General features: G+C 41.3%; 1 protein-coding gene across 1 annotated transcript; it reads right to left on the bottom strand.

The window, feature by feature from the left end:
• Positions 1–10,016: 10,016 nt before the first annotated feature.
• Positions 10,017–117,833, bottom strand: HMGA2 (high mobility group AT-hook 2). The gene is made up of 5 exons (XM_054276547.1): positions 117,629–117,833; positions 114,819–114,905; positions 106,675–106,725; positions 30,397–30,429; positions 10,017–10,614 (listed from the first exon to the last, which is right to left on the bottom strand). Exons 1-5 carry the CDS (start codon positions 117,737–117,739, stop codon positions 10,567–10,569), a joined length of 330 nt encoding a protein of 109 aa, XP_054132522.1. The 5' UTR covers positions 117,740–117,833; the 3' UTR covers positions 10,017–10,566.
• Between the last annotated feature and the right edge of the window lie 4,063 nt (positions 117,834–121,896).

Below are 121,896 nucleotides of genomic sequence, written 5' to 3'. Positions count from 1 at the left end.
ATTTTCTCTGTAGTAGCTGTATGGGAATAAGTGGTGGATTTGTGCTCAAAACTGTGAAGAATACAAATCTGTTGTTGCCCAGCATCAGCACCTTTCTGCTTCTTGTACTGCTGCACCAGAACATAGGCTAGGGATACACCAGAAGATGGGAGGGGACTCAGCTGGGACAGCTGACCAAAGGGATATACCATACCATATGGCATCATATTCAGTCCATAAAATCTGGAGGAAGAGGACAAAAGGGGAACACACGTTTGAGCTGATGTCATTTGTGTTTCCAAGTCGCCACTATGCATGAGGGACTCCTGTTTTCCTGGAGATGCCTGAACACCTGCCTGCCCACAGGAAGTGGTGAATGAATTCCTTGTTTTGCTTTGCTTCCATAGGCAGCTTTTGCTTTACCTATTAAATTCTTTTTATTTCAATCCATGAATTTCCTCACTTTTACTCTTCTGATTGTCTCCCTCATGTCACTGGGGAAGAGTGAGTTGTGTGCCAGCTTAGTTGCCAGCTGGGGTTAAATCACAACCTTACCCTAGCCTTTGATGAGTCACATTCAAGGGACAGGTGTGGGAAGGCCTGCCTGCTGGCTCAGAGGGAACATGACTGTCTGTACTGACCCTGTCCCTCTCCCAGTCTGCACTTATTGTTCCTCTGAAACTGGGACACAAAGCCTGAATCTCTTTCTGGATTTTATGCACCTACATTGTGCATGTAATGAAGACAACTGACTTATCTGCCTTTGGAGACACATCTGGAGGAGGAGTGCAGGGGTTAGAGCAATTGCTCATGAGTGGGAGTGCTCAGCTCAGCAATGTAATTGGAAACTGCCCATATTCACTTTTTTTGAGCTAAGTTAACATCACTGTCTCAGCTTCCTGAACAGTCAGTCGGGAGGGATGAGTGATTCATCCCACCCAGCTTAGACCCATATTTTAGGAAGGAAGGAATTGCCCTCTGGCTGATGAAAACCTTAGATGAGACATCTAAGTTTTAAATGACTAAAGCTTGGTGACACAGATCTTTGCCTAAATGCAGAAAACCTGTTAATTTGGCTACTCTTTTGACCTTTAACTGAAGAAAAACATGCTAACTTTTCATCAACACCAAACACTTAATTTTCTTATTTACTACTATCCCACTGCTTCCACTAGCAGGTGTCAGCCTGCTCTTCATGAAGAGCACCCTGAGTCTCATGTCCTGAGGAGAGCAGGAGCAGAGCCATACACACCTTCTTTGCTCATAGATTTAGTCTTTGTAGTCAGGACGTGGGCCAAAAGCATTCTTGCCAAGCTTTCTTCTGACCGTGCTCACAATGCTATTTGCCCCACTCTGTCTCTCCTTCCTCCACTTCTGTTTTTGTCTTGTTGCTTTTCTTTTGCATACAATTTACTAGATTCACTAGGTTTTGTGTGTGGACCAGAGGTTGCAACTTTAACTGGTCTTCACTTCCATGAAATAGATCAATTATCCCTAAAACTCACTGCCCTAAGCCACTCTGATTTCACCCACCTCCCCATCACCCCATCACTGTTTTCTTCCTTGCATCTGTCATTTGTGTGCACCCTGAACTGTGCCTGTTTAACTTCATGATTTGTAGGTTTTTGTGTTACCAGAAAAACCATTACTGATCCATGACCAGCCTTTCAGGGCTGCATATCCTAAGAGTTTATTTAAGGCCTTGAGATTCTCCATAACGTAGAGTTCAGAGAAGTGCAAAGGTAAATCTGTGCACTACAAGCTGATTTTAGTCAAACCCTCATGAGGAAAAGGCAATAGTAGAGGTCATCCTTTACAGGTCAAGGCTAATTGCCAAAAAGAATTGAAATAGCTTTGACGTTGTTAAGGGAAAGGGGATAGACAGAAGATAATAAATGCTTCCTGTGTTCCACAGGAAATGAAATCTTCCTATCTTCCTTTCTTAAGCCTACTTCCTATTGAAATCAAGCACTATACTATTTAATTGCGTGTATTGGTTAAGAAAGATGGGGACTCTTTTCATGTCAAATACACCCACACATACCCAAACCAAAGTGTTTTGTGTCAAATTCTGATAGAAGGTAAAACAGCTTTCATTCCTAGCACAGACAATTAGGTGCTTATGAAACCATTTCATTCTAAAGATTTTAGTGGAAAACAAGTCTTCCCCCTAACCTCTGAATAATGATGCACTGAACCTTATTTATAAAGAAAATGTCCTTATTGGTCTGGATAATACAAGGTTTCTGACTTTCATTCTGTGCTGTGCAATTGCTGTGTTGTTGTTGTAAATACAATATAACACTTTGTTGAGAGTTCGCCAGGGACATAAGTGATGGAGAATCACCAGTAGCCTCTGAAAAATGTCTTTTCTTTTTCTTTTCTTTTTTTTTTTTTAAGTGTTGGAAGTATTTAGATGCACTTATGGTCCTGCTATATAGTTACACATACCCAAAACCAAACAGAGATGCACCTCATGATTGTAAACCGCTTGCAAGAGTGAGAGTGGGGTTTGTGTAATGGCCACCTCCAACACAAGTTCTGTAGCATTAGTTTTTGCCACACAGAGCTTTGTTTAGGGCAAGACGCCTTTCTCTCTGCAAAGATGTAGGGTAACTTATTGACCAGTCAGTGGTACCTCTAGGAGCTGGGGGGAGTATAACTGGACAGTGAGGTGGATCTCAAGGGTGTTGCTTGTAACACAACAGCCATATGTGGGGACACCAAAAGTCTGGATCATGTGGGGAACTCCAGTGGATGATATTCCCCAGGGCTTGAATCTCAGTGACTTTACTGTCTGTTGGGATAAAAATACCAAATCTAAACCATCCCAAAGTGTGCACATTATGAACCTTGGGCAAAAATAATCTTCCTAACTGTGCCCTTGATAGACATTAATTTGTGTTGGACTCAAGTGCAGCTGCAGTCTAGGAGCAGTAATTTCTCTTGAACACCTCCTGAGCACATCAGGCCTCATAAAACCCCTATCTTATACTATGATGTAGCTTCAAAGACAATACTCTGCTGTTATACAGGACCAAAGCAGCTCCTTCAGTGCATCTGCTGAGCTGATTTGTTTTCAAATGTTGATTTAAATTTTACTTTTTATTATGTGATATTGCTAAAACTATGGTTTTATGGCAAATGTGTTCCAGTTCAATAAAAATGTGCTTATTTTTTTCCTCCTCCCTGAACTAAGAACAAAATGCCTTGAGGGACTATATATGTTTAATAGATTTTCTGAATTAAAACCCCCTTCAATTAAAATAATAATCTTTGGTGGTCCCACATAATATTTTGTAGCTGACATTTGTGTATAATATAATGTAATCTTTTTTTTTTTTTTTTTGATGGGACTTCTGTCTTTGCTAAGTTTCCTCTCTGGCTAATTAATGTTTTTCCTGCTATTGATTTTTCAGATCCACCCAAATTTCATTTGTTATTTTCTTTCACTGATTATTTTAATAGCATGCCTTAATGTAGCATATGTTCAGATTCCAGCTCCAGTTTTACCCTTGCCATTATTAACAATGTAAAGCTCCTCCTTTATGTGACAATGCTAATGTTTTTAGCTGTGCTTAATTAGCCCCATCTCAGTAGGGAAGCACTGTTAAGGCTTGTGTCCTATCTGTTAATGTTTCAATTTCCCCTTTTTCTAGCAGATAAAAGCTGATTGTAATCCCATGTGGCAGGCTTGGGGCACAGCCATCTGCAGTCTCATTTTAGAGTCTAAACAGGCAGATTGCTTCCCACCTAAACTGCTGCCACAGTAGACTGCTATCTTCAGTGTAATCATAATTACATTCATGTATCTTCAGAGGATGTTAATTACAGGAGGATGGTTTCTTTCTCTTGAATTCAAGAACAAGTGCACTGCAAGTTTAGAGTGATTAAAGAGGGGAAAAGCATTAAATCACAGGTGGGAAGGAAAGAAGTGAGAAGCATATCCAATAGGCCAAAAGGTTGTTTGAATGGCAAAGGGAAGTAAAAGGTGTGAAGAAAAGACATGTTAAACCTTATTGTCACGTGGAGGTGAATCAGTCCAGAGCAGCAGAGCTCGTCATCCTAACTGAAGGACATGAGGATGGTTGGTACAGCAACTTGGGTAAAGTAGGACCTGCATGCCAGGGACATCTGGAAGCAAAGTGGAGTGCATGCTCAGGATGGCTTCCCTCCTTTTGCACTTGAGAGTGAGGTGGGATGGCAGGAGGATCAAGGTTTCCCCATTACTAGCATGTCAGCATGGCACAAAGCCTGTGGATCCCAGAGCCAGGCAAAAAGAGCATTGACCTGTATTGACTCTGCTTGTTGCAAAGACTCCAGACAGCAAGGATCATAGGATCATAGAATCATAGAACAGTTTGGGTTGGAAAGTACCTTAAAAGTCCAGCTTCTTACAATAAGCAGGGATATCTTCAATTAGATCTAGTTGTTCAGAGCTCCGTCCAATCTGACTTCCAGTGTTTCCATGTCTATATGTTCAGAAAATGTATTTAACATACAATGGCACACATTCATTTGGCTGAGCAACTAGATGCAGTAAGTCAGAATCACAAAATTATTTGGGTTGAAGAGGACCGAAAGATTATCTAATTCTAAGCCCCATGCCATGGGCAGGCATCCTTTCCACTACACCAAGGTGCTCAAAGCCCCTTCCAACCTGGCCTTGAACACTTACAGGGATCAAGTATCCACAGCTTCTGGGGACAACCTGTTCAATGAAGTTTCAACTGGTAGTACTTCTGAAAAGAGGAGGCATAAAGCAACTGGACCTTTATTTGTGCAAAAAACTTAATGCTTGTCCTGTTTTTATCCAAGGACAGGGTTAATTTTTCTCAGAAGCTGAAAGGGAGCCATGTGGCATGTCCATGTTGTCATTCTATACCATGCACATCATCACTTGTGAGTGGAGTTAAGAGACTCTCATTTCTGAGAAGGAGGGCATTGCAGTCAGAGAAAAAGCAGGTGCACGGGGGTCTGGCTGCCATTTTCTTAGTTGTCTCAGGGTCATGCTGCATCAGGTCAGTGGGTGAGCAATTTGCATGTAAAACACCCTCTCTGTTGTACACTATTGTAATTAATATTGTTGCTGTTACTGTTTATTTTCTTATCTCACTGCTGTTTCCAGTAAGTTTCTCTTAGCTCATAATCTCTGCTGTTTGTCCCTCTCACTGGAGGGCCCTGAGGGAGGGAGCAGGAGTGTCATTCCTAAACCAGGACAATGCTTAAGTACTTCTGTATATTTAAAAATTAATGTAATCACAAAGATGGTGGGACATCAAGAAAGGAAAAACTGAGAGGTAAAATTCTACTTCCTTGTATGCAGAGGTGCTGGGGTGAATGGGGTGAAAAGCATCATTCAGGCTTCAGGTGAAATGTGAGGCATGACAAATGTGGCTCCTCTGGTGTGATTGGGAGGACACATTGTTGCCATTGCTCTGGGCTGTGTTTCTAATACTGAGCAGACCAGATGGTTTGGTTTTGAAAAGAGCTATGGACAATTAAATAGCTGTGCAAGGCACTGGCAGCACCAGCTTTCAGTACTTCCTCCCCATATTTGCGTGGACGAGATGTGATTGCAGAGGAAAGCAAAACCAGGAACTTAATATGACACCTGCCACAGGCATCTTGGATAAAGCACTCTTGGCTGCTGGACAAATGCAGGCCTTGATCTGGCAGAAGCCAATTAGTTTTGTACACACAAATAGTCTCACCGTGGAATAAAGCATGCAGAAGTTTATTGGGAAGTTCATTCCCTGGGAAGTGGAAGTGAAGCAAGCTGGAGGAATGACTAAGAAGTAGGGGGGAGTTAAACACAGAGTAGCAGAAGCTGGCTACCCACTTGGCTGACCCATCAGGTGAGTGGGTTGCAGCTGGAGTATCACATCAGATAAAATAACAGGAAGAGCCAAGTGATGGCACACACAGGAAAAGTGAACACTGGAATGATCTTTTAATACCAGTAAGCAGGGTGACAAAGCAGAAGAGGACATATTATGTGATGAATGCAATTACTCACATCTGACTCAGGACTGAATGGGTGTTGTTACTTAGTGCTTTTTTTGTCATCTTATTTTGGTTATTTTACAAGTAACTGAGGCCAAAGGAAACGTGTCATGAAGCCCTTGGGAAGACATAGGTTAAGAGTGGAGAGTCTGCAAACAAGTGAATACAAAGAATGTGTAAGCCTACACATCTCAGGAAATAATAACTGCAAAATCCCCTTAGGTGAAAGAGGAATGGTTGCTGATATGAATCAATGGACATGCACCACAGAGACTTAATCAGATGATGGAGGGAACTGTCCCACTCTGCTCTGCACTTTTATGGCTACACCTTAAATCCCGTATATAGTTTTGGGCACCATAATATAAACAAGATATAAATCTGTTAGAGAGTATCCAAAGGAGGGCCAGGAGGATGGTGAAGGGCCTTGAAGGGAAGCCGTATGAGGAGCAGCTGAGGTCACTTGGCTTGTTTGGCCTGGAAAAAGGAGACTGAGGGGACACCTCACAGTGGTCTTCAACTTCCTCACAAGGGAAAGCAGAGGGGCAGGAACTGATTTCTTCACTCTCATGACCAGGTACAGGACTCCAGAAAAGGTCATGAAGCTGAGTCAGGGGAGGTTTAGGTTAGATATCATAAAATGATTCTTCATGCAGAGGGTGATCAGGCCAGGAACAGGCTCCCCAGAGAAGTGGCCACAGCACCAGCCTGACAGAGTTCAAGAAGTGTTTGGGCAACACTCTCAGGCACATGGTGTGATTCTTGTGGCTGTTCTGTGCAGGGGCAGGAGCTGGACTTTGACAGTCCTCGTGGGTCCCTTCCAACTCCGGATATTCTATGATTCTATAATTTTAAGTTTCACTGTAACAGGCCAAGAGACCATGGAAGAGCAAATGAAGAAAAGACAGAAGAATCCTGCCAACTTACCTGTGGGAATCTTGGGGGTAGCTTGGTTTTCATACAGTTTCCTGAACTCTTCAATTTGTGCCCCAGACATTAGCCAGACATATCCCTGTGTCTGCTGCTCTGAGTACCTGCTCTTTCTAACCTAATGCCTGCATAATGGAAACTCCATGAACTGGGATGCAAACTGCCATCTTCCTTAAGAAGAGAAGGCTAATCATCTTGGTGGACCTCCAAGAGGCAGATCTGGGACCAGGCAAAAAACCCCTATCAGCCTCGCCTGTGTTATGGTGCTCTCTGTCCTGTGGGTACTTGCTGGTCCCCAAATGCACAGTTTAGCCCTTAGCTCAGCACAGCGAGTCCTGGGCCAGGAATGGGTGTGTCACCTTTTGGGGAGCCTCCTCAAGATGTGTATTTCTGCTAAGTGCCCACCCCTGGGGCCCCTAACAGCAAATTAACTTCTCAGGCACACGCCTGGGGTCCTGGGACAAAAAAAAAAAGACTATTTGCATGCAAAGATTTTACAAATTTGGTCATCGTGACCAAACTTTATTACCCATTTTATGGAACTGTGACAAAGTCTAGGAATCAAGCAACATGGGGATCACAGAGGCTATTATGTTTATTGTGCTGAACAGACTGTGATAAACCATTAAAGGAACATTTTCAACAAGCAAGCGATTTGAAGTACAATCATAGACAGCAACTCTACATGAAGAACAAAGCAAAAAGTTAGAAGACACTCAAAAGGAAAAGCAAATTGTAGTTCAACATCTTGAAGCAATTTTTTTTCCTGCAAACACACCTCTCTTGCAGAAATGGTAGAAGAGTTACATGTCCAGTCATAGTTAGCAGTGACCAATGACAGCAAAGAACAGTCGTATAAAATTTATCTCCCACAAAAATAAACTATATATATAAAAAAATTTTATGATGTTCTCACTGACTCAATGGCCACATGCAATTTTTCCGTCTGAAAAAATGAGGTATAGTAGGCCCTAAGAGGTAGTAATGTGTTTTGATTGTACTACAATATATAGAAAATGTAAGATTCAGTTCATCAGAGTGGTAAGTCTCTTAGAGGTTGAAGAGTGACACACAGAGAGCAATTATTTCTGTGTCATCCACTGAATACCGTGGCTTAAAAAATGCAACAAAACCCCTCAGACCCCAAAAGGGACTTGCTAAGGCATGATTTGATGCCCTTTGAAGTCAGCAAAATTCCTATTACTGCCTTCAAGTGACACTGGATTTGGCCTGTTAGAGCTACTTATAGCTAGGATTATTTGTCTTTCACTTGATATTATCATGTCTAGTTACAATATTCCAACCAGCTCTTTCCCAGCCACTGAACCCCGCGCGGTGCTTCGTGGAGGTCCGTGTTCCTTGACACTGCCTCTTGGGGGAAGCCAGTTATCCTCAACTGCACTTGGCTCCACGCTAAAGCCATACCAACAGACGCCTTCCTGAGAAACTACCCCTGGCCCAGTTATTAATATAATGGTACAAAGTACTGACTAGGAAAGAGAGGAAGAAGGGAAATAAAACAGAAATAGAGAAAATGAAATTGGAGGTGGGGGAGAGAGAGAGAAAGAACAACAAAAGTGAGAGAGGAGAGAATAAAAAACCTCTACATAAGAAGCATTTAAAATAAATCTGGCTGAAACATATTACAAAATCACATTTGTGTAAAATACATGAAAATACTTGTCAAGTATTTTCTTACAATCTACTAATTTTTTTTTTTAAACACATATTTGTGATTGCATTATGCAAAAGCTGAGCTTGTTGCTTCCCACCTACAAAGCTTCAAGTTTCTTTGAAGGTTTTTTTTGTTCATTTTTTAATATTTTTAATACGAAAGTAATTTAAAATGTGTTCATTTTCCACAAGTTATTTTACAAAAATAATTTTGAATTAGGGATTAGTTGCAGTCCTAACTGTTTCAAACGTCTCAAAACTGATGCTGAAAGTAACAAGTTCATTCCATTTAAAGTCTGGAGGTAGGTCTTTGTCAATCAATTAGTCCATTTCTTTAAACAATTCATTTGAGGTACAAACTTGGACAGTAATATTTAAACTTTACAGCTAAATTTTTTCTGTCATGTAGTGTCCTTGAAGAAAATTATCCTCACAAACCTATCAGCAATTCAATACAAAAATATATTCAAGTTAACAGTACATTACACAGAAGTCTAGCAGAGAATAGAGTAAGTACATAAAATAAAACGAAACAAAACCAAAACCAAAAACCCACACAAAAAAAAGGAGAAAAATCAAACAAACCAAGTGAAAGAAAAACACATAGTCATGCTGAAACACAAAAAAGACATTGCTTCCTTAACTGCAAAAAAGGTTGAAATAGAAATAAGGGGAAAATGCAGATACTCATGATTATCTACCCAGTAAAAATTTCCTGCATTGAATGTGTATAGCAGCATGTATTTATCAGTCTGTTGAGTTATTTGTAAAAATCAGAGGTAGTATTGAATAGTGGGGTAATATTGCATCTGGTGCTAAAAGTGCTGCTTTGAATGAAAAGATGGAGAAATGTCACTGGCACAGAGGTGCTCAGTGAACCATCCTATGTCAAAATACATTGCTTAATGTAATGCACGAGCTTAGCTGAGGTACATGGTGTTCATTCTTACATTGTGACTGATGAGTAATGAGGAAAGATTCAATTCTTTCAAAATACTGGTACAGGGCAAGTGGAATTAGTAGAAACTAAGCAAAAATCTGGATTATTTTTCTTCAGATAAATTTATGATTAATTTCTAGGTACCTTTCTGTATGTTTTTAAAGACTTTTATCAATAAAGACTTATTCATTAATGGCTTAAGAGTGGTGTCAGTCATTCTTATTTCCATGGAAAACTCCTGGCTCTAAGAAAGCCAACTCCTTGGCTCCCTATTATCCAGATGATAAGGTCTGTTCATTTGGTTTACTACTGCTTGTGCTGATATGTTTGTATCTAAAACTATACAACGTATCTTTGTCTTTCTTCCCTTTTGCAAAATGAAAGTACCTTTTTCATGTTGATTTCTTTCTTCTGATTACCAGCTGAATGAAATGAAAAATCAGTTTTCATTTTTTTTCCCAAAATAATAGTAAGTCTTAAAAAAAAAATCAAGTAAAAGTCTACAAGAAGGTTACAAAAGAAAAAGAATAGTATCTATCCCCTATCTTTGGTGTTCTAAAACAGGGAGTTCACTAAGTAGGGAGTGGGTTGCTGGAAGTGTTGCAAGGCATGAGTGTTACACACCCAGCCTTTCCTATTTCAATGCCCATTACAATGACTATGTTAAAAGTTTCTTGTTTACACGCAGTGCAGTGAATGACATAAACCTGATTTGGAGCTCTTCTTGACCCAGTCACCCTTACTTAGCAGCTCAAACAAACTATTAGTAGGTTAGGAAAAAAGAAAACAGTAATTAAAAGTTGCATCGTTAATCTGTGTCCCCTTTGTGTTACAGCAGTTTTTCACTAGACCTGGGACTGTGAAGGGATTACAAAGAAGATGATTAGTCAAATCCTTTTTAAGGTTATGTGATTTTTTTTTTCCCCCCAGGCAAAAGTGGAAAGACCGTGGCAATAGAAAGTAAGTGGTCAAGGCAGTGTCTTCTCCCTTCAAAAGACCCAACTGCTGATGAGGTAGAAATTGCATGGTGTGATGTCCTAGTCTTCTTCTGCAGATTCTTGTGAGGACGTTTCTTCAGTCTCTTCCTAGAAAACACAAATAGGAAGGATAAATACCGTGGTGACCAGGCATCTTAGGCTGCCAGTTCAGCTGTCCCTCACACAGGTGACAATTACCTCTTGAGCTAATAAAATGCCCTTTACAGTTCCTGTGATGTCCCAAGAAGCCACCCTGGGGAGGAAGGGAAGGTACCCTGCTCTCTGATCTCCCCACCTTGCCTTGCCAGGTTTTTCTTCTACTCCAGGAGATGTCAAGAAAAAGCATTCTGTGCCATGCTTTGTCAGAGGCCTCTTATGGCCAGCAGACATGGGCAGCAAGAAAATGGAAAGCATTTTTAGCACATATCCAATCCTAAGCAGCTGCTCTGGGAAGCCTTCTCCTCCTCACTGGCCCTAGTGCTGCTTCATGTTTGCCTTCAGCAAGCCTGCCCAAATGTGATGTTCTTATTCTGCTTTTTTAAACAAATGTTCAGTACCTTTCAGGTCATGGGTGGTGAACTGGGGGCAACTAACATTTCTAATAAAAGGGGCTGTCAATGAAAAGCTGTTTTTTATCAAACACTGAACATCATCCCCTAAGACAGCACGTGAAAAAGATCTAGGAAGAAGAGGAATTCACCCCCTCAGCCAACTGAGACCTTTGAAGAATGACCAGCTTAAAACAGCTTATAACAGTCTTCATACTTTAATAGATTTGATTTTCCACATGGCTTCATTTTGTCTGGGTGGCTAACTGACACAATTTATAACTCCCTTCCTTTCCCAGGCCACTACAGTACACCATTCAGCAAAGCTTGCCTTAAAGCTTGCCTGCCTTATACGACCAAACTTCCATTCATTAGTGTTTGAAACACCTCAGCTGTGAAGGGCTCCTAAATGCTACCATGTGTGACACTGCTGCAGAGGAGCGGCATCAAGGAAAAACACAGTGCTTTAATCATAGGCCACTGCTTACTGCAATCCCCTTTCAAAAGGCTTCGACCTCCCCCTGCACCTCCCTGCAAGAAAAGGCCAAAAGAAAGCTGTAAATCCAGGGAATAAACATAACTATAAATGAACGGATGACAGCTTAAAAAATATAACCATAGCAGCATCAAGCCATGAGATTTCACACTGGTTTTGTTTAGTCTGCTTTGGGTTATGTGGGAAAAGTGAAAAGCATGAAGGAAATACCCCCCCCCTTCCTTCATGCCCCCACCCCTGCTAAAGCTTGGGCCTCAGATATTTAGGCCAGTAGGTTTATACCTCTTGACAAGGAAACAGGCCATGACCCTGGGGTACTCTCTTGAGCACCAGGCACAAAGAAAGATGCAGCATGATCAAAGCCGTGGATAGAGCAAAGAGAGCAAAATCAAGTGCCAGCTGCCCTCTGACCTTGAATTTTCAATTCTTATATTCCAGATGACACTGATCTATCATACAGATGAACAATTTTTTCCTCACAACAACTACTGTCCACTTGTAGCTGGTTTATATTCACAGCACTGGAACAAAAATGATTCTCAACTCATGAAATGATCAAGCAAATTTTACTCTGTCTCTGGTGGCACTGGGGAAACTGAGCTCACACTCCATCAAATCCCATTAATGCATAATGCATTTTTCCTGCTTATCTTCTGTGCAGAGCAGGACTGTTACAACATTTCAGTGAAGAAGAAAAATGGTATTTTCAGGCACCTACCAGAGGGCTAATGTGGGCTGCATGTGGAGAAACACAGCAAAATATGTCGGTTTGAGCCTTGGTAATTCAGAACTCAGAATGATTGTGGCAAACCCCAGTTTTGCCTCCAAACCAAGTATTTCAGTTAAAAAATTACTACTGTGGGTTCTGTACTCTTAACATAATACAGGTAGACGTGTTTTGGTATTTGATGATGATCACATGTTTAATTTCTTACAGTGCTGTGGTCAGCCTCTGATTATCATTTCCTGGAAGACGGCAGCACACGTGTGGGTGCGGAGCGGCAGCTCTCTTTGTTTTATGCTTGGCTTGTCAGGAGACTACTGAAACCTGATGAAATCATTTTTCCATGAAGGTAGACTTCCGATCACAAAGTAAGAAGGATGGGGGAGAGGCAAAGTATGTGAAAGGACATACATCAAAGCTCAGCCAGGGTGGCCACAAGAGAGCTCTTTTTAGTTAAAAAGTTGTCCACTCTAGTGATTTTTACTATGAATCTCACAGTATTTTTTCCCCTAGTAACCCTTGCTGCAGTGACCAAGAAAATAAATGAGAATCTCTTCCTTCATACACTTATATGTGTTCATGTAATGAAGGAAGCTTCTCTCACCTGCACATGTATGTGCAAATATATGTACCTGTAGTATTGGGAAGGATGAGAAACTAAAAATCGAGCTAACACACACCCCCCCACCCCCCCCGATATGGAAATAATAAGCTAATTATTAAAAAAATATTTGAGACTGACAAACTTCAAAATCACATCACTGTTGGGAAATACTTTTTTTATGAAGAAAAGCTTTTCAAAGGAATCAGATTGTTCATTCCTTGCAAAAGCCTACGATGCCTCTGTTGCAGATGAGTGTTTTAAGCCAACCTATCATGTAAGCTTCTTGTCAAGACACTGATGGAGACATGACTGCTGATCTGAAGGCTTACAATTCAAACAAAGGGATACTACAAATAAGACATATATGAAGGGAGGCACCTAAAGGAAGAAGTGAGTAGAGGTTCTGAAGGACAGAGTACAGATGTATATTGCAGGAACAGAGAGGGACTTTTTGCACTTGTGATAAACTGGTTGCAAATACCAGAAGGTTGTTCAGCTGGGATCTCCGACCCAACTTCCGCCTCTACAGCACCCGCCACCCCTGCGCACACACTTTCCAAAAGATGGAGGGTGGAGCAGGCATTTTGGAAACTGTGTAACCTTTGGAAGTTGAAAACCGGCTCTGTGCTGAGTCACTTCAGCCAGAGATTCACTGAAGTGCTGGCACTGTCAGGGCACTGGACACCTCAGGGGAAGGATGCTTACCAGTAGTAAGCACCCTCCAGGCACTTGCAAGCCCTCACAAACCTGCCAAGGTCGATGGCACAGCCATCTGTCATAGTCCCCGAGTCAGAAGTTGAAGGAGGAACTGGGGCTGGAATTAAATGCTTTCTAAGTCCAGATGTGCTTCCAATAAATTTGAAGAGAAGGGAACAAATTAAGAAGGAAAGCATGGTCATTAGAGCAGACATTAGAAATCCAAGTCACTCAAAGTGTGATAGTCACGCAGAACATAAATTCAGCAACACCATCACAGGATGCACTCAGCAAAGAAGCAAAAGTTTTGGGTTACACGGCAGCTTTAATTGAGGGTGTTCTCACTTAGGTGCATTCACTTTAGTTGTGGAGGCAGAATGGTGACAGGTGTAAATTGACCATAAAAGTGCATCGACCCAGTTTTGCCTTGAACGGCTGCTTCCCAGGTTATTTGTTTTCTGCTGCAGCAAACTAGTGAGAGGTTGGGCCAGCAGACTGCAAAGAGAAATCTGTCAAAGCTTCAAACCAGGCTGGATCTGGCCAACAGGGAAGCCACAGTCGCGAAGAGCTCAGGGAGCATAGGACAAATAGTTGAAGAACAGGGTGAGTATTCATATCCATAGCTCAGGCTTTACTCCTGCTGCTACGACAATATCCCAGATGACTTCCCATGCATCCATGTGTACATCCCCATACATGTATCTGCAGGGGCTGATTGGCACAGGGACCAGCTGCAGAGGCAGTTTCACTTGGCACACTTGGTCATTCATGGGTCCCACAAATGGATATGTTTGTCCTGGACATAGCATGATGTTTTATGACAAAGGCAGCACACTCAGCCATATCCACCCTTAGTTGCTGTAACTGCCCCATCAGACAGGGAGTGATAGGGAGCTGGTGTCTCTCCCAAAACAGAGCTGCAAGGTGGCTTTCTCCAAAGCTCATAAAGGAGCCTTTTCCTGAGGGGCATCATTGGCAAGGCACTGGCAGATGTGGACACTGCCACATCTCTTCTCTCACTGAGGCTGGCCTCCCACAGGAGAGAAAGGACAAACTTTGCAATGACTCACAGCAGGTATCTGCCTTCAGAAGGGCTACTCTGCAGTGGACTGGGATCACTGTTGTTAGCCCTGATTTAACTGGTGAAGGTAACAAAAAAGGAACAGGAGGCAGGACAGCAGGTTTCAGTTAGAAGTGCTGTCTGCAGCCAGTATGTTTATTTGGGCTCGCCAACACAGAATTTTGAAATATGACAAACCTTAGTGGGATCTGGTTGCCTGAAGACAGCACCTGGTGCTGTTTTCGATGCCCTGGATATCTCATCTGGTAAGATAAGCCAGAAAGGTGCTGGTCTCCTGTGTCATGCCCTCCTTCTCTGTGTGGATCCCTGTGAACCCCTGGGACACCTGCACAGAGCAACTGTGGCAAGATGTGTGGACCCATGAACCCTCTCCAGAACTATGAAGTTGAATGTCTCCTTTGGAAGTCTCAGCACTGTGGAAAAACAAACTGGTACCAGACTATTTTCAGTGGTGCCCAGCAACAGGACTCAGAGGAATGGCCATAAACTAAACCACAGTAAGTTCCACCTCAACATGAGAAAAAAACTTCATCACACTGAGGGCAGCAGAGCACTGGAACAGGCTGCCCAGGGAGGTCATGGGGTCTCCCTCTCTGGAGACTTTCAAACCCAATCTGGACATGTTCCTGTGTCACCTGCTCTAGGTTACCCTGCCTTGGAAGGGGGTTTGGACTGGATGATCTCCAGAGCTCCCTTCCAACACAAATGATTCTATAATTCTGTTATTCATTGCTAAACCTCAGAGGTGGGACCATCCAGAATGGAGATGTGCCACAAACGATTGTATTGAAATGTCAACGTCTTTTCAGATCAAAGTCACCCCTGATCCCAAGAGACTTCTTTCCCACGACTCCCTGTGCAGGTGAAATGTAACTCTACCTGCTGCCCAAGACCTCTATTTGGTGACCCAGATTTGGCTGGTGCAGGCTATTTTTTCCTGAAATTTCAAGCAGCCAGTAGCATCCTAGTGGCCTGAGGAACAGTCATACTTAGTTTGGTCAATGTATGTCCTCTGCGATTTTTTTTTTGGTGGACACCCACAAACTGATAAAAGCAAAACCTGATGATGAAATAATTGTTGGGAGGAGCATTTCCCCACCTGTAGCAAGGTAACTGTGGCATTTTTGTAAAAATGTTTGTTCTGTTCTAATACCCTGGACAAAACTTCAAAGTCTTGGCCCCATGAAACTCACTGGCAATTCACTTTTTTCACCTTCTGCTCATGAATTTCTGACCTGCAGATTAAAAAACTAAAACCCATTTTGAAAAGAACTGCAGGATCACGGTAATGCTGCATATGGAGCCTCTGAATTTGCTACAGCTTTTATTTTATAATGAAGTATTAGCTATTGGCACAGATTTTGCTGGCTGCTTTCTAAGCCCAAGAGGGTATGCTTGAATAGATATGTCAAAAAGAACTGCTGACAAGAGCAACTTGCAAACTGTGGACCATTGTCTGCTGTTAACATGTCTGAAATTCCCTGGCATGCAAGCTAATATTTTCAGAGGAGTCCCTGAAATACAGGGATAGGAATAGATGGCTTCTAGAGCAGAGGCCAGGGCTCCGACTGTGCCCAGCTGAGACAGTCCCATCCCTACTGCTCCACAGCCAAAGCACCAAACTGCTTTAGAAATTCTTACAGCACTAACAGACACTCAGTGCAGGTTTGCTCTGTGTGAAGCTTAGGGTGGGATCTGCTGCGTCGAGCTCTGCACTCTCTGCAAAGCACACTAACGAGTTCAGTGACAGGTGTCACTCAGCAGTAAGGCAAAGTTTAACTCCAGAAGCTGGATTCAGAACTCAAAGTGTTGCAGGTATACTTCACATGTCACAGTGAAAGGCTTTATGAGTGCAGAACAGATCACCATGACCATATACAGAAAAGGCCATACAACCCTTCCAACTGCTGGATTAAAAAATTATTTTAAGGAATTATTTCAGTACAGAAACTCTGTCTCTAAACACATATAAGTCAACCAGACCACAAGCAAGCAATTGCTGTGCACTGCAGCTGCTAGCATGCTAGAAGGAGCAAAAATTCTTTAGCTTGGTGCCTAACAGGACAGTCAAAAACTGGCTACAGAGCAGTTCTGAGACACCCTGCCTTCTCCTACCACTGTTTCTGCAATCATTGACTAAGTCATGGGACAGCCCTGGGAGCTGTAAGCAGGCAGGTTCCCCTCCAAGGAAGTACAACTTTCAGTACTTTAATGACATTAAATATAAAGAAAGAGACAAATAGAGAGATGCAGCTTGGGGTTGAGATGCAGGGACTAGAAACCAACATTCTTGTTTTAAATGTGTAAGTTCCTATTGACCTAGCCTCTAACAGCCCACTTTGTTATGTAAAGATGTTGCCCTTCAAAAGAGCACAGATTTGGCCATAGCATGATGGCAAGCAATATTTAGATGCCAGCAAGCAGCCTTGCTGAGCTGCTGCTTAACTTTCCTAATGCCCAAGTGCTTGCTGGTGGGCATGTGCAGAGCTACCCAATACTCTTGTGAGCAGTCTAAGGGCTATAAGGTATCCTAAAGATTGATTTGACTTAGTGATTTCCTCAAAGTTTTCACACTCGGGAAGGCAATGAATAATAAATAGCAAAAATAAGGCCTTTTAATTTTAATAAAATTGCATACATGTACGCAATAGCACTGTATTGGAAATTCACACATGGACTTGTTTTGAAATCCCCATGCTCTCTGATTTGGAGTAGATATTCAAGATGGGTTTTGGGTTTTCTACCTTCTAGGAAGATGGCTCTCCCATAAACTTTTGTGCATGGAAGAAGAATCTTTCTTCTGTTAAAATCAGTCCACTTTTATATAAAAAATCAGTTATTCTGTGAAAGACAAAAATGGAGTAGAGAAAATAAAGCCAAAACCTGACTCTCTCCTGCAGGTCACCAGCCTGTGGTTTTTTAGCAGCATAGTTAGTAAGCAAATTAAGTGCGTCCTCTCCTTTTAAGGCTGGAATAGCAGTGTTTGACTAGCAAAAAGGCTGCTCATGGGGATTTCTGGATAATACACATCCCCAGCTGTTGGAGGAAGTGAACTAGCTGAGGCAGCTGAGTGAAGTTGCTGGGGCTGTGCTGGGACTCAGCTGGTAGAGGTCAGAGAGAGTTAACCATCCTAACACACACAGAAACCACTACTACAGATCCTCTTCCTCTGCTGGAGGAAGTATCTTGCCAGCCCTGGCCAAGTTTTGGTCCTTAAGCAACAAGTTTAGATAACTGGAGGGGACCAAGACATTGCTTAGGAGGATTCCCATAGGACAGGACAGGAAAGGACATTCCTCTTTAAGTTAGAACAGCTTACTTAAAATATAGATTCAAGTCTATTCTTCCTGTTAGATTAAGGGGGAAATAAAAAACATTTCTCCATCTCCTAGCTTATCTCCCACTAGGACAACTGTTTGATATAATGGAGTGAGTGATAAGGAATCTCTCTGGTTACTTTGAGAGAAAGGGCTTATCTGACACAAGAGTTTTAAATCCAGGAGGGCTCACACTGAGAACTTCCAGAAACAGGAATTAGTCTGACTGACATTTAGTTAAAACCTAAATGTACCTGCCATAGGTTCTGCCTCTCAATTTCTCTTACAGATGATCTTGAATGGACCTCAGATTTAGGTGGCCAACTTTGCTATGGATTATAAAGCAGCCCTGAAATTAACTCAGCAATGAGGTTCCTGCAAGGCAGCAAGTCACTCAGTGCCAAAGCCTGTGTGGCTGAAGCCTTTTGAAATTGAGACTCAGCTGTCTAAGTTACGTCAGGCCAGATTTCTTAAACGCGTTTTGGCATCTGACTACAGCAAGTGCCTTTTTGACCTAAGCAGGTCAAAACACTTTGAAAAAATCTGTTCCCCATGTGATTAAAAGGAGACTGAAAATTTTCAGCAAAATCTCAGTACTAGTCAGAAGAATTTTACAGGAAACACCATTTAAAGTCTGCAAAGCACAAACCTAAAGTGAAAATGGTGCTTGAAGCAATTGCAGGTGCTATGCAACACTGACAGAGATGTATTTTGTCTTGGAGAGCTTCAACCCTACAATATATAAACATTTCTGGTGGGAAGGAAATAAAATATTAAAAAAAAGAAGGCAGCGGTGCTGTTAGAAACATATACAACTGAGCTGGACTGACCCCAACTTTGAGAAGCTGCTCTTACAAACCTCTTGTGGATGCTGTAAACTGGAGGAATGGTAAACTGCTCTGCATTCACAGCCAAAATCCAGACTGGAGCATAAGGCAAGCAGAGGCTGTAATAATAGTCTCTAATCACTAATATTTGTGTCCATAATTAGTTGAAAGAAGATGGATGCCAACCTTAAAAATTCTTAGACTTGCCTAGTTCACTGAAATGCTGTGGGTGACTGTGTTAGCTCTACTTTCTTGTGGCACTGGAGATGGAAAAGCCCAAAAGGCTACTGGAGCCCACAGAGGTAAACCTGAGTGAATCTGCCTTGAAATACTTGATACAGCACCAGTTTCTCTGCATATTTTATGCTGAGAGGCAGAGGAAGGATTACAGCAACGGTCTCCCAGAATGGGGTAGGGAAACACTACTTTGAGAGGCTTTGAAATGGAGGTCAAACCCACATAATTTACCTTTTGCTCCTCCCTCCCCCCCCCCCCCCCCCACCAAATATAAACCATGAAGAAGAAAATAAAGTAAGGCCTGTTATATTTCTATCTCTTTTTTTTCTCCCCCTAAAAACGACCACTTGTTACAGACAGGAAGCAACTGCCAAAAGTTGTTCACCTTCAATCCTTTATCACTTAAAAAAACATTGCGGCTCTGACCACGAAGCCACTGGCAAGAGTAGTTTGGGGAGAGCTATATATCTACAGTGATAAATAATAAAATAAAGCATCTTCCCTTTTGAATCCCAGCTGAGAGATTTTGCCAAGTGATCAAACTTGTCTGAACCTCGGAGCAGCAGCTTTGAAGTAACAAGAAAGAGATTGAAAACTTGCAGCCAAGAGCCGCACACACCTCATTAGGGTCCAGCCATGCGGGGAGGCCAAGCAGCAGCCGCCGGGCCCAGCCCCACGTACCCTCTGGAAAGGGGCTGTGGGAAGGGGAGATAAAAGCGCCTTTCACAGTGGAAGTGCACTGGTGACACTTTTACGAGCGCCAGCCCCGGGGCTGAGCGGCCCTTGCCACGCTGCCCGTGCAGCCTCGGCCGCGCAGGGCGCATGGGCTCGGCCGCCGCCATCCTCGCTCTCCACGTCTCCCCTGGCTTTTCTCATCCCTTGCTTTTTTGTTTCTGAACGAGTGAGTTTAGCATACAGGGCTCTACCTTCCCCTGGCCATTCTCAGAATGGCCCTCCAAAATGAGAAACATATTTCTTAAAGATAGCGAGCCAGGTTCCCTGAGCTGGTTCAGCACAGTTCATATGAGACTTTCTAGTATAATTTAGAACATGATTTTTAACAACAACAACTACAATGCACCAAAACAAAAAACAAAACCAAAAAACAAAAAAACCCTAGCCAAATCAAAACAAAAACATTAAAGCTTAACAGAGTTGTAAAATGCTTCAAAAATGTCTGAAGATTTTGATCATGGATTTTGCCACACAGACACTGGCAAGGCTGCGTGCTTCCAGCAATGCAGAGTATTTAACTTAGAGAGCTGAGGTTCTGGGTTTAATTTTCAGTTTCAGACTAAACAGCAGGTCTGCAGTGAAAGGCAGGCGACAGCTCCTGAGCACAATGGGGCAATGGAAATGCTTCTCTTGCAAACTTTACTGATTGTGTAACCATGGAGCACCTCTTCGTGCAGACGAAAAAGCAAAATCAGAGACGTTCATGTTGGTTTTAATAAACTTCCCCCATCCCTTCCCTTTTTTACTGCAAGAATTCAGCTGCTATTTTATTATGTAATGCTGCAGGCTAAAAATATATCCCTAATTTAAGCCACCTTGCCAATAAATCTACAAATACCAGGTAATCCAAAAAGGGTAGTTATAGTTTAATGACAAACTCTTCTTGTCATCTTAATATGTTCAATTCCTAAAGGATTTAGAGTGATGCATTTAAAGGTTTTTTCAACTTCTTGAATATCTCACACTCTGAATCTGGTGGAAAGTGTGAGAAAGTTTGGCCTCCTCAGCACAGGGCAACGACACAGCTTTTCTAGATCAGTCTATGCAGCGATCCACAGGACAAAGGTCTTTATTTCTCAAAGCAAGATAACCTGATTCAAAGTGACTGAGGGTCTCAAATTTAGTAGATACTGATAATTTCCTTTTGATTATAGAATCTTTTGTGGGAATTTCTTTTCCAATTGAACACATATACATTCTATAATCAAATCAGAGAAGGTATCCTGGTGGAAATGTATGTTCAAAACATGTTTATTTTACAACTGAGACAGATTTACTGCCATTTATACTTCAATGTTAATCTATTCTCCTGCGCAACCATAAAAAAATACCAACATAAATTACAGTTAATGCCTCACTATATAACACAGTTCTCAGGAGACTATTGAAGCGATGTGTGAGCCCCCCAACTTACTGTAACTGTGTCTTTGCTGTTCTGAATCCAGTTTCCAGAATTTGCTTCAAAATAAGCCCGAGAATCAGGGAAGGGGAGGGGGTAGAAGCCATTCACTACCCTGAATCTGATATCTCCGGGGTCCTAGAGCTCACATGTTCTTTCTTTCCAGACTCAAGTCTGGTTTCAATGGAGCTCTCATTTTTCTTCCCCCTAATCCTGCCGTGAGATCAACCATTGGTAACTCTGTGAGAAATTAAATACCAGGATGTGGGAAATCTGAGATCTGAATTCAAGCAGAATGTGGGTGATTCATTTATTTCTCTCCTTCTGTTTTCCCATGGTTGTTGTGTGGCAAGTAACTCTTCAAACCTGAGATCAGAGGTCAGCCCTGAATAATGTGACTACATTGACAGAGCAGAAGAAAAGCAAAAACTACACTGGCAATATTATATCCCTCTCTAATATAATCATTAGCCATTTCTAAAGAGAGATTTCAGTCAATGTTTTCTGAAAACATTCTGGAATTTCCAGAAATGCTTTACAGTGGGATCAACAGCAGAACTCCATCACACTGATGCTCACCATCTGCTGGAGCAGACTTCATAAAAAATTTAAAATTTCTTGTATTGGGATCCCAATGAAAAGAGAGACAGTTTGCTATGGTGATGTGACTGCTGACTGCTACAATGCCCAACAGTCAGGCAGGGGTTTTTAAGGGCTTTTTCCTTCCTCAGTTTGAGAAAGGAAAATGTATTTGTTTAGGTTCTGTAAGGATGAGCTCAAGATGCTCACAAACACTAGACTGTGCAAAGATTTAGATCCTTCATGCACTGTTTGGCAAAGTGTTGATGTCTGAAAACCACCTACATACTTCTGTAGCGTTCAACATGAAGTACCTAGGACCATAATTCTCACTGCATGGTCTAACATGAGGTTGTGATACTCCTATACTTCTTACTGTCCACTGTCACAGCAGTCACATGCCTACAATATCCAAGGAGCAATCAATGACCATGAGCTCTGAATGTGCCCCCAGACTGCACCTAGCCTGTCATGGACTGTTTGTCGTCTGTGCTGCTTCACTCCATCTCAGCACTAAGGAACAGTACAGTGAGAGCATCAATAGAAATTTTATAGAATAGAAGCTCCACCAGGAAAAATGGTTTTAAAGTGTCTATCACAATTGTTTCACACTGATTATGAATCCTTCACCTGAGTTGTCCTCTCTGAACTGCAAGGGAGGAGGCAAGCTCATAGGCTCAGCCTGTCCATCCTAGCCTTAATGTCTGGCACAGGTGTCACAAGCTGAGGGACTGCCCAGGGAGGCCAGATGTCACCCAGGGGTAGCATGGCAGCATTGATTTCAAGGAACTAAATTCACAAAATACTAGGTTACCCTGGTATTTATCCAGAAAAAAAAATACGGTCTTCTTATTGCTTCTTTCCATAACATGTTTAAATATGGTAATAAGGACTGAGTATACGGCTCTTTTTCCTAGCCAAACTTTATTAGTGCTGATGGGTGAAGACTGTAACTATCTATCTGAGCATATTATTTAACAGAGAAAAACTGTATTTTCATTGACCTTAACTTTGATTCTATTTGCGCTTACCTTATTACATATGCATCACACCATACATAATCTTTAAAATAAAATTTGCAGCAGAATTTATATGCTGAATTGGAACAGCAAAGATAGAGCAATTTCCAAGAATGGTTACATAGGTCTGTTTCCCATGTTATTCAGTGCAGCAAATGAGCAAGGATACAACCCTGAAGTATCTGTAGTAATATTTAAGTCAGGGAATAGAGCATCTTTCAGTGGCTTCACCTGGATGTGGAGGAGCAACAACAATGCAGACCATTGAAAATGCAGAGCCCTTGATGAGAAGCTCAGGAACCAAGCTCTCACTAAAGAGTACTTTCCTCCTGTGTAGCCTTCTGCTCCACATCTTTGCTAATTAGCATTTTGATTATTTTTATTACTGTAAGTCCACAGAGTGATCATGCTGGTAGTTTCAGCTTTCTGAGTATCAGACAGGAAATATCTTAAAATAATCCTTATTTTCTGGGAGTAGCCATGTGCTGCTGAGAATGCTCTATGTCTCGCATGTCTTGTATGAAGTCAGATACCCAAGTTTTAGCAGCACTGACTCTTGCGACTCTTGAAAATCTCAGCCACAATATGTAGCATGTGTATGCAAAAGTAGCACTGTTTAATTTACTCCTGACTGACACTTTTTTAAACACTGCTCAGCTATGCTCCTCAACAGTGTTTCCCAAGTACACACCACAAGCCCTTCTCTTCTGGCTACTATTAGTGAGACTTCAGTTTGTGTCAAATCAGAGCCAAGTTCAGAACTGGAAGGAGTTCCTCCCTCAACCCCTTTTGTGGCCACAGCTGTGGGGTCAAACACACAGCCACTCTGCCCACAGATATTGCCTGACCACCTCAGGCTTCTTCCACAAGCAAGGAGTGGGGAGGGAATAGATAGGGAGAGGCTGAAGAGGAGTGTTGCTGGCTTAAGGGAAATCTTTTAGCTCATCCCTGCATACTCTGGCCTTCTACTACCAACTGCAACACCCACTCCCTCTGCTATGCAAGGAGTGGCTCAACAGCTGTAGTCCCTGAAGTTTTACATCCCTGCTTTTAGGATCAGGTCCCTGAGATAGTCCCTCACAAGTCAGGAAGAAAAAAAAATATCCTGCTAAATCTGATTCCTTTTCTGTCACATCAGATTATAAATGCATGCACGTTGATCACTCCCTTATGCAAGAAGGGAGCATAAGCACCTCAGTTTTAGTGGAAGGGGAATCAAGGCACTGTGACACTTGCCCAAAATGGAATTTACACAGCACAGCTCTCAGAAATAGTGGTTTCAAAGGGAGCTGTGCTGTCCTGGCACAGTGCTGACTGAGCACCTCTGTTCCTTAGGCACTGCATGGGGCACAGTGACAGGCACCTTAGCCTGCCTTGTGGACCGCAGGTGCATTAAGCAAGGGGATGTAAAACACAGTCAGCATCTACTGTCAGAATTACATATCTGAATTTAACAGATCTGTGGACTCAACCAAATCAAATCATGCTTCTCCTGCTTGATCACTCAGGCTCTTTGACCTTCAAATCCTGAGCTGCACCATGTCTCAGGTTTAGGGAGCAGCACTAGGAACACTTCTCTCCTGGCAGCCTGGAGAGCTTGCTAGGATAGGAAATGGGACTGCTGCTGAGGTATTTCCAATTTTTGAGTCTTTAAAAGTGACTGAATGACTAAACATACTCCTGTTCTTGAAGAGTTTTTTAATCCATTGATTTAATCCAATCAATTTGCTTAATTTGTTTACAGACAAATTTATGGAAGTAGCCATCACAAAAATGTTCCTCTATCATAGCTATGTAGTAAATGACAATCATAAATATTTAAAACCTTAGCTACCTTAGTCTTACACTGATTCAGGTATTCAGGCATAGCATCATTGAGTTACATTATTTAGACTCTATTCAGAAGTTATGTCATGTAAGTAAGAAAATATTTTATTTCAGATACACCTGACCTCTCTTTCTAGCCATCATTCTTTAGCCCAGGTTAGTACTTCATCTGTTCATTGAAGCAGTAATTGCAACTTCTATATTTTCTGCCAGATTCTTTTTCTTATTTTACTTCAAAAAACAGCTGTTTTGTTGGGATTTTTTTAAGTTATCAGACAAATTATTCAGTGTCTCCCTGTCACAAGAAACCCCTTATAAAAAAAAGGGAAGACTGAATATGTCTTCATTTGGAAACCACACCAGTTTCCACCATTTTGCCTTGAAAAGAGAAAGAAAGTAAGGATGTTAAGCCCAGTACCCTCCACGAAATTCCATCTACTGCATCCATGAAGAAAGCATCTGAAGAAAGAGACTCTCCTTATTTCCCATAAGCCACAATACATGTTTGCCCAGGATGTGTTCACATGGTACCAAGAGCCTACAGTACATTAGAGGATTTTCCAGAGCGGCCTATGTAACACACACACATTTATCCTGTGCTAAAGTACAAAATTACACGCATTATTGGAAAAGAAAGTTTTACCTCTCCAGGATATGACTTTTTGGGAGTTCCCCTGGGAACTTTCTGACTCTCCTTATCAATAAACACAAAAAAAGTCCATGAGACACAAGGTAGCTTGCTGAATGCAGTGGAAAGAGCAATGAGACCCCAGGGCACTAGGTCAACTTCCAGGGCAGAGATTATTCAGTATTTCTACAGTCAAGGCTCAGACTGCAGCATTCCTGGGTTCACAGGACACAGGGCGGCCTTGGATAATGGCATTCACTCTCTCAGATGTGTATGTGCACCTGCTTGGTGCCATCCTGTCTGTGACATTGGAAGCTTCTTTTCAACCTGTGAAAGTGGATTTCTGGAGTATTCCTACCACATTTCTGTCTGCCATTTCCCAGACGGGAAAAGGATAAGTTCACATATGGTGGCTAGCAGATACACAGAAGGCCTGAAGCTGGTGTAAGTGCAGCTTTATTGCAGGGCACAGAGAGGTGATGAGGTATGTGCTCCCTGGCCCTACTGGCCGGGGCCTGCCAGCACGTTGGCCCCGCCACACAACCACCAGGGGCCCCAGGCTCACAGTCTGCAACTCTGTGGCTGCACACGAATGTGTGACCCACAGGTGTAGCTCCTGGGCTGCAGAGCCTGTGTGATGCTTCTAGCATTTACTGTGTCCTACACTGAGTAGACATATGCAATAGATGCACTCTGAGGTGTGTGTATACATCTATATCTATATCTATATCTATATCTAATCTATATCTATATCTATAAATCTATATCTATATCTATATCTGTATCTGTATCTATATCTATATCTATATCTATATAATGATTCACATGCATAACTTTATTGATACTACGCTGAGAAATGAGTAGCAGGAAAAAATATAGGAAATCCAGATCTTCTTTCCTGTACAAAATAAGACTACACTTTTTAATGTTTATTCTTGTTGGATTTGATTATTTTGGACATTGTTTTAAAAACATCTACTACATTTAGCATTAGGTAGGGAAGTATGCTTTACTTGTTCTTTTGGTGTACGTTTTCTGTACAATTTCTTGTGTACACTGTTCTACGTGTACTCTTCTGACTGATTCACTTTTATTCTGATCTACACACCATCTTTCTGAGTGGTATGCTGTCTTTCAGACTCAGATATAAAGAATTTCCAAGGATTTGAGATTTTAAGAGAGATAATAAAATTTTCAAAGGGCTGTTCTATGATAAAAAATAAACATGTCCTGTTTCCAGAAAATTTTGATCATTTTCATTGTGTTTTCCTAAGAACATCTATTTCCTTCCTATTACTTTAGAGTGTAACTTCCCCATATGGCTGAGTCAACAGCTGCTACAAATTGCTTAAAATGAGGAAAGGAAGAAATTTCTGTTTGGACTGTGTATTTGCACACCTCAGTAAAAATATTACTATGTCATGACTGTAAGATCCAGCTGTACATTCTTTAGAGACAGAGCAGATTTCAAAGAGTCTTATTTTGAGGTTCAGGCAAATATCTACGTGAAAGTGCTAAATTTACCAATGTCACGCAGTTATGCTGGCTCTTTTCTTAATTTCCCCAAGGAAGTGTGAGAGTATGCCTCAGTGATCATCACAAAGATGTGAACAGACCACTTTATTCAAAGCTTCATATTAATGACATGGGTGTGTAGATTTCCAGTGGGTTTTACTGCTGCTATTTACTCTCTGTGTGATGGTAAATCCTTAGAGCTCTGGCAAAGTTTAAAGATACTGCAGAAGTTTACATAAACATCTGTATGGCCCTAAACTGGACAACTGATACCCATGAAGAGATTTAGAGCATGGCAGTGCCCTGCATGATGCTTAAAATCTGGAAAATAGTAATAGGAACAGAGCTGTTATTTGCAAAATGAGAATTTTATCTGGTCTTATTGCTTCTGTACTTGTAAAAGTGACACAAACCCAAGAGACATACTTGCTAGCAACAAGAACAAGACTAAGAGTGATGTAAACTAACACTCATAAGAAATCTTTCAGAATACACATGAAATTCAAAGCACAGGAGACCACTCAGGGACCAAGTGTGAGCAGGAATTTCTGCCACTTTTACCAAGGAAGGCTCACCATCAACCAGCAGTTCTTGACTGTAACTTCTCACAGTCCCTACCAATGAAGAAAGTACACATTTGTAACTTAATCCAGACTGCCACATGGTAAAGCCATCTGGGAGGATATTTTGAAGGAAACAGATGGAAAAGGAAGAGATTCCTCTGAATGTAGTATAAGATTTACATTATCCTCCATGAACTTCCATGTAGTCCCCATGTTTATATAATTTATCACTATTTCCTTAGACAGCTCAGATTAGAAAGCCTGCATGAGCTCATGTTCTTGTTGTTAATTCAGAGTTTGAACCTCTCTACTTTAAAGGGAAATTAGGTACTATGAAGAGAAATCAGAGAAAGGCAGCCAGACCTGAGTGAAAACCAGCAGCATGAAGTTCTTGATCATCCCAGGAATTACATTGTTTTACCTCTCCTTCTTTCAGCCTCGGGAAGACACTTGCTCACAGTGATAAATTTTTGTTCTTGCCATGCACCCATAACAGCAGAACTGCAATGGTGTGGTACTGCAAGCGTGAGAGCGTGGCCTGTTAAAACCAGGAAGGGCTGAAGATAAGTTCAGTGATTTCACTGAACATCCCTTCGTCTAAAGATTAAAAACAGAAATGTTGTCTGTGGAAAGGCATGGCATATAAATAATTTAAGGTGTTCTTTCACTACTCAGTTGTGGTAACTGGAGAGATCTAAACAGACTTCTCTCTCCTTTCATGTATTCTTCTGTGGCTCCTCACTTTCTACACAAACACTTCCACTACTAATGGGAATGTCAAAAGGCTTTCTTTTCTCTGTCTCTGCCTACAGAGATGCTGCTGAGGCACCACTGTAGCAGCAGTGGCATCCAGCTGGTTGACACACGCTTCAGCATCCCTACCAGAATCACTGCTTCAGCAAACGGTCAGGAAAATCCATATGGGGAATGCTAGTGCTTCAGTTCAAATGCCTACATCATTTGGCCATCAATTAAATCTGTCATTACTTTGTTCTGCTACAAAACAACAGAGTCCAGGTCCCCTCTTTGTCCTCCTACATCCCAGCCCAGCTTCAATCCCAGATCTTTCTTCCTTTCTTGCATCCAGGCTTGCACATGGTTATTGCACAAACAAAGCACTTGCAGGAGTCAGTGCCTGGGCAGCTTGGAAACCTGGCAGCATCACAAGGCCCTTGGCAGGAATGGTTTCTGCTAGGCTAGGCTACAGCCATCAGCTGTAGACCCCTTCTTCCTGCTGACCTCAGTGGGACTGAGCTCTGATGCGTGCCAGAGGAAAAGGCAACATTAGCAGCTGCCCGGGAGTCTCTGCCTCCTGGATTTGCCTCCTCTCTGCAGCAGGGCTTAGCCTCCCTGTCACTCAGGTGCCACAGAGGAGAGAGCTGGCTTTATGCCCACCTGCAGGTTTACTACCATGTTGTAGTAGGAATAGCCTGATTGTAGCAGTAACATTTGAAGGATATAAGCAAGACATGGAGAGGAAATATCTTCTATTAGAAGAGCTTGGTGCATTCTGAATTGTGTGGTGCAGTCAGATCATAGACAGTAAGTCACTGGGGACTTAGGCAGTTTTTAGCATAAGCTGGCCTAAACAAAAGACATCACCTCTCCTCACAAAACTTAACCTTACTTGAAAGTACTGCTACATTCATGCTGTGTGTCACCTCCACCATTCAGAGACATTATTAGCTGTGCTATGGATTCATCATTGCTACAACTGTATTGATTTCTTTTGTAGAAATCTGATTCCTGCACATGCTTTGGAGAGTTACATCATTTTACCCCTTCAACTCGTATCTGGATGTTTTCTGTTTGGTATGCAACAGTTCCTAATTCAGTTGATATTATGACAATGTACACTGTACATATGTACACTGTACACATGACAATGTACACTGACGATGTACACTGTACATATGATGATGTACACTGTACAATAATGTATTAGAACCATAAGGTGGAAAAATTGAAGTATTATTCCTTTCTAAAAGCAGACCTCTTTTTAGAAGAGCAATGGACCGTTTATGCTCTTGACTAAGTTATCATTCGTGTTCATGGAGGTACAGCAGCACAGCCCACGGACTCTGCCAAGCAGTCATGGACTTGCTCCCATGCCCAGAGGTTTTCCTCTGTTGGTGCACAGATAACAAAGTGTTAGAGTTAGGTTCTTGGGGTTTTTAACACAGGGCAGGCTGGAAGAAGAAAATTATGTTGATTTTAACTGCAGTGTTTGATTGGTTTCATGACACCTTGTGGCTTGCATTTTTTCAAAGTGTTAAAAAAGAATTATACTACCCAACCCAAAAAGTTCCAATGTGCTAGTCTTTATGACGGCGGATCCAATCTGGTTACCAAGTTCAGCCTATTATATTTTGTGGATTTACAGAATCCTTTAGTGTGATGATGCAGAGCAATGCAGAGTCCCCAGGCAGTGCAAAGGAAAGCTGCTTTATTGCAAAACCAAGGCCTTTTTAAGCAGTTAACGGGTTACCAGTTTGCACAGTTTTAAGGCACAAAAAGCCCAAGGCCACCAACCACCATACACCACGATGTGGACACTTGGCCATCACCCTGCATGTTTCTCATGTCTCTCACATCTCTCACATCTCTCTACCCCTATTCCAGCTGAGTCACTCTCCCATAGTTCCCTTCTACTTAGCCTAAGTAGCAGGCCTGAGCCATGATTTCACAAAGGCCCTTATTTTATAAGGCTTTGCCTATACACAACACTAAGAAAAGCAGAGAGATGGGTTTCATGCATATGCACCTTCTTGCTGTAATGCAGTTCCCATCTATCCCGCAGAGAGATATTTATTGCATGCTGGACTCACACCACAGAAGTGTGCATGTGTGTCTGCATTATCACTGCAAGGTGATCAATGCAGGAGGACAATTCTGAGCAGGCACTGTTCCCTGCTTCCTCCTCTCTTTCCAGGGCCACCATATGATTTGTTCTGGTGGTTGTGCCCAGCAAGCCAGCAGCTGTCCCCCAGCTCATATGATTGATGCATCTCCCTCCTTTCTTTACCGTAAAAGAGGCCAGTTGAAATATTATTTAACTTAAAGTAGTCTAAATAATTTAAATTAGTTTTTCTTACCTGAGCAGGCTTCTTTTGAACCACTTGTTGAGGCTGAAAAGTAAAACAAAGGTACAGTGAGAAACAAAACTAAGAGAAAACGCTTAACTGTGATTTCATGAGTACTAGGAAAAATATTTTCAGCAATAGAAATGAAACACATGAAAAGCCCACAGTCAGAAACGGAAAGATGAAAACATACCAGCTCTCACACCCAGCCTCTCCTATACCTATCTACAACTTTGCTCTGAAGTTGTTCACGTTAGTGTGGATAAAGAGGAGTATGTTAAGCTTGTACAATTAAAACCAAAGTGAAATCTAATTTAGCATGTTACATCTTTCTGCTCTTCTATGGTACTGCTGCCTTAACTTATCAGACCATGAGAGTGACCCGATTTTCGAAATAGATTTTGTTGTCTCCACTACTGCTGCTCTCTTACAACATTCTCATCTGTGAGTGGAGTGAACTGCTGAGGGGGAGCCCTCCCTATTCATCACAAGCAGGGTCAAAGCTCAGGCAGAGAGGTGAAGGACACATAACCCCATTCCTGAGCCACGGCTTCCCACTTGACCAAAGCCACCCTTGCCAAAACCAAGGAGACTGGCATGGACAGTGGTTCCAGCCCTTTTGAGTTCTGGTTTGAGATTTTCAGCTGCATGAAGCTGATGCTGTGCTGACCCTTGCAAACCTATTCATGTGATTACAGGGATGCCCTTCATTGGCCAGGGTGGGTGTGTCCACCTGCCTATGCAGGACTTGGTGGCATCACCATGGATCCTCAACAAGTCTCTCTCCTGCCTGGCCCCACGCAGGACTGGGAAACACAGTCCTCACATGAGTCAGGAGACCCACCAACGTGCTAGTGTGCTACATCCCCACCCAGGAAAAGAGGAATACCAATTAATGAACAAATACAGACATGCTTAAAATACGCCAGCATTGCCCAGATGATGGGATGACCCTTGTGGGTGCTGGAAGCAGCATGAAACAATAAGACCACAGATAAAGGATGAAATCCTGACACAGAAACAACAAAAAGGCTTTTCTTACTTCAATGGGACAAAGTTGCTGCCTGCCTCCCTCTCTCCCCCAGACATTCTGTTTTTAAAGTCTATGAATTGTACCCAATGATTTTCTTCCTGCCCTTCCTTCCTGCTTTTTCCTAATCCCAGCCATGATTTTAGTGCCTTTCTTGGGCAGAAGCCAACATGCCATCCCTCTGCACGGCCAAAAACCTAATTTTCACGACAGTGTAGTAGGAAATAACTGGAATTTTTCTGAATAAGCAGTTTAGTGTAACTGGCCTTTCAGAGCAATATTTCAGTGGGAAGGATCAATAAAAATGTAAATTAAATGTAACTGATTAAATTCGGCTGCCCACTACAAGTGTCCCATTTTAACGAAAGATGCTTTGTTTATTTTCAGTCTTTTTCTAACTCAGTAGAATCCTACTGCTGTTATATTTTTGTATATAACAGTCTCCAAGTTCTGCTCTCAAATAAATATGAGAGGAAAAAAATGTCTGATGACTAGGTCTGTCTTTAAACTTCAGGGTGGACCCTTTCCTTTTCCATTAAATTCCCTTGCAATGGAGAAACTATTATCAAGGCACACATTTTATTGATGCCTTCTCCAGGTGGACTGCAGGCCCTGAACTCATTAATGGACATTTGCTGCTCTTGAACAAAGGAATGATTTGTTTTAAAGGAATCTCTCATAATTATAGAACTCACTGAGCTCTTTTGTAATCTGTCAATTTTTTTCTTCACTTTATTTTCTTTTCTTTTGCCTGTTGATTACACCTGTACATGTGTCTACTCCCAAACCACATGAAATCCACAGACATTTTTAGAGGCTGACTGTTTTCTCCAGCTCAGAAAGCCCCATATATTTTTGGCTGTGCACTCTATGTTCATGTGACTCTCACTCACTGTAACTCAATGAAATCTTCTGAAAGAGCTGCCAACTCACCATATTTTCCATGAATTAGGTCCTGACACTTCAATGAGAGGAAAGACAATGTCTGAAACAAGGCCAGCTCTGGCTTTCTGCCTAGTATGTGTCACAGTAATTCTACCAGCTGCCCTTCTACACAGCAGTTCATACTTTTCAGACCACCAAAAAGCCCCTTGAATACTTTCAGTGATAGCTGGGGCTTGAGCTGCCAGCATGTTTTCCCAGCCTCTGGCACCCAGTGGCTTTGGACTGGACCTTTAAAGTTTTTTTTGCATGTGTTTGTTTTGTTTTGCTATTTTTATGAATGGCTTCCACAGGGAAGTCTGACTCCAGCACAACCCTATCCAGCCATTCATAAAAAGCAGAGGGAAAATATTGTACTTTGCCCAGTTGGAAACTGTCTGTGATACTGACCAAGGCTTTCAAGAATTTTAGTCATTCAAGACCTTTGCTATCCTAGTGCTTCATGTCGAGAGCTCCTTGGCAGGGCTTGCTCACTGCCGGCTAGATTTCCCTGCACTTGGGATCTGGAGCTCAGCATATGTTATGCTTGCTGCCTTAAATGGAAGAGGTTTAGCTATGCAAGCCCAGGAGCAGGGCTCAGTCCCTCAGCCAGTGTGAGTGGCACACACACTGACACGCTGGGAGCCGTGCCCACTCATGTCACTTTGAGGGCTCCGGCTGGAGGCAGCTGAATCACTGCAAGTGCCAATTCTCAAAGGCATTGCTTTTCATGCTTCAGCCTGGCTGAGTGGGAATGTGGCTGGACATATAAATCCTGTAAGGTCCAGTCCTGTGAGGACTAGTGCCTGCTGACTCAGAGTGCCCTGACCAGAAGAACTGAGGTGCTCAGGAATAACAAGAAATTTCCCAAGCACCCCTTTCGTTTCTTTAACTGTTGTGGATGCGATGCCTTCGGAACCATTTTGACATACTAATGCTTCAACTTGCTAAACCTTGTGTTTACTGCATTAAAAGATCTTTTCACGGCTTTGAAAGTGACACCTCTGATTCACAAGTGTTGCATCTGCATGTTCAATTATCTGGAAAGAAAGACAATCTGCCTTGGTTATGGAAAAGACTGGAACTATAAGATAGCCATGGACAAGAGGCAAAAATAAAGTTGTAAGCAAGAAAGGAGAGCTCTGAATTGTTATGTATTGCCCCTGCTAGGAGCCTGCAGAGTAAGATGGTAGAACTTCTACTGTGTCAGAGGCTCTCTCACCTATATTAGCCATCTTAAGAGGAGATGAGTACAACACAGTGCTTTCACATTTCATTTTTATCCTAAGTTTGAAAAACATCTATTGTACACTGCATGTGCACCAGCTGATGTTCCATACACTCGAAAGCAAACTTCAGGGTTTTTTACATCATATGCAAGTACAAGTCAACACTAGATATCTTTATAAAATATGTATGAGACAGAAAGAACAAGTTACAATGCTGGAAAAATCCTATGACAAGGTAATTTAAATGTCTATCAAACAAGAACAAATCCAAAATGCAGCAGTATTTCTTTTGCCATGCTTAAAATATTGAGTATGTGAGCTAAGGCAGAAGATAATAATTTAAAACTTGAGGATAATATTCCTAACTTTGAAAAAGAAAAACCCCACAAAATGCCTGAAAAGGAGAATACACAAAATTTTGATGGTTTTCTCTTTGTTGTAAGTTTTGAATGTTAAAAGCCCAACTGTTTATCTTCTACACTTCTTCCACTCCTCCTCAGTCACACATTCCTCATTTTGTTTTCTTATTTTCAAATTCTGTTGATTTGCTTTATGTCAATATCATACATATATCCTTACAGCTCATACTGGTCAAACAATTTCTTCGCTTTCTACATGAGAACAAAAGAGCAGTCTCATGTGATGAGTTCATATTCATCTTGCACCAGCAGTCTAAAGTTGTATCAAATTCAATTTGTCACACTTATCATTCACAGGAGTACTTCTTACCCTGTGACTTTTCCTAGCATCACAAAGCTAAGGAAGGAAAATGGAAAGTTAAGGGTAAATCTTTATCAACTAGTATGAGCAATGCTGGAACACATTTTTAATGATCAGAAATAAAAACATTGGTTTGAATGCAAATCATCCCCTGGCTGCTACGTCTGAAGCTCCAAGGGCAAGCTGCACACACACAGCGTTCTTAGATTTTCTGTTCGTGTCTTCCTCTTCAAACTGAGTGTTATGAAGATGTCTGCTTGATGCTTCTTGGCAACAGTGACTCTGTTTTTTTCCAACAGCTTGACAGAGATAAGATATTTGCATGGAGGTAGTTCTGCTGGGGAGACTAAATGGCCATGATGAAAACTAATGCCCAGTTAGGATGACATTTATAGTGCTGACAGCTCTCTGTTGTGCAGAGATCATTAAAATAATTTCATAGGTCATCCAAACACTTGTAGTTCTAAATTAAACGATGAGTAAAACCATATTTGGTCTTTTTGTCTACATACCCTTGAAAAATCAGGAAGTTCATATTATACCAGTTGAAACCAATATAATCCAAAATAAATCATGTCTTTCAAGCAGTTCCATATGACAGCAGAGTAACTACCATTCTGCCCTACAGCTTTAATTGGTTTGAGCGCAGCCTTTCTCTCTTCCAGCACAGAATGATACAGTGCTGGGACCAGTGGCCCACACAGCCTGCCAGGAAACTCTCACCTCCCAGCAAAAGCCACTTGCAGCTTCCTGATCATCAGTAGAAATCTTCCTGAAATTGCATGGGACGATGTGCCTGCCATTCGCTCCTCAGGTCCAGGTATGCTCATGGCTTGCTTTAGGAATAATCTCCCTTTTGAGGCAGTAGCAGAACTGCTTTTTTATCCCATCAGCAGTGAGGGGACTTGTGTTCTGGAAGTACAGGTCATGAATTCTCCTGCCCCCCTCACGTGCTTGCAGTCAACTGGCAACCGTAGTGTCTGTGTATGCACACTGCTGTGGGTCATTAGAATCTAACAACAAAACCATCTGGCCCTTAGAGTTCAAAGGAGATTTCACAGTTCTCTGTGCAGTCTCATAAATGAGGCTAATAGTAATCTGTAGAGAATTCTGGCAAAATCTGTGAAACTATTCTTTATTTTTTATCCTACTTGGCACTCCTCTGAGTTTTTAATACAAAGTCAAATAATTGCAAAAATATTTATTAGCTTTTAAACTGACCTTCCCTGACTGATGCTGGAAAAGTCTGCAACATGTCAGAAACTGCACCAGTTAGTCGATGATAAAGAGTATTTTTATTCCACTTGTTGGGGAAAGCAGAGAGCTCTCCCCCAACTTTTCAAAGTTTTCCAAGTACACAGAGTGACTTTTAATAGTTATTTTACTGGCATAAAAAATTATATTTAATTTGGCAAATTCAAAGCACACTGCTTCAACTAACTCTTTTGCTAGTCTTAAAATTCAGGCAGTGGTACATATATCCAGTTACGTATGTATACATCCAATGGAAGTCAAGAAACTGACTTCCAGGTTAGGATTTCCAGGGTTAGGATTTCATATATTTTGTTTACAGAAAGCTACCTTCACTACAAAATATCTGTAAACTGCTTCATTTGGAATGGTTTTATGTTCTGGGAGAAATAAAAGAGTGAAAGAAATGCATTTAAAAATCCATTTCTGTTTTCTTTTATGCTCATATAATCCATTATTTCTCAGTTGCTTTGACCCAACCTTACTCCCACCATTACAGATCTTAACAAGAACAAATTTAATGGTTAGAACAGGAAGGGAAAACCCATCATTTTTATTCATCTGCTAGCTGAACTGTTAGTTCAAGCATAACAATATTCCAGTGATTTTGTCAAGGATATAATGAAAATTCAAAGCACAGCGGCAGTTAGTTCAATGTTCTTCATAGATGTTACTAAGCTTTATAATGATAGCCAGTATTAGTTACATTTCCATAAAATATTTAGGGCAGTGCAGCTTATGAAATATCCATTTAATGGACCTTGTATCTGTGTTTCAATACAATAAGCAAAGTTTAAATCTGTGTTCTTATCTAAAATCAATACAACTCGTCAGCAGAAGTATCTGTTGTTGTTGACTGCTCTTCTTCAGAGTCACTGCTGCTCTGTGGGGTTTCCCTGTTACTTCATTATCATCTGTCACACACTTGATAAGCTTTCCTGATGCATTTTGCTTAAGTTTAGTTTGGCACCCTATGAATTTTGCTGCTAAAATATTAAGAAGTATTTTCTGTCTCAGAATAATTCTAGCACACAGTTCAGCACTGAGGTTTTCCTTGATATACACCTAAGGAAACATGAGCTGTCTCTTTTGTCTGGCAAACGTCATATGTGTCTATTTATAACTCCCTACACAGACAGACTATTGAGAAAGCCAGAGGGGAGGTTTCAGTCATTCTTAGCTATAGCTCAAAGAAAAAATCTTACATTTTAGTAGACAGAAATAAATTATAAGTTATTTGCAAAGAAACCAAGCCCTCATTATTCAGGGATAAACTGATAGGAAACAGCTTAGCTTTATACCTTGCAGACCTGTCCAGACAAATAACTATTGTGCAACTGTTCATCTCCAGACTATCTTGTCTGTTTGGATACAGGAACTCCTGTGTTCACCATGCGTTTTTCTTGGCCCATGTGGAAATGATTTTTGGTCACTGCCAAACAGGCTAGATTTGAATTGATGGCCTAGAGGTGGAAAGCACTGTTTCACATTACAATCCGGTTCCAACTTTGGTTTTAAAGTCTTCTCTCTCTTCCTGCCCAGTCACCTCCTGCCATACGGACCAACACCCCAGGGCACTTTCTGCTGCAGAGGTCATTCCCACTGAAACCACGGCATGGAGCTGATCAGAGCTGCAGGACCGTCAGTAGTGGACTCAACTCTGGACCTGACTGCCAGGAGCTCCCGAATACTCTTGACCTTTGCACTGATCTCCAGTGAAGTTACAGAATAAATAGCATAGGGAAGTCCCAAACAAGCCAACCTGCTGCAAAATCCACTGCTGTTTGGAAAGTGAACTGTGAACTTCAGTGGTTTTGCTCAAAATGTAACTGTTGTCAGGTAATGTTTCCCTCTATGGCTGCTGATGTTCGCTCTTCTCAATTTTAAGGTCACAAAGACATGAACTCATTCAGTATCAGTGTCCCTTGTGTCATTTAGAAACCTGAAATACCTGCAGCCCATTTTCCACAATGTAGGCATAGATACAAACAATTAATCAAAAATTCCCAGGCCTATGAAAGCTTCTGCTAACAACAGCTCCAAGTCTAGAAACAGGAATGGACAAAGAACAGAAGTGATTGAAAACAAAAGGTAAATTGCTCCACTGGGCAGACCTGGGACTACAGCAGTGTCCCAGCAGTATCAGGTGGTATCTGTCCCTGGCTATGCACCTTCACCACGGCAATGATGCAATGGCCATGCCACAGCCTGGACCTGTGCTTCTTCTCAAGAAGGAGAATACTGATGAAAATACAGTATGCACTTCCCCTGGCTCTCGGGCACCTTCACCATTCTGGAAAGGCAGCCATTCAAGATACCTTGAAGGCTGTGAGATTTGAGCCAAGCAGCCTGTGACCTCCCTTGGGTATTTCCCAGTGGTAGTCTGTGGCATGTCTCTGCAGTTTAGCTGCATTCTACAAGAACTGCTGCCTCCAGAGATTTGTGCTTCTTGCTTTAGTGAGCCGCATCTCAGCCAGAGCAGGACAGCATCAGAGTGGGCACTGTGGGAAGGCAGGTGCAACAGACTGTGATCAGCCCAGAAAACCTTCAGGCTTCACCAACAGGAGAAAGCAACCCAGTCCAAGACCTCTGACTGGCTTGTATCTATCTATGCCACCTTTCCTCCAGACTGCCTAGAAGGAAGAGTCCTGGGTTGTGGTGCTTCCTTAAACATCTCTCACACGGCAGAGGACAAGAGGGGGAAGGAAAGCAAGCTCCCAGCTGCACAGCACGGACAACTGTAGGGCAGTGCTGGAGGCTGCCTGTGTTCAGGCACTGTTAATCTCACTGAGCACACACATGCTCAGTATGGGCACTCCTAGGAAGAGCTATCTGCCCCCTCATCTGCACAAACTAGGGTAAGGGTACAAGGGATTTTAGGCAGCCATTTTGCACTGCCATTTCTAGTCCTTCAGGGATATAAAGCATCTTGTTCAGAACTTCGTGGTCAGCCCCAGGCACAGCACTCAGCCCCTGCAGGAGCTTCCCCTTCCCATTCAACCCATTGCCTCCCTGACCTCCCATTGCCCTCTGACGGCTTGGGCAGGGTTTTCCTCCAAAGAAAAGCATGCAGGGCAAGGAAGGCAAATCGCCTGTGCCTGGCTGGTTTTCTGCAGCTGAGGATCTCGCCTGAGGCATTTCTCTTGAACTTCTTTGTCTGAGCAGATTCATTGGTAGCCGCATGGCTGGCTGGGGATGTTTTTGTATGTCTGGGATATACAGATGTCTGATAGCTGTCTGTCTATCAAATAGATTTGGTAATTATTACTGCCTCCAGGACACCGATGCAGCTAAGAGTGTCTGTCAGAGTCCAAGAAGATTGCTAACATTCTGGCATAATTTCATAAAGAAGTCAGTGTCCAAAATAGAAATACATTTTCCACGTACTTGAAATATACCAGGGGCTTGGTGGCGAGTTGCTGCAATTAATCCACTTCCTGGCTTGATATATTTTGGGATCATTCTGGTGTGTGGTATGTTAAATACTGAACTCAATTCATATTCTTATTTTTAAATGGAAATTACATTCATTATGTCCAAAAGAATGATTCCTAGGTCCATCATGCAAAGCAGAAAATCCCCACCATTCCATTGCATTTCTAGTGTGATTTTACTCATTAACAGCAATTTCATCACATGCATCATTATGAAATCTATGCAACATAATAATGTATTTTAAAAGACAGTAGCAAACAGCTTTTTTTTAAAATCTAGTCAGAACCCATTTAATAAATGATTGCAAACTCAGCATCTATCCTATTGTCAATATCCTACTGTCAGCCTCTCAACAGCAGCAGAAATATGAATAGTGTTCGAGTACATATGCTTCCCTCGATCTGAAAGAGAGTGAAAAAGGGGAAGACAGGGAGGAAGACAGAGATCCTGCTCTTTATAATCCTGGTGTAATTTTGGATTTACAACCCTGAACAGACTCTGAATTTAACCCAATCTAGGAAAGAAGAATTTGACTGTAATTTTGCAGGACTAACTATGGCTAGACCTGACTGTCTAGCCATAGTTATTTAACAGCCTTTTGGAAGTGACATGTGACCTAAAGATCCTATTTGTTGCTTGGATCTAACAATGTGAACATCAAAGGTATGTGTGTAAGGTATGCATGCAAATCCCCTGCAGATTTTTTCATAATAGTACTGAAACCTGACACCACATCAAGAATGCAGCGCCTGGAGCACCCTACTACAGCCCCACTCCCTTGTAAAGCTTAACGTGGTTTCCTTGCTCACAGAGCTCCATCAGCTGCCACTTGGAGAGCAGCCTGCTTTTACATGTTAGGGCTGCTAAGGAGGGCTTGTCAACAATTTAGCAAATGCAGGTCGTTTCAGAGAATAGGACTGGTGAATATTGATTCTCTGTTCCTGAAAACCCTCCCGTAATTTGTTGCCTCTGTTGCTGAAGTGACAAAACCTAATTTTTCATGCTGCAAAAAATATAGCTAAATTCTCTCCTTGGTTAAATTCTGCTCTTCTGCTAAATTCCGGAGTCTACTGAAACAGCTAAATGCTTCCATCTTCCAGTTACTTACATTTTATTGTGCTTTGAACCTCTGTGGTTAGGGACATGCCAAAAATTGTTGGTAGTATCTGTGGCTAGGTGGTCCTGGCAGCAGAAGTGAAAGCAGATTGTTGGATGAAAGGAGGGGGAGAGCTGGCCTCCAAATGCTGCTGTAGTTGGCACAGAGAGGCACACCCTTTCTGGGAATTAGGTGTGCTGGGTAGATAGGGGTTTGTTTTGCAGCTGAACATAATCCACCTTGGTGAGATCAGGTATTATACCAGCACCAGATCACTTACCAGCAGCTGCAAGATTATTCTAGCATTGGCAGCGATGTGGCCAAGGATACTCTGATACTCTAGATTTTGACAGGTAAGGGCAATGGTGTGGAGCAAGGCCCTTCTGCTGGCGGTCAGCAGGAAAGATGCAAAGGGATGGGAAGAAGGAATGAAAAGTGGCAAGGAGAGATGGCAAGAAAGAGTGGGACCAAACACATACCACCTTCTCTGCTTACACACAAATGGGAACAAATTCTCTGCACTGCCATTATGTGCAAGGAACTGAGAGGAAAAACAGAAACAGATTGTTCATATTTCTTTTTGTCCACCAAGCTCACTAGATGGCTGTATTATTGTCATACTTTTGGCTTCTTCCATACTCTGAAAGCATGTGCATTACTGACATATTTTGAGGGTTTTGTGGTGTTTCTAAGAGAGCAATTGGGAAGTTTGGTTAGAAAGAATCTTCTTAGGTACCAGTGGGTTTTTCAGATTTTAGGATCAGATGCATTTTTGTAGGCTTTATGGTAGTGCTTTGTCTTCTCAGATCACAAAACAGGTCAACAGAAATGCAAAGGCCCTGGGACTGTACTGCCCTGGAGAGGAGTCTACCCCAGCTGCAAGGCCGATGACAGAAGGATCCACGGGAGGATGTGCTCTTCCTGAAGAACTCCAGCCATCTCTCAGCACAGCAGTCTGTGCAGGAGAGGGTCTGCTTCAGCTTTTTGGCTGGAGGCACTGGCAACAGGACAGTCAGGATATTCACTGTTTATTATACAAGCACTTAAAAAGGGTGGGAGACAGTGAGGGGATAGCCAGTTGCCCATGCCACTTTGCCTTTCATCACCTCTCAGGAACGACTGTCTTTGGGGCTAATTTAGATGCATTTACATCATAAATGTGTGGCCTTTTCAGCCACATTTTTTCACTCTAATTTCTGCCTGCCCTTGCTGACATGTGCCCTTTGCAATCTGTGGTTATTTTCCTCATTCTGAACTGTGGAATTGTCCTCTATTGCAGTTTTTTCTTTCACAGATAAGCAAATAAATAGCTCATGAAAGTGATATAGTCTAGCTCTATTTTACTTAGCAAATACTGGGGGGGTTATTAAAAAAAAAAATTATTCTCTGTTGAAAAGACAATGCTTTGCTGACTGTAAACTGGTTTGCAAGCCAAAACCAGATGACTTCATGAGTCTTCCAGATGTATCATCACAGTTTCAGACATATTCCAGACTGACAAGAAAGCCAGAGCTGTCATGAGATCTCCACATTGGGATATTATTAATAAATATTCTGTCTCTCAGGGACAACCTACCGAATAGGTAAGTTCCATAGGCCTCTTAGAAGCATCAGTGTCCTTCCTCTCCTTACTCCTAAGTGTGATGGGCCCAACTCTTGGGCTGGGATTGGATGAATGGTCCCTCACAGAGGTACCTCTAACCATAGTTGGAGGCACAGCTCTAACTATGACTTAATACATGATGACAAACGTTTCACATGCATGCTCATCCCATGACATGATGAAGTCTGTGCTTGGACCAACTGACAGACATCAGATCACATGTTTGATGAAGAGCAGAATCTACAGATCCTTGAAGGTAAGGCACAGTGAAAAGGGCCTTCAGAAAAAATAATGCAGGATAATTTTGCACTTTTGAGAATTTTCGTAGGGAAGATCCAGCCTAGGGAGCTTTAGATAAACCTACCATCCCCTAGAAAACAGTTAGCCCACTTAAAATTTTGCACCATGACTTGCAGCATTGGCCAGTAATACCTGCAAGTGCTGAGTACCATGCCTTCTTGAGTACCATGCAAAATCATTCTTTCTAAGTGAATCAGAAATAAAAGAGCATCCCAGCACAGTAGCTAGGGATCCCTGGGGGTATTTACTTTGCTTCTCAGTTAGCCTATATAATCTGACAGCCCAGAGGACACATACATCCCCATTCACATCCCTGGTGTACAGAGAAAACAGCGCACTGCTTCCATTCTGCAGGAACATCCACATAGGAGTGTTCCAGAGAAATCAAACAGTAAGTTCCGAGCAAGAAAAGCTGAAGAAGTTGATACAAAATCCACCAAGAGCAGACACACAAATCTAGAATTCTCAAATTTTTTTGAACAATCTTAGAGAAGTGGACCAAGCTCAAATGCATTGGGCTGGTATCATGAGTAGCTCCATGCAGAGAGCGTAGGGCTGTGGCAGTAGAAGAAAATAAATCTAGGACGTCTACAATGTGAGTCAATATATATATATCTTTCAGCTATAAAATTGTATATAATGTAGGAATATGCTGCAATGCATGTTCAGAATAAATTTTAAATCAGTTATCAGTCTTTGCTTTAGGTAGGTGCTGGTTTTGAACACACTTGAGGAAACATTACATACATAAAATAATTTAAAATGGATTTCACTCAAACAAGATACAAATGACACTGCATGAAGTGCAGACCAGCAAACCTAATAGATTGTCTCCTTTATAGGAAATCAGAAACCAAACTGTGAGTTTTGACTGACAGTAACAGATTGTCCTATTTCCAAAGAAAAATCTAGTTAGTAGAAACACAGGCATGTTTGTTCCTGATCTCATGTTAACAGCTTGAGCAAATGTCTCGCTTGCTAGACATAGAGAAGCACTAGTTAATTTAACACCCAGCTATTTTTTACTTCTTTAATAATACTAATGCTATGAATGATTACATATTATTTGCTTATGCCCTTAAAAGCAATTGAATTTAAACATTTTCTACTATTTCTGTTCTGCTGCTGCCTCTTCTGTAAAAAGAGGATTTCTGCATCTTGACCACACTCAATGCCTACAGCATTAGGAAAAAAACAGCAATGAATACACAAAATCCAAGCCTTCTTTTGCTTGTTCCTTTATTTAGTTTACTATACTCTCATTGTTTTATTTTAATGGCTGGAGCTTGATACCATAATCATTTTCCTCAGTCAGTTCCTAATATCAATTCCCCTGTAGGTCAGAAACAATATCTCGGGAAATATCTCCTGCTATTCAGGGATATTGCAGGAAATTTGCATTTTCACTTTGTAAAGTGTTATTATTTTGGACTGACAACCTAACATTTATTTAATTATCCCAAAGTCTTTGGATCCCTAAAAGCAAGAGAGAGAACGGGCGTCCTGGCTGGCCTCCCACTAGCTTTTCATGGTCATTAACAATCAAGAGTGAGAAGACAACTCACTGCTGAAAGATGTGTGCCTCACAGCCAGCCCTCCCTGTCACCTCCTCTGGAGTATGAGAGCAATTCAGCTGTTCCATCAGTTTACCCCTGCTTTGCCAGCCCTCCTTTGTAGTGGGGCTGCTGCCTGACTGCATCTTTCCCTCCTCTACAAACAGCACTGAAGATGGTAGATGCAGGCAGAGGATTTATTCCTCTGAAGGAACACAGGATGCTTGAGCAACCTTGATGGTTTCTGCAGGGAGTTTGATGTCTTCCATCTACCCTTTTATTCACTGCGTGTGAGAATGCAGTAATTTGGGACCATCAGCAGGGGAAAGGCCCCCAGTTAGATACTTGCAAGCCTTGCCGCATTTACAACAGCTGTAGCAAGTACTCCCAAGAAAACTTCAGCCTTTCTGCACTTTTTCTCCCAGACAGGCATTTTGAGGTGACCACCAATTCAAACCCCAGCAATTCCATTCCCTTAGCATTCTCAGCATAGCCATGAGGCTGGGCATGAAGGAGGAGACCGGTTAGAGGGAAGCTGCAATCCTACACATTTCTGATCCACTTCAACACAATATGGAGTACATTCAGCTTTAGTAACCTTCCTCCCACCACATCAAACTTATGTTTGGCTGTTTTGTTTTCTCCTCCCAGGCTCATACTGGTGGGGAAGAGCCATGCCCAGCAGAGAACAGCAGCAACTGCTTTGAGGAGCCACAGCTGGGGTAGTGAGCGGTGAGGCTGCACATTACATCCCTTCATGCACGTGTCGGGAAGCATGCGCTGCTTGACATGTCGGTGGCAGAGGCTTATCCACAACTGCCCATCACTTCTCCCAAGGTGATTGCCCCGCCATGCAGAAACACACCTAACAGTGAGAAAGAGGCAACCGCAGAAATAGCCCTAAAAATGGCTTTATTTTTGAAGGTCTGTCCAAATCCTGCTCCATGGTTCAGGAGGAAGAGTGACTGTGGGAACTTTCGTGCACAGTTTGCTTCTTCTCAGCTGACCAAATATATCCCAGAGAATTCATTTCTAGGAGGAATGCCTTGAAGCAATTTTTTGTATGATGAGTGTTTCATGACATATCTCTATTTCCAGCAGCAGCACTGGAGACTGCTGAGGGAGGGCAGCGATTATTACTGTCTGGTTGAAAGGAAACTTTCTTTATGGCTGGTTGCACAGAAGGACACAGATGAGGCGCAGAGTAGGCAGGAATGCAGTCACCACCAGCTTCCCTGCATCAACTGACCAGCCTCACTCATGCTGGGGAGCTGCACTGCCATGGCCAAGCCATCCTGCTGCTGGGGAGCTTGGTGTTACCCAGTGCCAGGGGTAATCCAGGCTCCTCTGCCATGGTGCAGGGGCAAGACTGAAAGCTGCCGCTACACCAGCAGGTCCAAGCTGTCAATGAGGCACTGGCACAAGCAGCTCCAAAGTTTTCCAAACTTCCATGAGATTGGTTTGCTCCTCTTGCCCAAGAAGAGAAAAATATAAAGAGGCATAAAGTCACCATTTCCTTTTCCAGATATGAGGACTATCACAAACCAGCTGAGAAGTCCCCCCTCCCAGGGAGTCCTCCCCATGTGTTTGGATTCAGCAGCCAGTGTCAGTGGTGAGGTCTTGCTGGCAGAAGTGAGCTGTGAGCTGGCACTGACTCAGAGGTTGTTTGTACAAGGGCTGTCTCTTAAAACTTCGTACTGATAAAACTTATGACTGTGTTGAGAGATGCTTATAAAACATGGAGTCACCTCTTACTCAATTAAGGAAGCTGTCACTGAACTTTCAAGGAGGCCTGAGTGGGTAACTCCCCTCTGTGCTGGGCTGAACTCAGAAATATCAATCTGTGTGACACTTTGGATGACCTGGGCTGCCAGTCAGAAAGTTCAAAAGGTGAGGAACACCTCTCAACAGGAATGAACAGTGACGCACATTTGAAAACAAACCTTGTGAATACAATTAGTTATTTGGTACCCTCTCCTGCCTGGAAGCTCTCGTGCTACTAAAATGCTGCCTAGAAGACATGGCAAGAAATGACTGCAAACTAGCTGACTAGTTTGCAGGGCTTATTTAAAAATCAGGAGACGAGAAATCCCAATGTTTGATATTTAAACAGAAAAATGTTTAATTTTAAAACATTTATGTTCCTTTTATGATTGCAAAATCAATATTAATACAGAATGTAGACCATTTTATAGCCTCCACACAGGACTCCACTGCTGCTCCCTTCCCAAGAAGTCTGGTTTTTGGGCAGATGAGAACTACCAGTGGGAGGTTCAGAAATGCTCGTCCTAATATATAACACCAGAGCAAGACCTTCTGCCCTTCCTCAGACAAACTGGCTAACGACTTCAGTGAGGGTTCTGCCTCAGTAAAAATACCAGGTTTTGGCCAATTACCTTCAAATGGATAGAACAGTTTATTTGTGGTTTGAGGTGCTTCCTCCTGTCTGAACTTTCCGTTTTCCAGACTGAGCCTAAGAGGTACAAAGGAGGTTTCCCATGATCCTCCAGGCTGTATGTTGTTGAGGATACCAAATTATTCTCTTGAACTTTTTTACTTGAGTTTGTGCTGGCAACCCCTGCATTCACTGAGCAAAAGCAGCAGGTAAAGATGAGATGTCTTGACAAGGAACTTTACTGAGTTGAAAAATAATATAATGCTAGCCTCCAAAGACAAAAAGATTTCTCTAAAATTCTTTAGCATTTATTCTCTCTGCAAACTATATACACTAAGACATGCAGTGTTTCTAAAAGCCCCTTACAACCTATAGATGAAAACCAGGATTGTGCAGAAAAGCAGGAGTAGAAACAATAGGCAATGCTTCTGCCATTTTTTTCCGTGAGTTCACTGCAGAAAACCCTCCAAAAAGCAGGCACTAAATATTCATGAGCAAATCTCACAGCAGCCCACCAGGTCCTGCTAATGTCACACGGCTGCTGCCCTGTCCACTCACCTACTCACATGTCTGAATTTCAGTGATTCATTCATTTGGGAGAAGGCCCTGCAGTTCCCCTCCACCCTCCTGCAGCCCATTTCCTTTCTAGAGAGCACCCCAGTGCTGAGGACTGCAAAGCAGAGCCCCAGCTCCACTCCTTGGTGTCCCCCCACTGTGGTCCTGGGGAGCAGGGCATGGAGAGGAAGTGGTTCTGACATGTATTTTGCTGATGTTTTAAAGCATATGGTCTGAATGCTCTGAATGCCATGGAAGATTACTGTCACATATCCTAACCCATTGCCTATCTGTTGACACAGTATCACCTTTCATAAATTGCTGGTACCATTTTCCCACCAGCTCTGCTCCAAACACAGGAATTATAGGCAGAACACAAATCCAAACAACCCTTATGTGCTTAATAAAATAAATAACAATCAGCCCCTGAAACAATTCCCCTTTAAAGGAATTTTTCTTATTTTAGATCAAACACTTCCTTGGGATCCATGCTAATTTCTACTTTCCAGTGTCATAAATAAATAACACAAAGGAAAAAAACCCCAGCACATCTAAAATCAGCCAGATTTATATTTTTAAATCCTAACACATATGCTCATGTCATGTTTTGGATACTGGCACAATTTCTGAATGAATGCAAACAAAGCAAGACATGCTTGAATGCACCCCAACCCCTAATGCATACTTAGCATAGCTCCAGGTCACTGGAGCCAGACCAATTTACACCAGTTCCACAGCTGGCCTGCAAGGTTCACATGAGTGTGGTATCTCTGTGAGTGCCTCCTTCCTGCCCTTCATCTCTAACTTGTGAACAGGTTAGTGCTCTGTATCTCAGTACACCACTGAAAAATTTGGATTTGGTTCAGGTCTTGGGCAGTTCAATCCAGCTGGAAGATGCACATGCACCTCTGTCTCCTCCCCTTGCTGCACACACACTTCCCACAGACACTTCTTTTCACTGAAGGAGAGGTAATGTCACCTTTTCATAGAAAAGCTGATTATTGATATGTTAACCCATCATGGACTATATAGTATTACATTTTGGGTTTCTCCATGAAGAAAGTATCTTCTGAAGTGACCAAGTAGTTTCAGCTCAAAATTTAATTTTCACTTGAAACCCTATTTTCTGATGGCAATATTTCAACAGAAATATTCCTTGTCAGAAGCTAACAAAGTTTCATACTCTGCTGTAACAACTCACCTCTCTGTGTTTCCATTCCTGAAACCTGTATCTTTCTCAATCCCTACATATTTTGGCTTTCAACAAGATCCATGGATGGACACTTGGACCCCTGACAGTCCTGCTTTTATTCTCTCATCACCTAAGCAAAGAGGAGGTTACCTCAAATTAAACCATCAGATTTGTTTGTTCACAAATATTGCTGTGTTCCAGGGTTTAGACCATGTCACCACTGCAGCCCCCAAATGCTCTACAGCTAGAGTGGTCTGTGGGGGCATCATCCTACCTGTGGGTCATTTATTTGCATTAAATTATCCAAAGTAGCTATAGAAACTAAAAGAGAATGGAGATAAACAAAAAAGTAGATTAGTGTCATTTGACATCTTCATCCTTGTTTTTCAAGACATCTGACAAGCACTACAGGCCCATAAACTGGACTGAATCTTCCCTTGCAGCCTTCCCATGTTAATGACTATAAGGAGAATGCTTTCATCCTTTTCTGGGGTGGACTACTATATACAGGACATTAGATTTGTGAACCCATGATCTAAAAATGTATTGTACATGTATTTTATTTTTTTTTTAATAAGGAGATGCCTACATGTTATGTGCAGAGTGCAACTTGTGGTTTAACCCTTCAGAAATTAAGTACCACACTGCCATTCCCTCACACATCCTAATCCCAGTGGAATGGGGAGGAGAATCAGAAAGAAGGTAAACTCCCTGGGTTGAGATAGCAAGAGAATATTAACAATAACAATATCATCAATAACAATAATTTTTAAATAATAATTGCAATGAAAAGGGGGACAACAAAGAGAAATAAACCTCCATCAAACAGACAAGTGATGCACAGTGCAGTTTCTCAGCACCCACTGAGCAGTGCCCAGCCAGTCCCCCAGCAGTGATCAGCCCTGCTTGTCCAAATTCCCCCCACCCTATATACTGAACAAGACACTCTGTGGTGTGGAATACCCCTTTGAGCAGTTCAGGTCAGCTGTCCGGGCCATGCTCCCTCTGGCTCCTTGTGCACCTCCTCACCGGCAGAGCATGGGAAGCTGGAAAGTCCTTGACTTAAGGCAGGCACTCAGAAACTACTAGAACACTAGTGTGTTCTCAACATCATTCTCATACTAAATTGAAAAAGACAGCACTGTACCAGCTACTAGGAAGAAAATTAACTGCATCCCAGATGAAACCAGGCCAGTAACAATAGTGTCATTGCCAACTGTAAAACAGAATTCCTTTGCTGAGGAGATGGGGAATTATGTCATATTTTCACATGTGGAGAGCTAGTTAAATTGTACACAAAATCTTTTTACTGTCTGTTTGCTTACTTTTGTTATATATAAAAAACAGTAAACAATAAGATTGCCTATAGAATGTTTGCTTGTGTTTTAGTGAAAGAAATGTAAAATATGCCCCAAATCCTTTTATCTTATTCTAACAAAACTGCAGCCAAAACAACTTGCTTCAAAATTTAGGGAAAAGAGAAATGTTCTTGGATCTTAGCTGAGAACTTGCTCCCTACATTTCAATCTAGAGAGAACTTTTATGGCTGAGTTATTACTAATAAACAAAGTTTATAACAGAAACATTGACAGGACTTCTACCAAAAGGATACCAGCAGGGGTAATAAATTCAGCTAACATCTAATAGAAACTCTGATCTCATCACATGCCAACTAACATTATGCTCAGAATAAAATTAATCCAGTGTGGACTGCCTGCTGTCAGTTCTCGAAGACTGCTACCCTCAAATTCCTCCCACACAATGGCAGAATTTATAAACCAATGCATCTTCTTCAAATCAACAGAAATTACCAACACTAGACCAGACTGCCTCTTCATTTGACAAGATTACACTCCTTTAAACCTAGAACATCCCTGCTGGCTACACAAGACCTCAGACTCTTTACTGAAGTTATGACTTCAGCTGCCTTTGGCTCAGTAGCTGCTGAAAAGATTAAACAAAAATTAGCAGCTCCTGTAAAACAAAATACTTGGATATTAACCAGAGTTAAAAATCAAGCCTTAGTTTGCTTCCTGCCTGTCGGACATGCTACACTGAACATCCTTTTTAAATTCCACAGGTAATAAACTTGCACTAAATGAGGCTGGTCTCAGCACAAGTCTGTACTGATGCCAGCCCCAGCAATCTCTTTCATCTGTGCTCACTGCAAACACTGAGGCTGCAAGGCATAGGGGTTCATGAAAAGACACTGCTTTATAGGTTCACTGATAACTTGATAGAGCTGATAATGCAACTATTGCTTGCCAGGAGTTCACAAATTTAAACAGATTTTTGCAGTAGTGGCAGAGTAGTAACAGAAATGAGCAGGAAAAACAAGGCTAGTACAACTCACAGGATGTGAACTTCTGTTTCCTAGATGAGTAAATAAAACAAGTCTTTCTCAAAATGATGTGCCTATAACCTGGGCTTGATAGAGCAGCAGTGCAGTCGAGACAATTACAGTGGAATTCGGGTAGGGGCCGAGTGTGAGCAAATATGGCAACAACAGACCTCATGCTACAGGATTATTAGATATGGAATAAGAGAAACTTAATCATCTGTTCCTGATGAGACAGCGTCCAAGGTGGGAAGTGAGCAGTGGAGAGGGAAAGTGAGAGCCAACTTTGAATCGGAGGACATCCTTTTGCATCCTTTTCCTGCAGGACAGCACTGCTTCCAGCTGAGAATGTGAGAGCTGCCACTCCCAGCACTTTGGACAAAAGCGGCCAGGCCCGCTCCAATCAACCATTTACACTGACTGAACTAATCCGGCTGATTTTGCTTGGAGCAGATTAGGAAGCACCCACAGACAGCACCTGGCTGCAGCTGGGCAAGGTCAGTAACCTCTGGCCGGGAGGCTGTGACGAGCAGCCCAGGCAGTGACCTCCTCCACCAGCACAGCTGGAGCTCAATGGAGACATCTTCCTCATCTTCCTACAGCTTAACTACGTGGGCTCCTCCACCCGCAATGGCCAGCTAGGATTACTTGGCCTCTTGCCTCCACCAACCCCACCTTCTCTGTACGCAGGCAATCAGCTCTGGCCAGTATGCAGCTCTGGAAAGGAAGAAGCTTTGCTTCCAGGTAAATTTTTGCTGCCACAGCAATGTGAACAGTCTTCATGGTGCTGCCAGGCGCCTCTAGCCAAATTAAGAATGCCTGATTCTTAATACTACATTGGTGTCAAGGAGTTCTTTATTTTTACTGGTTTTTGGTAATAATAGTAACACCAAACTGTATAAAACACTGAACTGAGGCAGCACACACGTCGTAGTGATTAATAAATCCTCAAACCCACCCAAGAGACACCAGTAAGACCAGAAAGCACCATTGCTACTACCTACTCTGACCTTTTCCACAGCACAAGTCACAGAGCTTTTCCCAACAATTCTTGCATCAACATCATAATTTCAGGTTGAAATATTGCATATCTTTTAGAAAAACATCCAACTGTGATTTAAAGACTGCAAGTCTTGAAGAATTCACCACATCCCCTAAGCAAGCTGTTCTCATGATCAATTGCCTTAATTCTTTGCGTATACCTCATGTGAACATGGGAACTGAAAACACAAAGGGTGAGGAGCCAAATTTTGGTCCTCTGGCAGAAGGTGAAGAATGAACTTCTTGTCAGTTTTATGAGGTTATTACAACTCTGTACAAGAAGCTATACTATCTTTCTGGAAGATCTTATACAGAAGTTAGCACAAGAAGAACATTTTCCCTTGCTTTGTAAGAGCTTTTCAGACTGCTTCCTTCTAAACACTGAAATGGACTTGACAAGTTGCATGATTTTTGCATAAGGTACATCTGCAACAGTCACCATGATATTAACAATACCATGGCTCTTTCCTGGCCACCACACTCCTTGCCTGCCAAGCAGCTGGAGCTGAAAAGACAGCTCCTGAAATTAAGAGACTAGAAAGATATCAAAGAGCTTTCCAGGTCCAGCTCTGGTTCCTCCAGAATAACCCAGATAGAGGACATGCAGCTGACACAAAGCCGGAGTGAATTTGCCTTGCAATTTGATAATTGTCAGGCTATAAAGATCAGAGGAGTGGAAGCTGCTTGATGCAGTAACTGCGATTTCAAAGACCGAGGAAGAAAAGTTTAGTAGAAGTCCTTTAAAAGTAAAACATAAAGGGTTCATGAAAAAAACCAAGCAATTCAATTAATCAGCTGGAATTTCTCATTCCATTGGTTTTAACTGAGATGGGAAATTTCTTGAAATGGACCTTTCATCTTAGGAATTTTTGATTCAACAATTTAGTATTTCTGGAAGAAAAAACAAACAAAAAACTCCAGAAATTCCAAACCAGCTCCAGTAAACTCCTAACCAAGCTGAAACCCACAGCAGTGCATCTCAAATTTTGCTATAGTTGTAATCATGGCTCCATGTGTAGCATAGAGAGAACACCTTCAGGAGAACATCTCTTTACTTTCAGTTGGTATTTCAGCTCACGAACTACACCTCTGCAACCAAGAGGAAAGGAAGAGGTGGTGCTGTGAACTCATGGCAATGGTGGGACAGGGTAGCTCACGGCCCAGCTGTGCAGCAGCCATGGGCAGGAAGGAAGAAATGAGCAGTAAGGGACACCTTTTTTGGGGGAAATAAGCGTTGCATGTCTTTTGTTTTCTTAACTTGGAATGAAGTCCAACACAAGCACTTATGTATGCTGTCATTTATTCCTCCCTTGAAGAAGACCTCAACCCTTTAGCATCACTGAGATCTAAGAAGACAATTGTCATTGTGCTCTTTCTATAAAGAGCACAATGCTCTTTATAGCCAGAGCCAGGGTTTCCTCAGTGTAAATCTCACCTCCTACATACTCTCTTTCAAGTTTTTTTTTCACCTGGAGGAATCAGATCACTCAAGAGTTTTTCTATGGAGAAGACCTTCAGCAGACCTTTATCTGCTAGTTCACTCCATCCAGCAGAAATAAAGGTCCATCACCTTTTTTCAGTGAGCTCAAAGAGGCCAACTGGCCCATGCTGGCACAGCCTTCCCCCTCCTCATGTCAGAATTTCCTATATTTGATAAGAAGGAAGCATTTTACTTGAGTCACCACAGTTTTCAAAGACTTATTCTTACCCTTTCTTGGTTCAAATACATAGAAAACAGATCTGCAAAAAATGTGAGCTTGTTGTTTAAAACTGACCTCTGGAGTGACCCCTTCATGACTCTAGTCTTCAAGTGAACACTAGAAGGACTTCACCTTCAATCACTGTTAATTGTGACCTCACAACTACATTCTCCTGCATCAGTTTATCTGCAGGCCTATTTCTTAAAGTTCAACACTATAAAACCCCCAGATTATTAGACACAATCAAGAAGGAGACTTCAAAGACCTTTAGACTGTCACACGGAATTAACATACCGAATCACAATCAAACCATGATTGGCATTTTATAGCACTAGTTCTTTGAGGACAGCAAAGCTAATTTTTACCAATAGACTTCAAGAAAAAAAGACTCCATTATTTAAAGGTAGCTCTAATTGCTATACCATTCAAGTTATTCTCAGGAGGTATGAAACATGCAATTTTGAACATAACATTACTTTCACATTATTTCATTATCCCTATGGTATTTTTGGCAATGAGTGTTTTGGAAGGTGAATTTAAAAAGAGAACAAATACAAAATAAAGCTGTCAGTGCACAACTGGAATTATGACTATGCATCCTTTAATCACGCGTCCCAGTCAAACCATGCAACTCTGAGTTCCCATGGCCCGCAGCTGAATCTCCCACCGTGGGCATTAAACGCTGTAATATGTTTAATTAATTCACTAAAATGCACGAGGGTCCTTGGACACCACAGTGACTGGCGCCAAGTAAGTGTTCATAGTTATAGCAACTGTTAATAAAACATCCTGCACTTCAGGTTTGGAAGTTGATATGGAAGAGCTGAGGGGCTCTGGGGCCTTGAGGCCATTCATATCTTCTGTCTCTTTACACTTGAGGAGACTGAATTTTTGTCAAACCAATGCCTTTAGTCCCCAACTCTCTGTAGCTGCCAAACTCCCACAAGCACACACCAACAGGTGTGGTGCCCTTGGAAACACAGCACTTGGAAGATAGTGAAACACACAAAACAGGTCCTGGCTGTGGCATGACCAGGGCAGGTGTCATACCCACCAGGTATCCAGACTACCCAGCCTGGTTAGCTTACAAAGCATCACAGCCATTCTCAGCCTGTTTTTCCCTTTATCTGCCAAAGAGGCAACCTTGTACTCTCATTCACCTTCATTCCACCTTCAGAGCTGCCAGCTGCATCTACCAGGGCTTTCCATTCCAGTGCCTGTCAGCTCAGCAGCCTTTCTTGTCTCCCAAGTACATCAGAAAAGCCCTGCCGTCCCTGATAGTTTTGCAAGGAGATGGATACATAGATAACCAGATGGACTGAGGGAGGAGCAAAGGAAGATTTAGAGAAATTTCCTCACCAGAGCTAAAACTAGGCCAAATCAGCAAATATCTTATGTTTCCTTCAACCTAAGCAATTCCCTCAGGTGCTTAAGGTTAAGGCTCTTATCTGAAAAACACAGGAGGGTCTCCAGGGTGCCAAAAAGAGGAGTAACTGACTGCAATGCCTTCACATGTAGCCTGTTGACCTTAGTTTAAGAAGCTCTCTCATACACTCACAGTACATCCAACTTTCCCCTGCCAACACTTCGCAAACACAGCACTGTTCAGTAGGATTTAAGTGTGAGAAGTTCCATGCAGCACATGAAAGAAAATGCGGTCATTTCCCTTCAGTTTAATTCCTCCCTCTTTTAGGGAAGAAGATTCCAGCAAAAAATATTTTTTCTGAAAACAGATTGGGCAACTTGAGTAAATTCTGAAACAAAACCAGCTGTTTATGTTCACTGGATTCATTATCAGCTTTAAATACAGATGATTTAACAACTTAAGTGGTGAATGTGAAAATTACTTGGGTTTAAAACTGACAATTGGAAATGTAGCATTTTTCAAACTCAGAAATTTAAAATGAAAGGGTTTTTTAAAGAAAATTCTTGCAATTTTTATTTTCTCAAGAGGAGCTCACCCAAACCCAAGTGTGATACTTAATCAGAAGGCATGTGAGATATTTCAGTGAAAGGAATGGTGGTAAAAAGAGCAGTGTATTGTTTAGATTTTATTGGGTCCCATTACCCCACAAAGAACAGAAACAGCTTCAAAACAAAGATGCAGTTTGGCTTTAGTTTTGGTTGCTGACTTTTTTTTAAGCTGTTGTATCACCTCTGTGTATGTTGCTTTTTACAACATATCCATTTCTAGGACAGTACAGCACATTTTAGAAGTGACAACCTGCACATATGTTGTCTAAAAGACTACAAAATCACCATTACAAATGGACTTCCAAAGCAAAGGCAACTTTGGCTTTTATTTCAATACAAAAGTGAGTCCTTCTACAACTTGTTTCCCCTCCCCTCATTTGAACACTGCTCATTCATTGATGGAAGTGAAACCCATTGATGGGAATGAAACCCACAGGAGTGAAGATGGGATTTAGGATCTATGGATGTCTCTGCTCTGATAGTGTATAAGACCCTCGGAGAAAACACCAAGCTACTAAAGCTGGCTGTTTGCACGGGTTTATTGTACCGCCTGGGGCCAAGCACAGGCAGCGAGCTAGCCCACTGTCTCCTGAGGTAAAGAGATCTGGGAAGATCTGCCACTAAAAATGGTCCCACAGACAAAAAAAAAGAATGCATGTTCATAAAAGCAAGGAAATGATAAGAAAAAAATGAAAGGAAAATGGAGAACAGAGTGGAACAGAGAGAGAACGGAGGGAGAAAGAACCACATTGCCCTACAAGAGCAGCTTTGTGATTCCTCCAGTAATGTTACTCTGTTTTGTTTACCATGAAAAGCTCCCATTAATGCTTCAGCCCCATCAAACAGCAGACCAAGTTCATGAATGGCACCTATCAGAGCCCAGGGTAAATCCAATGATTAGAGGGAATTTGCCAAAGGGCCTTTGTAGCTGAGAAAAATGCCTACTCCAGAGAGGAATGCAGAAAATTCCTGGGAGGACAAGCCCTCCTTTGTTGGCAGTCCAGCGGTATTCTGGAGCAAATAAAGGCACACAAAAAATGGGATCTTAGATGCAATGAGCATTTGAAGAAACGTTCAAAGACCTCCTTGAAACATTCACACCTCCCCCCTTTTCCCAACTGTACTAATTCTGTTTAGGATGACCAAATGGGCTACACTCGAAACACTACTACTTTAGGGTTACATAATAGAAAAGTCTCTGGGCAGCAACAGCTTCACTTAGTTAGTTTTTCCTACCGCTTTTCCCCCAGTTGGAGCTTTTGTTGACACAAGCTTTTAGGGTCCAAATTCCCAGCCAGTGCAAATTGCTACAGATCCGCTGCAATAAAAGGATCTCTGCCAGGCTTACAGCAGTACAGCATCTGACCTCAGATTTAGCCTGTAAAATATAATAAATGCACCCAAACAGCAGAATGGGCCTACAGTCAGTGGAGAAGGTACATTGAGGCCTCCTCTCTGATTCATCTCGTCTTGTGGGATGTCCCATGTCTGTGCCAAGCAAATATGAATCACCTATAAGCTATGCAGGGGCAGCTAAGACTGTGCTGTGGAATGAAAGATTTGCTTGGATAGATTCATTTTAAGAGTATAAACACATCCTGGCAGAAATTAAATCCACAAGATCAGACAAGACAAGCATCCACTTAGCAAATGAAAGGGATATGACATGTGGGTGTTGATTCATTTCAGACTCACCCGGTGGATGCCTTTTACTTCTCTTAAGTTAATAACTTGTTCATAAGAAACACATTTAAACCAGCAAAATTATACCGTGATCCAAAGAACTCCGCCAAATAGCAGCAAAATTATATTAAAGCTGCAAATTGTTATATAACATTTGTCTGTATTTGCTCACCATGACCTTTTCAACTACATTACAGCAACAAAGTTTTTGTATTAAAATAGCCCCAAACCATACTAGATGTACAGAGACAACATTCTGTCTGCCACTGGCAATGTTCTAATCTTGCTTACATCAGTGCAAATCCAGCATATTTCCAACAATTTTACTGAACACCAGTGAAAGTGAGATCAGAATTTGGCCCTATGCCTCCTTCAGCCTGTTTTCCTCCAGAGAAAACAAAACCATTTTTTGTTATTTCTTTGGTGTGAAAAATCAGATACAAATTTTATGGCTGATTTAAAAGACCTTATCTGCTTCTGAAATCTTGTATTGCATAAACTGCATGTAATCCTCACACAAACACATTCAACAAACACAATTTCCTCCCTCCTTACTTCCTATGCTCTGAACAATCTTAAGGCCTTTTTTTCCCCACAATGTGCACTTAAACACAATATGCTTCCTCATAAACATTGTTAATTGCTCTTATGTCCTGCAAAGAATTTGCTGTGATGATGGAGGAGAGAGGAATATTCATGCAGATGGAAGTGTGCTCTGTAGGTGGGCATATGCTGCATTTGTTTGTGTGTGTGTGCATCTGAAATCTAACAAAAGTATTATTTGCAACTTTGGAGGCTGATACTCTAACGTTTTCAAAATGAGAGCAAATTGTTTGCAAAGGTGTTTCCTCTATTGCTCTGCAAATGCTGCTCATTTTCCTCTTTGTTTTAAATGGTCTTTCACTGGTCCAAGGGGGTTTATATCCATATGGCAGCACAGTGGTAGTGAAGGGATAAAGACCTGGGTGTACAAACCAAGCCAGGCTGCGCACAGCACCACCACATTCTGTAGTCGTGTAAAAAAGAAAGCAGCCATGTTAGAAGAGCTCTTCTCATTTGTTTTTTACTGAATGAAAGCAATCAAAGCTTTTTGCTAACCCTAGATTCTGCCCTCTCCTGAATAACACCCCAAGGGAGCTGATTAGGGGCTCTAGCTTACCTCAGCATCAGTGGGAACACATCAGTGGGAACCTCTGTAAGTGACTGCAAACTTGGAACAGTATCTCCTTAGCTATAGGAAAGGAGTGCTGGAGTCTCACACCCTCATTCATGCTGGCCTGTTTTCTTCAATGGGATTCCTCAGAGTAGGACACTACACTGCTGTCATGGGTGAGCTGCTCTGAGAATGGGGCTTTGAGAACAAAACTGGCTTAAAAGCAGACAGCCTGGAAGGGTTGTTCCACCCACCCCACCCCAGACACAGCCTCAATGAAGACACTGAGTGAAACAACAGATCTGAAGATATATCATTCCTCTAGCAAAGGTATACAACACCTACAGTAAAAATTAAATGCAATGAGAAGTGCAGCTATTCAGCACCTTCCAAGGTTAGACAGCTGGCTATAGAGAAAAAAGAAACAGATTGAGAGATAATCTCCCCAGCATAGTCCTCTAATTGCCACCAGCTGCGTAAATCCTACGAGCATCTTCTGCAAAATAAGTATCAACTTAGAAAACTGGTCATTGGAGAAGTATGCAAAGCCTGCAGAACACAGGCGCACACGTGCGCGCACTAACCTCCTCCTGCAACCTTGATTTATTGAGCCTCTGCCTAGCAGATGGCTGACATTTTAAAGTAGCCTCCTAAAACTACAGATCTATTTGTCTGTTTATTTGATTGTTTTCAACCAACCGGGCTGTAACAACTTCAGCCATAATCCATTAAAATCCAGGCTAGTAGGGTAAATGACTGTCACTAGAAGCCTGACTTGTCACACTGCCACAGAACAGTATGAAGCCCTGGGCTCTTCCTCTGAAGCCAGAGTGACATCATCTCACACATGTTCCTTTTACTAGATGATGATTCGATCTCCCTTCAAAAAAGTCCACGAACGAGGACATGGAGATCTGCTCACTGTTCTGCATGGTCACTGTCCCTCCCCCTGGGACAAGCTCCTTCTCTACCACAGACTTCCTCTGTGTCTTTGGGAAGATACATACACACAGGGCATTTAAAGACATGTTAGGAACCTAAAGGCACAGAGAGATGTTTGCAGTAGCATGTCAGCCCAAACAACGTGTGTTAAAACCTGCGCAGACACCTTGACTAGTCAGATGCCCCAGCTCAGCCAGAAGCACAAGTTCTGGTACAAGAGGTGACAGAGGCTTGGGCAGAAACAATGTGAAACCACCCTGCACAAGGCGGCTGATGGGTGAATCATGGCAAACACAGACAATAACATGCCAGTGATTTACAGAGTTGGGCTGTTTAAAGAGGAGATTTGGTTCAGATGATTTTGAACTCTCCTTTCAATCAAAGGTAGAGCAATTTACCACTGCAAACAACTATTAAGTCATAAGCCATTAAATCTTCTAGTGAAAAAAGAATTGAAGCAAGAAATACTGACCAGCCTAGATTCAGAAGCTGGTACAGGTGAAAAGAGAAGTGGATAGGCACCCTGGAGGCGTTTTTGCACCCCATGATTTCTGGGACTGATTCAGTTTCTTTAATAGTCTCTTTAAGGAGTTAAGTGTTGTTCATGTCCATGCTTCTCCTCCAGACTTTTGGCAAAGCAACCAGAGCCAACAAGTTGAATAGAAAGGATGTTTGTCCAACAAACAAAAAGCAGAAACATTTACAGAGGAGAGTGGAATGGGCAAGATGTTACTGCCTGTTTCTGATTACAGCTCAGCACTGCCTCCTGTTTCCAAATTTAGACTTAGAATTGAAAAGGAATTATTACAATTAAAACAGTGATGTCGAACTGGTATGAGACCATGGAGAGGACTAATGGTTTATCAGAGCAGCTTCACAGTAAGGTTCTTCAAAACCCCAAAGATAGTGGTACCACTCCTAAAATGCACTGGGAACCTCTGAAACCCTTACTGCAAACATCAGAATTTTCTTCCTCTTCTGTCACAGGGAAAGAGGGAGAGGGCAGAGGGAAGGAGGACGAGATGAAGAAGTATCTGGTCCTATAATACTCTTGCAGAGCTGAACTTGACATTGGCTTGGCTTTCATAGCTGTGGCTGGTGTTCACACCCAGACTCATCTGCTCAGCCCAGCGTGGGAGGCAGGAGGAAGCAGTCACCATCAGGGTCAGACAGAGGATGTGGTGATTGCCCCTCTGAGCTGCCCCGGAGTTCATCAGGATATGAATGTCTGTGCAGGAGTAGGCACTGCTTCCAAAATGAAATCTGGACGGTGTTAATTTATCATGTCTAAGCCTGAGGCCTGAAATAACAGTTACCAGCATTTGTGTTTTTGTATACACTTTGAAAGTTCTGTGTAGCTGAAACTGGCTGGCTTTTTTCAAGAATCAAAGCACTTCTGACCTTCCTTTCAAATATCCTTCGTAAACATAGGGAGATATATAGGCACACATTTACTAGTTTTTTGTAGGGGGAAAAAATGTGAACTTAACATAAAGTGAACTGGTAAAGAGAGGGGGGCAGGGGTAGCTCCGAACACAAAAGGTCTTGCTTTATTTCTTAAAAGTTCTCCTGTACTAATACAATTAGAAAGTTCAGCTGTAATTTCACCCTTCATTCATACAGGACCTTGTCTTACCTTCAGCAGGAAACAGGGACTGAGTTAGGAGAGCTTGAATATAATAGACATTTGTGGCTGTGTACACTGCTGCCATCAATATAAATCTGTCATAAACACACAGAGGAAAAGGAACTTCCTACACTGTGGCCTCCACATTTTTGGATGCAAACGCAGAATGGTGCATGGGAAGCAAGCACCCTTTAAGCCAATGTGGGGCTCATGAGTGTGTGGGACTGTGCAGAGTGGTGCTCCTCAGCTGAACTGCACTTCCACAGCTGCATTTGTAACCACCTCCTGCTGGAAAAAGGAGCTGGGCCAAAATAAGGCTAAGGAGATGGTCGTGTTATGCTGGATTTTCACAAAAATGTGGCTTACAAAATGAAAGCCAGAATTTTTAAACTGTACTGGAACTGATTTATTACATGGTCTTCAAACCACCACCATGTACTTCCATGCACGTTAAATGACATCTTCTGTTGCTTTCATTCCTACGTGGTATGGGAATGGGACACACATGCAACCCAGGGCTAAGGGGCTATCCCATATGAGGAAAGGTAGAAAAATCAGGTCCACAAGTCATCATGATTCCCATACAACTTTGTTCACCTCTCCAGCAAACTTTTAACTCCTGATTAAAACTACAGCCTTATCTAGAAGGCAGCTATATCAAGTGACTGAATTAAGGTGATTACTATTCTGAACCATGGTATATTAGGAGTGTTTTTGCATAAGGGAGCCTACAAATGAAAGCAGTTTTGAGCAAATTGAAAAACAGCTCAGTGTCACTATTAATTAATGAAAAACAATTTTTCCAAGTCAGCCTAATAGAAGGCTTCCTACATGCAACCAGTAACTGATTAAGTGAGTGACTCAAACAGTAAAACCACAGGCCTATTTTCTTCATCCTGGAAGGCCAAGTTCAATATTTTTCCTATGAGACATGCCTTACTATAAAAAGAATGTGATGCTTGAATGTGAATATCTCTGCTCTCAGTGCTGGCACACGAAGCCTTTCCTACCCCTCCTGCCACATTTCAAGAGTGTGGGATGAATCACAATCATGTGGTTCACCTTCCTGCCAAATTCTTTTCTTCTGCTACCACTGTGAGTTCCTCCCAGACTGCTGCCAGCAGTGGCTGTCCTCTAGCCAAGACCTTGGAGGCGAGTGTGAGTGGGAGAGACGGGACTCCCTCCCTCACTCCCTCCCTCTCTCTCTTCCTCTTTCTCCTGTGAGGACACAAGCAAGAGCAGCTAGAGTTAGAGAACCTGTAGTCATAGGACTAGCTAAATAAATAGATGGTGGAGTAAATCAAGAAGGAGAAAAGGAGCAAGGAGGAGGTTGAAATGAAGGGAGAGAGGGAAATGGAGATGTGTGAAGTTGGCTGGACACTGCAACCTGCATAGCACTGTGAGGTGGCCAAGCAGCACATCCTCTCACCCACTCAGAGACACACTCATCTGTCCATCCTGCCACCACCAGTACAGCATTGCTTTAGACCAGGCAGCACTGTGAGGCTGCTTGACTCTATTGTGAGTTATTTTTCTGTACCACCAGGACCCAGTCTACAGTGAACGGGAGAGTGGGAAGAAAGGTATTATCTGAGATGAGTCCGATGAACGTGAGCACATAGGTCATAACATTTCACTCTGCTAGAGGAGAGAAAAGAGGTTATCTTGTAATGCTATTACATGTGCCAAGCTCATACTTACGGATGAGACAAGAATAAATACACTTCACTTGTGAAGGAGGGAAGGCATGCTGCAAGTAAAGTGCATGAGCTTCTGGATGCTTCAACAAGCAGCAAACATGTACAGAAACTTGCAGATCCAAAGACAGGAGTTTTTCCTTCATTTCCAGAAGCTGTCAACCCTGTCACTGAGAATTGAGGGTATCTTCCAAGAACAGCAAGCCCCCTCAGCAAGGTGCAGGAGCATCTCTCACAGCCTCACCTGAGCTGGCTAGCCACCAGCTGAAAAACTTGTGCTTTTAACAAAGGTTTTTACCTCAGGTGCAGAGATGAATGAGAGGTTCTGTGCCCTTCTCTAGGGTTTTTGCTACTGGCATTGATTCTAGGCAGAACGCGTTCAGGAAGTGCAGTAAGGGTTGACAATACAAACCTGAAATAGGGTTTTAAGCAAAGAAAAAAAGGTAACACACAGCACTTCTAAGTCATCATCAGCTGAATGTGTCCACTAGCTGCTATTGAGTAACTACAGAGAAAAGAATACAGTGAATACTCCCGGTAAAAAAAAAAAAAAAAAAAAAAAAAAAAAAAAAAAAAAAAAAAAAAAAAATCCATGTACTTCTTAATGCAGAGCTTTTGGACAAAAGAACCCTGCCTTTCAGTGCCTTGCAAATAATGTGGTGGTATTATCTACCAGTGCAAAAGTCAATGCCCATCTCAGAGAGAATACTTCCTTTTCATATGAAGAATGACAGTGACAGCCTGGAACACCAGGCATATGAGCAAAACTGGAGATTCAGGACTGTAAAGGGTTTATAGCACAACTGAAAGCATTTCCACTGGCCTTACAGATTACCAGCTTGCTCTTAAATGACTGGAAAATGATCAAGATGAATGTTCGGCCACAGGAAAAGATTTGCTAATTTTGGATGTTTTTACTTGCTTTAAGGTAATGAAAATGTATCTAGTTCAGTAATGCTGAATTAGGTTGTTTGGTTTTTTTTCCAAATTATTCTGCCCTGATTTTTACATACAAGAACTGTCGCAATCTCTTTGATGGCACTACACTGGGTTACACAGAGCTGAAACCTTGAACTTTTACAGCCTACCTTGTGCTGTAAAGAATATGAGATTTAAAATCTGTACAGTAAATCTAGACTTATATTATTCTCCCAGGTTTGTTCATTGTCCATAAAAAGCAAGGAAGGAAAAACACACCAAGGGATATTAAACTCTGGAATCTCAGAGCTCCAGTGTTTTGTTCTGTGTATGCAGTGTTCCCACACCCAGATACTCTTGGCTTGGGGACATCCCATAAGTGAATGTCCACCTTCCCCAGTCATTGCAGCTATGCTAACAATCCCATTTTTTCGAAGCCTGTTCCCATACCGTAATCTTTTAAATTAAATTTAAAACCCACATCACATACCCCTATCTTAAATTTGCCCTGACAAATGTTTCTCAGGTAGGTTTTTACTACCAGTAGACTGCCTCTGGGTCAGTTCAAAACAGGAACTGCAGGCACACAGTCAAGTTACTGACCACATGTTGGCCCACTGATAGCAGTTTAAGTGATGCCATTTGCCTTCCGTCTGCAGCAAGCCAACCGCGCACATGTGGCTGGCTACCGCAGGTCAGCCAACAGGCAAAACCAACCCCAGCTTCCACTCCTTTGCTGAGTTTTCTCTATGAAAAAACACACAGAAATGATCACAGCTCCAACTGGCTTTGCAGGGAAAAGATACTGAATAAGAACATGTGAAATGCCTGGGGTCAACTATTGCTCTTTTTCTGTAACATAAGCAGCCCATTGACTAGATTTTCCATTTTCAAAGTACTCCTTAGTATGGAGCCGAGGCAGAAACCGCTGGCTCAGCACATAAGAAAAAGGACAAACTCTGACAAAATGTGCTGCTGGTTTCTGAAACGCCTTCACAATAATCTCCCAGCTAAGGGATCAAACTTTTCAAAATGCATTGTTTTTCTTGCAAACAACAGGAAAATACACCATGTGTTTTAAAACAAAACATAAACTCCTGAAACACACTTATAGGTAACAGAAACAGCAAAGTTTATTCCAGCCAGGGAATGCAGCATGGGGATATGCCATCAATTCACTTTCTGATGCCTAATTTCCTATATGGAACAACAGCATTCTCCTTTATATAATGCCCAAAGGATTTACACAACAGAAATATGGTACATGCAGAAGATATTCCATCTTTCACTTTTGTAAGAAGTACTTCCCCAATGAATGGTCCAGAGGACCAAGAACAAAAATATCAGTGAATTCAGAAGAAATGGAAACTATTCAAAATGTGTGTCAGTTCATTTTAAATAAATGACTATTACCTTTCCCTATCTACATTACTTTATCCTATTCTAGAGTCTTCACAAAGCTGAAAAAAACCTCACTGTTACCTCTGTCTTAATGAGAGAAAGCAGTATTTGTAGGTACCAATAAATTCTGGAAATAAAAGTGTCCAACCACAACAAGATCATACTATTTATGTTAAAAATATTCCCTTCTATCATTCTTAATAGCAAGTGGCTTGAAAACATAATAGACTGATCTGAGTCTGTGAACTAAAGCCTGTCAGTGGTTCTACAGGGCTAGCACAGGGTACAGCACTGTGGGCATACCTTGACTCCCATGGTGATCACATAATTCAGTAGTTCAGAATGAGTGGGTGGAAAAAATCCTGAAAGATTACTTTTCAGTGAGACACCCACAGCAGAATTCAGTTCCAGCATCAGTAAATCCCATTACCCACGGAGAAGGCTAGGACAAGGCTTTTTCTATCAGCAAGTGTATCCTGTCAAATCAACCCATCCCAAAATGATGACTACCTTGACAAAACGGCTCTGTGGTAGGAATTGTATTCATCTTGCCAGCTCACATTCAGCATCCCAAATGTCATTTCTTGGCTACATCTCTGGAGGATATTTTCAATTACTTGGCTGTTTTTCTTGCTTCCCTACCCCCTCTATTTCTCCCAACTATTATTCAGTCCCTGTAAAACTATTTCTGTTGAGGCTGTAACTCGGCATGAGACACATAAGTCTATATGCCGTTTGCACATGCAGGTCAATGACTAAGATTCTCTCATGACAAGCTGTTCATAAGACGGTTTACCATCTCCTGCTTAGAAGACATATCTAGTTTTCTACTGTACCAAAGCTCAATTAAACCACCTAATCAACTTGATCTGTTCAGATTAAGTTTATTCATCTTCACCTACATTTGAGTAGTAAGCACCTCAGGGTTTTCCTTCTGGTGTTTTTTTTTGTTTGTTTGTTTGTTTTGTTGTGTGGGGTTTTTTTGTCTAACAAAATAGCTATTCAAGTGTAGTGAAACATGCCACTTTTGCTTTGGGCATTCAATAAATGCAATGCCTTTGCTTCAACTGAAGTGGAAGGGAAGGTCTGGGAATCTGCTCCAAAATTATCCAATGAACCCATTCGTTAGCACACACAGCTGATGTGATGGGTTGCTTTGTGCTTTGTTTTGTTGCTGGATCCACTACAAATACAAGTCATTGGCAGCTCAGTCAGCAACATATGAGAAGGGGCTTCCTCTCCTGCCGTGGTGTTCCTGACTGTTTGAGCATGAATTGAAAAGGTGGATTGATGCCAATTGGCAAAACAGATTGAAATAGCAGTGCATGATTCTAATATAAGCAGCAAAAAGACCAAGCACAAAACATTTCTCTCTCTCTCCCATCGACTAAGGTTCCTTTTGGCAAACAGCAGCAGGCTTTTGCATGCTTATTTCCCTCTGGTCAGGGAAGATAGTTTTAATTATGTAGCCATGCAAGGTAATACTGTACAGCCTCTGGCACTTTTGATTTACTAGGGTAATAAATAGAGGGCTAAAGGACTGATCAGCTGCTAGTGAGCTCGCAGACAGTCCTCACCTCAATTTTCAAAAAAATTCCATATAAGAGGCATGACTGGAGGTCTATTCAGACCAACTTACATGCACTGCAGAAATGCATGGGAAAGGGTGTGCACCTACAGGGAAAGGAAATGTGTCAACAGTAGTGACACAGTAATCCTGCACATTTATGAAAGGCAGGTTCACTAGGATTCACATCCTTTCTTCATCACCAGATCTTCATTAGCAACAGCATGGAACTTGTACAGAGTAGGGCAGAGGGTGGACAATACTGCTTTAACAGTTTTCTTTCTCTTTCTCTTTCATTCTCTTTTTTAGTGTCCTGCAGGATATTGGTAGCTAAAAAGTAATGCAGACCAAGGTTGAATTTTTAACCATTTTGCAATAAATACTTGCAGGATTGTTTTTTTTTTTTAATAAACTTTTCTTAAGATTATGATTGTTATTATTCTTATGACCATGACTATGACTATGACTACTACTGTTTGCTTTAAAGGATTCTCTGTCCACCCCAACATTTACACTGGGACCAAGCAAGACAAAAGTCCCCAATTCAGGGACTCTGTGCTTTTTCTGGAACAGGCTACAGCTGATTTTATTTGATTCCACTCACTCCAGTTTTAGAAAAACTAGTCAAGAGCCAATCCCTACCAGAACTCTTCATGCCTCTCATGACTTTGTAGACTCTTTTAAATCTCTTCCAGGCTGAAGAGTCTCAGCTTACCCAGTCATTCCTCACAGGCCAGCCACTCATATGGCAATCTCCTTGGTCACCCTTTGAGCTGCATTCTGTTCTACCACTCACTTTCTAGTATGAGCAGACTGGAAGCACATGTCTTATTTCTAACAAGAAGCAAAGTATCTTACAGACTCCAACTTACCTTCAGCTTGCATGCAATAATTTGTAGGGGAGCTCAACACATGGGGAGTCTAATCATAGGAAATGGTACCCTACAGCACAGGAAGTGGTGCCACCTTAATAAAAAGGTTTCTCTGAAAGACAAGACAAATTCAAACACACATCTCTACTAGTACTTTGTTGTAGTGGAAACCACTCCAAAGAAATAGTTGGCTGAAAAAATGCCTCACTACACATATAGAAATCCCATGCTTTTTACTTGGCTATGTGGGCAGGTGGGGAAGAACAGTCAGGGTGGACTAACAGAGGGGAGAGTGGTGTGGTTTTTTCATAACTTGAGTGACATGGACGTGTGTGTGTTTTCCTGTGGGAAGTCCCTAGTTCTATCTCTGGTGATCTAAAATCAGTGTCAAAGGTTTGTGAATGGGTTACAGAATCAGCAATGGCACCTCCCATTGTTAGCTGTCTACATTTTTTTATAACTGCTAGCATACTTTTGGTCAACCACTGTAAAATAAACAGTCCTTCCCAAATGTTTTTGTTTTCTTTGACAGCACAGCAATAATTCACATGGAATGCTGCAGAATATAAAAGCACTTTAAAGCTGTTGCAAAACTGCGTTTTTATAATTTATGCTTGAGTGGTTTTCCAGCAAGAAGGATGCCAGAGCTACAAAAGTATATGAAATTATTAGATGTATCATGTGTGCATGTACATGATATAGATGTGTACGTGTGTGGGCTCAAATGGGAGGCACTATTTCAAATAATTCTCATTTTGTGGGGAAGATCCGATCATTGTCCTGTGAAAAATGCCTCAATGCAACAGCCAGAATAACTTCCACAACTACCAAAACTGGATTAAGATGACCAAAGCGAGTCTCTTTCAACATGAACTCTTAGGACCGCACGCTTACTGTGCCCCTTGAGTAGAAAAATACTCTCCTAACTGGTCATTCCATCTGACCTGAAGAAACATTTCACAGATGACTCATTATATGCACATACAAGAGGGAATTACACTCCAGGTTAGAGCAGAAACCTGTGAAAATGACACCAGTATCTGTTATACTGCACTCCCAAAGAGAGAGATGTTTGTGCTCACCCTATTTATCTCTCTCATCTTTCTGAAAACTCTTGTCTCCAGCCTGTATATATAACAGAGACCCTAAACTGTGGGCGGAGCAGGAATAAGCTGTACATTAAGTTTGCCCTCGAAGGCTCAGAACTTATCAGTTTGGCCATCACACCTGCGTTCCTGACAAACAGCTGGAGACCCAGAGAGGGCCGGCCCAGCTGAGTGCTTCTCCAGCAGAGAGCAGTGATACACTGTCAGTGAGCTCAGCGCTGCAAGGCAGGGCAGCTTCCAAGCTGGGGAAAAGGCAAAGCTCAGAGCTGGCAAGCTTGCCAATGTGAATGTCAGAGGAGCTGGACTTGGAGAAAAAGATGACAGTGTGGGGTCATCTGAAGAGAAAATCATTAAGAACACCTACAAAGGCACTGCCTGAGCCAGTAGCCCCCACTTCAGGAGGAATACTCACGTGAGATCAGAGATGCAATCCTTGCAGCATTTTGCACTGTAAGCCCAGTGCAAGGGAGCATTTGCCCCACAAACTCCATCCACGTTCAAATTAGTGTCAAATACTCTGGCAACCATTGTTAAATGGATATATCTGTTCAAGTGACATTTAGAAGATGCCAGGCAGCCAAGAGAAGAGCACCTCTTAACAAACTGTGTTTGAAATGCACAGTGAACGCGACCAGCTCAAATTATGAGCAAGACAGGATTTGCAGGCAGAAAAAGACTTTTTTATTAGACCTGACAATACTTACTTAAAAAACCCAAAAAGCTTGTCTCAATCTTTGTCCTGTATAAAGCTGCTTCATGTATTACAAAGACAGACTTACACATATACACAGGCACTTTCACACACACTGGCACTTCTCCATTTACACCTCGTGTATTTTATCCTTGTGTATAATCTCTGTATAGCCACTACTGCTAATAAAGTCAAAATGCAAACCCCTCTTAGGAAATAAAAGGTACTGAATGTTAAATTACAGATTTCATTGCTGTGGTCTAAGCAACAGGTAGATGATGGCCTTACATATCCAACCCCAAAGGAACTGATCTGTACCCCTAGAAGAAGGCTTTCCCAGATAGAAAGGTTTTCCTATCCCATGTGCTAGTAAAGCAAATGGTTGGTTGTTCATCTAAAGGTGCCAAAATATTTCATAAAGTGAAAGGCTATGGAGTTACCATTCCTGTTTTACCTATGATGAAAACTAAAGCACACAAAGTACACTATCTGGACTGAGGACTTGAAGCTGGGCAGGCAGCCTTTGCACTGTACATTGATGCTTCCCAACCTGCTTCTGACCAGGACACCTTGCCACTGCTTTTTTGCCTATCATAGGATCTTGGCTTTTTGCCATTGCCACTTCAACATCCCTCACTACTTTACTCTTTCCCTTCTGTCCTGTCAACATCAACCTGCTCTCTCTCCCTGTGGTGCCTCATTTCTCCCCCACCCTCCTGTGAGAGCAGCATTGGTGGGGATGCTCATACTCAGTGCTCCCCACAGTGCCCTAACTAGTGAGAGCTGCCTCCTTGGGTGACGCAGGCTAGTTTAAATCATAACTCATCTCTTTAGGCTTTGTGTTCACACAAAGATGTGCAGAAGCAGACTGCTAGGTCTGCTAAGACACAAGCCTGCTCTTAACAGTGAAAAAAAACCCCACAGAGCATCCAACACATCACACAAATTATATTCTCTGAAACGCATTGTTAGCTCAGCCTCAATATTTGAGCTATAACAGAATTTAGAGTGTGGGTGAGGCTGGAAGGGACCACAGTGGGTCATCTGATCCAGCCTCCCTGCTCAAGCAGAGCACACTGCACAGGACTGCCTCCAGAAAGTTCTTGAATATCTCCAGCAAGGGCAGTATGCCCCAGGGCTCAGTCACCTGCACAGTGAAGAAGTTCTTTCTCATGTTCAGCTTGAACTTCTGTGCATCATTTCTGCCTGTTATCTCTTTTCCTATGACTCAGAACCACTGAGAAGAGCCTGGCTCCATCATCTTGGCTCCCTCACTTACAGACACTGATGAAGTCCCCTCTCAGCTTTCTCTTCTCACAGCTGAACAGGACCAGCTCCCTCATCCTACACTCCTAAGACAGATGCTTCAGTCCCTCAATCATTTTTGTAGCCCTCCACTAGGACCTGGAGAAGAGTCAGTCCTCCAAAATTCACCTTATTCTGTGTGTGCCATTTGGGAAATATACCACCCCGATCCTTCTTCCTCCACTTTATCCTTCAATGCTCCACTTAGGAAGGTGAACTGAGTTCTTGGTTCCAGAACCATTCCTTGAAGGTAGAACATGTGGTCATTGAGAGCATTGCTTTACTTCTAACAGGCTTTGTAACAAGCACTGTCACAGACACAGTATCTCATCACTCTCCTAGGGTCACTATCCTCAATGAAAGTTCTAGCTTAACTTTTGATGATTTCTTTCAAATTTCCTCAACATTATGAAAAAGATTTGCTACCTTACTTGTCCTGAAAGCACGAAATGTCACCACAAGGGCTGGAGATGTGCAAAGATGTGTCAGTATGAACTGTATTGTACTGATGAGCAGGGAGATACAGAAGTACCAATTAAATCCAGAATTTTTCCAGAGCAGGTAATCATCTGCTCCAAAGCTTTTTTCCTGCTATGTGCACAGAGGAGTGTTGAGCTTGTATTACACCTTCCAGGTACAGCTTTAGGAAGCCTCCTAAAGTTATCTTGTTGAGAGGATAAAATAAAGTGATACAGAGGCTGTCCTTGAAATAATACCAGCTCTCCTTGTAATAATAATAACAAATGAGCAGGAAGCTTGGAGCACATGACCCACTGTGGTTCCTTCCAACCTGACCCATTCTGTGATTCTGTGATATTAAGCAACACTCTATGCTACACATTCACCCTGGCAATCTGACCTCCTGCTCCTATGAGAGATTGACTTTGAAGAGTTCCTACCCCAGGGCCACACTTTTGGGCAGCAGCAGCTTGGAATCCTACCCCAGGACTATGCTTTTGGGCAGTAGCAGCGAGGAAATGGTGCTTATCACACCTCCACCCGGGCTCCTCAGCCAGGGAAGAATGCAGGCTGCTGGGCTGGCTGAAAGGCTTGGGAAAGTGCAGCCCTGCTGTTTCATGTCAACATTCCTCCCCCTCTGCCTTTCCCAAGGTCTCGGCAGAAAATCCTTTTTTGTTCTTATCAGTTCAAACAAGAACAATGAATTCCTCAAGCCCGAAAGAATGTGACAAGGTGCCAACAAAGCCAACCAGGAAGGTGATGTATGGTCTATAGGCTGCAACTCCAATAAATCACTTCACAAACATGGTGCAAGGAGGGAATTCAAACAGCTTAGAGACTCTCTTTCTAGTTCTCCCTTTCAGATATTCACCTGCCAAGTATCCTGGATATTAGTAGTACATGTAATGCTAAAATGCCTCATGCCCTTTGCTTTTACCACCAGGAATAACTGATTGAACATCAAATCAAATCAAAATTACAGTGGTGTGTCTACACAGCCTTGCTGAAGGCAGAGTTGCAGTTTCCATTATAAACCCCCATATGCGAGTTTACAATTGCCTCACTGAAGACAACTTGGTGCACACAGCTGTCAGCCAGGGAGTAAATTTTTTTTAAAAATACATTCAGAAATAATTGTTTGGCTCTCTTAAGATCATACTAAAGTTTTGTAAAATAAACCTGAAGTTACCGTATCTGGTTGCTTTTTAGTATATATTTTCCATTTTTACAAAAAAACACTGATCTCCCAGTCAACTAGTCTGATCGGGAAAACAAATGAGGAATGACCAACAAATTCAGTCATAAAAAGGCAGTTTAGGAGGTGCATATTCTGGGTGTGCAAGGATTCAGATGTCTCTGCTCCTTCCTTGAACAATATGCCTTCTCACCAGAATTCACATGATGCCCAACACTGAATAAACTGAATGAATTACAATTGTTTCATATAGATTACACACGTGATTGTGAAAACTCACAGCCCAGACACAATGGCAAGCAAGTGTCTAAGTTGCTCAGCCCACACAAGGGCTCTTTACAGCCAGCGAAGTGTGCCCAGCCTTGCTGTGAGTTAGGAGCTCCTTAGTTTGGTTTTGCTGTGCATTCCTACTGCACAGATGCAGCTCCCAGCCCCTTGCAGGCACACAGCATGTGCAGGAGCTGCTCAGCAGTGCAGGCAGCATGCACTGGCTAGATCTCTGAAGAGCCTGGATGCAACTGCTGGTATGTAGAGCATAGTTCTGGTCATAGGGAGCAAACTTTCTGATACAGCCATCCATTATTTTCCATAAAACGTTCTGATGTATCACACTAAGGTTGTAACATCGAAACAGTCAAAAAACTAACAGTTGTATAAAATGTATAAAATGGCTCACACTGAGGACCCTTTTCTTGACCTGAGACTCGCATGTTGTTCATGGGGTCAGCTCAGTGTGGAAGGAACGCAGCCTGACCGCAGAGGGGGAATCCACCTGCCAGAGCCCAGGCTCCTCACTGGCAACAATCCTGCACCACTGTTCTCACCCAAGGCAGAACAAAATAAAGGCTTACAGCTTGGCAGTGTGGATTTGCCACACCTCCTCAACCCTGTGCCTTACCTGTCTGCTCCAGGTGCAGCACCAACAAAATTTTTCATGTTTATATAATTGAGTGCTGTCTGCCTGCAGCTCCTCAACATGACTGTGATGTGGAGCTGCACTGATGCAGACAGCATCTTCATCACAGGTGGATTTTTGCTATTTTACATCCCCTCAGTGCAGCAAATGCATGACTTGGCAAACTCTCCTGCATTCAAGTACTACTCCTGCCCCATCACCTACCTCATCTGCACCCTGCCCCACCATATATATACCACTGGGATGCCAGCTACAGCAGGTACACTATATCTGTGCATCCCTGTCTTGCCTATGTACCCTCAGAAAAGAAAGCACCACTGTATATCCTGCTATTAGCCTATGGCAACCAGACTTGGCTGGATTTGCTAGGTCTAATTTGGCTGTACTTGCCATCTAGTGAATAAGAAACACAGTAAGGATGAACAAATATATCTGCCCCATGAAGCACGATGCTCTTCAAATGAACTTTTATTACTTGTGCAAGTAACTGATAATGCATCAGCAAATGGGCTGCAGAGTACTGAAAACACTCTGACATCTCTGTACTGAGAAATCATAGTATGGCTCTGGAGTACTACATTTTTCCTAACAAATGGGGAGAGTGGCACTATGTGTGGCTCCTGCCTACTGCATGCTCCTTAAAATGCCTTTGGTTGAAGCAGGACTTTGTCTTCCACCTTTAACAGACAGACTTGCACATATCTGAAGAAGCAGGTTTTTTAAACTATGCACACATATGTTCCCCTCACCCCCTAAAAAAGGATCCCTGCCCTAAATTCATATTTTGTTCAACATACCAAAGCATTCAAGCAAGTAATTTTTATGCTGGGTTGATATGGCTTATTTGGATCTACTGCAGTCTGCTGTGCATGTTGTATGGGTCAGGAAAATGTCCTCTTCAGACATTCCCATGTAAAAATGATTCCAGTAGAATGAGAAGTGTTCCCTTCTGACATTCACCTTGCCACTTGCACTGACTGGAGTAGTACTTGTAGGCACAGATCTAAGCCTGGAAATACTCATGAATAAGAATGCTGCTGGATGATGCCAATCAACATCGTCATTCCAGAAATGTGGCATTTCTGATGGGTGAGGTGTAGCAACAGCAGGGGTGAGACATGGCACAGAGCTCAAGCTCATTTCCTTTTGTGATCAGGCTGAGCTCTATGCTGCCTTGGTGGGACTTGGTAAGAGGCAGAAAAAGGAGGAAGAGAGGAAAGGTTGTGCTACTGGGGCCAGCAAGGTAGGTTATGAAGGCAACAGTTCTGTCTGGGAGTGTACAGGGTGCTGAAGAGGAGAAAGGGTGGCGATGAAGGCTGACAGAGGAACAGTTGGGAGCTGCCACCTTGAAAGACTGGTGCACTAAATTCCATTATGGGTCCTCCACTTGGTGAGTACCTGGTACCTGGTGAGTTTCTTAAACCCACAGATGCTGGAGCCAAATGCATATATGAAAATGTTAAAATACATCACCATTAAATTATTTCTAAAGGCAAAGTTTTAAATCCTGAAAGTAAATATAAATGCAGCTCCCCTTTTTGGTCTCCTATGATTTTCACCCGTTCTCATGAAGACTAGTGAATATGCTCTTTTTGAGAAGAACTTCTGTACAGAAATTACATACAAAAGGCACCAAGGTACCTTTCAAAATTACATTTATAGGGTTTATACAGGAGACCTTTTGAGGTTTTAAGAGAAATTACAACTAAAGGGCAAAGAAGAAAATAACCAAAGAACATAGTTTGTACATAATCCCTATACATTTATATTTTATATTCCTTCAGTTTCTCTATTTGCTCTACAGTCTGCTAGCACAGCTAAATGGAAATTACAAAAACATAGAGCCCTTTCAAGTAAAATATATAATTGTATGGTACTCAATTCCTTTTTGCCTTTTAACTGTAATTCAGACCTAACTTAATTGTTAATCTACACCACATAAAGGCAAAAAGAGTCTAAACTCCCCTGAAGTTAGCTCCAGCTTTCCATTAAATCCCTTCTTTTTCTATATCTAGCTTGAAGAACACTGAGGACATTTTAGCTAACAGACAGTATGTTAATCCATTTCACGTCAACTGCACAATGTCTTAACACATATTACAAGCAGAGATCTCTTTGGCATCCTCTACTCTCAGCTTGGCACAAACCTCCCAGCTCAAGAAAGGCTCCAAATGACAAAAAAGCAGATGTCATAGGATGGGGTTGAATTGTAATAAGTAACCTCCTATCATGAACATTACCTCCTGCACCTAACATGGGCATATTCTGCTATTAAATAAATATTTGCATAGCAAATAAATGCACATTTTTATTATAAACAAAAGATGCAGTATGGATAATTGCCACTTTCCCCTTCTGAAATGGTGTCAAAAAAAGTCAACTGACCACCTAGCAAAATTACAACTACAAAGTAACATTTAACAAAATTCAGTATGCAGTTTATCATGTGCTCATTTTGTGGCATCTGTTAAGGGAGAAACTAATTTTCCATGTGACCTAAATAAGCGCTTTCATCTGAGAGGAAGGGGGATGAATAATGGAATCCTGCTTGTTGCCAGTTTGAAATCACTCTGCTCTCAGATGGACTTCCTTCACTGACAACTGACTGTACCAAGCACCTGGAGCTCAGGGCCTCACAGAGCTTCCAAACAGTTGGAGCAGGGCTGCAAAGGTCTCTCATAATGAAAATGAGTGGCTGTTAATATGGTATGCTTGATCCTCCCAGTTACAGTAATGCCTTGTTTAGTTGGTTACTAGTATCCTGTCACTAGTAAAATGTCTGCATCACAGTTAAGATCTCAAATACTATTTTTTCTCCACTATCTCTTTCTTAAAAAGATGAGAATGGGCATTTCTGTTACACTATCAAGGCCAGTATCCCTTCTGAAGTGGGGTCAAGGTAGGGAAGAGCATATGAGTAAGACGAGCACATAGTGGTACCTCCCACAATGGTACCTCAGTTTTCAAATATTTATGGCTCTGGGACTTCCTGAACCTAAGCTGTGGTATTGAACAGCCCAAGACAAAAATCACATTCTTCAAACCTACCAACTAATCTTTGAATTTCCATAAAAACTTTTAGTTTCTGCAACATAATGTGTTTCAATATGCCTTATATGATACACCATCTTTTTTTGTTTCTTTCAGCCCTAATAGGTACTACTTTCATTAAATGACTCATAGTTCTGCTACCACAAGAATGAATAAACATTTCCCTTTCTCTGTGCCACTACTGATTTGTCAGATTCCCTAAATGCATCCTACCCACAATCATCTTCCCTCCTGGCCAAAGAGCACTGCTCTGTTAGATTCATCACCTGAAATTCACTCTACAGCTCCAGCTGTTTGGGTTAGTAACAATTTCTGTTTGTCTGAGGTCATGCAACACGTGCAAAGTCACCCTGACTTTGCCCTTTACAACTCACTGGAGCTGTGATGCTTTTCCAACGATAGTGTGAACTCAGGCATCCTAAAAATCCAGTATGCCCTTTCAGCACATGCACAAGGAAGTTGCTGTCTCAACTTCCTTGTGTCAGTCACATAACTTTGGCCCAAACATGGCATAAACTATATAGCAGTGGCTTGAAACCTGGGGCTGACTGATTCCTTTTGTGTCTTTTCTCCTCTGGCTTGCTGATCACAACCCTTTCCTGTGACTGTGCAGAGCACAGCACATTTTGGAAACAGCTGCACTGGAATTGCCACACACCAAATCTCTGTCCATCTCTGTAAAATATCTGCTTAACTGCAACCTTTCCTTGGGACCCCTGGATTCCCCAAAAGTTCAATCTGCAGAAGGCAGGGCAGAAAAGGCAAAACTGGGGACAGGTATGCAGGTTTTGTCTTGATCTCTTTATAAGTCTACAGGGATTAACTAGAAAAAAATACACCCTCTGACTGTTTCACTGAGTTACCAGAGTTTTCAAGACTCCTGTTAAGCATGAAGCGTACATAATCTCACTATTAATTTTTGTTGATGGTTACTTTGCTTTTTAAGCAAAGCTAAATTAGTTTTGCAGCAACACACCTTTGCCCTGAGCTTGTCTAAATTGCTCATCACAACATTCCAGTTGTTTTGGGAAACCCAAGATCTGTCAAATGGTAACACAGTCTTCCTGCTGTTAGCTGTCCCCTTCAGGCAAGGAGACAGAAGCCTGAAGGATCTGGTTTCCCTTCTGACAGCTGCAGTAACTGGACCTAAATTGGAATTGGAGTAGAATTTGTGGTGAAAATGAAATCACTTTCATCACATTGTCTCTGCAAAGAACTTGGGGCAGATTTGGGCACTTGATAGATTTTTATGTCCACTAAACATCTACTATTCTTCAAAGAGGAAAAAAATGGGGAAATTAAACCACCATTGAGCTACATGAACATGACATAGGCAGGCACTGCAGTGTTTGGCAATGTTTTTAATTCTTGAATTAACCTGATTATAAACATATTTTTAAAAACGTGCAACTGGTCCCCCAACTTTATCTGGAACCTCTGTAAAATACTACATAAATCTACCTTTGCATGTGCTCAGTTTCAAAAAACAACTGTTCACAAGATTTCATGATTATGATGCAGAAGTAGATGCAGGAGGAAGGACCCTGTAGGCAGCAGGACCGATAGATTTCAATGCTGTTCCTTGTTGTGCTTAAGACCTTCTATACTCCTTTGAGCAAAACAGTGAACATATTTTTTGCTTACTGTAGAAAGAGATATTACTGCCTTGTATCTATTCCAGTTTAGGTCACAAGCCCTTATAGAAGTGCTCAGACTTTACTGCAGTAGGTAAAGACTATGTTTTCAAATGCTATATGGCATAAAGGGCCTGGTAGAATATGTTAGAAAACATCTTTAATTCATGCAACTTTCCACTGACAAAAACTGGAGAAAAAGGAAAAAAACCCCAACCTTCCTATCAGGCAGGGACAGTAACTGTGCCCTACTGCAGAACATGCTCTAAGCAACCCTTTCCTGCCAGCAGGATTTAGCCTCTGCAAGGGAAGTTGCTGCTGCCCTCCCTGTAAGCCCTGCAGGAAAGATATCCCAGAGATATCCCAGAGACATCTCTCCACCCCATCTGCCTGGGGACCCACACATTGGTTTTGGGGTGACTTTTTGATTTTTTGTTTGTATTCTTCCTCTCACAAAAGCAGAAAGTCACGGAATCATTTAGGTTGGAAAAAACCTTTAAGATCATCGAGTCTAATCATAAAAGACAGCAGTGCAGAAGGTATTTTCTTGCTATGCCTGTATTTATTACACCACACTTCATGCTATTGGGATGAAACTCAGTGAATCCTAGTGTAATTTCTACTGAAACACTACCTGAAATTCAGCATGTCCACAAGTCTTTCAATGTAATAAGTACACTTTATTATTTTTATCTAACACGCAACATTTGGAAATGTTTGAGTATTAATACAAAAAGCTTTTCACCTGCAGAACTTATTTTCAGTGTGCTAAGTAAGGGTTGTTCTCTCTCACAGACACGTATACGTAGGTGCATGTATATGTAGGATAATGGAAAAAGAGCTATAGATCCATTGCTATGGAACTGAAGATGTGCTGTTAAAGGATAGATCATCCTATACTCATGTTCATTAAAAATACTAACATTTCCATTCAGTGCTCAGAAAACTTCTCCAGCAGCACACTACTATATACTGGCATATCTAAAGCAGATAAAGAACAGACAAAACCCACACAGAAACAACTAAAGTTTCTCTGCATATGACAGAAATTATACTCTTGATTTGTGTCATGTAAAAAGATATCAAAGTTGGGAGATACAATTCCAATATGGGGGTCCCAGATACTTTATAGCCATCAAAACACATATTCTTTACTGTAGGATATCTTAGAAATACTATTTCAGCTGAAATTTCTTATTTAAATATTAACTATAATATAGAAGCATACTGAACTAAAACTTAAGACCCTAAGAGCAGTGAGTCAGAATAGAAATCTATTTCTAGAGTGCTGCCGACTCAGACTGCAGCTAATAATGGCTGCTGAGGAAAAAACACATGGCAAATATGGAATGATATTTCCTGCATTTTTAAAGTGGGAGATGGCATTAAGTCCACTGAGTTTAAAAATACTTTCTGTACAAGGCCTGTAAAAATCCTTCTTCTGTATCTTACTTTTTTCTTTTGTCTAACAGATTTGTAAGCCAGTTTACACATCTGACATGAGGAACTTATGATAATGAGCTCAACAATTTAAAGGTGTTGTGTGAAAAAAACCTTCTTTTTGCTTGTTTTACCTAAATAATTTCTAGCTAGTTGGTCTTCTAGCTGTTATATTTCAGAAAATGAAAAATAATTATTTTTCATTCCTGTTCTATACAGAATTAATTAGATGTACAGGTCTAGGTCCTGTTTCTTCTTAGTTTCTTTCCTATTTTCAGTTGAGAAGACCCAGTCTGCTTATCTCCCCTTGTGGGGAAATAAATCTGTACCTTTGAACAATCTAATGTTCATCTGCACTTCAGATTCATTATTATATGGAGTATTCAAATCCATTAAAATCTAAGTGGGCCACTGAGTGATCCATGCCAGAAGTATAGAAGACATTTTGTCCCCTTTCTCTTTTGTAACTATGATTAATATTTTATTCCTTCTTCTGACCAGTGCCATCACAAAACTGACATTTTGCAAGAACTACTCATCATGACTCCAAGTACTCTTGCCTGTTTGGCAATAGTTGCCTCAGGGCTCCCCTTTGCAAAGCCAGAGCTGCTTCTCATCCCCTTGAACACAACACAAAGCACTGCCTGCCATTGCACTGACAGGCCTTTCAGTACCAGGACTTCCTTCTTCATCTGCTCACCACCTACTTAAGGATTAACTAATTTTTTCACCATCACCAATGCATGACTTTGCATAATTTGTTTCAATATCAATAATTTTAAGCAGCATAGATCCCATCACAAGTCCTGCTAGAAATATAAAGGTATCTCTCCTCCACTGTCAAAATACCCCAGGACAGGATCTTCTCTCTCATTCCCTGACCACTTAACTCCTTTAAGGAACTCCATGAATAGCACTGAAATCAACTATTTTGGAAAACAAGACACATCACATTGATTGAACCATCCTGAGCCACATACTTACTAGTTTTATTTCAGAGAATTCCAACAGGTTTGTGATACACAATTCCTTTCCAAGAAAAGCTTACTACTACTTCTTAAAAATGGCAACCTCTTCATAATCCTTCTTAAGTAATTTTGATGGTTGGTACATACATACTTGGAACACTTAAGATGTGTGTAAGCAGTCTTCTTGCTGAGTGAAAGTCACTTCACCCTATTGACCCTTCCTTTTAACCTCAGTGTTGTGTTGTACCTACTTATGAATTCAGATATGACAATAGAGAAATTACAGTGAAGTAGAAGAACAGGGATGATTTGGTAGGACATCTTTGCCCAGTATGGCTGTATGAATTTTATAAATGGCCTTTTCACATAAGAGAATTTGAGGTTCCTTCTCCAAAGGACAAATAAAATGCTCCTTGCTCTGGAATTGTGCATTCACATACTGACCAAATGAAGAGTGACTGAGTATTGCTGGGCTTTAAACACTGGTTGGCTGCCTCCCATTAAATGAGTCCATGGCATCAAGTTCTGCTCCCTGTGGACACTATTTCTTGGTTCAATTGCACATTTTTGAGGATTTCAGAGAAAAGTCTCCAGAGCCTGTACTTAAATCTACCCTTCAACAAGTGAAGCAGTGTGGAACAACCTGCAATTCTTCTAGCCATGATCAAATTTTTATTTCCCTGCAAAATACTACTTCAGAAGCCATTTATCCATCACCTTTAATTAAAATCATTAGTTTCATTAAGATATCTATTTTCTAAACAACTGTAGTTTTTGTCAATACTATTAATCACCATTTTAGATCACTGCTTTTTTATAATGGTCAAATATTTGTATCATCATTCACCTAGCAAAAACTGTGGCAATAACTGTTTTGCAAGAAAATTAATTTAGTATCTTTGGGCTTTTTGCTGTTACTGAAATTCTATGACCTAATAAATTCTTTGGTTGGAATTCTGCTTCCAGGAATACCTGTGAGGATTATTTCAGGAGTTAATTTTCTAGTTTTTATATGTTTAATTGTCTAATTTGTAGATGTGATCAGGTACTTCATGTTCTAAGTACCATAAATGGCAAACACAATTATTTCCTGAAGTGAATTTGCAGGCAAAGAAAAAGGAAGGCCATTTTTAAAAATCATACGAGAAATGCGTTTTTAATTGTAGATAAAAGCATCCTCAGCAGTACTAAAGGATAGCTAGAAGTATCATATCCAAAGTGGCAAAGGCTAGGTTCATAATTGTTAGCTGTTGGCTATGTTTAATGAAGCTGTAAATGTTATGTGATGATAAATATTACTTTAGGCTTGTCCTTTTCAAAACTATGGACTAAAAAACAAAGCCAGGCAAATGCAGCTCAGATCTGTTTGCCTATTTGTTCTTCACTGCATGGTGTCTCTTGCATGTAAAACTGTGAATAAATGTGCAGTCTTCACTTTTTCTAAGTCCATGAGGTTTAAGACAAAGATTCTGGGACAAATGCCACTCTGAGTTACTCCCTTTAAACTCCTGGCAATTTCAACAGCATCATAAGGTCTGGCCTATCATTGTCAGGTCTTTATACTCTGTAGATTAATAAACAAAAAGCAAAGAGCATGCAAGATAGACAAATACAGTCATATATATCAGATATATAGACAGTCTGTTACAGTATTCCTTCTACAGGATATTTGGGCTGCACATGACATAATGTGCACTGACATCAGGACTCCTAAAAAAATGAGGTTTGGTTATGGGAACTGACTAATGACCCTGCCAGTAGCACCTACTACAATTCTGGTAGACCTCAGCATTGCTGCTCTTCAGTTTTCTGATGATTTATTCCAACTTGTAAAAAATCCCAAAACATGAAAACCAATACTGTTTTAAAATATCGAGAATTTAAAAAAATTCCATGCTGGAATCCTCAATTAGTATAAAATTTAACACCTTATCAGAGGTATTGCAGCTTGCTGCAGCTAAGAAATCCTATGCAAATCCTTCTCTACCTCTACTCACTTACAACCTGGCTTCTGCTCATAACACCTTTGCCAACAGAAGGTCAGAGTAACACTGACCTCTAGATTATTTTAAAACAATAAACTGTCTCTACAAATCTTTCCATGAGAATAAAAATCCACAAAAAACAAAAGGCATTTTGCCTGGTTTTACCTTGGATAGTAATGAAAGGAAATTACAGAATCAACACTTGAATACAGAGGCAAAGCTCTCTTTAATTTCTTTAACACAAAGTCTCATCTGTGAAATGCTGGAGCTGGAAAATTTAAAGTATGACTCAAAGTAAAGCACTTAATTGCAATTAGATGTGAAAGTGAGGGGTATCTCTACTATACTTCCTGTCCTGGAACTTTAAATGGGACATATGGCACAAGTGGGTGGAGGGCTTGTATGTGAAAACACAGATACAGTCTTCTTTCAGAAAAGACCATGAAGAGTAATTTACTGATCAAATGATGGTAGAAAGTCATAGCATACCAGATATGGTCAAGGAATGCCAGCATTTTAGCAACTGTTGATTAGTTACAGAGACCTAAACTTGCTTACAGTTGTTGCTTATCTGGTATCCATTCGGGTTAAACACATTATTAAGAATCAACCCATCTCTATTGAAAAGGAAGGAAACAAATTAAAACTGGAAAATAGTATCTAGACTCTTAGTCAGTCTTTCTAGCTGGCATTATTAAGGGACAGAAGTATGTTGCACTCTTGAGTACCTAAGATAGGAATGCCATCTAAACACTCCCGGAGTGACACTCATGTGTGGTTTGCTGGGTGACGATGCTTGAACAAGTTCTGAGTTATTTCCTTTGCCCCTTAACCAGGGACACTAATAGCAGAAATATTCTGTCTCATTGCTCTCATGTAGAGTTCTCCTCCTACACCAACAATTTAGTCAGAGGGCGGGTCAGTGGGCAAAACATGCTCATGACTACTTCCTTTGCTTCAGAAACACTTGCCAAATTGAAATGGCAAAATTCTGCATTTGCCTTTTGGGCTGAGTGGTCAGAGGCTCCGGAAACAAGCCAACATACAGTGGGACAGCTCTGTTGACCACACTGAGCTCCTGGTCAGCTGTGAGCATTGTCTTCAGGATTGCTCAGCACAGCTTCCCACACAAATAATCTTAAACAGTGGATAGCTTCACTGAATCTCCATTCAAATGCACAAGTACAAACACAAGAATTGTGTGAGTTTTACTCATAAATTGTAAGACTTCCTGTAGAATTTTGCCTTTTAATGCCTCTCAAATTGCAATTTAATCCGTCCCTCCTTTGAGCTTGCCTTCCTCATTCTGCTTCCTTAAGTGTCACAAAACAAGAATTTGCCTACGGAAGATTCCTCATCTCATCTAGTCTCCTAATTGCAGGAAAGCCCAAAGATTTTCTAATACATTTTTGTATAATGCAATGTAATCTCTTGGTTTTTCTTATCCCTTCTAGCTTTGCTCCACTTTTCCTTTCTTTGATGTTGTACAGTAGATTACAGTCTTTCTTTCCATTTTTCCTTAGTGTCTGTTTCCTCTTTCCTTTCCATCCACCTGTTTTTTCTGCTTTTCCTCTCTGTGATGCCTTTTCTATGCTACCCCTGCATTTTCTCTTCTCATCCTTCTCACACTAAATCTTTCCCACTCAATCCTATTTTACCATCCCATCTTCATACCCAGGGGCTCAGTCTCCTAATCAAAGACACAGAGGAACAGCCTCTGGAACCCCAAGTATTACACTGATTACTTCTACACACTTTCCTCTGGTTTTGAACTAAAGAGCACAACTCTTTCTTTGTCTATCCTTTCAGCCTCTTTCTCTGAAAGCACATTCCTGTTCACCTCTTTTCTTTTTGTGCATGCTTAGTTCTACTGCCCATGGACTTTTCAGACCAGTCCATAATCACTGTCAGATGTTCTTTCTTACTTTACTTCTTCTCTGTCAGATTTTTTCCCAGTTTCTGAGAAGAAACACAGATCTGAAGAAGAAACGTAACAAAGAAACTAAGTCTTGGGAACAGCTTTTAGAAATAAGAAGTTAAGGGAATCAGGGACAGGTCTCACACAAACAGGAGGCTTTAGTAGGAAAGAGAAGCATGCTTTCCTGGGGGGGGGGGGGGGGGGGGGGGCGGGAAGTCTCACTGCTGAACTAGCTAAGGCAGACAGAAATTCACTAACAAAAAGAAAGTGACTATGATCCGAAGAGAACAGAAGCACCAGAAAGGACACAACAGACTTCTTACATTCTCTTTTCCCATAAATCTAAGGAGAAACTGAAGCAGGGAAATATGGCAGACATTCATTATTTTACTTAGGTCTCCATACGCTATGGCATCTTTATGTTTACAAACTCTTATAGGTCCATTTTCTTTCATAAAGCATGTGATGAGAATGTCACACTACCAGCAGGATTGACCCTCTGGGACATCACAAATCTGAGAAAGAGTAAGAGTAAGGGGGATCCATGGTTGTAGGAGCCATCTGGCTCCACATCTGTGAAAAGCCCCAGCTGCAGCAGCAGGAGAGCCTCAGGCAGAGCTGTAGATGCCTTCCTCGACTGAGAACCTGTGGGACTGCGCCTGTGGCACGCTTCGAGGGGAGCAACCGACAGGTAGCAAAAGGCAAAAAAGCTTTCCAGATACTGTTCTGCATATTTACTCTCAAGCCCCTGATGAAAAAAACCCCAACTTTAATTACAAAAATCTTTGCACCATGAATTCCATTGCTGTTAAAAAAATACCAATAGCAGCAAAAGGAAGAAACCGGCAAAGCTAGTGAAACAAATAAATCATTGTGTCTTTGCTACTGTAATATACATTATACTTTAAAATAATGTATTTTTCTATTTTTTGTAGTTCTTGCAGAAAAAAAATACTAAAGAAGCAAAAAAACATTAAACTCTATAGCTGCACCAATTTCTGTTATAATCCATCAATAATGATTTTCCAATGAAAGTCAATTTTCAGACCTGCTTATTTGGCGTGTGCAAAAGTCCTGTCTGGGAAAGAACTGCTAAGAAATCATGGAAAAGGAAGTACTGAAAAGCAACTACACATCCATTGGGGGGTTTCTGCATTAATTTTATGACTCACTACTACAAGTCCATCTATTTCTGTTGTTATACTCATTTTTAATACTTAAAAAATATTTTAAAGACATACAATTCTGTTACTGCTGTGTGAAGGAGGTGATTATAATTGCAACAGGCTAAGATTGCTTGGCAGTACTTCTGTCTGACCTACAAATGCCATTTAAAAACAGACAAAAAAACCACTTGGAAGTCTGCCTGAAGGGAAATGGTTTTCTTGTGAAAGACCTTGTCAAACATATTAAAATCAAAGTTTGGGACTTTGGCTGAACAAACAGCTTTTACTGTTCAGCTCTGCTAACTGCATTCTAGTATGAAGGAGACATTCCGTAGTAATAGCAAACTGACAATTTTACATCAGCACCTCATGACTATTCACAAATATCCACTGACCACCGCAGACGCCAGTGTTAATAAAGGTCAAAATTACCATCTATCTACATAATCTCCTGTAAGAACCACACTGTAAGGGATCAACCAATCTAACTGTTTGATATATTTGCAAAAAACTGATTTACCACACTAAAGTCATAGAAAACACTACAACAGATTTTAAATACTTGATTCAAGCCCGAGAGATGAAGGTACAATAGGTTCTTTATCAAATATTTTAGTCTGATATTAAATTATTTCCATTCCTTTCAAGAGTACATTAGCTGACTTATTAAATCGACTAGTTACTCATTTCAAATTACTTCCTCAGTTTGTGGTACTAGGAAATGACTCTTTAACAAGTATTCTGGAAAGTGTATCATTGCTCATTCACTTGGTAAGATAAGCTCATGCCTTTTAAAGCAGCATATCAACTTGCAACTTTTAAAATAAAAGTGAGGCAGCAATTAGTACTATAAGTATGCAAACAAGTAAAAGACAGTATTATTCAATTTTTATTATCTACCTAACCTTAACTCTTCTCACTAACCCTGCCAAACATTTACTTTTCATATTTGTTTTGTAAAGTGCTACACTATCATTATTTTCCTGAAAGAGATTAGTTGCTGCAAAGCTTCCTTTTCCTAAGCACTTCAAGAAAACCAGTGCATATACCAGTGAACTAAATGGAAAAGTCACAGGGAGCTGAATACCACATGTAGGACATGCCACATTAAATGCAGCCCGAGCTGGCATGCAGGGAGAGTGGGATTGTCTGCAAAATCATCAAATATTGCTCTTAGTGCATTAAATACATTTAATGCACTTTGTACATAACATTCTGTTTTATTTATTTCATAATTTAACGATTTATTTTACATCATTTTCTATTCAGAAGAACCACATTTTGGTGACTACAGACCCAGAAATAATCATTGATCAATGCTTTTTGGTTGTGTAAGATTTCAGGAGCAAGATGGACTCCTTTTTTGGTAATAAATATGAAATCAAGTATCTTGGCTATCACTAGGTACTAAACAATGATGCCTTTCTCACAACCAGCAGGCTGAACTTAACCCACAGAAAACTCAATCTCCAGAGCTGAGCACGCTCCCCACACAGCTGGGCACCAACAGACAAAACATGATCCATCAGATGAAACAGAGTCAGAAGCTTGGCCAGCTCTCTTTAAATTATATCTCTGTACACATTTCAGATTCAAAGATAAGCTATTTGAGGATGAAGTGAAAATCACAATTCAAATGACAAAAAGAAAAATATCACCATTGAAAAGAGAAAAAAGAACCAAGTGATTTAATTGGGGAAGTTAACATTTTATCCCTACTGATGTCTGTCAGAGCTGTAATGAAAAGTAACTTATGGAAAAAAATGGTGTTAGTATTAGGGGTCACTTCTCCAGAGTCTCTACAAGAAAGGTCACTAAAATTCTGATTGTGAGGAAAGGGACATCAGGAAGAAGGGAGACAAAGCCAACTGACGTTGACTGTTGTAAATGTTCACATAGTTTTTTGGCTTTGGCAAATAATGGGTTTTTTTCACATGTTAAGTGTTTTACTGGGGATCTTTTTCCAAACATAAGCTGAATTTCCAGATTTTTGTTCTTAAAAAACTGAAAACATTAAATTGGAATGTTTTAACTGCAATATTATTTTCTATATTATTTAGTATTTTCTATTTGTATACAATTAAATAAAATTTAATTTTATGCATCATTTAGTATTTTCTATTTCTGTTATATTAATATTTTCTACTGTCAATATTAAGAAGTGTTTGCCTTGGAACTTCTTTGGTTAGAATGTCTGAGTGTTTCTGTATGTATAAAAGTTGCTCAAATACAGGCATTTCAAAAAACCTCTCAAGCTACACACTGGTTAATCTGTTCTTTCTCAGATGGCATCCAATTCACACAAAGGGTATCTCTTTCTGACTTCTCATTCACCATTTCATTCTGACCAAATGAGATCTGACTGACTCTTACCCAACTCCTCACCACAGCCACTCATAACCTCCCGACTTCTTCAAACAAAGGCATTATTCAGGTGTTACAAAAAGACTGAGGGCCCTTAAGTATTTTTGCAAGTTACATAAATATACTATAGGGCACTCTCAGCCATGGCTGTTTTACATATGTAACATTTGAAGAATATTTAACTGAATGAAAAATGAAAACTAAAACACATTCCCATCAATCTCTGAAGGTCCTCCTCCCCAAGGCTAACGGAATAAAATACTCATTGAAGAAAGAAAATCAGATAAGGAGAGACTTTAAAAAAAAAAAAAAAAATCAAACCCAGAACATGAGACTCATCTCAATTTTTTTAACGCTTAGACCTCCTAGTGAATGTGTTTGTCTCCCATCCTAGCTCCACAAGCTTCAGGAAATTCAGTTTCTATTTTAGCAGAGATATTCTGGTGCTCAAAATCAAATAGAAGCTACTTACTTGGAGGCTGTGAGTTAAGTACTCCCAGCTGCGGGAAGCCCCGATGTGCAGCCAGGGCTGCAGCGCAGGTGGGGGTATGGAAGATTCCAGCCTACTTCCCCCCATTGCTGCTGTTTGCATTAAGATGTTTCACATTGTTGCTGGGGTAATCATTCCAGGTACAGTTACTGTGAAAGTGAGACTAAACCACCCACAGCATGACTGAAATATGGCTCAATGTGTATAAAGGTGGGTGACTTCACAAGAATACCATCAGGATTTCAGAGTGCTTGTGGACCAGGAATGTGAAGAGTGTGTGTTTGCATTTATCCACCGACAACTGTGGATTTTCTAGGTATCTGATAAATGCATATGGTTTTTTTAATCCACATTGTTCTTTCTAGCATACAAAAACCTCAGCAGACACCAACTGTTGATGTTTGTACCTTTCCTCTCAAAGCAGAAGGATTTGCTCTTTTGTCTACAAGACCCAGGGAAAGCAGGGTACTTACTAGGGTAAATATTTCTCGGAGCATCATTCCCATACACCAGATTTGCTTAACTAAAAGACAGCTGCAAAGAGAGGCCTACAGCAACCTGCATCAGGCTGGAAGACCTGGCCCAAAAGACAAAAGGGAAAACATGATAGGCAACAGGGGTAAGAAGAATAGAGCAAGAACCTTACAACTAATCTCCTAATTTCTTCATGGTATGGTTTATATTCAGACCACAGAGACAGTTCAAGGGATGGCTGATCACCTCTAATCTTGACTCACTACTCATTGAAGAAAGAAATTAATCTCTGCAAATCTATCCAAGTTAGCTGAATGTCACCCAAACAAACTGAAAACACTCCACGTCCCTGAAAAGCTGTCAGTATGTCTGGAACAATCCAGTACATTCACCTTTATACAAACTTAATTTTCAAGCACATGAAGAAATTGCACTGGGGACAAAGTTGCCAAAAATGCCTTACTTTTCAAAAGAGAAAAGGTATCATCCTGACAAAAGCTGTAAGGTTTACACAAGAAATATGATTTTAATGTTATGCACAATACATCCCACTCCCCAGAATGACTGCTCTCATCTCGTCTCATCGAAATGAAGAGCAAACCTACACTGGTTCTTTCCTCAGGATGGAGAAATCAAGATTTAGCAGCCCCTCCCAGCCACTTCTACTGCTCAGGAAAAGCCCAAAGCATTTGTTGTTCTTACTCCAATACCAGTTGTGAGAAGACTTTCTGTGCTCTTGGGAGCAGCCATCAGAAAATTCCTGTAAGAAACCCAGTGCGCATGACTCCATTAACAGGCCATGGCTGGGCACAGAGGATGTAATTATTAAAACTCCAGGAAGCAGAGAATCCCTGTCCAAACTTCGAAATGCTAGGGGGAAAAAAGAGACAAATCCTAGGGGAAGTATTTTAGAGAAACTAAGAAATAGTGCCTGTGGGAAACTATAAGGGAAAGGAAATTTGGAAAGTATTTAGAGTTAGAACAAGTGGCCCACACAGAAATCCCTCCTGTTGTTATCAGATGAGGGAAACAAGGGTAAGACAAAGATGCCTGAAGAACACAAACACACTTAAATAAAGCAAGACCTACTGAAACTGTATTAATTGACACACCAATAAGTACAAATCCTGTCTTGAGGCTTGATTTGTGAAGAAGCTGAAGAAAAAGCATGAAGAGAGGAAAGCTCCACACAGGATATGCTGCCCGTTTAATGCAATCTCCACAAACTTGCTATTCCTTTTCAGGTACATTTTGATAAAAATGCCCAGAGACAGGGTGGGGGGAGAAGATTGGTCCCACAGGGAGATGAAGTGCTGAAGGGTGACAGGCACCCGTCTGAAGTCAGCTGAGGGCATGAATTCTGCAGAGAGTCCTGAACCAAGGCCAAAGCATGGACACAGACAGGTTTCCATCTCTGTCAGAAGCCAGGAAGAAGAACTACAGAAGGACTACAGGAATATGAACACAAAAGCATAGCCCCAGAAACTACTTTGTTGTAACGGACTCACTCCTGCACCTCCAGCTCCAGTGTATTGGGGAGGAATTAATAATCTGTCTGCTTGGTGGGAACATAACAGGGACGGTCCTCAACACTGAGAAGCACTCTTTGCTCTTTTAAGTGGGGTTTGTGAGGCCCACTAAGCAGCAGAACTGGAAGAAGAGCTGTAAATACAAAAGTGAAGTTGGATGTAGGAAACATCGTCAAGCACACAATTACTGCTAGTAGAGTTTCCTCCACCATGTCCCTTCATTCCAAATGTGAATGCAATGAAGTTCAACAGAAATGTTTGCTGCTGATAATCTAAGGAAGCTTCTGCAAGAAACTCACCTATACATGGATCACACTCACAACCAAGTCCTTGGGGAATCAATTCTGTCTTTTTCAATAACAGTTATCACTCGGGGGCTTGTGGTTTTTTGTAACAACACACAAGTCAAGAGGTAACTTCGTTCTGAGAACAGCGGCTTTAAATAGCAACTTGACGATGCATTTCTAAAGAGATGAAAAAATAATTTCTTGCAGATTCATCTGTTTTTATGGCCTTTAAACAATACTATAGTCTCGCAGGAAATCCTAACAATGGTTCAGCTTGAATCACCTCTGTCGGTACTGCACCTCATTTGTTTGGGGATTTTTACCCAACCCTCTTATTCTTTATTAATAGGGTCATTTGTCTGAAAACCTGTTTCTTAAGAGTTTGTCTGTTCATTCTGCACCTGAAGTCATAACCCTTTGTTTGCAATCTCACAATTGGTTGCTGTGGAAATCATTATGATGTCACAAAAAATAAGGATTAGTAAAACTGCAAGAAGGGAATAAACAAATTGAACAGATGAACTGTTAAAAAAGTTTTACTGCAAGTATGCACAGAAATAAAAAAAAAGGAAAACAAAACTTTCCTCCAGACCTGATCTATGACATATGTTCACACAGTGCTGACACAGACCAGGGACAGAAGAATTTTCCTTCATGACTTTTGGTCCAGGGGCAACATTCGGAAAATCTACTGGCTAGGAATACATTTGCTACATTTTGATAAGATACACAACACAGGACCTTAATTTCAAACTACTGTGAACCTTATGCTTCTCTTTCTTTCTAAAAAGTGAACAAAACAATTATTCTGTGGCTAATCTATGGATGGATAATGTTTTTCCCTGGAAAACAATGCATTTGGCCATGTAGTAAAAATAAGCTCCTTGATGGACTTTGGACCAAATTAAAACCAGCTCCTTGTGGTGTCTACCTGCTCCAGCTTTGATCAGAACAACTGGTGCCCACACATCTCTGCCATGAAACACCCTAATGCTCAGACTGGTGAACTCTCTTTGGCAAGTCACTTGGGCGCAGTAAGTCACAGGATACAGCCAAGGTGGCCAGCTGGAGGGTCAACATGGCAATACAGACATAAGCTTTCAGATGAAACCTTTCCCTGATAGGGCCTGAGGAAGGACTCTTCCCATCAGATCACTGACCACTGCAACCTGCCTGTCCCAGTCTGGCAGTAGCCATTTGCAGCAGTGGAGTGGCAGATCCCTCAGTCAGCTGTAGCAGGTGAGGTCAGAGCAGAGGAGGGAGGCTGTGGCTATGCATGATCAGTGTGGGCTGTGCAGGCACAGATCCATGCTGTTTTCCTATTTTCACAGTCCATCCATGGGCTGCCCTCAGTTCTTCCCCTCACAGGCCTCCCCGTAAGACAGCAGAGCACAGCTCTCTGCCATGTGTCCTGCCTCACCACTCACAAAACAAGCACAGGGTGCTTGGATAGAATTCTGTCCCCTCGTTCTGCTCTTCTATGTAACACATCAGAAATAGAGATGAAATTGCCTTTCACCTTTGCTTAAGACAAAGAACAGAGGATTCTCAGCACAAGGGTAAAAATCCATTTAATAACAGGGAGAAATCTCTTCCTCTCAGAAGCGAAGAGCATACACAGTAGTGGGATGCCTCTGGCTCTCACCAGGACTTTCCAAAATTAAGGTTCATAGTCCTCCTCCCTTTACTTAGCAGGGAGAGAGATGGGCAGCTAAAGCAAAGCTGAAGCAATTCTACTATTAATTCCAGGATTGATCTGCCACAAAAGAAAACCTGTAAGTAGTCAAAGCTCAAATACCTGCCATTTCACTACTGGTGAAAAAAGAAGTATACCTTGGTGGCATTTTCAGTCATTAAAATATTTGAGATACAACAGATTCAAATACGTTGACAGGTATAGCACAAAAGCATCTAAATTTTATTTTGAAAGGTGCCTGGTGCTTATCTCATCCAATCTTCTACTCAAAGCTAGGGTGACTTCTAAATCAGAAGTTAGATCAGGTTGGCCTGAGCCTTCTTCAAGGAGGGAGATTCCTCAGCCTCTCTACAGATTATGTCCCCTGCTTACCCCCTTCTCTGGTGGATTTCCTTTCCTCACTACATGGGAACTCCCCTGGCCAAAACTTGTGGCCCTTGACTTTTGTTCTCTTACACCATGGCACAACTGGGGAAATACCATGGACTCAGGAGACCGTGCAAGCAAGGGAAAACCAAGTTCTGTTTCTGTTGGGAATTTGGCTTGTGCACAAATAAAACCCTTCATTCACTTGCATCCTCAAAGCCTCCACTCCCCATGGCCTGATTCAGAAGATATCACAATTCTTCTGAATAAGGGTCTTACATATAGGTACAACACATAACTTATTCCATTTTTCTACGTTTCTTACAAATAATTATTTGTCAAGGTGTGGCAAGCACAATGTATTGATGTTCTTTTTATACTGCAGATCACTAATTTTAAGAGGTTACAAACACTCTGCATATAGAGTTGGTGAGGCAATCCTTTGGTAAAAAAAGGAAAAATTGCAGTAATATTTAGCCTTGGAAAAGAGGGGTTAAAATGTTCTTTAAGAGATACTTGCATCTTCTTATTGAAATAGGTGTTTCAGTCATAGAAGTAACAACCACAAATCTGAAAAAAGGAGACACCTTGCATTTGGTAGCTATTCAGCGTTCATGAAAGCTTTGCAACCTCCTTAATGGAAGACAGCTTTTTCTTTCATTAAATACATATCTGTAAAAACAACTCAAAAGACATCAAACACCAGAAAAAATACATTGAAATAACATTAAAGATCTAATATAAATCCACAAAAGCCAGGAAATTCAGAGATAAAGAAAGACTTTCAGACAAGGGAAAACTTTCCAATGTATTAAACTGGAGCATAAATTCACTTCCTCTATGCTTGCCATCAAGTCATTCCAGACACAGAGGGTAAGTTCTTCCCTGGGGTAACTCAAGTGCCTTCAGCAGTACTGCTCCAAAAATCAGTTTGGCCCCACAGAGCTGTCTTATTACTTTCTCTGTTTCTTTCTGATAATTGCCATTGGTTCAAGTTTAAACAGCAACTTCCTGTCTTACAGCTCATTTTCCCATGGTCCAGAGACTGTATTTGTGAGATTGCAATACTTTCCATGATTACAGACTATGAGGTCAGCTGTGGGGTTATGACTTCACTGACAGACTGGCTAAAGGAGAACCACTGTGCAAAGGAGAAAATCCACACTCAACCACAAATATATCTGAGATTAGCAAAGACAACACTGCACCTCAGTGGGCATGGACATTTCCATCTGCACAAATAATATTCTCTACTTTTCACTCAAGCCAAGTATGAAAATGTCCCTTAAAATTTCTGTTTTATTCATAAGTCATTCATGGTGCTGATGTGTCGCCACCCAAATTCAATCTTGATGTCAGCAGCAGTTTAAATCACAAGCTGCGGGTCCAACTCTGCACTCTCTGGAAGTGCAAAATCAGACATACAGCTTAAGACAGGATATGAAGGGAATGAAGTGATTTTGAACTGCCTTCAAACCTCCCATGATTCTGCCCTCCTCCTCAAGCTGACATGGCTTTTGTTCCTGGGGTCTGGCTTTTCTGTCTCCAATAAAGCGAGATAACCATAATGAACTAGTTACTGGGAGATCCCTAAGTATCTGGCTGAGCAACAGAATCCAAAAAGAGGAATGTTAACCTCCTAAACTGTATCTAACCCAGGTACTAAGAGAGCTACCCTGAGCCTTGATATACAGAGCATAACTGCTGTAAACAAAAGAGCTTTAAACACTACCTTTGCTTCTGAAAGAAGAAAAATTATTTTTCCTTTCAGCTTCCTAGACTGCAAAAGTCAGAGGGGCTATGACAGGCATGCAAAATAAGAAATGGGTAACTTAGAAACTCACTTATCTGGGACTGAAAACTCTGAGAACAGCACATCGGACACAACTGAGCAGATAGGTGGTGAGATCAAATTCAATCTAAGAATCCAAAAGTGACAATTCCCCACTACTCTAGGTCTTACAGAGACTTGGGCTCTTTGTTCCTTCTTTTTGCCTGTCAGCTACTCTTTACAGTTTTATTTTCTTAAAGGTTACCTGCAATTTCTCATATTCTCATAGTTAGTCTTGGATTAGACATTTTGTTAGATATCTTCCAAATAAACCATCACACATTTTTTAAATTAAATAAATGCCTTCTCCAATTTTTCAACAGCCTGATCAAGTTTGAATTACTCAAAATGAGAACTTTTCTAAAGTTTCTATCCATGACATTTTCGTAGCCCTGAATGTAGAGGAAAGGCAAGCTATGGATTCAAATTTTTACCCAGAGAAGACAAACACAGAATGGATACAGCTATGTTCACCCATGCTTCTATACTCGAACAAGGAGTCTGGAATGCTCACAGAAGTGAGAAAAAAGGACAGAATTCCTTCACTTTTTTTTCTGGTTTTAAGGTCACTAAAAGCTTTTTGGAAAACTAACACATAAAAAATGAGAAAGCTAAATACATCACAAGAGTTTGCTTCTCATTTATTATACACTCAAGATAATGGTTTCAGGGACATGAAGAAAGGTGTACAGAGCTTTGCAATGCACAAAACTTGTTCTGAGACATTACTTAATTACTATTTGAAATTTTAACCATGCAAAGAAAAGCACAGTGATTTATAATTATGCAAAAATATCATGATGACTCTAACTTCTCCAGTAAATAGCCTTTTTTGTGATTTGGCACAATGGAATTAACAACCTCTCCTTTGGAAAGCAGTTGCATATGGTTTGCCTGCAAAGGTTCTGAGATCTACTTTCTGAAATGAGCAGTGAAAGACAAAGTACCTTTCTGCTTGGAACAAGATTATTATTAAGAATATAATTTTGAAACATTTCTGTGCTCATGTGCCAGAGCATAATTTCTCTTTGTTGTTCTCTGCACAATGGATATTGTCTTTATCTAAAGGATTTGTTCTAGTTTAAACAAAGCACAATGTGCAAAACCTTCTCCCTCAAGATATGCTGCAGATCAAAGGGCAAATTCTTTCCCTTTCTCAAAACCATAATAGGTGTTTTTTTGTTATCATAACTAGGAAAGGGTTTCCAATTTATATATCACCATTTACAAGCCTTTGGAGGGAGAAATTCTGACTTCAACCAAGTAAGTTGGAGTCTTGCTATTGGATTCACTTCAGTGGAGGCACTACTTTACAAAGACTCACCTTAAAAGGAATTTGTTTCAGTGACTAATATGCCCTCAGTATGTATCTACCTATGACCACAGCTCAATGAAAGTTATGCATGCAGAAAAAGCAAGATAATTCAGGCATTTTCAAAACCACATCTTCATATATCTTTAAAAATTCGATTAAGGTTACAGTACAAGTCTGTCCATATTTCACTTTTCAAATCGTTCACAGAAATTATTAAAGAAGAAAGAAGTATTACTGCTCATTTGTAATTAAAAAAGCAAAAATTAAAATCTTCTGTATGTATCTCTGTACAAGTCCAGTCCACCTGTTACTCACACAGTGACTGCTCAAAACTTAGCTGACATTAATAATAAATTTATTTTATTCAGAGATTTAGTCAAATACTGCTTGTTATGTAAGTCACCATAGAGTTTCTCTTAAACATGTACAAATGATCTTCCTCAAATTACCTGAGTTTCATGCAAACAGTTTCATGCAAACTCACACAATTTATAGAGCTTTTAACCAAGCAGCAGACACAGTCATGTACCACATTAGTGGCAGACGGGAGAAGGGAGGGAGAAGGGCTGAAATCCAGGCAAGTGATTTCATTAACTTCAACAAACCTAATATTTTATCACACATCTCCTTGCTACATATTCAATCTATTAGACCAGGGGCATCATGTCTCACTGGTAGACCATTTGTCAGTCTACCTACCTCAAAGAGACTTAGGTGTAAAGCTTGATGAAACAATTGCTTGAATAGTCATTTTTGACTTGAATGGGAAGCTTGCAGAAGTATCTTCAAAACTTCATACACCTCTGACACCTCCAAATAGTTTATGAATGTTAATGCACATTAATGAATGCAACAGTGCATGCCATGACAGAGGGCACTTTGTCTCCTCTACATATTCAATGCTTTGATCCAAGTACTGTATATGCTTCATCAATTGTGTGAGATGATATTTTCAAAACCCAAGTAAAGAGTTGAACATGGAAGGAGGGTCCCCAAGCAGATTTCTCAGGCATTTAGCATCATTAACAGGAAACTGAGCAGGAGAAGCAGCCAGAGCCTGAATGGGTTCTCTGTGAATACTAAGGAAACCCCAACAATATGTTAACACAATGCAATTTTGATAAGATCATAACAGTGAAGCTTACATATGTGTTCCTATTACATCTTGTAAAAGGCTCCAATTGTTATTAGGATAATTGATAACAGTCAAAATGGATTTGGGTAATATATTAGGTAAAGTCATGAATCCTGCTCCATACAGAAACTACCAATCTGACTGTTATCAAGCTCTCAGCAGTTATTCAGAACAGACACAAAGTAAAAACCCTAAATTGTGCCAATTCATTCATTATCTTTGATTCTCCAAAATGGAGACTGCCACCATTGGCAAGTGAGTTTTAATCAAAGCAAACCAACCTCTGCGGACCAAACGCCATTCCCACTGACACCAATACAGATATACAATCAAATTTAACTTATCAGTACTATTATTTAAATCATCTGAGTAGCACCAAAGCCTGACCCTGCAGTTCCATAGTTCAACAGCTGTCAGGACTGACAGAGTAGAATAAAACAAACTGAAAATAGAGAGTTTATTTTAAAGAAGTGAAAAGAAAAAGCAGAATAAAGACATACATTATTCATTACTAGTCTCCTAAAACTGCTATGGAAATAGCACTTATAAAAATATATAACTGAGCTGCGAAAAAAACCCCTGAAACTCTACAATATCTACAATGATAACAGGGAATACAATTTAAACTGGCAAGAGAAGGAATTAATGTCACATGCAAATAAACTGCAGCAAGCTGTTGCCAGCTAAATTCTAGCATCTGTGCTATACAACACACAAATAATATCTTATGTATGTGAAGATTTCACTAGAGTGGGGTTGGATCCATCTATTCTCCACAGCTATCTCTGGAAGTTCTTCAGTTGCCCAGTATTTTCTTACTAACCTTCAAGCCCCCTATGTTTAATTAGGTGAACATGTGCAAAACTGATAATCTAAGGCAGCTAGCCTTACCTCCCCACTAAAACTCCATTTCAAGTTTCAGCCAACAGCCATCCAAAATCTGGCTCCATCCCTGGAAGCCTTCAGAGCTACGAATTACCAGGACAGAGCATAGCACTGTTCACAGTGCTCAGGTGCAGCCTGGGCATCAGCATCTGTGAGCAAGACCATTCAGAGGGGGTCTACCTATTAGCAAATGTGATGAAGATTTACATCCACACCTCCCATATAATTGTCCCAACCACAAGCTCCTGTGTTCTCCTGGATGAGAAGTGTTCTCCAACCCTTCTCTTGAAGCTGAAATGCCATGCAGAGAAAATGCTACACAATTTTTGAGTGCTAATTAAGGCAGTTTTCAACACTTAGGATGGGAAAGACTTTTATCCTTGAGTCCAACCACTAATCCTGTACTGCCAAGTCCACCACTAAACTATGACCCTAAGGACCACATCTGTATGTTTTCTAAATATCTCTGGAGATAATACATAGACTTCTTAAGTTTTCTAGGAGCCTGTCCTGGAAGGGAACAGATGATAGAACCTAAAATGCTAGTGACACAGGCTGTAGCTTGGGTGAAATGGATTCCCTGCAATGTTATGCCATGAAAGAAAAAGGATGAAACCCAGAGATGCCTGCATTTGAGAGATAAATCCACATTCCCCTCCCATCAGCACAGGGTGGCTGGTAGCTGCCCTTGAGCAGAAGCAAGACTTCCTTCCTCAAATGAAATGAAATGAAATGAAATCACTGCAACATCAAAACAACCAAGAAGCAGCCTCCTTGTCTCACTGTATTGCAAAGAAGGAAATCATATCCTATGAACAGCCTAGAGTAACAGCAAGGCTAATTAGCATCTTCTGTGCAACCAGAACCATTCTGAACAGAGAGCAACGCAGAAATGCAAAACAAACAGTGCTGACAGCATTATAAACCTCCACTCCACAACTATATGCATCTCAACATATGGCTTTTTCATTCAGACTGTCATCTTCCCAGGCCTCCATGTTTCCCATTTTCCCCAAGACTGAAAATATCTGGATTCTCTTGGACCTGAAAAGATTTCTTCCTCTTCTAGCAGCAGTGTCACTATTGCATCTTTGATTCATCAAACTACATATCCCAATCTGACTATTCAAGCAATTCAGCTTGTGAAGGCACAATTTTCAAATGTCAGAGTCTTGTCCCTCTACTTTTATTTTGGTTTTCCTGTGCAGTCTGATGAATATCTCACTTAGGGACTTGTAAATGCTATTGTAAACTATGCTTCATTTATATTTTAAATGGGAACTACCACAAAAGAAATTCAAAACAGAAAAGAAAAAAAGAAAATAGTTTTCTTCACGAAGTGTTGTGTGCTACAGAATTAGAAGATGATTCCTGGTGAGGATATTTTGCAGCTATTTAATGGAGGGAGCCCATCTTCTTGTTGAAAATCTAGCCTCATACCTTAAATGTAATACTGAACTGTAATTTGAAGTGAGGCTTAGAGTCAGGATTAAGAAAGAGGAAATAACAATACTTGCACTTAAAAGCATATAATGACTTTCATTCAAACACCTGAAAATAATCTCTAAATATTAATTATCACAGTATCAGTCTCCCCCAAACTCTTCCAGAAGAGGATCAACACGGCATTCCTTTGGCATCCAAATTGCCTGCTTGGATCTGTACAGAATGCAGACAAAGCTGAAAGTATTACCTGCCTTTAATTATTATGGTAACTTTTAATTGACAGGAGTAAACTCACCCACACAGGGACTGAGTGCCATTTATAAGATGGCCTTTTATTGCAGAGAAGAAATTTGATATCTTCCTGTAGGGCTATTGCACTATGGGGGCTTGTAGTATAAAGCAGAATTAAATTAAATTAAATTGTGTTAAAGGAGAGGCACAATTAGTCAAAAATTTTAAGAAAACCTAGGAGTCTTGACTCCAAATCTTCTCTTCTGGATCACACATTAAAACATGAGTTTTCATTCCTTCTGCAGCACTATCTTTCAAGAGGACAGGGAATGGAAATAGATGAGGTGACTCATCTATTTCTAGATGAGGTGACATGGAATGGCCCTGTCCAGCTATGACTCAAGACTGGCTAATGCTCAAAAGGAGAGTAACCATATTTCAAATATTCAAGGAACCAGACACCTCATTTTTGTGACTATGTCTGTCATTTAATCAATCAGTATTAGACTTCTAAGTAATCAAGCAAGGTACAAAGATGAAAAAAATATCATCATTATGCATCTGATATCCTTCAGGCTTGTATGTGGGATTGGTTCACAACCCTTCAGACTCCAGAATCTCTTCATTCTATCCTGTATATGGAACCACAGAATCACAGTCATTTCAGTTGGAAAAGAATTCTAAGATCATCAAGTTCAGCCATTAAGCCAGCACGGCCAAGCCCACCACTAGACCATGTCCCTAAGGTCCACATCTACATGTCTTTCAAATATCTGGAGGGATGATATATATACATTTTAAATACCTTACTCCTACTCCTCACTACCCCTCACTACTCACCAGCTAGACATACACCAGAGATACTGAAATTGTCACACCTGAATTTATAGAAACATGTAAAAAAACATCTATTGGTTTAAAATTCAGGATTGAAAAGTGAAATGTTTCCCTTCCTGCCTCATCCAATGCACGCTCAAGCAAGCTTTACTGGAGGAGGATGGCCTTGAGCTGAAGGCATAGGGCAGGCTGCCAGGAAATCCGAGTTCTATTCCTGGCTCTCCTACAGATTTCCTTGGGCAAGGCAATTAACCTTGTGGAGTACACTTTCAATGGAGGTGAGGCCCAGCTTCTCTTTCTGCATTCATAACATTTTCAATGGTGAAAATGGAAATGCACGAGCAAGAATGAGTGCCTGTACTTTTCTTTACCTGATTTTCTGTCAGGTATTTGGATGCATGGTTGCTGATAACTGAGCTAGTAAAAAACCCTAAGAATTCAAACACTGCAGGCACAAAAATGCCTCCTGATCTTGCCACAAACAACCCCAGTGCTGAGTTTCCTCATAGTAAAACGGGCAGTGGGGCTTCTAAAGCCAAAGTACACAGCCAAACGGAAAACTGATTTTTAACGTTCTTGAACACCTGTTATCTGAGATCATAAAAAGGGAATTGCTAAGAATTTCAGTTTGCCTTTCCCTAGAGATGCTCTGATTTTACCTGGTGCATTTTTTTACCTGATAAAATTTCCTCTTTGGACCTCAAATAGAACAAAAGACTTTTCCCTTAAGTAGTCTGAAATGTCAGATGAAATCAAAATTCTTTTTCAGCTGAGATGATATCTTTTAATATACCTTAAAAGAAGTGGAAATGAATTAGAGAATGAGTGAAATATCAGTTTGCTAATATAAATGCATTTTAGAAAACAAATATCATGGCTAAATTTTCTGTTGTGGTATTTTTCAAATAAATGTTGCCACATCCATTTATACCAACAAAGAACAGGACTCTGAAATTCCAAGGAAGGACATCATTTGCTTAGAAAAATGTCTAAAGAAATAAAGACACATATCTCTCTGAACACTAGGGAGACAGAATGTATTTTTAGTGATTTTTTTGGTGCATTTGGTACAAGGATTTTATTCCTTTCCTGAAATGTTGAGTTGAAAAGTAAAAAAAGCAAACAACCAAATATTGGCAAAAGAAAAAAAAAAAGAGCATCTGTGAGACAGAGGAGAAAAGTTTACAATCACTTTTTTTTCCAAAATGTTCATGATTTGAGAGATTATTTCTTTTACAGGTCATCTGAACTGGAAAGTAAGTGTATAGGTATCAAGATTTTAAGGCTTTTCATTCATGCCCTCAATCCACTTCCTAAGTTTAGGAATTAAGGATAGGTCAATAGTCCTTTTTCATAATTATAAAATGCCTTCAGGCTCTTTAGACCACTGAAACAATGAACACTCTCAGGTGATGTTCTTGCCCACACAGATGTAGAACATGTTCAAGAAAGAAGGTATTTTATATTACCAAGTTATAAAACAGTACCTATGACCTCCAGAAGGAAGCTAAGGTTTTTTGGAAATTAAAGTAACTGCAGCTCATGTAAATTTTCACTATGTGCTTCACACGAAGTAGTAACACCGCAGATACAGCAGTCAAAAGTTGTAAAGAATCAAAATAACTGAAATTATGTTATTCTTCCAAGAATAAGAAACAGAATTTTTATCTGTGCTATCTTCTGTAATTGCATAAATACTAACCTTTTCATTCATCATCCAATATACAAAATATGAATTTTATCTCAGCCATTTCTTGCTCCAAATGGACCCAGTAGTACTTCATTTAAACAAACACATGTTCTCTTAACAGCAGAATCTCTAGCCTAGCTTAGGGATAAACTAGTAAGCACCACATCAGAGAGGGGAAAGTCTCACACTAACCTTTTGCTATCTAAGAGTCAATTATATGTCTTATTTCATTGTCTAGGTTGTCTTCAATAGCATCAAAAGATTAATATCTCCAGCTGAGAATTCACCACTGCTATAACAAAGCCTTCTTTGGAGCAGGATGGACTATGATCTCAGAACGTTCTTCTCTCTCTCTATCACCCAGTGAATAAGATTGCATGAATTTAAGCATCTCCTAGACCATGACTTCATATGAGACAAAAAAGACTGCCTGCATAAGAAGTAAGAAAAATTAGTCAAATGACTTCACATCACAGAGTATGTCACTATCAGGCAGAAACTTGACTTAGAAACTTGACTTAGGCGTGGAAAGGCTCAGTGTTCACATATTCACAGGATATTTTGAGTTGAATGGGATCCATAGGGATCATCAGGTCCAAGTTCAAGTGAATGTCTGTATGGGCATTGAAGCCACAACCTTGGTGTTACTAAAATCATGCTCTGACCAAATGAGCTAATAGGGGCAAGAAATAGCCTCAAAACATTGATAGGTCCTCTGAGGCAATGGGATTTTTTTTGGTATGTATTTCTTCAAAATTAAGAACCTCATTTTCAAAATCTTAATGAGCACTAAAAATTCTTGCCCTGACACAGGAACTGCTGGCATAGAAAAATCTCACCAATTCCATGTTCAAGATTTTGTATCTCAGCTATGTCGGAATTGAACTGGAAATAATCGGAAGAAAAATTTACTATAAAAAAGCATTTTTGTAATTTTTTTTAAATGTGGTTTGGCACTGCTTAAATTGGCATTCTGTATAAAATGAAACTCTGCCCTTATTTTAAAAAGTACTATAATCATCAATCATATAATAATCAAATGGTTTGGGTTGGAAGGGAACTGAAAGATCACGTAGTTCCAACACCCTGCCATAAGCTAACACACCTTTCACTAGACCAGGTTGCTCAAAGCCTCATCTACCTTGGCCTTGAGCACTCCCAGGGGTGGGACATTCACAATTTCTCTGAACAATTGTTCCAGTGTCTCACCACCCTCACAGTAAGCAATTTCCTCTTAATATCTAACCTGAACCACTCTCTTCCAGTTTAAAGCCATTTCCCCTTGCCCTGTCACTACAGGTCCTTGTAAGAAGTCCATCTCCATTTTTCTTGTGGCTCTCTCTGCTTACTGGGAGGCTGCTCTATGGTCTGTCTGAAGCCTTCCCCAGGCTGAACAGCCCCTTCTCTCTCAGCTTGTCTAGATGATCATGACTAGGATCAGATTAAAAATCTGCTTAAGGAAATTAATTTCTTACAATCTCTTATTTCCTACCAAACTGAAATATGCGCTCTATACTGTCTAGAAGCAAACAAAATTGTTGGAAGTTTTCTGAACAAGTCACAGTTCTTACTTAGGCTTCAGTGATGAGACACACAAGCAGATGCTTCACATGCATCCCACATGTCCCTGCTCAGAAGGTCACCAACCATCTTCTGCTGTTACAATCACACAAATTCTAGAATTGCATCTATCCATCTTTTAGAACAACTACATGGCATGGAATCAGCCATCTCTTCTCCTCACCAAAGTCCTGCTCAAGGCTGTAAAAAGCTCTGGACTGTTCCCCTGGAACAATTCTGCCATTCTATGCAGAGTGTCTATGGTTCAAGTCAAACAATTTGGAAATGCAAAAAAAACTCTACCTAAAGACTCAACAGAAACAATGGAAATTAAAAATTAATACCCTTTTCTGCATCAACTTCCAAACTGGATTTCAGATTCCTCCATTAAACTGATGCCTGAGAGCACTAGAAGACTATGGAATTTCCAGGGCCTTCCAATGCAGCTCTTTGGAACAAACAGCAAAACAATTGATTACTTAGTCCTCTGCTCTACTCATATACCTTCAGTCCCTTCCTTTCAGTCAAATTATAGGCATACACAAATGAAATTAATAAAATAAAAAACCTTTGATCTTTACAAAGGACTACCATGAGCAAAACAGTCTCTGAGTCCATGAGCAGCAGCACCAGGCTTCAATGGCAAACACGTGCCCCTGATGAAGTTAATGACAAACCTTTCACTGACTCCTGCGAATGTGAATTTGACTTTATGCCTGTGCTACATAAAATAATTCTGCAAATAAAAACCAGGTTGCTTCATAGGCTTTTTTTTAAGCATCAAAGGCTATGTCTACAATATGGACCACAGGATGGTGCTGAGGACCTAAGGTCCAAACCACACACCTTTCAAGAGGTTTTGTTTCACTCTAGCCTAGTCCTGTGGCTTGAATGTCTAACAGACTGTACTTCTACAGCACATCTTCCAATTTGGTTCCATTTGAAAGGAGTCCTACCAATGATCTCTGGGACCACTACACAATACATACAGTAAGTGGGGAAAATCAGGAGCTGCATTTCCGAAGCATACTCCTGATTTGACCTAACACACTAATGCAGATGCATCCAAGGAGCTTAGAATATGTCTGTGAAATAAAACCTCTAAAATTAAGGAGTACTGAGGCCCCCATGAAGAGGGTTAATAGGTAATAGACTCACAGCCTTCAATGTGTTCACATGGGTGCAGCAACCTCCAGTGAAGGTGAGTTTTACAGCAGCAAGCACTGTGTTTCTGATTTCAACTATGCTCATTTCCCACCTGCTTGACCTTGTTATTTTCAGGACTTTTATTCAATTAGCCCTCAACATTTAGAAAGCTTTTCTATGTAGCTGAATATTTTATTTTCAGAAGATTTTGTTTCATCTTGACTGTCTATTCTATAGGGTCTTCTGTCCCTTGACAGCTTTGTAAAGTACACATTATTGCATTAAAAAGATCATCTGATGTCTCACATGTTTGTGATAAACTGGGCTTTTTACCCTCTTCACTTGGGTTCTTCCTCCCCCTCTCAGTTTTATACTAGTCAAAAAAGATTTACTTCTCTTCTAAAAAATAATATATAAATAAATACACTGTGAATCACAAACATTAAATACTTAATTTGAACCAGCAGAAAGACCAGCTACCGGAATTCTACAGTGGTCTGTTAGCTTGTATGTCTCTGCATGTGCATATTGAAGGAAACAGCAGAAATAATATTTTACAATTTGATGAACAACATATGACACAGAACTTATAGGCTCCCAAAAAAAGGGTTATAAACTTATGAAAATGTAGAATTCTGCCCTCTCCAACAAAAAAACCCTACACGCTCCTTACTTGCACAGATACTAAACCATCATCAGTAAGGCCTGACATATAAATAAATTGGATTAAGGAAATATATAATCATTAAGGATTAAACTGAAATATGTGTGATAAAACGGGACATTTTCTGACTACATGTTGGAGGTCTAAACAAAAAGGATGATGCTGTACCATCTGCTTTCAGGCAGACTCCTCCCCTGAGTTCAACTACAAGCTAGAAGGAGCCCATGAACTCAATTGAAACTGGAGAGAAAAAAGAGAAGGGGGACAAACTCTTCAGACCATGAGAATCAAACATGCCATTATCTCAATGCAAGCTGCAGATTTGGAGAATTATCTCTACAAATTACAAGAAGCAATCATACCATCAGAATGACAAAGTAAAAAAGACTATGCTTTCAATAGGTGCAACAGCAAAGTAATACTGAGTTGCAAAATATGCATTAATTTTTTTTTTAAAAAGAGTGAGTCTTGAAAGTATTGGTCTCATAATAAAGTAATGCATACAACTCATTTCAGTTATTCCCACTTCTGAAAATCAGATTCTTGACTTGACAAATAGCCCATTCCATACTGAATGCTCCACTGATACTGCCTATTCTTTCTTCCCCATAAAAACACAAACACAGAAGGGAAACATTCTACAAGCTGTCAAAGGTGCTGTATTAGCCCTTTTTTACTGAAAACTCACCTTAGTTTCTGACAATGAGTACTTGGAAGAGAAAACGTTTTTAGTGTGTCAGGTTTATGCCTTTTCCCCAAACTCTTCAACTATTCACCTGTCACACATTGCTAACTCAGAGGGGATGGCTTGACTATTATAAATTAATTACTCTCATAAACCAAGTATTTTTGCTGTTTCCCAGGGATTGCACCCAAGGTGAGGATCAAGCAAGCAACACTCAGCATCCAGATATGCAAGGTTCAAGCCAGATGGGAGGAAGCAGAGAGAAACTGACCCACGTTTTACTGCATCTGGCATTTGCCTTCCCCAAGCTGCTTATGAGATCACCAGCATAGATACATTCCATAAGTCACTTTTTCAATGCCAGTAAGCTTCCTCATGTACCTGAAAAGTGCCTGACCTAAAAACTACATGTATAAACCACTCATCTAGTATGCAGTGGTCTGTTTTCTCCAAAGAAATATCTTGTGGAACATTCACTGGAAAATGCAATAGAACTAGTTCTTAAAGAGACTGCTAAAGCCAGCTTTCCTGTGTTTAGTGGCTAATACTCTGGGGAACCTTAGCTGTAGTTTTCAGTACCTTCTTGTGCTGTTTGAGATTTTGCAAGCATAAAGAACTGAACAAAATGGAGGGGGAAATGACGGGACTGACAAGAGGAAAGAGAATACAGAGTGAAACTAGGGTTTGAAATTGAGATGGTGGGGGTGGATTTGAAATGGAAGTTTAAAGAAAAATGTTGAGCAGGGAAAGGAAACTGGAAAAAGGAGATCAGAAATGTTAACTTGTGATGAAGCACACAGCCACACCTTTTTATCATCTAATATTCAATCCCATTTTCCAAGTGACACCCCATGGGAAAGCCCATACACAAGTGAAAAACATGCAGAGGAGAGGTGCACCAGGCTCATTAGCTGTAAACATCAGTGAGGATACAAAATTTCAAGTACCTAAGAATTAAATACTTCCATTGCCAAAGAATAAAAACACACTTCTGATAGACACTTCTAAAGACTAAATGGGGTCAGGAAAGGTGGAAACTTTTAATGAAATATATTACCAGTCACTACAAATATATGAGGCATGAAAATGACTATGAGTGGGAAAACTAAGTTCTACGCACAAGTATCCTGCGGTTCATCTGTGCTCTTTCTCACTGGATTTAAGGAAAATATTCATGTTTTCAGGCAATGTAGAACAAAAGCATTTTGGTTTTCAAACTTTATCTCCTGTACCCTACATCTGAGTCTTATCACCCCTCTGATGTCCCATAGTGCCCCTTTATAACCTTTGTTACTCAATTACTGAACAAGTTATCTCATTGTTACTCTCTTTTGAAGGAAGAGTTGAGCCTCTTTTCATGCTGATAAGATAGGCATAAATATTCACTGGAAGCAAACATTCAATTGTAAAGTGTCTTGAGCAAACTACCAGAGTCTAAAGGTAGGAAGCGGTGATCAACTTCTTTGCTCTCTTAACCCTTTAGTCAATCCACCAGAACAAAGAGACACAGAAGATAGATGCTTTTCTTACAAATGAAATTACTGTTCTCTAAAGGAACGGACTTTATAACGTGCTTTACATTTATAACATGCTTTATAACACAGCAAATAAATCTGGAAGTGAAATACCTACCCATTTTCTGGGCCGGCCTCTAGGTCGCTTTTCACCAGTGGCTTCTGCTTTCTGTAAAAGAAACACAACATATTTTATACCTCAGCATTACTTAACAGCCTCAGTAACTAGGAACTCCTTTCCTGTAACATTAGCTACAACCATATCTCTTGGGTGGCACCAGGCCCCCCAGCTAAGCCGTGTGTTTTCTGGCAGAATGTGTGACTATGCTCCTTTTCTCTGACATTTCCTAGGCAGCGCCTCACCTGCACCCAAGTGTGTCCCCAGCCCTGATCCACACTGTGTCAGGGCCATGGAGAGGTGCGCCCACACAGCCCCAGCTGCCCAGGGCCCTCTGCAGAGCCACACTGTGTCAGGCAGGGCCATGGAGGAGTGTGCCCACACAGCCCCGGCTGCCCAGGGCCCTCTGCAGAGCTGGGGCTGTGTCAGGGCCATGGAGGAGTGTGCAAGTGTGCCCACACAGCCCCAGCTGCCCAGGGCCCTCTGCAGAGCCACACTGTGTCAGGCAGGGCCATGGAGGAGTGTGCCCACACAGCCCCGGCTGCCCAGGGCCCTCTGCAGAGCTGGGGCTGTGTCAGGGCCATGGAAGAGTGTGCAAGTGTGCCCACACAGCCCCAGCTGCCCAGGGCCCTCTGCAGAGCCACACTGTGTCAGGCAGGGCCATGGAGGAGTGTGCCCACACAGCCCCAGCTGCCCAGGGCCCTCTGCAGAGCCACACTGTGTCAGGCAGGGCCATGGAGGAGTGTGCCCACACAGCCCCGGCTGCTCAGGGCCCTCTGCAGAGCTGGGGCTGTGTCAGGGCCATGGAGGAGTGTGCCCACACAGCCCCAGCTGCCCAGGGCCCTCTGCAGAGCCACACTGTGTCAGGCAGGGCCATGGAGGAGTGTGCCCACACAGCCCCGGCTGCTCAGGGCCCTCTGCAGAGCCAAGGTGCCCTGGCCAGTCACCCAACATGCATGCTGATGGTGGGGACACAGGGCAATTGGGAAACATGGGAACCTCCAAGAACATCAAATCTAGTCTTTCATATGCCATCAAAAAGTACTTGAAGATACTAAATTAAAAATACAGCCTGTTTCAAGTTTGATCAAAGCAGTTTACAGCAGCTACAATACATTTTTTAGTCTCATTATGTTCATGCATGAAAGTAATCAGGACAAAATATCACCATGAACATGTCTATGTTCTTATTGGGAAACAATGTTTCTACTTTTCACATGAAGTTTTCCAGGTAAAAGCACACCTTTAGGCTATAAGTAAACCTTCCATGGCCCAAAACACACCTTCCCTGTCCAGGTTTAAGGGAACAAAGTGGAAGAGGCCCTAGAAGTGACCGCTGTATTTATGTAAGCCCAGCAGTTGCTCCTGGAGCTCAGCTTAAAGGAAATATGGGTCCTTTTATAAGCTCTTCCACTAATTCCACTGAGTGACATTGTGAATACTACCACTAATAACAGTACTTAGTAGTACACTAAAAAATTTACAGAGTTTAAAATGAAAATTCCCGGTTATTCTCTCTAGCTAGGCTATGTTCATCCATACACTCCACCAGGTAAATCATCCTGTTCCACTCAAGATTTTGTCACCACCTGTAGTCAGGGCAGAACTTGCCAGATACAAGGTCTCCAAGAAAGAAGACTTTCAGTATACGTGAATTGTGTTCCTTTGGTTTTTTCCCTCCGGTTAACTGTATGTATATTTGATTTGCCCTTAGAAATTAACTGTGCCATTAAATAAATCACTTGCTGGTCAATCACTGTAACATACACTGTAACCCAATGCTGTGCAAATCGGATCTCTCTAAAAGAGAACTTGAACTGAGGAACTAATGGAGGAATCTCTACAAAAAAACCTGCCCTGTGAGTTAAACGCAATTACTTTGAAATAAATACCTCACAATAAGAAAGCTGTGAAAAATAAAATTCACACTCCTGAAGGGCAAAATTATCACTCAGACTTGTTAAAAGAGTAAACTTGAGCTTTAATAGTTTATACCGGTGTTACATGTAAGGTGAAACCCTCTTAAGAGAATACTTGTTAAAGTGCATTTACTATATCCTGTAGCTGTCTATTTCAGAGTTTTGTTTCCTTTAAGCGGTCAATTTCTTTATACCTTGTAACCTGAAGGATGCAAAAAACCAGATATGGTTTAGTGTTGATAACCTGCAGCTCCCTGCTTCTACGTTTACTGCATGAAACACAGGGCATAAATCTTAAAAAGAAATATCAGTTATAATTGGTCTTAACAAATCAACACTTGACATGTTATCAGAGCACTAAGGCTATTTATTTTCTTGTGTGTATTACTGCATCTGAAGGAAAGATCCTTTTCCAAAACTCTATTAAAAAAATAATTAACTTTTTGAGTACAAAACTACTTTGGTCTAATAATTAAAGTCCCTACAAACCTGACACGAATTTTAGCTTCAAATTATAATGAACATGAGAGATTTCTTTGAATAATTAATCTTTGCTTCCTGCCATAAACTGTCACACAGGGTGGCCGCTTCCCATGCAGCTCAGCAGTGCTGAGCTCTACCACCACCAAAGGTCCACATCAGAAGTGGCCAGTGTTCCTGCTGGCTAGTTTGGGTAATGGTTTGTCAAGTGCTTGGGGACTGTGCAGATTGAAAGGCACTATATTCCTGCAGTATTTTACTTCCACCTCATGTTAGAAGAAAAACATTTCCATAGCTCTTATCAAAACCAAATCTTTCCCAGAGGTGAGCTGAGCAAACAGCCAGGCATGCCAAAGGTGATGTTTTGGTACAGAGAGATTCTGTAAGTAAATAGCAAGGTTTTCACAGATTAAACTGCAGAAAATGAATGACAAGAACCTCCAAAGTGGAAGTTTTAATCTCCTTTTCAAGAGAAGAGCAAGACAAAACAGTTTGAGAGTAAATGAAAGGAGCAGTAGCAGCACAGTGGTAATGATAAATACATGAAGTTCAGAAAAATATTCCACCTCCTTCCCTCTTTTTTCAGCCTGCATTTTGCTAAAATACTGTATTTTAGTTAAGTGCTGTATTTTCTCCAATAGCATTAGACTTTCTTTTAACAGAAGCCTTGAAGAAATGTTTTACTGTGTATAAGCTAGGTAATCCATTGCTTCTCCATGAAAGCACTAATACATTCCCTTTCCCCTTGAACAGATTTTTGCACCATCAGAAACACTCCAGTCTGTTGGCTCTTGGCTTTAATTGAAGCGTTGCCTCTGAAGCTAGGGGCAAATCCTGACAGAGCTCCAGGCCACGCAGAGGTGGTGTTTCGTCAGGGGGTTTTTAACATTTGGTGCTACTATGCTATGAGGCACGACCTTGCTTTTTACAGCTAAAACATGAAATCACCAAAGCTTAAACAAGGGTCAGGTATGTTATCAAACACAAAATGTATTTCATTAAAAATAGGAAATTTCTTATAAACAATAATATGAACACACCATTTTTGCAATGTCACATTTGAGGAACAGAACTACACTTTCTCACATTTAAAAGCATGATCTATATGGGAAGTGGTTTTTATTTATCACAGGTGAGAAAGATCATAATTCAGTCACTGCTATCTGGAAGTGAGCTAACAGTCCCCAGGAAGCTGTGCAATCCACTTAAGCCCTGTACCACGGGGCCATGAAACCCTGCTTCCAAACAGCTACTCTCAGCAACTCTAGGACTTGACTGCCCATGATCTCTGCCTCCTTATTACAAAAATGTGCTGTACCCAGCCAGAAAGCAAGGCTGTACTACTGAAAGCAATGAACAAGACAAGACAAATATAAATAATTGAATGGCTATAAAGTGCTCTTTGGGCATCCATGCATTGTCAAGGAAGACCTCAAATGCAACAGAATCCATATTTGAAGAACTCTATCTACTTTGCAAAATGATCTGCTGGAGATCTCAGATAAAGTGTGTCAGAGCTGTAAGTCAGGTAAAATAAGTGATAGCTCTCAGGAGGAAGATCACTGTTGCCAAACAGAGTCAAAAGACCTAGCCCAGGAATGTATCCCTCTCAAAAAAACCACACAAGTTATTTAGTCAAAAAATACTCCTAAAAAAACTTTAGGCATTGACTAAGTACAAAAACATCACACTTTCCATGTCCTGTTTTATCCTTTTTAATGCTAAACAAAAATCAGTCTTCTGCTTTTCCTATCTTGGTCAAAACATTTGATTTTGAGGTCTCTTATTTTGTCGGAGCAATAACAATCACTTGATAAATTTGATCTTGTTTTCCCTTTAAGCTTGTAATGACTGGTGTTGATGAAAATGAATGAAGCATGGAGAAGCCAACTAGATTTTCATGACCCAATTCAGGGCAGAGTCCTCATCACATGCACTTTTCTGGTTTGTTGTTTTTTTTTCTTTTACCTTTGGACTGCTTAACCCAGGGGCATGCCTTTCTACATACCAACCTGGCCATGTAAGGTAGAGACAATAGCAAGTGTAGTCACACACAGGACCACAAGCTTTAGTTTTCAGAGAATGATGCAACAAGCCCTGTAGGCATTTTCAGTGAATCTCACTATACCAATAACTCCAACAAAACTCAACATATTTTAGCAGAAGGTAAATTTTACTAAAGAATTTATACCATTGTATATTCCTGGGACATCCCTTGACAATTCCTTTAACGACAATCATATAATAGCTACTACTCTTTTTTCTAATGTCACAAATGTGTTTCCTGCTCCCAGACAGGAAAGTATTTATGCCTACACAGTATTTTTGTCAAGCCAAACTATAGGAACTAAAAGAAAAAAAGCCCTAGAAGGGAAATGTGATGGGCTCAGAACAGAGCTCACCAAACAAATAAAATTCAACCACAAAACACCCAGGAAATTAAAAAGGAAGATTCCCCACTATGATCTTCCTGAAAAAATTAGTTGTGCTTTACAGAGAAAAAAACCCAAAACCAAATTCACATATTGTTATTTTTAAAAAAAAAAATTAAATTAATGACAGAATAACTTGTTTAAAGATGCAGACTGCATAATAACAACCTAATTGTGGGGACTCAAGTGCAAGGTGATCAGGAGTTTTTTGTCTCTACCTCTTCTTATCTATTTGGTAACACATTGTGTTCCCCCTGTTTGTGAAAATTAAACAATGGAGAAATGGTTTGGCCTTCTATAAAACACAGTTTATTTCTCGTGTCTAGTTTATAAAAACTTAGGCATGTGTGATATGCAAGGCTTTAAGGAAGAAAAAAAGTATATTACCCAAAATTAGAGTAATTGCCACATTATTAGCTGTTCAGTTAGTTTTGCAACATTTTGTATGCATTGTCAAGTTTCACATTGCTAATTTCCTAACAAGCACAGTTTGTTTTCAGATGCCCCAAGGCCAGTTTACTAAGACCAAACACAAGCTCTTAAAGCTAAAAAAAAAAACACAAAAAACCAAACCAAATTTTTTTTTAAATCCTGTGAACCAAGAAATTTTAAATATACAACACAACCACAATTCCAGGGAAAATTGTCCATCAAGTGATTTAAGGGTATTTCCTTTTTGACGTATAACAAAACGAAGCCCCAGTTCTGGAGTATTTTTAACTCACTGCCAGTTTGTGCAATACATTTTTAATTGTAATGTGTAATGCTTTGCAAGAGAACACCCAATCAATTAATCATGAGTGCCTTCTCATGGCTGCTCGGTGGGTTCTCCTGGTTGCCGTTTATCTAACATGTTGTGAACACTCTGAAGCATTTCAATGAGCTCCCTTTGAAACACACAGGGCACGCACTATTCTTTAGAAATTCCAGCCCATTCCAGCTGGGTGTATAGTGCCCAGGTTTACATGTAGAGAGGCTTAAGCTAAGATACCCAGTGCTCTTTCTGGGAGTTGAGACAGGCTGGAGCAAGTCTTAATGAATGCATGTATGCATATGTATGTGTAAATATGTGTACCACAAAACTGAACATATAGTTCACTCCTTTTAGAGGTGATACCCTCACCACCAAATGAAGCTTTCTTGCAGTGCCAAAACATTCCCATCCATATTACAGTTAGAAAAAATACTGGAAATAATATTGCATTAAAAGATACTTTGAGATACGTGGTGAAAAGCTGATCTATTTTAGAGAGGGCTAATTATCAATTTGGAAAAGGGGCTAAAATATTTATTTGAAATGTGATACCAGTCTCATTCTTCTAGTGAGGCTTTATAAGTGTTTTATGTTTTAGAGGATTTATCAAACACTTACATACTTTATCTATAAACCTAGAAACCAGTAAGACCTGTAATTACATACCCCTCAAAGGGTTTTTTTCTATTACAAAAAGAGACACGTGGTCTTTGGTCAATTTTTTACATTAGCAACACCCAAAAGCTTTAATTAGAGCAGTAACTTGATGCATTCTGAAAATCAGAATGTTACAATGAAATTACTCAGTTTGTAAATTAGACTGGGAAAGCATAACTTTGTACCAGAATCATCTGGAAAACTCTTGATTTGATAAACCTACACATATATGAATGTTTTTAAATTATTTTCTATTTATACTCATTTCCAAATCACTTATGTAAATGAAATAACGGCAATACTCCTTTCAGAGGCATCTTTTAAAAACATTTCTACAAATCATTTAAAATTTTATCTTACTACAAATGTTTTCCTAGGAAAGCCAACACTCCTAGGAGTAATATTTAAAATACTAAAGTTCACATTTGGATTTGCTAGACTAATAAAAAACTTCTCCCTCTCTTTTGAAGAGTGACGTATAAACTATTTTAACATGAATCTGAGAAATGCTTTTACTGTGTTTATACTTTAATGTATAAAGAAAAAAAAATCAACATTTTAAGCACATTACCTTGCAGAATGGCTTTGAAAGATTTTTAATACTAAACCTGTAAAGCATTTTTTACTAATTCATGGATTTCTTGACAGAACATGCTGCTTTTTTTCCAGCCCATAAAGAAAAAAAAAATAAAACCAACTAAAATTTTGAATTTAAAGACAGTTGGAAAAGTACCTCAAACAAATGTTGAAAACACTTTAAACAAAACAGACATGAAACCATAGTCACCTTTTAATGATTTAATATTTATCAGTAGTTGCTATAGTAATTTATAACACTGAAAACTATCAAACTTAATATGGTCAGTACCATAGGCATACTGAAAAATGAACCATAATTAGATGAGGACACAAATACCTTCCACACGTTTTGTCACCCACCTCCTTAAAAGATACTGATACACTTTAGCACTACAGTTCACTCCCAGATTCTGTAAGCTTTAGTGATTTAGTATCTGTAAACTAGTGCTAACTCCTGTAGAACCAACAACATAAACAAATCTCCCATATTTGTTTTCAAGCTCATACACAACAATTTGCCTTCACTAAAATATTTCCTACAGAAGGGTAAGCATGATTTGCCTTGATAACACAGCTTTTTAATGAGGTGCTTTCCCCAGTTAAAATAAAATTTAGACAAATTTTCATGTTGTATTTGTGATGTAAAATCCATGCACTAAATGCAATGACTTCAGGGAGCTTCTCCTGTAGCTGAAGGCAATCAGAACCACCAGAATAAAGTTTGGTCCCATCACCAAGCAGAAACAGTGGTTCAGAAGACTAAAAGCACTTCCAGTAAAAGTCTCTTTGAAACTGATTACTAAACATGATATAACAGGCTTTTACTGTAACTGGAAGTTTACTTTACCATCACATTTTAAAGCTGTAAATTTCAATATATGCACTTATTTCCATCAACACATAATTGGATTTACTCCTAATTAACTTATGTTTGACAAAACACTTAGCTTTAATATACAGATTTGGTCTGTAGTAGTAACAACTGTAAGTGGGCAAGAAATTAATCTTCCTCTTACAAAAATCTTAATGAAGAAAATAATATCCTTAACATTGACTTCCTTACTAGATACAGGACATCGTATGGTTCCTCATGAAATTGTTATTTCACTGATCTGTAGACTACTAAAAAAGATGCCCTTATAACTTCTGTACTTAGGGTCTTGATGTTAATTCTAATTTTAAAAATGTGAAATTCATGCTTTATGTAGCTTCCATTATCAAAAGAGTTCCAATCCCACACTTCACATCCTAAATTATTGGATTTTTTGCTACCAGTTGATAAAAAAAACAGCATAACTAATTTTTTCTCTTTATTAATCTCACCTTCTGAGCTGCTTTAGAGGGACTCTTGTTTTTGCTTCCTTTGGGTCTTCCTCTTGGTCTTTTAGGAGATGGTTCACCAGTTGGTTCCTAAATACAGGAAAACATGCTATTGTGGCAAAGAGGCTACAACTAACCCAGATGTTCTAAAGGATAAACTAAACCGAGAAGTTGCTTAAAACACATGAATTAACAGTGTTATTAAATAACATAACATTAATAATACAACATAAACAATTTAGCAACTCCAGGTAAAGGAAAAAATATATTTTGCACAATAAATGAGTTTAACTTCTCTTGCAATTACATAGAAAAACTTGGGAAAGTGTGAATATTCTAACACATAAGTTATAGCAGGAAACACATTTTTTAAAGATGGTTATGATTTCCCTCATATAAGAGCAGTTATTTAAAAAATAACACAGTTACACATTTAATTTCAATTGCATTGCATTATAGCAAGATACAATTATCACATGTAGTTTCTAGCACAAGCTTTTTGGGGGGAAAAGTTAACTACCAGAATACTGTAAAGTAAGATGAGACTACTCTCTCAAGGGGGCAATTTGTTTTTGTTGTTCTGCAGTCGGCATTATATTCACACCTATTCTAAAGAAAACTGATGCATATTAACATGCAAATTTAAATGTTTCTTCATATAAAATACTTACAAGCCAAAAAAACTCGACAAAGAAAAATTTGAAACAAAACCCCAACTCGAAAACGAGTCGACACTGACTATTTTAGCTATTTTCTTAACTAGTTCCTTTGCCTGCCAGTAAATAACCAGTCCTTAAAACTAGGTATGAATTACTAAGAATTCAGATTCCAAATATTTATTCAGTGAATCATAAACACTATAAAACTCTTCTAGTCTTGAATATTATACATTTCGTTCATATTACAGGATGCAGCAGAACTAATTAAGTGCAGTTTGTTAACTTAAACCAGTTTAAAGCCCTTCAGCTTTCGTAATTCCCGGGTAGGTTAAAGGGAGGCTGGCAAGGGGACTCCCCAAGTGCTGCAGCTCAGTGGCGAGCCCCGCAGGCGCTGCACATCTGGGCTGAGCACGTTGAGGGAGACGCGTTTTTCTTTCATTTCCACACATTTAAATGCTACAGGAGGAAAAAAAAATTAGGGAAAAAAAAAAGAAAATAGAATATAGAAAAAGAAAATAGAAAAAGAAAATAAAAAGATTAGAAAAAGAAAAAGAAAAAGAAAAAAGAAAAAAGAAAAAGCTCGGGCACAAGCCAGCAGGGTCGGTGGGTGCTGGCTGCCGGGGCTGGTCGAGGGCAATCAGGGGGTGAAGCAGAAGGGGTACAGAGCCCGCAGTCACCGGACCGATGGGAGTGAGTGTCACCAGGGGCAGAGCGAGGTAACGGGGGGCTCTGCTTTTATGGTCTCCCAAAAAAAGTACTTTCTGTGAAATTTACAGGACCATATCGGGGCGGGGGAGGGGAAGGAAGCAAAGCAGCCGGGTTTCCCCCGACTCGGGGCTCTGCTGCTCAGCGCTCTCGGCGTTTCCAGCCCCTCGAAGGCTCTCGTGGCAGTGGGGCTGATGCCAAATGAATGGGAAGTAAACACGTTTAAAGCCCGCGGACGCTCGCTTTAAAATGAGCTCCACGGACAGCCCTGCTTCTCAATCGTGACTTCCGAGGGAGGCAGGGAAAAGGCTGCGGGCGGCTCCGCGCTGCCCCCGCCGAGCTGCGGGATTAATTGGTTGCATCCGCAGGCAAAATCCTCCTTCGGCGGCGCCGGCGGAGGGGCTGCAGAGCGCGGGGGCTCCCCCGGGCCCCTCGCCCGGCGGCAGGGGCTGAGCGCGGCTGGGCAGCTCCGGGCGATGCGACAATGGCACTTCGGGAAAGGAAGGGATGGGGGTGGGGGTGGGAGTAACACACGGATCTAGCGACCTTAGCGCGAATTCGTATCTTGCGAGTCAAAAAGGGGAGCCCAGCGCGTTCGTGTCGGGGCCCAGGTGGAGGCTGTGGATGTGGGTGGAAAGGAGCACCGGGCTACGCTCCCCGCGTGCAGACACGGCAGCGTTCCCGTCGCCTCGACCTGCCTTGGGAAAGCGCCGGAGCAAAGGCAAAAGGTGTTGCAAACACAGGGCAAGCCCCCTCCGGCTACCTCCCCCACCTCCATCGGCAACGGGGGCACCTCTCTCCATACGATGAGGGGGGCGAGGGGGGGAGGTGGGGAAGGGGGGGAATCCGGGGGTGGGGGGGGGAGGAAAAAGACGGAAAAAAAAGCCTATGCGACTCTCTAGTCACCGTCCTCTCCCCCAGCCCCAGCATCTAGGGGCAGTTCAGGGGCTGGGCTGGTCAAGATCGGAGGCGGCAGCAGCGCCCGGTGGGACCCGACACATGCACACACAGGCGCGCACACAGATTGAGATATAGCGAGGGCTCAGAGAGGAGGGAGACAGGAGAGCCCCGATCCCTGCTCCTCGCTTTCGCAATTTCAAAATCAGCTCGAAATGACCCAGCGAGCGCTGGTTGGTCGGAGCCCGCGCTGCTCCATGTTCCCCATTTACATTGAAAAGCCCCAGCTCGCTCCCTGCACAATAGTGAAAGTCCCGAGGAGGCTCCGCGGTTCAGCCACGGGCAGGCAGCGCCCGGTCGCTCCGGGCTCGGGGGTCCCCCCGCCAGGGCGCCCGCCGGAGCCCCTCGCTACGCGTCTGCACCGCCTCGCCGGGAGCAGCGCACAACAAAGCCCCCCCGCCCCGTCGCCAGGACTCCTTGCAGCACAATACGTACATGTACATGCCTATAACACTATACATCTGCGGCTCTACGTATCTACACGATACTGACTTGTGGTTGTTTCCTGGGTCTGCCTCGTCCTCTCTTCTGAGGCTCTGCGGTTGCAGGTTGCTCCTGGGCAGCAGTGGAAGGCTGACCGGGTCCCTCACCTTGTGCACTCATCGTGACTTCTGCTGCTCAGCCTGAAACCAGTCTCTCCAAAGCACCTTGAAGGGGGGGAATCAAAACGAGCTCTTGCTGCTTTTGCTGCTCGCTGCCACCACCACACCGGACGTCCTGGTGCTGCCAAAAAGGAGAAGAGAAGGGGAGGAGGAGGAGGAGGAGGTGATGGTGGTAGTGGTGTTGGTGGTGGTGGAAGAGGAGGGGGAATGAATCTCTCTTACAATTTAGGAATGGTTAGTAACATGAAGCAATTCAAAAGAGGAGAGGTTAAAAAAAAAAAAAGAGGAAAGGCAGACTAAATTGCAGCCCTGGAAATGCAAGGAGAGAGGGAAATAGTCCGAGGGTAGTCGGGAGCAAACCAAGAAGAGGGGAAAAAAGCCCTACAAATTGAAAGCAAGTGGTGGCTATCGCGCTTAGATCGGATCAGGACAAATTAAGATAAGACACACTGAAAATGGACTGAGAACACTGCACAATCTTGCCAGAAGCATGCACCCTGGGAAGACGGGGATTTCGGCAGCAGCGGGAGCAGCGCGCAAAAGGAGCGATCATTTAAAAATAATAATAATAAAACGATTTGGGAGATTGAGAGGGAAAAAAAAGGGGGGGGCGGTCCTGGGTTCGTGTCTGTGATGCGAGCTCCTGGGACTGGAAATATTATTATGCGAGTCCTGCCCACGGACTAAACTAGGATGAGGGTTAAGGGAGGGAAAAAAACCCAAAACCAACAACAAAAACGAATGAAAAGAAAAGAAAAGAAAAGAAAAAGCCACCTTTACCCGTGGGTGGAAAAACCAGGAGGGGGCTGTAGGGGAGGAAAAAAAAAAAAAAGAGAGAGAGAGAGAGGAGGAGGCAGAGCGAAAACGCGGCGATGGGGGGCTGGCGGTCGGCCAGATAAAACACGAGCAGCACGGCAGCCGGGGCAGCGGCGGCAGAGCGCGCCGCCGCCTCACGTGTCCCGCACCGGCCCGGCCGCGCCGCCGCCGCGGCTTTAAAGGGCCAGGCCGGGCCCGCCGCCCGCCGCCCCGCACCAGCCCGCCGCCACCGCGCGGGGCTGCCGGCCGCTGCACGTGCGCGCCCCGCCGAACAAAGGCGGCCGGGCCGGGGCCGCCCCGGGACGCGCCCGCCGCGCTCCGGCCGCCGGGAGCGCCGCTCCTTCGCCGGCGGTGCGGGCGCTGCCATCGCGGCGCGGGCTGCGCGCCTCGCGGGACGGCCGCCGCCGCGGTAAGATGTGGGCGGTATGACCAACCCGACGGCGGGTCGGAGCTGTCCTGCCGGGAGGGTGACGGCACGGGGAATGACCTTGCGGAGAGCCCGGCCCCGACATTGTTGTTCCTACGAGCATGGCGGGGCCGCGGGCTGCGCCTCTTCGCAAAGCCCGTAGGCAGGATGTCCAGCACAGCCCGCTCCCTCCGCCGGTTTTGGGTCCCTCCCGTGCGAGCCATGGTTAGGCGCCCCTCCACTGTGGCCACAAGGAGATGGCCAGGGAGGACCCCCTTGTCTGTGCGTCCTCCCCCCAAAAATGTTCACACCTGGGCTTCATGTGCAGCTTGGGCATTTCCTCCAGCCCCACTCCTCCCACAAGGTCTCGCACTTTGGCTGACAGCCACCCCTGTAGTAACTGTCTGGTGACATCCTTTCTCCCCTACTCGGGGCTGGCTGGACAAGCCCAGGAGAGCGCTCAGAAGGAAAAGTTGCATTATCGTATATAATACTGAAGAGGGCAGAGATACTGCTGCAATACTCCTTATGCAAACTATCGAAATACAGCCAGTTTTCTAGACACCTTATAAATTCTGATGTCTACTGATAAATAATAAGGAAACAGGCAGAAACTTACTACAATCAAACACATGCGGTCATTGACCAGCAAGGACTGTGCTGAAGAGACAGCTGAGTTGTTTTCTATGGAATAGAAAAAGTACACTGCAGACAGATGGGCTAAAGAAAGAGTAATCCTAGAACACTTCTTAAGGCTGAAAATATTGCCAAAGTGTTCTTAATCCAATCACAAGAATCCCAAAGCCTGCTTCACTCCCATCCCCAAAAGCAACCAACTATGGAAGATAGACACAGTCCACCTGTTCAATCTAACAGCTATCAGAAAAGCCTTGTAGTCCCACTGCCTTTTGTAAAATGTTCAGTTCCCATAACACCATGAAGAAATCCATAAAGTCCTACATCTATTCTGTACATCAAAAGAGTAAGCTGCTGTATGCGATCAGGATTCCAAGTGGAGGTTGTGGAGTCTTTAGTTTAAAGTGCAGCAACACATAACTTTTATAACATCCATTAATCTCTTTAAAGCATATTCATGTGTCCATTTCTCTGGAAGAAAGTGTTACATGCAACTGGTAAAAGCCTGTTGCTCCAAAACATCCGTCTCTACAGAATCATCCTATATGGACTATTAATTGTACCACGAGTCTTCCCTTGAGCAGTTCTAGTAAAAATGCTATAGTTCAAAGAGTTTTTACATACAGCCATAAGCAAGTAATTTTCACATGAGATCAGTATTCCTAAGCTCACTGTTTTAAAGCTGTTCTGGACAAGAAAATCCTTGATGCTTGCACTGTGCCCAGCACAACGGAGTTTGGGTCTTTCTACAGTCTGACTACAGACTGACCATCATAAGAATCAGTATCCAGTATCTAAACTATCTGTAAACAACTATGGGTCTTTCATTTATTTGAAACTATCCTGGTTCCCTCCTTAACCAAAAGTGCTTAGACAATAAATCAGTTCCTTGATACTGATTTGATTTGACAGTTCCTTGATACATTGCCTTATGGCAACTCTGTGGATACAGAGCTGACTAGACTCACCAAAAAACTTGTTCTTGTGTCATTTACATACAGAGTGCCTTAACCCAGGTAAGCAATACGACATCCAGAACCCAGAAATCCTGACTTCCTCAAGTGAATGATGGAAGCTGAGGAGCCAGAAACAGCTCTTCATTTTTTTCCAGATTCCTTCCCAAAACAGATGTGGTAGCAGTTCTTTGCACTGTTCCAATCCATTCTCTGACAGTATAGCTGTATTTGCACAATATTCAGCGCAAACACCAATGACTACAACTTTATAATTAATCAAAGGGACTACTGCAAAGTCAGTGGAATAGACATGACCTACTTTCCACCAACTTTGGTCTGGGATTTAAGCTTTGGTCTATTAACAGAAGTATTAATTATCAGTGGTTTTATTTTTTTGTTTTCTGGAACCATTCATAATAGTATAGGAAATTTATAGACATAAAATCTGGCCTGATTTCTAGTCTCCATCAGTCTTAAACTCAGGGTATTTCCAAAGAAATCAGAGGAATGTCCTAGAAAATTAAGAAGAAGACAATGAAAAATAATGTGCAGATTTTGCTACCTAACCCAGAACACTTATAAAGAGGCCATTTGTTATTCTGTAATCAACGTGATGGCTTGTAGAGGTTTCACTGGCCTCTCTTCCCAGAGGAGATTTTTTAAATTGTGCATTCTAATAGCTGCAGTAAAATTTTGCATCAGAACCAAGGTTGCAAGAAAGTATCTTTTAGAAAGACAGAAAATTACAGTTTAAATAGGCCTTGGAGATTATAAATAACAGCAATAAATAGCTTCCCTTGCTCACTTCTTCATCTGTTTCCTTTCTCAAAAGCTGAGGGATGCAGAAGAAACCATGCTGTATGGTCACAGGGAGATGTCACCTATAGATAGCAACCTAACATAGTCCATGCATGAGTACAACTAACTCCACCAGTCTGGTAGTGCTTTTACACAAGGAGAGAACTTCTTTATTTTTCACAAGTTGCTACTGAAGGTCTGTGATGCCAATGTGTGATAGGAAGTGTGTCCCCAACTTCATAATGCCTGCTCACTGTGTACATACATAGGAGGGCAGAGTCAGGACACCCCTGTGTTCTACTCTAGCAGGTTCTGTTTTCTCCACCTTAGTTCTCTTAGAGTGCAAACTACTCAAAAGGGGCAGTGTTAGTAAGTTTAAGGCCTTAGCTCAGGGGAAGCAGCAATTTTTTAACTTTGAAAGAGATCTCTTGCCAGGAATGGGAGAGCAGACGGTTAAATTCAGAAGAATTTTTTTGACTGTTTCCTCCGTATTTTAAGAAGCTTACAGCTCTGCACTGCCTCAGAAAACTCCTTAGAGGAACAGCC

This window comes from Melozone crissalis, unplaced genomic scaffold (genome assembly GCF_028551555.1).
Source record: "Melozone crissalis strain CALT ecotype California unplaced genomic scaffold, PUWL_Pcris_2 ptg000004l_1, whole genome shotgun sequence".
NCBI classification, from domain to species: Eukaryota; Metazoa; Chordata; class Aves; order Passeriformes; family Passerellidae; genus Melozone; species Melozone crissalis.
Note: the sequence above shows the minus strand (reverse complement) of the source record. Positions and strands in the feature narration are given on the sequence as shown.

What these genes read in the sequence shown, in the direction of transcription:
- HMGA2 (XM_054276547.1), bottom strand. Translation starts at nt 117,739, where the DNA reads ATGAGTGCACAAGGTGAGGGACCCGGTCAGCCTTCCACTGCTGCCCAG. An exon ending in GACCCAGGAAACAACCACAA is followed by an intron (nt 114,906 to 117,628) that starts GTCAGTATCGTG and finishes TCCTGTATTTAG; the next exon opens with GAACCAACTGGTGAACCATC. An exon ending in GAGGCCGGCCCAGAAAATGG is followed by an intron (nt 30,430 to 106,674) that starts GTAGGTATTTCA and finishes TTTACTTTTCAG; the next exon opens with CCTCAACAAGTGGTTCAAAA.